Source organism: Macaca fascicularis, chromosome 3 (genome assembly GCF_037993035.2).
Source record: "Macaca fascicularis isolate 582-1 chromosome 3, T2T-MFA8v1.1".
Taxonomy (NCBI): Eukaryota; Metazoa; Chordata; class Mammalia; order Primates; family Cercopithecidae; genus Macaca; species Macaca fascicularis.
In genome coordinates this window covers 191159229-191272284 of record NC_088377.1, presented here as the reverse complement: position 1 = coordinate 191272284, position 113056 = coordinate 191159229, and the positions used below count along the sequence as shown (strand labels likewise).

Genomic DNA, 113056 nt, shown 5'->3' with positions numbered 1-113056 from the left:
CTTTTTCTTTTTTCTTTTTTTTTTTTTCTTTGAGATGGAGTCTCACTCTTGTCGCCCAGGCTGGAGTGCAGTGGCACAATCTCGGCTCACTGCAAGCTCTGCCTCCCGGGTTCACGCCATTCTCCTGCCTCAGCCTCCCGAGTAGCTGGGACTACAGGCGCCCGCCACCACGCTCGGCTAATTTTTTGTATTTTTAGTAGAGACAGGGTTTCACCATGTTAGGCAGGATGGTCTCGATCTCCTGATCTTGTGATCCGCCTGCCTCGGCCTCCCAAAGTGCTGGGATTACAAGTGTGAGCCACTGTGCCCAGCCGTGTACCCAGATTTTCTACCTGCTACATAAGTTGGTGTTGGGAGTGGGTTTCAGGCAACAGATAATTATGAAAATGGTATTGATTATCCAGACTGGCTGAGGCTAAATTTGGAGGCAGTCTAGTTAATCTTTGGGCCTGGGAATATGGTATAACCTACAGCCCACACTGGCAAAATAACTAAGAATATTACTGCTGGTGGTCATCTGGAATGAAGTGCCCACTAGGGACCAGGCTTCCGGATACACGTTTGCTTCTTGTCATTGAACTGGAAGCTGGCAGTGTAGCTGATGTACTGGGATAGCATAGAGAAAGAAACAACAAAAAGTTCAATGAAAAGAACCAAAATCTCTCCTTTTTAGCCGCCATGAGGCTTAGCAGAGAGTCAAAGGCAGTGTTTGATTCTGCAAGATTGCTCAATTACAGCCTTCCTAGTGTGAAAATCTAGGACTCTGGGCCGGCCTGATGGCTCATGCCTGTAATCCCAGCACTTTAGGAGGCCAAGGCAGATCCTTAAGGTCAGGAGTTTGAGATTAGCCTGAACAACATGGTGAAATCCCGTTTCTAGTAAAAATACAAAAATTAGCTGAGTGTGATGATGGATACCTGTAATCCCAGCTATTCAGGAGGCTGAGGCAGGAGAATCGCTTGAACCCAGGAGGCGGAGGTTGCAGTGAGCCGAGATCGTGCCACTGCACTCCAGCCTGGGTGACAGAGCAAGACTCTGTCTCAAATTAACTAATTAATTAAAAATAGGAACATCTAGGGCTTTGATCTGGAAAGAATGAGACCCCCAGGAACGGTCACGGGGATCCATGGAAGATTTGTAGAACCCAAACTATACCTAACATGAAGTCCTTCTGCACCTCCTCTGCCAGCCATAGACAACCCTGCTTCTCCTGCTGCCCTTGTTCCAGCGCCGCTCCGCCTCTTCCCTCACCACACCCTCCATTTTTATTTCGATCCACAATTTGAGAAAATCTTAGCATACCCACAGAGTCAATTACAAAGTCACACCTTGAAGGTGGAAGCTTCAACATAAAAATAATCACCAGACTATTCTGACTTAGAGCACCGAAAATCTGGGGAATGTGTGCAGAAGTGATTTCTCCCAGCAGTTGTCTAAGGAGGGTGGAAACAGTTAAATTCTACTGCATTTAGTGCTATTGAATTCTGCATTGGATGTCCTACTCGGAGCAGCTGGGGATTATTTTATTATTTGCTCAACTTGCTGATTAAAATCAGAAATCAAAATTGTTCAAAGACAGATGAAATTGAGATGCCCTGAACAGTAACTCTACACTTTTCTTTTTTTTTTTTTTTTTCGGACGGAGTCTCGCTCTGTCGCCCAGGCTGGAGTGCAGTGGTGCGATCTTGGCTCACTACAACCTCCGCCTCCCAGGTTCAAGCGATTCTCCTGCCTCAGCCTCCCAAGTAGCTGGGACTACAGGCGCATGCCACCATGCCCAGCTAATTTTTGTATTTTTTAGTAGAGACAGGGTTTCACCCTGTTGGCCAGGCTGGTCTCGAACTCCTGACATCGTGATTTGCCCGTCTCAGCCTCCCAAAGTGTTGGGATTACAGTCATGAGCCACTGTGCCTGGCCAACTCTAGACTTGAAAAGACTGGAAAGGTGAAATGTACTAAATTCATGTGACATTCCCTCCCTCCCAGCCCCGTAGCTTCCACTAACACAATGGTTAGGAGAAAACCCCTTCAATACGTTATTTAGAAGCACTTTATTTCCTGGAGCTCTGGCATCTTTGAAAACCATTTTAATTGCATATCTTTGTCAACCAGTGAAAGACACTACAGCTAAAATGAATTCTCTAATTCAAATTGAGGATGAAGGGGAAGAGGCTAGAAGTTGCCCTTGACCACCACATGTTGGGTGGCAATGGCTGCCTTCATAGCCTGCAGAGCCACACACAGTGTCCATTCAAATGGTCTTCTCATGGAGTTCTCAGCACCTACACAGAATGTGTATCTATGCAGTTTTCATTTTCACAAAGAGCACTGCAATGACCAGCCATGTATGTACGTTTTTGCACACTCATATGAGACAAAGCAAATGCAGATATTTAAACATTTTTATTGCCAAGCAGCCTTCCAGAAAAGATACTCCAATTGCAGTTCATCCCAGCAGCCCCGTATGAGAGTACCCACCACCTTTTAAAGAATTACAATAATTTTGATATAAAAGGAAGATGAATTCAGGGATATGCCTGCTGTTAAATTCAAAATTCTTATGCTTACAGAACAGGACAGGGGACACTGGTAAGGGAGAAAGACAGCTCCAAATAGAAAGGGAGCTGACGGGAAAGCACCAAGAAGCTGGGCCTGGGTCAACCCTGCAGCAGCAAGCACTTCAGTCCTCTGCCCAGGGCTGTGCGTTTTAAGTTTGGAAGAATAGATACCAAACTCTGAACAGGAGTTATTTTACTGGTGAGATTATAGGATTATTTGTTTTCTTCCTGATTTTTATTTGTGTTTCCTAAATGTTCTATGTATTTTTAAGTCAACAAGCATTTGTTGAGAATCTATAATGTACTCAACAAGAGGCCAGGAGATACTGACATGAGATTTTCAAGAAAAGTAGTATTTTTTTTTTCTTTTCTTCTTTCTTTTTTCTTTCTCTCTCCCTTTCTTCTTTCTTTTTTTCTTTCTCTTTTTCTCTTCTTTCTTTCATCTTTTCTTTCGTTTTCTCTCCTCTCTTCTTTCTTTTTCTTTCTCTCTCTCTCTGTCACTCTTTCTTTCTCACAGGGAGCTTGTCTGTGTAATAAGAATTATTGAATCCATTCCTAACAGATCTTTGCCACATCATCAGTAGCCCCTGGGGTGGCTGTGATCCTGGCATCCCTCAGGTGTCTTAGGTGCGCGGATGGTCTGGGAGTAGCATCCATCACTACAGGTGTGCCTGCCAGAGAAAAGGTGCACATTCTTCAGTGTAGTCTGTCCTGCTGCCAGGGAGGCCAGGGGCTTGGGCAGGACAAAGAGAGGGTCCTTAGTCCTAGTTCAGAGGCCCTTAGAGCCTAGTCTTTAAGTCCTCCAGGTATCCAGGCTTGGTGCCTCCCCAGCTGTGCTGACCTGCCAGCGTGGGGCCTCCTGTGAGAGACGGGGCTGCATCCCGGCCTAGCATGGAGATGGCAGCCTTTCTGGACAAATGTCTCCCGCAGTGTCAAGCAAGTCTCTGCAGACTCTGCCAAGTCTTGGCCATAGGGTGAGGGAAGAAGACCGCAGAGGAGTACATGGTAGAGAAACCCGAAAGTGCAGCCAGTGGTCCTGGGGTGAGGGAAGTGGTGGTAACCCCAGATGGGTACTGAGGGAGGGAAACCTCAGGTCAGGGCAGAGGAGACTTCTGGAGTTCACAGGAAGCACAGGACAGGGTGAGCTCATGGCCCAAAGGGGCAGTGTGTAGTGAGATCAATCTGCTGGGTGCCCGGGGTAGACTAAGAGCAGCAAATGGAAGTTACAGTGTGCTGGAGTCTGTGGGTGAGGCCACAGTGGTCAATATGCTAAACCTAAGTTACAGCAGAGAGAAAGTGTAGCTCAGGAGTAGAGTATCTGACTACAGACCAAGAGGTCCCTGGCTCAAATCCAGCTGTCCCCTGGCTCTTATGCTTTTATCCCCTGAGCCAGCTGTTCTGAAAACTTATGAGGAAGGCAATGGGCGCTGCCACCCAGCCCTCTGGTGCTGACTCAGTCCCTCTCTTGTGGCTTGAGGTGGATGTTTGTATTATTATATGACTTTAGGAACCCAAAATAATGTGAGTCTTGGAGGAAAGCATAGCTCTGCAACATGCTGCATCAAATAGGTGTGCCAAATATTCCTGCCTTGACCTCGGGTGGTAAGGGCCTGCTCAGATGTTGAATGTGGACTATGTGCAAGGTGGGGCTGATAAACTGCATCCCACGACGGCAGAGCTCTGGTCTAGCACCAGGGCTGGTGGCTGCAGCCAGCATCCGGCAGGGCTGCAGTGACCCCTGGCCAGCACACTCTCTGCCATGACTTTGCTGTGATTCTAAGTTCACACCTTCCCGTCAGTGCTTTGAGCTCGTGGTACTGTCAGCGATGGTTTCATCTGTTTCCATTAGACAAAGTCAGGTTCTAGTTTTGTGCCTGTGTCTGTGACTAGAACAGAAATTGGTACCAGGTGTGATCTGCAAGCAAGCGATCCTTGAGAAATGGGTATGTGGGAGGACACTGGAGTTAATTGTCAGATCTGGTTGTACTGAAGTCAATAAAAATCCAGCTGGTTCTTCCTGGATGGGAATCCAGCAGACCAGGGCTCATAACAGCAGAAGAGCTACATACACTGGTGCCTGTGATTGGCTGAAATGGAGCCCACTGAGGGCAAGAGACCCAGCTGCCATAAAACAGGAGAAGCTGTAGGTAGGGGGCCGATACTAATGCATGGAGAACTACTAGGCTAGAGCAAAGGCCCGGCTTCTCCATGCAACTCATGGAAGGGCTCCTAGAGCTTCCAGCATTATGCTGAGAGAATCTTCTCTAAGGCTCCCGCGTGACATAGCAGAAAACCAGAGGCAAAATTGGATCCTGCAGTTGCTACATTCAGTTAAATGCACAGCCTCCCTGGGCTCTCGTGTGAAGGCTGGGGCATTTTTCAGGAAAGAACAGCAATCTAAGAACTGTAGAGAGAATTTACGAGAAGATGTGGAGATTTCACAACAAAAATCCAAACAAACTCCAGACTCTGCCAAATCTCCATGACAGCAAAAGCAGCCTCCTCTCCCAGCTGATGAAGCGTCTCACAGAACGCCCAGCAGCCCTGGCCCCTGCCCACCAAATGCCAAAGCTGCCCACTCAGTGTAGTAACAGAAAATATCTAGGGGCTTTCCCACCCATCGGGACCCCTGTGCCACAAATCTGGAATCTACGTGGCTTTTGACTATAGCAAGGGACAGACACCATGTTTCCCTGTGGATGTGTCTTGTCAGGGAAGGTGCCCGGTTTGCCTGTGTTCTGACGTGCCTGGGGCCGTGGCTCAGCCACTGGAGGGAGGGATTCCTCCTCCCAGTCCAGAAGCCCCTTTAGGCGTGGGCTTTGGATCCCCAGACAGGCAGGCTTACGCCCACTCCCTGTCCCTCATGTGTGCTGACCTGCTGAGTGACGCCTTCTGAGACAACTGGGCTGCTCACCAGGAGGGCAGCTTCCACCTCCCCTAGGGTCAGCCCTGCAGTCCAAGGCCTTGAATTTGGCCTTGGGATAAAAGAGGAGGAAAAGGTAGAAAATAGAAAAAAAGGGCCAGGTAGGGTGGCTCACGTCTGTAATCCCAGCACTTTGGGAGGCCGAGGTAGGCAGATCACCTGAGATCAGGAGTTCAAGACCAGCCTGGCCAACATGGCAAAACCCTGTCTCTACTAAAAATACAAAAATTAGCCAGACGTGGTGGTGCATGCCTGTAATCTCAGCTACTTGGGAGGCGAAGGCAGGAGAATAGTTTGAGCCTAGGAGGCGGAGGTTGCAGTGAGCAGAGATCACACCATTGTACTCCATCCTGGGCTACAGAACAAGCTCCATAAAAAGAAGAAGAAGAAGAAGAGGAGGAGGAGGAAGAGGAGGAAGCAGCAGCCACAGCAGCAAAATCTAGCCATGGTCTAAAGGGTGAGGGTGAGTGTGGGGTGGAGGGGGGTTGATTTTAGAATAAATGTGCAATAATAAAGAGGCAAAGGAAGGAGAGATGTAGTGGATGATCATTCCAGCAAGAAGCAATGTCAAAGGTCATGCACTCAGCTTGAGACAGAAGGAGGAGAACGGACCACACAGTACAGAGGAGGCTCTGGGACTCAAATGAGGGGTTAGTGGGAGAGGGACAGAGCCAATGGCCAGAGAGGGTTGGCTGGTGTGAGATAGGTCTGCCAGGACATGGGACCTGACCTGGAGTAAACAGAAACTATTGCAGGTTTCAGGAGGATCCCTCCCCTGGGCAGGCCACATCCTTAAGCAGTGTCCTTTGGGAACTCATCTGAGGTGGGTTTCTGGCTCAGAGGAAGAGCATTTGCCTGCAGGTTAAGAGGTCCATGGTGCAAATTTAGTGCCTCTTAGTGCTAGACTTTCAACTGGAAGTCAGTTGGGTAATTTCTGGGGACAGGGCATCTCGTTGGGCCTGTCGAGGGCTCAGCAGATGGGGAGTGGGAGCAGAGGGGGCAGCAGGCCTGGTCATGTCTTGCCCAGGGTTGGGTGAATAGAAAGAGCCCAAGACCAGCCATGTGGAATTTGGTCACAACCCTTTTATTACTCAGACGTGTGTGCTCCGGCATGTTTCTTAATTATGACCTCTCTTCAAGCCTATAACATGGCGCACCAAGCTAAAGTGGCGGTTCCCAATCTGACTTTCCATTGGGATCATCTGAGGAGCTTGTTAAAAACAGCACCTTGGCCCCACTCCCAGCATTCTGATTCAGGAGGTCTGAGTGGAGCCTATGAGCCTTTATTTTCCTGCAAGCAAATGTGCTCTCATGACCACACATGCCCAGTGCTGCAGTGGACAGGCCAGCAGGGGAAGCAGCTTTAGGTCAATCCAGAGGCCCTCCATGGAGCAGCCATAGCTTTTGCGCTGACATCCTCAGCAACAGACTACAAGATTTTCATCAGATAATAATGAGATGAGCCTTAGAGGACTGACCAAAAGGTTCCAATTGGGGTGCCCTCTGCCTATTCTTATTTTTACTTACTGATTTTGGAATCTGATTCCAGCTTCCTTTCCCTTGCTGGAGCCCATGATCTGTATCTGTCTGCATGGAGGAGAGAGAAGAGGCTGATGGGGTCCGGTCAGTCCTTGGGAAGTCCCAGCTAACTTCCTCCATCATCCCACTCCTTGCCCATAGTCTCCCAGAGCCTTCCAGAATCTTTCTCGCCCCCGGTTCATGGTCTGGGTGGGCCAGGGTATGAGTCTGCAGCAGCCCCAGGTGGGAAATCGAGAACCTGGGGACAAACAGCCAAAGTCCAGGCTGCAGCACAATGAGCCCAGAAATATATGCTCATTTGATTTCTCATGCCCATTGGAGGTGGGCGTGATGTTGCCACTGGTTCACGTTCTCCTGTGTCACAGCCCAAGCTGGGTGCTGTTGGGAGGATACAGCAGGACTTAGAGACATGGCTCAGCCCTCTCTTGGGGATCACATGGATCTTAATGGGGGGATTCTGAACAACTCTGGAAAGTGGGACAGTGGTACTCAGAGGGCTACAGGAGGCAGGGGTCTGTGCCTTACAAACTTGAAAGTCCATAAAATCACATGAGGACTATTGAGTCTGCCCTTCAGATATGCCGTGGGTCAGAGATTAGGTAGGCTGTGTCATTTTTCCCCAGGGTGGATTGGGAGGAACATGTGATCCAGGACCCACTTTGGTGATTAAAACAGGGTAGGGGGCACCTGGATTTGAACCAGGGACCTCTTGATCTGCAGTCAAATGCTCTACCTCTGAGCTATACCCCCAGGCCTGGGGAACTGGTGTAATTAACACCCTTTTCATGTGTCGACACACCAAGAACAAGACTAAGCTCTGCAGGTTGGGATGTCCAGGCCAGTTCTGTTTCTCTGAACTCTGGCCTCCCTCCTGTCACTAACACTTCTTTTCCTATCACTTCTGTGTGGACCTGGTTGAGGACACCCTGGTGGCCTTGTTGACCTTTATAACTGGAGAGACCCTTCAAGTCATCCAGATAATTCTCTTAGACAGTAGCAGTTGTTGAGCATCATGTGAGGCGTGCTAGGCTGGGGACAGAACTCTAATCAGGTGATGCCACCTTCCCATGCACTGACAGGAGGCCCAGTGCCTGTGTCTGGGGCTTGTATTTGACATAAAATACTGTTCATGATAATTTGCCAGGCGATAAGCAAATTGCTTTTGTAAAAGAAAGTTACTTAACTAATAATACTCAGTATTACAAAGATGTGGCACATATACACCATGGAATACCATGTGGCCATAAAAAAGAATGATAATAGACCAATAGTTAATGGTAACCCCCGGGAGCAGGTGAAGAGACTAGGGAGTGGGTGGGGGAATCTTCTTTTTTCCGATTTACACACGTGATAACTCAAATGTCCATGTTTCCAGCCTTCCAGGTACTGAGCCGTCTGGGTGGTTAAAACTAAAAGAGAGAAATTGGTAAAACATTCCCCAGGAGTCTTCTCTGCCTCCTGCAGCTGGCATTGTCCTAATTCCTCCTCCTCCTTCAGATCCTCCCAGGTTTTCTCTCATCCAGTTCCTCTGTGCCGTTCCTTCCAGGCAGCACTGGTGTTCAGCACCTCCCCTCTGATGCTGTCACTCTTTTTTAACACAGCAGTTGTCCACTGTCCACCAGATTGGGACATCACGATGGGGGTGGTGAGTCTGAGGGCAAAAGGCACCCACAGTGGGCCAGGGGCATCCCTGCTGCCTGTGTCCTGTGCCCAGCACCCAGGCCCTGACCCCCGTCCCCTCAGCCACACTTGAGTTGAGTCCCATGGCACCCTCTTCCACACCTGCCTTCTCCACCCTGACCTACAGCCTCCCCAGAGGCCTCTTGGATGGTGAGGACCTAGAATAGTTGGGTAGTGCCATGCCCAAGGAGGTTTATAAACTGTGCAGGAATCAGTGAAAATAAAAATGCCAGTGCTGCCCTCCCAAGTCAGCTGGGGCTTACAATAAGGTCAAAGTGATGGTGACAGCATTGTTTAAGGCAGAGAAAGGTCCTTCTAGTCATACCTGGGGGAAGACAATCAAGGAAGGGGAAAGTCCCCCACTCAGTGATGAAACCACATGTATGGCAAGAGAAATAGATAAGTCATCTTTCCTGTATGAGGGAGATGGCTGAGTTGGGGTGGGGGCAGCAGGGCAGTTGCTAGGAAGCCCTCCTGAAGAGCAAGAAAGAGAGCAATGAATGCAGCTCTTGTATGATTCCAATGGCCCCTGTATGGAGAAGGAGGAATCTGAAGGCCCCTCTGCCTGAAATGGTCCTACAACCCCAAGTACTGGACGAGCTCCTGTCTTCTCAGTCTGGGTCTCACTGTGACAGCCCTAAAAAGAGTCAGTGACAGTCCTTGGGAGATAGCTTCCTGCATTGAGTGTGCCTGTGGAAGCAGCCAGCCGGTGTGCAGCTCATGCTGGAGCAAACGTCAACAAGGAATCGACTGCACACTGTGGCCGCCCTAGCCCAGAGTCCCTCTTCCTCCTACATTAGAATGCCCCCAGAAATTGCCCTAAGCTTCCAATAGGGAAATTACATAAATTACTCAGACCAATGTGCTAACTGTAAGGAGACTAGAGGGTTAGCAATAGTTGAAATACTTTTACCAGCATATAGACAATTGCACATGGCATGGGAACTCCAGGCATGACCGACCTTGCCCAGGGGGTGGCTCTTCACAAAACCAGAGGTAGTAAGAAGACCTAAGGGGCCAAGGAAGTAAGAGGATAGATGAAAAGAAGGCAGTTGGGCAAATTTTCCTCTCAAATTTCCCTGCCCCACCTTCCAGAAACTATGCAATATTGCCCTCAGCAAGGAAGGAGAGAGTGGACCAGCAAGCCTCTTTTGTGATGGCAAATTCCACCTTCATAAAAGAGAACTTGTCTCCTCTGGTGAGCATGGTGTGAAGACTGGCTCCAGGTGTCCCAGCATGGCAGTCTAGGGCATGTCTAGGACTATGTAGACTGTCTAGATAATAGAATCTCTAGAATAATCTTCTCTCAGGGAGTCCTAACAGGGGTTTGGAGAGTGAAATACACACAAGGCACAGACAGAGGCAGCCCGAGGAGACCACAGGGATCAGTGAGAGTTTCCTGGGGCTGGAGTCACTACCTGCCTTATCTCACTGTGCAGAAGCCTTAGCTGGGCAAAGGAGGTAAACTCCAGCACCAGCTTCTATGGCTAAAATGGACAGTAGGTGCCCTGAAAGAAGCCAGCAGGATGGCCTCACTACCCAAGAGAGAGAATTTTTCACATCAGCCCCAATGGGATACACACTACTTATGCATAATAACTACCACGAATATTTTACCTTACCAGTACGCCATGACTGAAACAACACTTCCTCAAGGAAAACGTCCTTACCTCCTGCAGTCGCTTTGATATCCCAGTAATAGTCTTATAATATCCCTGCATCTTACCATCTAGTATTTCTTATATTTTCCATTTTTAACTTCTGTGAACATTTGTACATCTTGATCTACTCCTCTAGTTTCAAGAGCCCATGTCTGTTTCACTTGCTGTTGGGATAGGCTGTGTACGGACATGGGCTGTCACTCTGGATTAGATGGGAGCGATTGGAGGATTTCTTGCAGAGGAATGACATAAGCTGAGTTTGTCCTCTGGCTGGCCTGAGGGCACTAGGGCACATGTGTGGAAGCAGGCACACAAGGTCAGGAAGTCGTCGCCATAACCTGGATGAGAGATGATTGTAGCTTTGTCTGATGGTGGAGGCAATGAGAAGTGGTCAGATTTTGGATAGATTTTGAAGCAGTGTGAACAGGATTTGCTGATGATTTGAGTGCAGGGTGTGAGAAAAAAGGAAAAGGATAATGCCAAGGTTTTCTGTCCTGAGCACCCAGCGGGATGGGGTGGCCATTCTCTGAGATGGCCATTCTCATTGCAGCAGAAATGAAATTTGAGGGGGTGGTGGAAGTCAGGAGTTCAATCTGTGATGTATTAAATTGAATCTGTCTGTTAAATGGTCTAATGGAGATGTCAAAAATGAAGCTGGAGTTTGAAGGAGAGGAGTTAGCTGAAGATATAAATTTGAGGGTCGTCATCCCATTAAAGCCGCGGGATGGAATGAGATCACTGAGGAAGTGTGAGTGAAAAGAAAAATGGTCTAGGAACTAAGACTAGGGCCCTCAAATGTTTAAAAATGGGGAAGTTAAGGAGAAACCAGCAAAAGAGATTGAGGAAAAGTGGCAGAGAAGTACAAAGAAAACAACAGAAAAACAGTGACAGCCCCAATGTCAATTGAAAAAAAAATGCTACTGAGGGCTTGAGTTAAAGATGAGAATCACCCATGACACATGGTCACCAAGTGTAGGGGCCTTTGAAAACAGTATGTTGAGAATAGATAGGGCTCAAGGACAGTATCTCCAATTGAACTTTTAATGAACTCCCGTAGGCGCCAAGAAGGCAGGCAGATAAGAAAGAACATAGAAACAAGAAACTGAGTAAAAGGTTACATCTGGAAAAAGAAAGTTTGTTTTACATTGCATTCTTTCGACTGACGTGGGGTTTATGGGGTATAAATAAAGTGAGGCAGAGGCTCTGAGCGCGGCCGCCATGTTCTCTGTGTGTCTTTGTCTTTTGTGTGTTCTTTCATTCTCCACCACCCCCGGCACGGACCCCAACAAGTGGCGCAGCGAGCAGGGTCAGCAAGGGTGAGTAGGGGAGAACAAGAAGGGGAACCCCCTAGGGGCGGGTAAGGCCCAGATATTGTTAAGGGGAACCTTCTTAAGCTTTCATTATGGGGAATTCCATCTCTCTGGCCTCAGAATATTTACGGCTGTTTCAAGGACTGTTGCTGTCTATAGGAGTAGAAGTGAAAGAAAAAGACTTTGAAGTGATTGTTTGCCCATGTTGAACAACATTGTTACTGGTTTCAGTATCAGACTAAAGTGCAACTGAATCGCAGAGAATGGTTACAGGTAGTAAAAACGCTGCTTAGAGCTCTCCAGTTAGGGGATATTATGCCTCTAAAATTGTGGACCTTGTGTTACTCTATCACTCAGACATTAGAGTTACTTGAGACTGATTCAGAGTGTGGTGATGTAGCCACAGGAGGAAAGGTATCTGAGGATTTGGGAAAAAAATAAATCTGAAATGGAGCCCATTTGTGCCAGGATAACAGAGGATGGGGGGGGTAGCAAAAGGGGGAGAAGAGAAAAAGCCAGCTTTTCCTTCTTCTGAGGGAAATTCTGACATGCAGTGTATTATGAAAATGCTTCAACAAATATTACAGATATATTCTTCTAATTCACCTTTGCGAGCTTTCCCTGTTTCTTTTCCTTCTGCCCTGTTAAAAGAGGATTTTCCAGAGCCTCCAACCCCCCGGCTTCCTTATCTTTACCTTTGTTTGGCAAAGTTGAAGCCCTGTTCACATCAGACATACTTTAAATTTATACTAAACACCTGTTTAATATGTCAAAACCAGTGTATATGTATATCTTGTTGTTTGTTAAAATATTATGAGTATTTCAATAGTCAATAAATAAGCACATTAATATTAACTATTAATATTAATATAGTATTAATAACCCCAGCTAGGAAATTGTTATATTATAGGGGTGCATAGGTTCCACCAATTTACACTCCAAACAGAAGTTGAGTATTCGAGTTGCTTAACACCTTAACTACCTCTTGATATTTTCTGTGTTTTTAAATTTTAACCATTGTATTGTGTATGTAATGATTCTCAATTTGGTATTAATATACATATTTCCTAGTGAGTAATGATGTTAGACATATAGGTTTATTGTCATTTCTTTGTTCTGCTACTTTTGGTTGAGTTATTTGCCTTTTCTTATTAATATGTTGGGATTCGTTATATTTGGAGATATGAGTACTATTATATATACTTTTAATTTAAAAAAATTTTTAAGGAGCTAGATCTGTTTCCAATTATTTGTGCTTCTTTTGCTCCTAATGCTTAGTTTTCAAATGGTGGCAATAATGTCCAATTTAATGCCTTACAAATTAAATTTTTAAAAAGAAATGAAAGCTGCCATTTCTAACTATAGACCTCAATCTCCTTTTATCCTTGGTCTTCTTGATATTTTTTCATCAAAAAATTTAATAATTCCTATAGACTGAAAGACTTTAGAGAAGACTTTTCTTGATCGTTCTCAGTGGTTACAATTGCACAGCTGGTAAATGAACAAGGCACATGTACAGGCTAGGAAAAATATTATGTATGATCCCCCTGGACCCACTGAGGAACAACTCACAGGCACAGGCCAATATGCTACTCTTAATGCTCAGGCTGGTCTGGATGATGTTGCCTTTACTCAAATCAAGACTTTGTTTTTAAGGGCCTAAAATAAGGTGGAGATAACAGGAAAATGTTCCCTTTCCTCTGTGAAAATTTTACAGGACACAAATGAACTATATCCAGATTTTGTAGCCCGTCTTCAGGATGCTGTCTTCAAAATTGTGGGTGCTGGCCTTGCTTCAAAAATTTTGTTACAAACATTGTCTTTTAAAAATGCTTATGCTGACTGTTAAAAATTGTTAAAATCATTAAAGGCCAATGGGGCCAATTTAGATAAATATATTAAAACTTGTGTTAGTATTGGAGGGACTATTTATAATGCTCAATTATTTGCTAGAGCTTTGTCTAAAGCCTTAAAAGAAAATAACAAACAAGGTGTTTACTTTCAGTGTGGTAAACCTAGACATTTCAAAAAAGAATGTCATAAAAATTGAACACTTTTATCCCTCGAGGCAGAAAGCTGCCTTCAGAGGTGTACAAATGTTGTGATAAAGGTCGACATTAGACAAATAAATGTCGTTCCAAAACTGATAAAAGTGAAAATTTACTGTCTCCTCTCCTGAGAAACGGGAGCTGGGGCCCACAGGCTTGGGGCCCCAACAATTACAATACAAGTCTACTACAATATTCAGTGAGCAATGGCCTACAACATTAAGAAATAAATTCAAGTCCTCCTTAAGGATCCCACACCTCACCCCAGTTTCTCAGCTTTATGCGACAACTAAGCAGAGCGCCGCTGCTGACTTAGCTATTACTCAGCCTTATACTTTGTCTCCTAATAGAGGAGTATATAAATTAGCTATTAGAGTGTGTGGCCCTTTGCCAAAAAGACATATAGGACTTTTGTTAGGTCAAAACAACAGTACTATATAAAAGTTAATGATGATTTCAGAAATCATTAATCTTGATGTTACTAATAAAATTCTTATTATGGTACAAGTTCACAATTTATACGCCTAAAAACAGAAAAACGTATTCTCAATAAAGAGGGTTTGATAGCACAAAAAAACTGTTTTTTAAGAAACTTTAGTTTCTAATCAAAAGCCCTTATGTTCGTTGCACATTAATGAAATAGTTTTAAAAGAGTTAATTAATACAGAGATAAATATGTCTATCATTTGTTTAAATTATTGGCCTATACAATAAAAAAAAAGACAAGTTTCAGTTATACTCACTGGCTTAAGTGTTGCTTCTGTGGTTTATCAAAACGTAAAACCTTTAACCTGTGTCGGTCCTAAAAGTCAACAAGGTCAAATGTTTTTTTATATTATTCCTATCAATATTAATCTTTAAAGACAAAATCTTTCATGACAATTTGGTGCTTTTTTAAACATTCTTCATATTTCCTCAGCTGTCAAAAATATAATGTTCAAAATGAGCTACAATCCTTTAAACTCATAGCCACTGTTCACCAGCCTCAAGTTTTATAATTAAAGTGTAAAACGACCACTCCTCTTTAAATAAAACAGTGGCCATTATCTAAAAAAATACTTAAAATTTAAAAAAAGTAAGTCAAAAAACAAATGGCCGAGAGAAATCTAAAGCCACATACTTCTGCATAGAATTCCCGTCTTTGTCTTGTTCTTAAAACTATAAATGTTTACATTCAACCTAAAAAAAGTTTACAGCCCGGTCTTCCTAATCCTGCCCTTATCCCACAAAGTTAAAACCAGAGAAAAACAACAAGATGCTTTTGTATCATTACAAACTCAGCTTTCTTTCTACTCACTTAATATTGCCACAAAAAAAATTTAACTAAATTTTCTTATTCAATATTTAGGTTATACCTTGGGGGCACAAAATATTCAACCCCAAAAAATTCAAATTCGACGTAATCATTTAAAAACATTAAATGATTTTCAAAAGCTTCTAAGAGACATTAATTAAATGCGTCCAGTTTTAGAAATACCAACATATCAGTTATAACATCTTTTTTCTATTCTAGAAAGAGACAGTCACTTAAACAACTCACGCCATTTAACTCCTTTGGCTTTACAGAAACTCCAGCTTGTTAAAAAACAACTTCAAAAGGCCCTTCCTTTTGTTTATTTCATACTTTACCTTCTCCCACAAGAATGATTCATCAAACTAGTCGACCACTAAAATAGATCATTTTGTCCAATAAAATATCTAAACGCTTGACTACTTATATCGATCGTTTAGCTAAACTGATCATCAAAAAACGACATCACTGTCGACAACTTTGAAGAAGAGATCCTTCCTTAATTATTCCTCAATTCACTCATAATCAGATCACTTATCTTCTTACAACTTCTGATTCTTGGCAAGTTGCTTGCGCTTCTTTTGTTAGACAATTTTCTACCCAATATCCTAAGTGTCCAATCTTTTCATTTTTTAGGCAACATTCTGTGTTGCCTTTCTCACCAATTTCTATATTTCCTGTTCAAGGTCCTACCTTTTTTACTGACGCTAATAAGAATGATAAGACTAGATATTAGAGTGTTCATCAATCTCGAGTTACAGTTTATCCTTATCCCTCAATACAACAAAAAAAACTATTTACTATTCTCATGGTCTTACTTGATTTCCCTACTACTAGTTATAACATTGTTAGTGATTCTCAATACGCCGTTTATGTTACTTCTTACATTTCTCAGGCCACTTTACCTCTTTGTACTACTTCTTCTCTTCAAAAACTCTTTTCCTTGTTATCTTCTACTTTGAGCCAACGTCGAGCTCCTTTATTCATCACTCATCTTCGTTCTCATTCTCAATTTCCTAGACCATTAGTTCATGATAATACTCAGATTGATTCACTTTTAATCGGCCACCTACATGCTACAAAACAAAACAAGCTCGTTCTCTTATTCGAGCTTGTCTTTCCTGTGCTCCTTTAAACATTCCATCCTTCCATCCTGGGGTTAATCCACAAGGTGTCCCTTCTTTTAGACGATTAAAATATGTTCATCATACCATTGATACCTTTTCTCCTTTTCAAATGGCCACTCCGTTGCCATCTGAAAAAGCTAATTCTGTTATTACACATCTCTTAGCTTGTTTCGCCATCATGGGCATTCCTCTTATACTTAAAACTGATAATGCCCCTGCCTATGTCTCTCATAAATTACAAGTTTTCTTACAGCAATACAATATTCAACATATCACCAATATCCCGGACAACAGTCAAAGTCAAGCCATCATTAAGCGCGCAAATTTAACTTTAAAAACTCAACTACTAAAACAAAAAGGGGGAAAATGAGCCCCCCAGAAACCAGATTTTGAAACCAGATTTTGAAGGTTCTTTTTACCTTAATTTTTTTTTTTTTTTTTTTTTTTTTTTTGAGATGGAGTCTCGCTCTGTCGCCCAGGCTGGAGTGCAGTGGCCGGATCTCAGCTCACTGCAAGCTCCGCCTCCCGGGTTCACGCCATTCTCCTGCCTCAGCCTCTCGAGTAGCTGGGACTATAGGCGCCCGCCACCTCACCCAGCTACTTTTTTTGTATTTTTTAGTAGAGACGGGGTTTCACTGTGTTAGCCAGGATGGTCTCGATCTCCTGACCTCATGATCCGCCCGTCTCGGCCTCCCAAAGTGCTGGGATTACAGGCTTGAGCCACCGCGCCCAGCCACCTTAATTTTTTTGAATCAATGGAGACAATTGCAAGATTCCGCTGCCGTAACCCATCTTTCCTCACCTCCCTCGGTGATAGTCCCCGCTGACAGTTTAGAGCTTTGGTATCCTAATGAAGAAGGTAAGTATGTTCAAGGGCAAGTTCTAAAACAGGGACGGGGCTATGCTCTTGTCCTTACAGGGAGCGGACCTGAGTAGTTTCCTACAAGATGATTAAAACCCTGTTGAAAAGAAAACTAGATTCAGCATACATTTCTTCCTTTGTTGGATGTGCCTCGGTGGGGGACTTATTTCTCTTAGTGAGGATTTGTATGAATATTGGACTTATATTCCCTTTCCGCCCTTATATCAGAGAGTCACCTGGGGGGAGGTGGAAATTAAGGTTTTCACCAATGACACTACTTGGATGCCGTCCCCCTATATAGACAAGGACAATATAGAACGAAAAACGAGAATTATAAACAACACATACCAATTTGGAGTGGAAAGAGTTCCAATATGTATGGGAAATAGTTCTCATTGTCTCTGAAAATCGCATGAAGCCTGCGCTGTTTGTTATAATCATAGTCATGTGGCTGCTAATACTGTTATTATTGTAACTAAAAGTTTTTAATATAATCATACTATATATAGTAATGAAACTATTCCTAGTTCTTTACTTTTTTGTCCTATTCTAGAGGTTTCTCCTAATATTGAGGTGCTGGAGTGACAACAATGTCGGGGAACTAAACCCCAAATTTTATTAGAATACAATGGAATGTAAATAACTGATTAGAGTGTGCACGGTGATTTTCAAATAAAATTTAGTCACATACCTTTGAAATGACACTGGGTAAATAAAAGTATTGCTGCTAACAGTAATGAAACCTTAATATGGCATAAAAGAGGCCTGAAGTACAGAGTCATCTTTGGAAGTTGTTAGCTGCAGGCGATGCCATTAACACTTTTGTGGGGAATATGTCCCTTAATCTTTCTAACCCAAATAACTCCTTTCATATTCAGTTATATTGGAATACCTCCCAATATATTATTACTTGTGTCCGTAAGCCCTACCTATTATTAGCGGGAAATTTGACATGTGATAATAATACAGGAATTGTTAATTGTACAGATACGTGTACATTTTTGTCTTGCCTCAATCATTCTTGGTGGCACAACTTTACTAGAGATATTTATATCCTCAGGACTCATAAAGAAATTTAGCTACCTGTTAACCTTACGCGACCGTGGGGAGCATCACCTCTTGAAACTTATACTTAGACTTCTCTCCAGTGAACCCGCCATGCCCTTAGACTTATAATTGCCTCGGTGATGAGCCTTGTCGCCATCGCCTCCACTGCGGCCGTAGCAGGGCTCACTCTACATCAAAGTATACAAAATGCTGAATTTGTGCAGCAATGGCACGAGCAATCTCACCGGTTATGGCTTCAACAAAGAAACATTTATTCTCAACTTGCTGAAAGATTGGACAACATAGAGCAAGCATTGACATGGCTTGGAGATCAGCTCACTGTACTCAGTACTCAGATGACATTACAATGTGATTGGAACTCCACTCAATTTTGTGTAACACCTGTGCCTTTTAACATCTCTCAAAATTAGACCATAATCCGAAAATTATTAATAGGCCATAAAAATATTAGTTTAGACATCCCAGAGCTCACTCAGAACATTTCCGAAGCATTTCGACAACAATTACATGTGTTGTCCGAAACCATAACCCTGCAAGAGCTGGGTCAACGCCTTACTGCCTTTAACCCATAGACCCAAATGAAAACATAGATTTCTACAATCTCCAAAAATATATTGTTTTGGGCACTCGAATTGGGCCTACTTCTTTTGGTGATCCGATGCTCCCTCCGTCACCTCCAAAAACAAAAAAAAACACAGAAACAAATATAGGCTACCTTTTTAAGACTGAGGCAAAACAAAACAAAAAGGGGGAAATGCAGGGGCCTTTGAAAACAGTATGCTGACAATAGATAGGGCTCAAGGACAGTATCTCCAATTGAACTTTTAATGAACTCCCATAGGCGCCAAGAAGGCGGGCAGATAAGAAAGAACATAGAAACAAGAAACTGAGTAAAAGGTTACATCTGGAAAAAGAAAGTTTGTTTTACATTGCATTCTTTCGGCTGACGTGGGGTTTATGGGGTATAAATAAAGTGAGGCGGAGGCTCTGAGCGTGGCCGCCATGTTCTCTGTGTGTCTTTGTCTTTTGTGTGTTCTTTCATTCTCCACCACCCCCGGCATGGACCCCAACAACCAAGGACTGTGACAAGCACGATCTCAGTGATTGGGTGGGTGTTCTCCTGGGAAGCCCTCCTGACCCTCCTGATGGGCGGGACCCCGGCCACATGCTCCCGTGGCACCTGTATGTCTATCAAAGCACACACAGTTTGCCATAACTGCTGCAAATATGTGCCTGTAGGGTTCCCTGTATATCGTGAATGGCCAATACATATATGAATGTGCTCAAATGTGTCAACAAAAAGAGAGGATATATTGATGGAATGAGATCTCAGGGAAAGCCAAGGGGTGGATGAAGAACACAGGATGTGCTCTAGAGAGGAGCAGGCAGGCTTTTCCTCTTAGCCTGGAGGGGATGAGGAGGTGAAGATGCAGAGCAGCAGAGGATGCTGGGGGGCCTCCATGGCCTTGGTCTTCTCAGCCAGGTAGAAAACAAAGTCTTCCAAAGAGAATCAAGGAGGTAGGGTGGGAATCATTACTTGGCAAGAAGGGCAAAGCATGAAGCAAGCACTGTGGGAAATGGAGAAGAGGTGAATTAGAAAGGAATAGAATCATTGCTCATTAGAGAGAGGCACTGGTTGAGGTCAAACTGGTGTAGATTTCCAGTGGGACCATTTGCCTGGCTCTACAATTTACTCCAGCAAAGACTGGCTCCCCCAGAGAAAAGGTGGAAAAGGCCAAAGGCGTGTGTATCCCCAGAAGCAGAAGGGCTAATGAGGGAGGTAGACAGACCACAGGCCAAGCTCTCAAAGGAGCCGGAATCGTGACTGAGAGGCCAAACATGGGGTCAATAATGGGCAGGCAGATAGCTGAGCCCCAAGGTGGCCCTGGGGTCATGGGAACAGAGAGAGGTGGACAAGATTAAGGTCAAAATGAGGATAATGAAACATTTTCGGTAACAGTAAGAACATGTAAACATCAGAAAACATGTCATAAAAGGACTTTTTTGATTCTAAGATCTTGAAAGGGAATGGTTTAAGTGGTGATCAGGTTTGGCTATGAATGCTGAACACGCAAAATAACAAAGGATGGAAGCAAAACAAAAACAAGCAAACAAACCAGAAGCTTCCTTTTCTCCCACACAGAAGTCCACAGGTAGGTGGTCCAGGGATGGCTTTCCATAGGGTCAAGAACCCGAGTTCCTCTTTCTGGCTGTCTGGCCAGCTTGGCTTTCATTCCAGTATGCCATCACCCACATTAGCATCTCATCGACCTCCCCGCCAGTAGGAAGGAGGAAAGACAAGCCTCTCCATGTAAGTACACCCATCACTTTCACCTGCATCTCATTGACCAGCCTTGTGCCTGTGGCCTCACAGCTCCAGCGGGTCTGGGAAGTGCAGTTATCCTTCTGGGAAGCTGTGTGCTCAGCTGATAACCAAGAAGCAACGTAGAAGACACTGGTGGAAAACTCTGAACCTCTGCCTTACCGCACACCTTGAGAGCCGCAGTGAGCGGAGTTTGTGAACATTCCTAGAGCCAGGAAGATGAAAATCTGGTGAGGCCTTAGCATTGGAAGCACATTGCTGTGGAGTTTGACATTCCTGAGGATGAAAGCAGGAGGAGGTGAGGAAAATATGATTGCTAGCCTGGTTCTAAAAATTTCCACTAAGTTTGTGGAGAAGACACAAACATGGAGAGGAGAGCGTGGTGGAAGGAAATGGCTTTGAGAGAGGAGAAGCAGGGAGGGATGGTGGAGGAGCTGGGGTTTGGGGGCAACGTGGAGAACGAGGCTGAGAAGGAGAACCCACCCTCTCAGTTCTGGAGGTTGAAGGGGAGGGATGGCTTCAGGGGAAAGCCGGCTGCAGGAGTAAGGTCTTCCCCCACACGACTCCTGGGGCAATTCCATTTTTATACACAAACAAGAATGCAACCCAGATGATGCCCGGGCTGTACATTCAGCCCACACTGATGAAGAGAAACTAGGGGAGAACAGCCGGGCGCGGTGGCTCATGCCTGTAAAGGCGGGCGGATCACCTGAGGTCCTGAGCTCGCGACCAGCCTGACCAACATGGAGAAACCCCGTCTCTACTAAAAAAAACTACAAAATTAGCCTGGCGTGGTGGTGTAATTCCAGCTACTCAGGAGGCTGAGGCAGGAGAATGGCTTGAACCCTGGAGGCGGAGGTTGCAGTGAGCCAAGATCGCGCCATTGCACTCCAGCCTGGGTAACAAGAGTGAAACTCCGTCTCAAAAAAGAAAAAAAGGAGAAACTAGCAGAGAATGTTCAGATCCCAGTCCCTAAGCCTGGCAAGCTCCGTAGATTCCGCACCACATGGAGCAGTTTCCCCAGCTGGAAAGAGCCCCGCTCAGCCCAGGAATCTGAAAGGCAATGCGCCTCTGTAACCACGTGGGGGCGCCCGTCCAAGGCGTCCTCCATCCCCAGCCTCTTAAGGACTTTTAAATTTTTATTTTTCTCTCCTTGTTTAAAAATACTGTCCTTGTTATTGAAAAATAAAAACATGAATTGGGAAAAGGCCTGTGGTCTATTAAAGAAAACTGCTTAGTCTATGTTGACATATGTATGCTTCCAAACTTTCAAAACTACAGATATATATAACGTATATAGAGTATATATAACTATATATAGTATATATAACGCTATATATAGAGTATATATAACGCTACATATCATGTCATATATTGTTTTAAAGTGTTAATTTCAAAACAAAGACAGGATCGTTCTGGACAGGCTTTTTCTCTTAATTATCTCTTTCTCTTAAATATCTCTTTTTCTCTTAAAGTATCATGAACATCTGTCCATACCAAGTTCTTCCCCAAAATGTTCAATGATGGTATTGCGTTCCATTGCTCATGCCATTAAAAAATATTTACTGTAGTAAACACATGGTAGAAAATGTTAAGTGGCGTCTACCGGTATATTCCTATTGTTCGAAGTATTTATTCCACTTCAAACACAGATGGGGGGTGAGTTATAGTTGCCCCCCGAAAACAGCCCAAACCTCCAGGCCCCGGACCTCAGGCGGCAGAAGTGCCTGTTCCGGCGCGCCAGGGCCCAGCTGGGCGAGGGGGCCACACTGCCCAAGGTCACCGGGGAGGGCCCTGCCAGTGCACCGGGGCCAGCGCAGTGACTGCGCGCGCGCACTCGGCAGTCGGGGGATGGGTGAGGGGTCGGCCAGGGGTCGCGGGCCAGGCGGGCTTCGCGCCTGCAGTTCGCCTCCGGAGCTGCAGGAGGGGCTGCGCGGCTGCCTGCCTCCAGGAAGCCTCACGTGCCTTAGTCGGCCGCGCCGGCTCCCAGGATACAGCGTGGACCTGCCGGGCGCTAAAGGTGTTGGTGCGACTGCGGGCGGCTCCAGGCAGGGGTAGCCAGGGAGGAGCGGCGGCGGGGGCAAGGCCGGGCGGGCGCAGTCTGCGGAGAGCACTGGGAGGCGGGGCCTGCGTGGGGCCGCGCGCCGCACCGCGGCGACTTTCTTCGGGCCGCGACGGACAGCGCAGGGCCACGGAGGAGGTGGCCGCGGCTCCGGTAAGGGCGATCAGCGCGCGCACGGACTTGTGGCCTGGGTGCCCCGGGCGACCCGGGCCCGGCACACGGGGGCTCCGGCAGTCGGACCGTACTAACGCGCCTGGGGCTCCGGGGAACCGGAGCGCGGGGTCCGCCGGGGCCTACTGCGCCTGTCAGCCGGGACCCCCACTCCGGGCCGAGCCCGAGCGCTGGCGGAACGGTTGTCTCCGCCCCGGGCCGCCCCACGCCAAGTTCCTTGGCCTCTCCGGGGCTTCCTGCGCCCGCCCCAGCCGCTGTACCCTAAGTCTGCGTCTCTCCACCCGAGGCTCCTTTCTCTGCCTGGCGCTTTGCCTGTGGGTCCCTCCCCCAGCTCCTCCCAGCGGCTTAGTGGTACCTGGGAGTTGTGTGGCTTCGAATCCGCATACACCGACACCCCTTACTTGCCCAGCTCCCCGGGGTCGGCGCGGAAGGGGATATAGAGCCAGGTACTGCACCAAGCCCTGTTGAGGCGATAGTCTGTCTTTCTGTCCTCACAGCAAGCCAGTGGGATGGGTACTGGTGTTAATCTCTGTCATGCAAAAGAAAAACCTGGGGCCTAGAGAAGTTAACTTGCCCAGGCTGGCACACCTGGAAGTGTGAAAAGACACACAGTGGCTGTGTATTCAAGGACCAAGCAGACAGGTACGTAGGCAATAATTGTGCAAAACAGAAAGGGGTGAGTGCTGGCGCCCAGGTGGAAGCTTGCGGTGGGCTCCGGGGGAAGGAGCGTCAGGGGGCCGCCTGGTACCGCTGTCCATCCCTCATGGCCTGATGCTCTCCTGATGTTCTGCGCCTCTGTGATTTGACCCGGATTTTAGGGAAGGCTAGGATTTCAGGCCCAACTAGACCCGTGGTGCTTTCAGGGAGGGAGGAGTGCCTGGGCAAAGGCGCAGAGAGACGGGACAGTGCAGGGCGTGTTGAGGAACAGAAAAGAGTCCATGAGCCTGGAGAAGATGGTTTTGGTTTGAGGCAGTGGGAAAGGAGTCTGCAGAGAGAGACTAGGAAGGGGCCTGCATGGCTGGACTTCATCCTGCGGGTGGGCAGTGGGTGAGGGATCCAGCTCCTCTTACCATCAGCTCCTCTCAAGCAAAGAGTTTCGGCTCCCGTGGCAGGAGTCTAAGGACAGCCCCACATATTCCAGCCACCAGACAGTAAGAATCTGGGCTGGAGCGAGCAGCGCACAGTCGCCACCTCCCACCACATAGTGTGAAGGCCTTACACAGGGCTTCCTGGCCCCATTAGAATTGTAAGAAAACCGTGCACCTTGTTGTCCATCTGTAAAAGACTAATATTTTCTTAATAAAGTAGTTTATGCAGAGGTCCCTTTCATGCCACACAAAGACCGTAATAATGCACGTGGAGGATGGGGAGGATTTCAGTGGATGGGGAGCTGGTGACCAGTTGAAAGGAAGCTTCTGGAGTAAACTCTTGGCGTTTGACTTTACGTGACAGGGACTGATCTAAGAAAGGAGAGGTGAGGGAAGGAACAGTGGCCTTAGGTGGAGGGCGGACTCAAACCCAGCACCAAGCCAGCTCACCTGGGTACTTGCAGGGCCGCCTACTCCTTGAGAGCAAGACTCCCACCCACATTGGGGTTTTCGCTTAGAAACAGTTCAGCTTGTCCAGAACCTCCCAGCCTTGAAGACCCCTTAGAGTCCTACCTTCTTTAGGTCCTGCTTTCCTTCAAACAGCCAGACAGGCCCTTTAGTACTGTGCTGGACAAGTTTTTTTTTCTACCTTTGCTCAAACTCTCCTTTTGTCTCTATTTTTTGAGGTGTCCACCCACGTTCTAGTTCTCAGTGACTTTCTCTAAGTGAATCCACACTGGTTTCTAGTAGCCACTTACTCATTTTGCAAATAATCGCTAACCTTTTGTTGAGGAATTATTTTGCAGATTGTTGTAAGGAGGCGTTGATCCTTGGGCATGGGTACCAGGAGCTCCTCTCTGCCCTGTAGGTCCCATTTTCAGAAGTGGGTGGCTCAAATAGTCCAGCTCCCCACCCAAGGCAATATGTGCTCGTTCTTCTTGTCCCCAGCTGCCGGTCACTGATACGCCATGTGAATGTTTCCAAGGACAGGGAGGCCCCTCATCTCTCATTAAGATGGTTTTTGCCCATATATAAGTGTAACTTTGTGACATATGTCCATTTTCATCACCCGACTGTATGTCACCACTCCTGGTACAGGTACAAAAATGATCGAGGCCATCATTTTTATGTTGAGCGGGTGGGACTTGGGAAAGAGAAAGAATCTTGTATGGCTCATGCAGTGTCAAAAATCTCTGGACTGATGGAGATTTGATGTCATGGGAATTTTAGCTTGTGGGGAGGGGCAGATGGGAAGGGGACAAAATGAGACTATCCTGGGGGAAGAGGAACTGGCTATTAGATTTTTATGTATATTAAAAGGGGACAAAAAATAAGTAGTACTCTTGTTTGTGCCATTTCAGTGAATCGGCTGTTTTTTTTGTGTTTTGTTTGTTTGTTTGTTTTGCTGCATTATCGTCAATAGACAGTTCCTGTGTAATCATGAGGGGAGGTGCAGGCTGGGCTATAGTAAATCTGCAGTTTACTATTTCCCCACTAAAATACCGAGCAATGCTAAGTCACTGTGTACGTAGCAAAATTGCACTGAGTGCCAGGCTTGGGTCAAGGACTGTGGTATGAAAAGATGCAACACCATGTTCAGGGAGCCCACAGTATAGGCGTGGGTAGGAAATTACTGTGTAGGGGGGTAAGCACCGTGAGAAGGGTCTGCATTGTGCTGCAGAGGCCTGGAGTAAAGGCACCCACCCAGACATAGACCTAACATACCCAAACAGGTGATTGCCAGCCTGAGATCTGGCATGTGGTACAGGATAGCCCCACTTGTCCACACATATGGGCTCCCAGCCCACCTCCCCCATGCCTAGGGAAAGAGGGGCTCAGTGAAGACAATGGATGGAATGAATGATGCCGGTTTCTCTTGTGTTTCTGAAAGATTCCTCCGTGGACAATGGCAGCCAACATTCATGCCATGGAGAGGAAGATTGAATGGCAGGCTGCTCGCCTGCTTTCCCTAGAAAGTCGAACTGGGATGGCCGAGAAGTAGCTGGCCGACTGCGAGAAGACAGCCGAGGAGTTCGGGAACCAGCTGGAGGGCAAATGGGCCGTGCTGGGAACCCTGCTGCAGGAGTACGGGCTGCTGCAGAGGCGGCTGGAGAACATGGAGAACCTGCTGCGCAACGGGAACTTCTGCATCCTGTGGCTGCCCCTGGGCAGCAAGGGGGAGTCCCCCAAGGTAGCCCTGGGGCACCCTGGGGTTGGGGAGGCCACGGGGCCGAGACTGTGAGCATGTGGGTGAGCGAGTGTGACACTTGTGGTTTCAGGTGCCCGTGGCCTTTGATGATGTGGCTCTGTAGTTCTCTGAGCAGGAGTGGGGCAAGCTGGAGGACTGGCAGAAGGAGCTATACTGGCACGTGGTGAGGGGCAACTGCAAGACGCTGGTCTCTTTGGGTAAGGCCTGACACTCATTATGGGATTTTGGAAGTCCCTGTACTTCTCTCTCCACGTGGTTGTTTTCATGACAGTGATATGTAAATCACCAGAAACGTTGACCTTGAGAGTTGTTACCTCCTGTGAAAGATGAGCCCTGGGTGATGGAGTTAAAAGCTCCCTTCGCCCTGTGCGCAGGGTCCCAGAACACCAGGCTGGGAAAGGTGGTGGCTTCCCTCCTACACAGGCCTCAGATGTGGACCTTTCTATTGGTGCTGACTTGGAGCAAGGAAGACCCCTCCTGCTCTCAGAGCCTGTGTGTAATCGACTCACATTTGAGAAAGACTCTTTCTAATTCAGCCTTCTCCTACAGACATGCGTGGCCCTTACGGTGACATGCCTCGAGGTCAGTGGAGAACATGGGCCAATGGTGCTTCTTGCAGCAGACATTTTCTTCATGCCTCAAAACTACTCTTCCCTCATTTTTTTGGGCTACTACTCTCTGCTCTCCTTGTTTGATCCTGCCCAGGAAGGGCCTGGACAGTGTTTCTTCCTGGGCTGATTTCCTCTTCTAATTTCCTCTCTGTGACCCTGGAGCCAAGGGCAGCGAGGCCTGTTAGAGAGGACAGGAGCAAGTGCAGACATGAGGTTGTTTTGTCAGCACAAGTGCACTGCTGTTTAATATGCACGCTCTGCGGCAGTTTCTTCACCCCAGCACTGTTGACATTTGGGACCAGGTGATTTTATGTGTTGGGGGCCATCCTCTGCATTGTAGGATGTTCGGCAGCAACCCTGGCCTCTACTCTCCAGATGCCAGTCACCTCTCCCCCAGCCCTGAGCACGACAACCAGAATTGTCTCCAGACTTTGCCAAATGTCCCCAGGGAGCAAAATTGCCTGTGGTTGAGAGCTACTGCTCTATAACAATCAAGAGATTTCGTTTCTAGACCATTGTTTGTTTCCTGGGCTGACTGTTCCCAGCTCTGACTGGAACATGGCAAAAACTAACCTTCTGTCTTTCCTCAGACTACGCCATCTCCAAGCCCGAGGTCCTCTCCCAGATTGAACAAGGGAAGGAGCCCTGCCACTGGCGCCGCCCTGGCCCCAAGATTCCAGATGTTCCTGCGGACCCGAGTCCAGGTAAGGGCTGGGAGAAGGCCAAGGAGGCCTCAGGTGATGTGCAGGAAACAGAGATGGAAAGGCCAGGAAGGGTGTGATCTTTCCAGAGAGAGCCGAGGAGAAACATGAAGGTTACAGGTTTTATGTCTGAGTTTTTTATAGTTGAGTTTTAACCTCTAACTTATTCAACTAATGCTCTAGAAATGAATACTTTCTATTAGGGAAACAGGCGGCAAACCTAATCTTTTAGGAAGAGACGGAGGCCGGGCACAAGATGAGGGGAGGGAGAGGAGGACACCGAGAGGGAAGGCAGGAGCATAGTGGACCCTTGAACAATGCAGGGGCCAGGGGCGCCAGCCCCCAATCCCAAGCAGCTGAAGATCTACATTTTTACTCTCCAAAAAGTTAACTACTGGATAGTCTTCTATTGAACAGAAGTCTTGATACTATGAACAGGGAATAGCACATACTATGTATGCTCTTGTATTGTGTATTGTATACTTACAGTAAGCTAGAGAAAAAATGTTATTAGGAAAATCATAAGGAAAAGAAAATATATTTACTACTCATTAAATGGAAGTGGAGCATCATAAAGGTCATCCTCCTCAGTGTCATCTTCAGATTGAGTAGACTGGAGGAAGAGGAGGGGTTGGTCTTGCTGTCCCAGGCGTGGCAGAGGCAGAAGAAAATTAACTTATAAGTGTGCCTGCGTAGTTCAAACCCATGTTGTTCAAGGGGCAACTGTGTATTGAAAACAAGATTAATTCAAAGCTTTGCAAAGAGTCGGCCTTGCTTCTGAGAACCAATGTCTAATTTATTTATTTATTATTTATTTTTGAGAGGGAATCCTGCTCTGTCTCCCAGGCTGGTGTGCAATGGCACGATCTCAGCTCACTGCAACCTCCACCTCCTGGATTCAGGCATTTCTTCTGCCTCAGCTTCCCGAGTAACTGGGATTATGGGTACCCGCCATCATGCCCAGCTAATTTTTGTATTTTTGTAGAGACAGGGTTTCACCCCCAATGTTGGCCAGGCAGGTCTTGAACTCCTGATGTTAGGTCATCTGCCCACCTCGGCCACCCAAAGTGCTGTAATTGCAGATATAAGCCACCACGTCCGACCTCAACCTTAATTTAAGCCAGGAGCAGTTGTAGAACATACACACCTTGGTCAGCCTTATGGTTCAGTATGATTAGAAGCACACATTTATTTAAGGTGAATCTGGTTACCAGATATCAGTGTCTCAGATTTCCTTGGAGCCAGTCAGCACCTTTGAAAGTTAAGGGAAGGACAGGTGGACACAGGAGAAAAACCAAATTCCTAAAGTGAAGACCTGCTGGGTCATTTGACCACGGAGACCACATCTCTGCAAGGCTCGACCCCTGATTCCTCCAGAAGACCCGCCCTTGACCGTCCCACCTGCCTTGGTTTTCCCTTTCGTCTGACACTGAGAAAGATGGTGTTCCTTAGAGGCCCTCCTGTGCTCCACTTGTGTGAAATTAAACGCATCCCCCATGTTCATCATCTCATCTCAGTCAGATTTGCACTTTCCTAAGGGCAGAAGCATGTTCCGAGCTGGCCACTTGCCAGTCATCATCAGGACATTCATGGTTTTTCGGGGGAACCTACCCCTGATAGTTAATGTGGGTTCTTTTCTATTTCCATAAGTGTCTTGACTGGTCTGAGAAATAAAGGAAAAGAGTACAAAAGAGAGAAATTTTAAAGCTGGATGTCCGGGGAAGACATCACATGTCGACAGATTCCGTGATGCTCCCTGAGCCATAAAACCAGCAAGTTTTTATTAGCAATTTTCAAAAGGGGAGGGAGTGCACGAATAGTGTGTGGGCCACAGAGATCACATGCTTCATAAGGTAATAAACTATCACAAAGCAAGTGGAGGCAGGGCGAGATCACAGGACCACAGGATGGGGCAAAATTAAAATTGCTAATGAAGTTTCTGCACACATTGTCATTGATAACATCTTATCAGGAGATAGGGTTTGAGAGCAGACAACCTGTCTGACCAAAATTTCTTAGGCGGGAATTTCCTCGTCCTAATAAGCCTGGGAGCACTTGCGGCTTGGGCTTGGACCATGAAAGACGGCAGCCTCCAAGGGGGCCGTTTATAGACCTACCCTCAGGGTGCATTCTCTTTCTCAGGGATGTTCCTTGCTGAGAAAAAGAGTTCAGCGATAGTTCTCCTATTTGCTTTTGAAAGAAGAGAAATATGGCTCTGTTCCTTCTGGCTCACTGGCAGTCAGAGTCCAATCTCCCTTGTTCCCTGAACATTGTTGTTATCCTGTTCCTTTTTCAAGGTGCCCAGGTTTCATACTGTTCAAACACACATGCTCTACAAGCAATTTGTGCAGTTAACATAATCATCACATGGTCCTGAGGTGACATACATCCTCCTCAGCTTACGAAGATGAGGGGATTAAGAGATTAAAGACAGGCATAGGAAATCACAAGGGTATTGATTGGGGAAGTGATAAGTATCCATGAAATCTTCACAATTTATGTTCAGAGATTGCAGTAAACACAGGCGTAAGAAATTATAAAAGTATTAATTTGGGGAACTAATAAATGTCCATGAAATCTTCACAATTTGTGTTCTTCTGCCGTGGCTTCAGCTGGTCCCTCTGTTTGTGGTCCCTGACTTCCCGCAACAACGGTTTAGTTCCACTGGTGCATTTTGAGAATCTTCTAGGTGTCAAGGACAGTGCTGAATGCTAGAGGACAGAAAGACGGCTGAGAACACATACTATTGGGCTGGAAAAGAGGGTTACAACCCATGTGCGTCCAGCTTCCTAGCCTGGGTAGGAGGTTCTGGGTGGGTGGGTTTCGTTGTATTTACACCGTGTGTGGAGGCTTCCCTCACTTCCACAGCATCATTAAACGAGAGTAAAGAGGGGCCTGGAAATATGCTGGTTGCTGGTAAGACCCCGTAACACTCTTTGGCTACATAATATGATGTTCAGCAGCATCCATGGCCTCTACCAACCAGTAGACAAGATGAGGAGACAAACTCCATTGTCCACCTTGAGCCTGTCGGCAGGGATCCTGTGTGGCCTTTATCCCTGTCCCGTTTATCCAAGGAGCTGGGAATCACAGCTCATCCCTCGCCACATTTGGCCTGGCCCATCCCTTTATGAGACCTCACCTCCTGCACATCCCTCCACCGAGCCTGTGGGACTCGGGGCTCAGCAGACCTGCCAGGTCTTGAGTGTTCCCTGCTTGGACTGAGCTCCAGGGGACTGCAGCCCTCTGAGTGCTTGTCATCCTCTTCCCTGCCTGCCTCTGAGCCCAGGCCCGCCGGGGACAGGGTCCTCACCTCTCACGATTGCGTCTCTCCCAGCCTCACTCCCTCTCTAGAGACCCTGCCTTTAGGTCTCAGGCCTCGTCTTTTTTGCTGTTTCTGCAGACCTTCCCTCTCTTCTTGTCACTCCCTGCCCTTACTCTTGGCCATGGCAGCCTCCTTGTGGATGGTCCTGTGCCCCCTCCACCCATCCCACAGCCATCCATGACTGTGATAACAGTGACTGCACCACACCTCCATCTCCATCTCCAGCACACCACTCCCCGGCCGCTTCCTGCCGTCCCTTCAGTTCCCTGTCTTGTGTCCTGATTCCAGCAGTTTCCAGTCTTTCAAGACCTGCAAGCCATCAACCCTGCTGCCTTTTCACTGGCCTCACCCCTCATTTCCCTCCATGCCCACCATTGTGGTCCCCCCTTGCACACAGCCTCAGTGCCCTTGCCCCTGTTTTGTTCATTGTATCCACCTAATGAAATCTATCGGTATTCTGCACCTGCAGCCAAACAGCTGCACGTGGCTGCAGAGAACCAGGTAAGCTGGCTGCTGGTGTCATATGACATCCACGACCAGTGACTTCAGTGGGTGCTCTGCCATGCGGTCACACTGTGTTTCCCTAGCCCAGGGGCCGGCCAACTGGCTGAGGGCCAAATTTACCTCATCTGTTTCTGTATGGCCCACAGCTGAGAATGGTTTTATATTTTAACCCCTCTTTTTTTTTTAATTAAAGAGAAATACACCACTCACTTGCACAGCCCTCCCCATGCTGTCTGCCTGCACCTGTGCCCCCTTCTCTGCCTTCACTCCTGTGACTGCTAAACTGTCGACTCTCCAGCCAAAGCCCCCCTTCCACCTGGCTCTGCATCCCATTCCATGCCACCTTCTCAAGGGCAACACAAGCAATCCTGCCTTGACCTCGGGGACATCTGCACTTGCTGTCTCCTGCCCCTTCCCTCCCACTCTTTTACCCCTTCCACCAAAACCTCTCCAACCTCGGTTACCAGGGCCCTCCGTGGTGCTGAATGGTCTGTCTTCTTACTTGGCCTGTTCGTAACACTTGCCATGTTGCTCACTTTCCTTGCACCTGCCACCCACCTTCACTGCTCTTTCTTCCCTGGTTCCTGTTGCCCCGTGGAGCCTTTCAGCCCCAGAGCGCCCTTGGTTCTCACACTCCCTCTCTACTGCTTGCATTTCCTCACTCCCATTGTCTCCCAGGGTCTTGGGGCCACACGTACCATCTAGGAATGTGTGCCTCGAACCTGGATTTTTGCCCCAAATTCCACACATCTAGCTGCTTGGCCCTCATCTCTACCTGAGTGTCTCATAGATCTCCCCCTAAACATTCCCAGAGCTGAGCTCCTGTCTTCTCTGAATAGCCTGCTCCTCCCACATTCTCCCCATCCCAGTAAATGGCAGCTCCATCCTTCCATTTGCAGTCAAAACCCGAGAAGTCCTCTCTGACCTCCTCCTCCACATCCCCATCCACTCCACCAGAAACCCTACTGGCCCTCCCTGCAAAGTTTGCCCAGAGTCTGTCCACACCTCGTCCCCTCCACTCTGACACCCAGGCTTATTTTCTCTTGCTGAGGTTGTCACCAGCCCTTCTGCCCCTGCCGTGATCCCCGAGTCTCATCTCAGCCCAGCAGAGTGATCCCTTTTAGACCCAGTCCTGGCTTTCCGTCTGACCCGCACCATCGGCTCACCTCCTCCACTTTCCTCTCACTGTCTGCCCAGCTGTACCATCCCTGTTGCTGTCCCTTCCGCCCTGTGCCAGGGCCTTCGCAGCGCCCTCTGCTGGGAGTGCTCCTCAGGCAAATGCCACCTTCAGGCCTTTCCTGTCATCGGTACTACAGCCCCTCCCCACCCAGGACTCCGGGCCTCCTTTCATGCTTTGGGTCTTCCGTGTCAGACAGCATCGTGTAATATATATCTTTCCTATTTATACATTTATCTTATGTCAGGTCTCCCTCATTAGAATGTCAGTTTCAAAAGTACAAAAACTTTTTAAGTGTTTTCTTCGTATATTCATTCTAGGCACCTGGAATATTGCCCAGCATAGAGTAGGAATTCAATAACTGCTTGCTGGATGTATGCCATGCTTTGTAATTTAAAACGTGTGTGTGTGTGTGTATGTGTGTGATGTGTGTTTGTGAAATAATGGATTTTTCATACCATTTAGGTCCCCTAGGCCTCCCTAGGGCAGCCACTTGTCCTGAATTGTCTATGTTTATCCTTTCCATCCTTTTTTTTTTTTTTTTTTTTTGAGCCAGAGTCTCACTTTGTCGCCCAGGCTGGAGTGCAATGGTACAATCTTGGCTCACTGCAACCTCTGCCTCTCAAGTTCAAGCGATCCTCCTGCCTCAGCCTTTGGAGTAGCTGAGACTACAGGCGCATGCCACCACACCTGGCTAATTTTTTGTATTTTTAGTAGTGACAGGGTTTCACCGTGTTAGCCAGGATGGTCTTGATCTCCTAACCTTGTAATCCACCCGCCTCGGCCTCCCAAAGTGCTGGATTAGAGGCATGAGCCACCGCACCCGCCCTCTATCCAGATTTTAAAATGTCTACTGTGTGCATTGGTAGTTGTGAACAATATATGGATTTTTGTGTTTTGAAACATTACATAGATGTCGTTATATTTATCACTCATTATTTCAGACGTATCCATGATACATGTAGATCAAGTTCATTCCTTTTAACAGATGCTTAATATTCCAGAAGCAACTATATTGTAACTTATTTTCCATTCCTCCACTGATTGGCGCTTAAGCTTTTTCTGATTTTTCACGCTCACAAGCGATACTGTAGTGATCATTCTTGGGCCTCTTTGTGCCCCTGTGGGGATGCTACTTCAGGAAACAGACCCAGCAATGGCCTCACCATATCATAGGCTTGCTTGATATCGTCTCTGCTGTTGCCATATTGCTGTCCCCAGGCGTACCCCAGGGCCACCGGGTGCTCCCAGCAGCAGCTATGAAGAACCTGTTTCCTTACGTCTTTGCCCAGTTTCTATAATTACATTTCTGCCAACCTGATGGGGGAGAGATCCTGGTCCTAATTCAGGATACTGGAGGCCTGAGCTTCAGGGCTCAAATAGATTTCGTGCCTGGTCCTGGCTCTGCTAGTTGTGCTGAGCTAATGGTTTGGGGCCAACATGGACTGGGTCCCCTCTGCTAAAGTGTCTCCCTTTTAAAGGCAAGGAATAATAAGTGAGGAGAAGGAAGAAAAGAAGACAGTCGAAAAAATGTAGGACAAGGCCCAAAGTAACCCCACTGTGCAGAGGGTGAAGTGAAGTGGAGAGAGTATGGGAAGTAGGTTAGAGAAGATAAAACTGAAGTAGGAGAGGAGAGAGGAAGCTTCCAGCTCTAAACAGCAATTCTCCAAATTGTTGCCCCACACAGGGACTGAGGAGGAGGCTGCAGGATTCTAGGCAGGAAAGATTTCTAGAAGTCGTCTGATAGGTCCATGGGGAAGGACAGGGTAAGTTCACAGCCAGATAGAGGTCTGTCTGAATGAAGTCAGTTGCCAGTGGTTCACTGAAAATGATGAGAAATTACAGTGTATATTAGATCCTTGGGCCTGGGAACATAGGTGAAACAGTGTCAATCAGGAAAGTCTAAACAGATAAGAGGGCACATTTTGGGGGCAGAGCATCTGGCTGCATATCAAGTAGTCCCTGGTTCAAGACAGTGTCACTTGTTGACCCTTCCTTTCACTCTGCCCACATGTTTTCAATCACTCTGTCCTGTGTCATTTCCCAGTGACCACAGATTTCTCCGATTCTCCACTTCACCACTTTTTCATGGATTGGATCCTATCTTCTGGTTACTAACTTTTATCTGACACATCATGGGATTCAGCGAATGGAGGATAAGAGGAAAGAAGAGTAAAGGAAAAGGCAGTTCAACTCCTGCCTCAGAGTGTTGAGTGCAGAGAGGCCCTTTATCATGAATGTGGATTCTTGTCATGACTTGGTCATTAATCAGGTATGTTTTGTTTGGGCATGATTTTAAATACTGTCATTTTTTCTAGATCTGTACCATGTAAGGGAGCACATTAAACCAGTAGCTCCAAACCATGAGTCAGAATGCTGCAGGGAGTTGGTTAGAAGCACACATGGTCCCTAGGTCCTTTCCCAGAGAGTCTGGCTTAGGAGTCCTCCAGTGGGGCTCAAGAACTTTTGCTTTTACCCAGCTCTGCCCAGCCCAGCCTCACCTTTAAAGGGTCTGTTGAGCAACCAGTTCTTTGAGTCCTGCCCTTCTCAGCAAGTTTGAAGGATGTCCTGGCTGCAAACCTCAGTGATTGTAATGTCCCTGTCTTCAGTCAGACACTGGAGGAGGAAGGATGCTGGTGGTTAAGTAGAGCTGGCAAGCAGGTGTGGAGTAGGAAGGGGGTGTATCGTGACAAAGCAAGTACACATCTCATGACGGTGACAGTCAGGGTGTGGCCATACAGGTTTATAGTTCTTACTGGAGACAGGCAATTAAATGGGGGTATAGCTCAGCGGTAGAGCATTTGACTGCAGATCAAGAGGTCCCTGGTTCAAATCCAGGTGCCCCCTCCCTATTTTCTTTTGGGGTGATCAGACCCAATACCAGGTCATGAGGGCAACAAAGTGGCGGAGTCAAAGGAATGAGAAAAAGACAGTTTGAGAGAGAAAGTGGGACTAGTGGGCCATCACTAGTGTGGAGGCTGGGAAAGCCCAGAGCTCTGGGAGCCCGCGCTATTTATTGGTGCTCAAACAAACAGGTGGAGAGGATGTGGGAGTTGAAAGGAAACAGTGTATCAAGTGAAGAGAAACAGGATAATGGAGTGCTAGAAGCAAGGAGCCAGCAAGTCTAGCCAGACATGCAAGCCCTGCCTCAGCTTCTCTCCTAACACTCAGCTTTTCTCCCAATATCTTTTCGCTCACTGATCACAATAGGATATTCTACTCTTAGCTTTTCTTCAGCACATGGATTCATTCTGCAAAGCAGGAGAGATAGGAAGCAGGTCAGGTCTTCACTAGAAAGCCTCCCCTGACCCCAGAAGCTCTAGAGAAACCCAATTTCTTGAAGGCAAGTCAGTGCCAGGTCTGGGGAGAACTCTTTTTTCTTACACATCCCAAGCCTCTTCATTTGGGGAATTCACAATTGTGTAAGTCTTGGTGGAAGACAGGATCCTGTCTCTGGTTAAGGGAAGTACGAGGTCAGATATGTCCTCTCCCTGAATGTTGGTGTGTGAATCAGGGTTCCTCAGAGAAAACAGAACCAATAGGGGCTGTGTGTGTGTGTGCACATAGATTTTAAGAAACTGGATCATGCCATTGTGGGGGCTGGCAAGTGTCGTGTCTGCAGGGCATGGCAGCAATCTGGAGAAGCAGGGAAGAGTTGAGGTTGCAGCTCCAGCCTGAAGACAGCGTGGAGACAAAATTCCTTTCTTGGGGGACAGCAGACATTTCCTCATTAGGTTTTCATCTGATCAGATGATGCCCACCCACATTTTGGAGGGTAATCTGCTTTACTCAAAGTCTGTAGATTGAATGTTAATCATACCTAAAAAATACTTTCACAGCAACATCCAGATTGGTATGGACAAACATCTGGCCACCATGGCCTAGCCAAGTTGACACATTTAAAGAAGAAAATTTGTTGAGGCAGACAGAGCCTCCCTCTGCCACCCAAGCTGGAGTGCAGTGGCGCTATCTCCACTCACCACAGCCTTCATCTACTGGGCTCAAGGGATCCTCCCACCACAACCTCCGGAGTAGCTGGGACCACAGGGGCGCACCACCATGCCCAGCTAATTTTTATATTTTTTGTAGAGATGGGATTCTGCCATGTTGCCCAGGCTGGTCTCAAACTTCTAGGCTTAAGCGATCCACATGCCTCAGCCTACCAAACTGCTGGAATTACAGGCATGAGCCACTGTGCCCTGCCAACACATAAAATTAACCAGCACCATTGGGAATGGCTTCAGTTTGGCTAATTATATTCCCCTAAACAATACCATGAATGCAGACTAAATCCTACATAGAAGCAGGGTGAATTTGGAATTCATTCTGGAGATGGCAGAGCTCTGGCAATGGCAGTAGGGCCAGAGGCTGCAGCCAGTGTCTGTTGTGGTAGCAGTGGTGGCTCCCTAGCCAGGGTGGGCTGAGGTCCTGCCTATTTGATGAGGCTGGCTCTGGGGGCTTCTCTGAACTGTATGAGCTCCTCGCCATCCTGTCAGCAATTGCCCTCTGTGTCTCCACTCACCTTATATGACGTCTTCTTTAGAAATCATAGTGTCCTTGCTGGTACCAGGGATGTATAATAAATGATTACAGAAACATGAAGGGAATGTGGATTGGGAATCTGGCCTCATTAAACTTGAAGGTAATAAAAATCTACGCAGTTTGAGGGGATAGAAATCCAGAAGCCCAAATTCCAGAAGCTGTAGAAAAGTTGAGTAACTTTTGCCTGCAGTCCCATCAGGACCAATTTCTAGTTCCCAGATTGTAAGTGACCTCTGGGCAGGATGACTGGTCCTACCAGTTTAAACAAAGCAAATAGCTCACGTGTCACCCTGTATGATCCATTCCACGTAGACTGAAGCTCCGCCTCCCGGATTCCCACCTTTCTTCTGCCTCAGCCTCCTGAGTAGCTGGGACTACAGGCACCCGCCACCACGCCCAGCTAATTTTTTGTATTTTTAGTAGAGACGGAATTTCACCGTGTTACCTGGGATGGTCTCTATCTTATGACCTCGTGATCTGCCCGCCTCGGCCTCCCAAAGTGCTGGGATTACAGGCGTGAGCCACTGCGCCCGGCCACAGGAGGCCAATTGTAAATGCATTTGAGGTACTAGGGATTTCTTGCTATAATGTAGAAAGAATCCATAGGCTTCAGGGGGTAGGTAAGCTGGAGTGGATTTATCACACGTGACTTGCCCTGGCTTGAAAAATACGTAGGTGTGTGGAGCTTCTACATTCGTAAAAAGAATTATGGTAGCTGTTCTCTGTAGACAGAAATGCTGGTGGGAGGGATGATAGCGGAAAGGGAGCCCCTGATTTCAGTGAGGCTAGGAGGATCCTAGGGTATCAGAGGCCAAGCACTGTGATACTTTACCGCGAAATGTTATTCCATGGTCTGTGCCACACAGGTCTTGGCTGTGACTCATCAGTGGTGAGGATTTTAGGCCTGAGAATGGGGAGCCATTGTGGTCCCCTGGATGTGTAGGTCTGAGCTACCACCATAACTGGCACAATGGAGGTTCCTGGCCTCTGACCCCGGTCTGAATCTGCTCAAAGAATCTGCCTGCTCTGATGACGAGAAAGCCAAGCTTGAGAAAAGAACTCTGCCACAATCATGGCATGGACTGTGAATCTTCCTGCCACATTTCCCCTAATAGGCCCTTCAGCCATTGGCTGGAAACTGCATTGAGGAGTGGGAAATATCCACATAATTTGGGACGATTGGTGGCTCTGCTGCATCTGTGAAGCTCCTGGAGGTTTGGTATTTTTGGGAACATCAGAATATTCCAGAAAGGACCACATCCTGCATCTTGCTTTGTTCAGCTACCACCACCATCAGAGGGGGCTTGAGAGACCACAGTTACTACCCATGGTGTGCTCCTCTCACCCAAAAGACTACAGACTGCAAGGTTTTCATCACATAATAATGAGATGAGCCTTAGAGGACAGACCAAAAGTTTCCAATCAGGGTACCCTTTACCTATTCTTATTTTTATTTACTGATTTTGGAATCTGACTCCAGCTTCCTTTTCCTTGCTGGAGCCCGTGATCTGTATCTGTCTGCATGGAGGAGAGAGAAGAAGCTGATGGGATCAGGTCAGTCCTCTGGGAAGTCCCAGCTGACTTCCTCCATCATCTCGCTCCCTGCCCACAGTCTCCCAGAGCCTCCCAGAATCCTGCTCTCCCCCAGTCCTTGGTCTGGGTAGGCCAGGGTGTGAGTCTGCAGCAGCCCCAGATGGGAAATCCAGAACCTGAGGGCACAGAGCCAAAGTCCAGGGTGCAGCACTCTAAGCTCAAAAATCTAAGCTCATTAGATTTCTCATGCCCATCGGAGGTGGGCATGAGACTGTGGCTGGTTCAGGTACTCCTGTGCCACAGTGGAAGCTGGGTGCTGTGGAGAATGCAGCAGGACTTAGAGACATGGCCCAGCCCTCTCTTGTGGATCACATGGATGTGCCTGGGGAGATTCTGGAGAACTCTACAAAAGTGCTGGAGTGGTACCCAGCGGGCTGCAGGAGACAGGTGTGCCCTACAAACTTTAAAGCCCATAAAATCACCTGAGGGTTATTGAGTCTGCACTTCATAGATGCCATGGGTCAGAGATTAGATAGGCTGTGTCATTTTTTGCCCAGAGTGGGTTGGGAGGAGCTTATGACCTAGGACCCACTTTGGTGATTAAAAGTAGAATGGTGTAGGGGGCACTTGGATTTGAACCAGGGACCTCTTGATCTGCAGTCAAATGCTCTACCCCTGAGCTATACCCCCAGTCATAGACAGATACTGTAATTAACACCCTTTTGATGTGTCAGCACAGCAAAAGCAAGACCCAGCTCTGCTGGATTGGATGTCTAAGCCGGTTCTGTTTCTCTGAATTCTGGGTTCACTCCTTTCATTGATACTTCTTTCTCCATCACTTCTGTGTGTACCTGGCTGAGAACACCCTGGTGGCCTTGTTGACCTTTATAAATGGAGAGACCCTTCAAGTCATCCAGATAATTCTCTTAGACAGTATCAATTGTTGAGCATCATGTGAGGTGTGCTAGGCTGGGGACAGAACTGTAACTAGGTGATACCAGCCTCCCCGGCACTGAAAGGAGACCAGAGCCTGTGTCTCGAGACTTGTGTTTGACGTAGAATACTGTTCATGATAATTTGTCAAGTAAAAAGCAAATTGCTTTTGTAAAAAAAAAACAAAGAAAAAGATACTCAAAAAATAATACTTAAGTCTTTTTAAAATGTGGCACATATTCAGGGAATACTATGTAGCCATAAAAAAGAATGAGATCATTTCCTTTGGAGCAACATGGATGGACCTGCAGGGCGTTAACCTTAGCAACTAACACAAGAACAGAAAATCAAATAATGCATGTTCTCACAAGTGGGAAATAAATGATGACAACACATGGACACAGAGAGGGGAACACCACACACTGGCACCTACTTGAGGGTGGATGGTGGAAGGAGAGAAGATTGGAAAATAATACGTATGCATAGTACGTGGCTGATGAAATAATCTGTACACCAAACCTCCATGACATGAGTTTACCTATGTGACAAACCTGCACATGTACCCCTGAACCTAAAAAAAAAAAAAAAGATGATTCTCTACAGAGTACCACTTGCAGGAATTTATCCTTCGAAAATATTCCTATAATTGCATATTATAGGAATAGATACTTCAGACACATGTATATGGAGATTCATGATAGCAGTTTTTTAATTCCTCACAGCAAAACACTGGAGACCATCTAAATATCCATTGGCAGGGAATTGGATAAAACCAGGCTTTGTCTCCTACCCTGGAGGGGATGAGGAGAAGGTGAAGATGCAGAGAAGCAGAGGATGCTGAGGGGACTCTATACCTTGGTCTTCTCAGTCAGGTAGAAAACAGGTCATCCAAAGAGAATCAAGGAGGTAGGCTGGGACTCATTACTTGGGAAGAAGGGCAAAGTGTGAACCAGGCATGGTGGGAAATGGAGAAGAGGTGAATTAGAAAGGAATAGAATTATTGCTCATAAGCAGAGAGGCACAGTAAGGAGAAAAGGTAAACATCAGAAGAGGTGTCATTAAAGGACTTTCCTGATTCTAAGATCTTGAAAGAGAATAGTTTGAGTGATGATCACATTTGGCTATGAATACTGAATGATTAAAGTAAAACCAGAAGCAGCAAACAAACCAGAAGCTTCCTTATCTACCATTTAAAAGTCCACAGCTAGGTGGTCCAGGCATGGCTTTCCATAGGGTCAAGAACCCGAGTTTTTTCTAGCTGCCTGGCTGGCTTGGCTTTCATCCCAGCATGCCGTCACCCACATCAGCATCTCATCGACCTTCCAGGCAGCAGGAAGATGGAAAAGACAAGTCTTTCCTGTAAGTACACCCATCACTTTCACCTGCATCTCATTGACCAGCCTTGTGCCTGTGGCCTCACAGCTCCAGGAGGGTCTGGGAAATGCAGTTTTCCTTCCAGGAAGCTGTGTGCTCAGCTGATATACAAGAAGCAGGGTAGAAGACACTGGTAGAAAATGCTGAATCTCTGTCTCACCACACACCTTGAGAGCTGCAGTGAGTAGAGTTTGTGAACATTTGTAGAGCCGTGAAGAAGGAAATCTCTTAGCATTGGGAGGCCTTAGCATTGGAAGCACATTGCCATGGTGTTTGACATTCCTGAGGACAAAAGGAGAGGGTGGAGAGGAAAATAGGATTGTTAGTCTGGTTCTAAAAATGTCCAATGTTTCTGTGTAAAATATCAGAGAAGACATGAATGGTGAGAGAGTAGTGGAAGGAGATGGCTTTGAGAGAGGAGAAGCGTGGAGGGATGGCAGAGGAGCTGGGGCTTAGAGACAGCATAGAGAATGAAGCTGAGAAGGTGACCCCACCCTCTGTTCTGGAAGTTGAAGGGGAGGGATGGCTTTAGGGGAAAGCTGACCTTCGAGTGTACAAGGATGGATAAAAAGGCAGACTTGCAGGGAAAGGTTAAGGTGGAAGAAGACTGTTTATAGAGTAGCCGGAGGGCTGGCGGGCTCGGGTGGAGTAACTGAAACAGTAATGAGGATACGGGAAGGAGGCTGCCCCAAGAGACCGTTTCTACTAACAGAAGGCATTGGAGGGTAGGGACAGGAAAGGGGCAAGTACCCAAGTTCTAGGCCAACGTGCTAAGTGTGAAACTGGAACAGCAAAAGGTACTTCTTAAAAATGTAAGTGTTTGTAGGTACATAGTCAGTATATATATTGATAGGGTACATGAGCTATTGGGAAACAGGCATTTTATGTGAAATAAGCTCACCGTGGGGAATGGGGTGTCCATCCCCTGTAGCATTTATCCTTTGAGTTACCAATGCCACTTTTTGGAGGGAAAAAAAATACGAAATAAAAAGTTCACATCTCTTCTTAAAAGGAATCCGCTTTAATGAATAAGAAATTATGAAACACATCACTGAAAATAAAAGAAGTTCTGTTTTTCAGGCCACTACATCTTATACTAATAAGGAAAGTCACAGGATACAGAATATTTTCAACTCAGGGGAGTAGAGCAAAGCACCATTTGCTAAATGATCACATTAGCGCCTCAAGTGACACTACATTTGACCAGGCTCTGTCTTCAATGTCTGCTTCTCTGATGTGTTTTCCTGCCATTCAATGTAAAGATAGTAAGACTTTCCTGCTTTCAAGTAGTTTTATTACAAGAACTTGTTTTTAGCCTATCTAAAGTATAAACTTACATTGTTTACATAAATCTGAAGAATTATTAAATGTATTTTAGGTAGTTTTTAAAAAGGTTCATGAAACATGATTAGTATAAGGGATACTAAAAATCATGAATTGTGCTTCTGAATTCTATGCTGTATAGCTGAACCTCCATGAATTTTAAGATTTGTATCCAAAAAAAAGCTGTTTGTTCTCTAGAGCATAGAATACTATGACATCCTCTAGTTTTTGAGATGGTTGATATAATTCAGTGATCCCTTCTGCAGAAGTTTGCTTTTAAAGCTTAACTATGACGTAAAATTGCCTTTGATAATTGGAACATCTGAACACAACGTAGAACTTTACTTATACTTTAACATGTTGACATTTCATCTTCTGCAAACTCTCTTGGCCTTATAAGGGCTTATTCGTTGAGCTGTAGATCCTGGTGGTTTGTCTTGGAAATAGAAGACCAATACCACCCCAACCCAGAGAGAATGTCTAGATCAAGAAGAGGAAAAATTAAGACAACTAGGAAATGGTGAAACAGCATTTGTTCCTGGAAGATACTGTTCTGGTCCAGTTTTAAGTGCTGTCCACATAAGTGTTAAAGGAAAATCAATCTTGGGGGCCCCAAATCACTCAGCTAAAGGGAAAGTCCAGCTGGAAACTGTTTAGGGCAAACCTGCCTCCCATTTTATTCAAAGTCACCTCTCTGATTATGAGATAAATCTGTTTGTTTCAGACTGCCTCTTTTAGAGAAGCTCATCGGAAATGCAAAAGAATGCAACCTTTTGTCTCTTCTCTACCTATGACCTGGAAGCCCCCTCCCAGCTTCCAGTTGTCCCACCTTCGCCTGGCATTGTCCTACCTTTCCGAACGAACGAGTGTACATCTTACACATATTGATTGATAGCTCATGTGTCCCTAAAATGTATAAAACCAAGCTGTGCCCCTACCATCTTTGGAACAGGTTGTCAGGACCCCCTGAGGCAGTGTCACAGACACACATCTGCAGCCTTGGCAAAATACACTTTCCTAATTAACTGAGACCTTTCTCTAGATATTTGGGGTTCACCTAAGGATGAATAAGAAGAGGCAGAGTGGGAAGAAGGAGCCTTGGGTTAAGGAGACTTCTTGGAAGCTCTGCTAAAGTGAGGTCTTGCCCTTAGCTACAGTCTAGAGCCTCCTGGGGAGCTTTTACCATGCCTGGGCCCCACCCTAGATGTTCTGATTTAATTGATCTGTGGTGAGGCCTGGGAAATCGCACTTTTATGGACTCTTCAAGTGATTCTAATTTATATCTGGGGTTAAGAACCACCACTTTCTACCCTCAGCATTTGCTGATTTCAGAAAAAAGTGAAACCTTTACCCTAGTGTCTAATAAGTTAAAATGTAGGCACCCATTTAAAATGTTGTTATAAAGTAAAATGTTTATTTAGAAATAGAATGTTCGTATTTTGGTACTGCAAGGAAAAATTTGCATTCAGACAAAAGGTATTCTCAGTAAGGCAATTTTACTTTCTGTAGAAAGGGTCCTCTTTGCAGATGGAATAATGGCCAGAGCACACTTGAACAATGGAGGGAAGCAGTTTTTATCTTTTACGTAGCTTGTCTTTGCTACTGTGTTTTGTCTCTATTGGCTAGAGCTAGACTTTATAATTTAAACTGAACTTGATTGGCTTACGATTTAAAACTTTTTTAAATAGGTAAAAGTAATGGAGAAGAAAGGAAAAGAGGAAGTTGCTTATGAAATATTAGAAAAGTAACATTCTTAAATAAGGAAGGGGCATAGGCTGCAAGCTGGAACATGCTTGTAAGCATGCTTAGCACAAATATCTTGGTTAAAGTACAAGAACATAGAATGTACTCATTCCTTTTTATCTAACCGCTACATAGGATTAGGCTTAATAAAGAGTTATTAGCACAAAACAAGGAGGCTTGAAGGAAGTTAGTTTTTAAAAGAAACTATTATTTTTAACACTTATGATTTATTCTTTAATAAGGAGGGAAACTTTGAAGAGGAAACTTTTTACTTTCTACAGTTCGCACCTCTTGATTTTATAGTTTTTTTTTTTTCTCTTTAAACTTTCTTAACATGTCTTGGCTTAGCTGTTTTGCTTGAGTTTTTAAAAGAAAGTTTTTTTGGTTGATGAAATGCCAGGGTAAAAGAATAGTTAATTGAACTAGCACAAGTACTGCTCTAATTATTTGGCAGGGTGTCTAGTAAAGGTGTTCTACAATACTGCTATACATCTGCCTCGGGATGAATAAGGGCATACTGATGAGTCAGCTCTTGGAAGTGCTTGACCTCACTGCATCCTGTTTAGTCTCTAAGGAACGCCAAATTATTCTCTTGTTGTTGGAGACACGAGGTAAAATTGGTCTTGGAAGATGGAGACTGGATGGCCCTCGGCGGCTGACCCACAGGGTACTGCACTTCAGGAAATAGCAGAGAGAGAGTTTGGCACAGTTCACTATCCCAAGCTGTAGGATTTTGAAAAGGAGCCACCATGCAGTCCATGTCTTGTTGTAGAGGACCATCTGAGTGGAAAGAGGACAACCTGGGCCTTTGGCCTACTATGCACACAAGCATGACAATTGCTTTTATTTAGAGTGCAGATAGAATATTTAGTCTATTTTAGCCAGGCATTTATATCTTGATACCCTGTTTTAATTGCTGTGGTTTGATTTAGATTTTCTTTTACTATAGAGACTTTGGTTTTGTCACTGTGTTTGGGAGGAGTGATGATGGAGAAGTTGAGCTAGCAATAAAGTGCATTTCAAAATTTTCTCTAGGATTTTTTTTTTTTTTGAAATGTTGGCTCTTATACTATAAATCCTTACAGGAACTCATTATGTCTTCCCAATCCGAGGAAGTCCAAGAGGGACGAAGATATTTTTTTTGAAGTAGTAAGCTGTCTTTTGGTTATGTAAATCTCTATAAGGTATAACTAAACCGGCATCAAAAGTGATAACTTGAGGTGAGTTAGATCTAGTTACATTAATAATAAGATGGGGAGTAAAGGGAAGAAAGGAAAAAGAAAAGATAGATTGAGTTTTTCTTAGCTTTAATTTGATAGGGCTTGACCTTGGAACAATGGCTCATGATTCCGACAGTGATGATGCTTTCTTGACTTGGGTGTGTTGTGTCCATCTTTTTTCTGCTGTGCAAATGGCAGTCTCAGTGGTTAGCAGCATGAGGTAGGGTCCTCCCCAGGCTGGCTTGAGTTTTTTTGTTTTTATTTTTTCTTTTTATCTTTTGATGATGACATGGTCTCCAGGCTGGTGCAGGTTTACCAGAAATTTTAGGGGTGGTACTTGTGTTAAAAGACTTTTAGTTCTGAGGGAAGGGAAACATAGAAGATAAACTAAGTATATAATTTCTGAACAACTGATTTTTTTGTTTTGTTTTGTTTTAAATGTGGGGACATTAGCAGTGGAATATAAGTAAGGCAATTTATAGGTGTCTCTTTGATTTTATCATCTCTAGTGCCTTTTTGCTGAGAAATTTTCTTTTTTTATTTTTACTTATGTTGTCTCTGAGGAACTCTCTGGGGCTCCTTATTTTGTCAGAACTCTGTGTATCTTGGGGCCCAAGACCCCACGGTGACACCCCTTGCTCCATCCCTGCTCAGCGCTGCCTAGGGGGTGCAACAGCCCTGCCCCCTCTTAAGGTCTCGACCTCCCTGTGGCCTTCACTGCTCCTGTGCGTTGCAGCTTTGGGTATGAGGGGCTTTGTGAGTCACCCAGCCACCTTCAGATTTTGCTCCTGCCTGAGTCCTCGCTGTCTGGCCCCTGGCCTTGGGCGGGGCTGCGCTGTCTAACAGCCACTTGGCCCCCTCCCCTGTACAGGAAGTGTCTGTTCAAGGTTAGGTCCCCTCATCAACTTGTGCTGCAGCCTCTCTAGGAGCCGCTGGAGGTGGAAACTTGTTATTAACTTTGTGCTGGAGGGCCCTTAATGGGTTTTTTGATGTAGATGGAGCAAGATTTCCTTTATAAGGGGTTTGGATAATGTTTCTCTTTGGTTTAATAATATTTATTTTCTTTTTGAATTTTCATTAGCACCTATTTTTTTAACCTTTTAATGTAGGTAAAAATCCATATTTTTTTGCCTCTTTATAATTCTTTTAGTAAAAGTATGTTTTACTTTCCTTACATACTTTGCACATAAACTGTTTCTTTAATAGTTTTACATTTAGGATGCCTAATTTTAAATTATACAATATTTCTTGCATGAATTCCCTATTATAACATTTTTTACGACTTTCATAGACCATCTTTCACATGCCTCAACTTTCTGACTTCTTTTTACACTATTTCTTTCCCCAGTCACACCTTCTGTGTCTTTCTCTAATCTCTTCTCTTTCAGCCTCTCTATCACTTATTCTCTCCCTCTGTCTCTCTCTTTCTCATTTGCTCTCTCTCTCTCTCTTTCTCTGTCATCTCATTTCCTTTTTCTTTTCTACTTAGTCTTTTGGGCTGGGTGGGATTTTCATGGCCGCAGTCTGGGCCCGGGCCGCCGCTGGCCCAGAGGCTCAGCAGATGCCTGGCATAAATTGCACAAGTCATTAACGCTGGGCTAGAGGGTGCCTTTGTCTTTTCTCCTTACCTTCACATCCACAGCCCTTACATACTTACTTTGACCTTCTCCTTTAAAGTACTGACTTTGCTTTCTTTCTCTTTGCATTTCTGAGTTCCCTGTCTTCCTTCTTTCACCTCTTCTAGAAAACTTTAAAATTTTGCCAAAAGATTTTTGCTTTCTGTCTCTGCTCTTCTCTTTCTCTCTCTGCTGGTCTTTTCATGCCTCTGCCAGCCACCCACGCTGCTGTTCTCCCCTCTCCTTCCCCTCCCACTATGGAGTGGCCAGCGGGAGTGGAGCTTAGCCTCTTTCTTCCCCTGAGAAGATGGGAAAGGGAAGTTCTGAATATGTTTTCCTACTACCAGAGGTTTGTGTGAGGTTCAATCTCCCCCTGATGGAGATTTTTCACCTCTTTTTAACCTCCAAGACACCCCGACTAAGGAATACTTCACTCACATCCTGCAGCTTTTCTTTCCTTAGTCCTAACTAAGGAATGCTTTATTGCCCGTGTGGTTTCTCTTTCCACACGTGGTATATCTTAACCAGGGAATGCTTCACTGCCCTGCGGCTTTTCTTTCCTTGGTCTTGACCACCAATGAAATACTTTACCAGCTCTTCTGGTGTTTCCTTCCTTGGCTCATGCATGAGGTTACCTGGTCCACGTGATATGTGAAGATCTTTTACTCTAGGTCGCCGGCTGGTTTCTTTCTGCCTTGCTGAGAGTCTAGGTTTATTCATTGCACTGGGTGTGACTTGATTCCTTACCCCTGAGGCCCCTGCAATGAGGCAGTGGGGCACGTCTTCATGAGAGAGGAGGAGAATGTATCCTTGTACGGGCCACCATTGTGTTATAAGTAAAATGTTTATTTAGAAATAAAATGTTTGGTTTCTGGTACTGCAAGGAAAAATTTGCATTTAGACAAAAAGTTTTCTCAGCAAGGCAATTTTACTTTCTGTAGAAAGGGTGGGTGCTCTTCGCAGATGGAATAATGGTCAGAATACACTTGAACAATGGAGGGAAACACTTTTTATCTTTTATGTAGCTTGTCGTTACTACTGTGTTTTGTCTCTATTGGCTGCAGCTAGACTTTATAATTTAAACTAAACTTGATTGGCTAACAATTTAAAACCTTTTTAAATAGGTAAAAGTAATGGAGAAGAAAGGAAAAGAGGAAGTTGCTTATGAAAAGATTTAGAAAAGTAATAACATTCTTTAATGAGGAAGGGACATAGGATGTGAGCTAGAACGTGCTTGTAAGCATGTTTAGCACAAATATCTTGGTTAAAGTACAAAACAGAATATACTTATTCTTTTATATGTAACAGCTACATAAGATAAGGCTTAATAAAGAGTTATTGGCACAAAGCAAAGAGGCTTGAAAGAAGTTAGTTTTTAAAAGAAACTATTACTTTTAACACTTATGATTTATTATTTAATAAGAAGAGAAACTTTGAAAACAAAACTTTTTACTTTCTACAAATGTCAAAATAGAAAATGCAGAGGGGGTGTCTGGAATTGAACTGGGGGCCTCTTGGTCTGCAGTCCAGTGCTCCACCCCTGAGCTATACCCCCTCCTGCTGTTATGAGGGTCAATTAATATCTTTGACTTGTGCAGTCATACCCAGATGACCTATGTGTTGCCACTTCACAATGGAAGCTCCTAGGAGCTGCCAGGCCTACCTCAGTGAAAACTCATTGACCTTGTGCATAAGAAGAGGCAGTGCCCCCTTGTAAAATACTCTGGATCTTGTGTCTTCCCTGCCTTGAGTCCTTGGTTGCGGGCAGCAACCTGGAAAAGCGCTGCCAGTGGCTGCTAGAATGGCCTTCAGAGTCAACCTCCAGTACCTCTTATGGTGGGCATGTACAAGAGAAACTGTGTGACTGAGATGTCTGTCCTAACATACTTAATGACAGAGTTGGGCCTGGCTCTCCTAGCCCAGTATTCCATTCAGGGCAGATTCAACACAACTGCAGTCTAGGACAAAAGATGATTCTTCCAACTTTTACTTCTTCAGTTAATACAGATGGAGAATGATAGAGAAGGAGCAACTCTAAGAAATAGTGAGAAGTAGGTAGCTGAGTAGATTTCAGAATCCCCAAAAGCATTAGTAGGGCCAATGTTACCATAGTTTCATGACCAAAAAGTGTTGGTAGAGAACAACCCCACTTGGTCTCATTTTTTTTCCTTAAGCGACAGGGTATTTTTCTGTCATCCAGGCTGCAGTGCAGTGAAACAATCATAGCTTACTGCAGCCTCTAACTCCTGGGCTGAAGCAATCCTCCCACCTCAACCTCCTAAGTGTTGGGACCCCAGGTGAGTGCCATCATACCCAGCTAATATTTTTTTTTTTTTTTTTTTTTTTTTTTGTAGAGACGAAGTCTCACTATGTTGCCCAGGCTGGTCTGAAACTCCTGGCCTCAAGTGACCCTTCTTCCCTGGCCTCCCAGAGTGCTGGGGTGACAGACATGAGCCACTGCTTCCAGCCTCCCGTGAGACCTTTTCTGATGATAGACAGAACTCCATCCCACCTAGAAAGAACACTTGGAGTAACACTTGGGTTAGCACCTTTTCATCTCCTCAGCCGTGCCAAGGCCCCACTTCTCTTGTCACAGGAGCTGGTAAACTCTCTTCTGCAAACTGCCTTTCCCTGCTACTGGAATTTTCTCCTTTACCCACAGGCCTTTGCCTTGTAGTCCTGGCAACCTTCTCAGAAGGCAGTCAACAGCCAGCCACTCCTCTCTACTGCAGGCCCAAGAGCCTGCGGAAACACTGACTTCCACTGCCATTTCTATGATAGTGTTAAAATCCTCTTGCTTTTCCTTTTTGGCAGTAGGGTGGACTGCGAAGGAAGATGCAAAGGAATGATGAGACTACGGGAGCACGGAATGCTCTGCTGGCAGGGCTGGGCAGCAACCTGAGTCCAGGAGGGCTGGGACGTGTCTGGATTCTGGAGGCCAGGTGTCAGTAGTACAGTGATGAACGGGCATTTCTAGGAAGAAATGTTAGGCCCCACACATGGTGAGGAATCAGGAAAGAGACTGCCTTGCACAAAGACAGGATCAGCGCTGAGCTCTTTTGGAAGGAGTGAAGAGAATACAGGAAGAAAGAAAACCAGTCCCGAGAATCTCTAGCCGCGGGCTGAGTGGCTGGGGTTTAATGGGCCCTGAATTCACAGTCTTTTTTGGGTCTGAAAAACTACAGGCAACTTATTTCAAGTTGGAGTTGGATGTGTAGTGCTTTAGGCTCCTGGCCAAAGGAAAATCCTCCCCAGACTGCATCAGGAACTATACTTCAAAGAATGCCCATTGATAGAGTTTGGACAAGCACAATAAGCCTGGGAGAAACAGTGCGGCGTGGATACCAATAGCTGTGGATTCTGAAGCCAGACAGCCTGGCTTCAAGGCCTACCCCACTAGAAGACCTTGCGCAGATTACTGCCCTTCCCTTTCTTCAACTGTGCTATCTGTGAAATGGGGGTAATAAGAGTGTCTACGTGATGGATTGTTGTGTAGATAGAATGAGTTAATCTACGTAAAGCACTGAAAACAGGACTGGCACGTAGTAACTTCTGTATACTGTTTACTGAACAGTTAAAAAGTTTGCAGGGAAATCAGCTGACATTCATTAGAGCCAATAAACGCAAGTAAGGGAATAAAAACCCATACGGCAGGAGAAGGTATCTATTGCACATAACTGATGAAGGGTTTATACCCAAAATATATAAAGAATTGCACAAGACAATTTAAAAATACACAACTCAGTAGAAAAATGATGAAGAGATTTGAGCAGTTACATCATACAATTGGGCATCCAAGCAGCCAATAAGCTTATTAAAAGATGCTCAAACCTCGTGAGTCTAGAAAGGTGCAAGTTAAACCACAGTGAACTATCGCTAGAATTGTTGCTAGGATGGTTAAAATGAAAGAGACTGATGTTACTCAGTGATGGTATGTGGAGCCATAGTAACTCCCATCCCCTGCTAGTGGTAGTGTCATTTGCTGTATCCAGTTTAGAAAACCATCTGGCATTATTGGCTAAAAGTAAAAGTAAAAACACCCTCTTCCTCAGCAGTTATATTCCTTGATACAGACATCAGAGAGTGTGTATGTCCATGCAAGAATGTTCATGGCAGCATTTCTTTTAATAGTCCCACACTGGAAACAAATGCCCATGAACAGTAGGATAGGTAAATAAGTCATGATCTAGTCATATAACGGAATCCTAAACAGAGTTTTAAAAAGGACAGAGTACCACTACCGTGGAAAAACACAGATAAATCCTATAGACATAAGACTGAGTGAAAGAAGGCAGTTTCAAAGGAATAACTATGTACAATTCCAGTATATAAAATCAAGAACAGGCAAGACTAGTCCATGGTGATAGAATAGTGTTACCTTTTCGGGAGAGAGGGTAATTGGGAAGGGGAACCACGGGACCCTCTGAGGTGCTAGAAATTTTCTTTATCTTGATTTGGGAGGTGGGTACATAGGTATGCATGTGTGCAAATTAATTGAGCTGTATGTTGAAGATGTGTGTACCTTACTGTGAGTTGTATTTCAATTAAAAGTAAATAAAAAGGAAGACATTGATACTTTTCATTTCTGGAATGTCTTAGTTGATTTATTTTAAAAATATATTTGGTGATTTTTGATAAGTCTTTTGCTCCTCAATTCAGTTTCCATTTCTCCTTTATTTAAGAACACTTTTGTCTTGCTTTCAGTTTTCAGTTGAAAGCTTTCACCATCCCACCATTAAGTAAGATTTCTTTTTATGTTTTAGGTAGACACATCATGAAGACGTGTTGAATTTGATTGGATGTTTTTCTTCATCTATTTTAATGACGTGATTTTTTTTCCTTTAATCTGTTGTCTTAGCTTGGCTTTCTTTAGAAGTAGACCCTGAAACTAGAATTTAAGAGCAAGTAGTTTATTTGGGAGATAAGTTCAGGAAACACCAGTCAGGAATGGTAAGGCAGACAGAGAAAGGAAAGAAGCCAATAAAAGGTGGTGTCAGCCTACATAACAGACAGAGAGAAGCCCTCTGAGAGGAAATTATATTTATTTAGGGAACAAGCATTGGCAATGGGAATACAGGTGTCACAGTAAACTGTGTGTTTTTGAGGAGGTCGTGGCAAGGTAAAGGCAAAATGAGAAGGATTATATAAATTGTTTTGAAGAAATAATTCCTGGCTACAGCAATCAGTAACAAAGGTGGCAACAGTCCAAGGCTGGTCAGGCTTTTGCTGGGCAAATGTCCTTGCAGAAGTATTTTTTGTGAGTGTGTAAGGTTACAGTGGCCTTTGTGCAAGGTTGTGGTTTTTACAGTCTTTTGTGATAGTTCTTGTTATCAGGAATTCATATATAAAAACTCTACCTTTGTGGCCTTCCCTGGCTCCGTTTGTCCGGTTTTAACACAAGTGACTCCATTTTCATTCTGACAGCTTTCACAGTGGGATATTAGACAAGTTACCATTATAGGCACCTTTATAGGCAACTGGAGCTTAATACTGTTAGGGACTTTGTAAGAATGTATAACATGCTTTAGGGTTGTCCTCTCCAAAAGAACAAGGCAGCTTGTGTATTTCTCCATCTGCTTCCATCAGTCATGGGTAGAGGGTTGCTTTCGAAGGTTGGTTGCTAATTATTTGGTACTTTTAGCCTGTTATATGTTTGGGCAGCCTGATAATGCCCTCAGACATAGTTATAGGTGCTGACAGTTGAAATTGGGGCCTGCATGCACAGAACTGATAAGTTCTGAAGGAATATCAGTGGGACACTAACAGCATTTACTATGTCCTATAGTGTGGTGAATTACAGTAATAGATTTTTCTAATGTTAAGTCAATCTTACATTCTGAAATGATCTTAATTTGGTTATTATGTGTTATTCTTTCTTATGTAATGCTGACCTTGATGTATTAATAGTTTTGCTTATGGTTTTTAAAGTCTATTCTATGTTAATATGTGAGATTGGCCTGTTTTCTTACATTGTCTTTGTTATTTTTTATAGTAAGTTTAACTAGCCTCATAAAATGAGTTGGGAAAGGTACGCTGTTTTTAATTTTCTATTCTCCAGAAGTGTCTGTGTAAGACTTACATCATTTCTTTCTGAAGTGTTTGGTATAACAAGTGTTTAAACTATCTGTGCCTGGAAGTTTTTTGTTACTCTTTTAATGGCAAAATGTTTCATTATGAATTCAAGTTCCTTAATCGTTCCATGATTAGTCGTGATTTTTAGTTCTTCTTGTGTCAATTTTGATAAAATTAAGCCAGATGTTGAGGACAAATACCACTAGTATAAGCATAAAGTAAGATTTATTTGGGAAAAGTTACAAACAATGCATCGGAATGTCTGCAACTTCCCAAACTCTCTTTATTTCAAGGAAACACGTTCTTGAGCTGGACAAGTTAGACACATGGTAGCAAGTACTCCAGAAGAGACATTCTTTCTCTGTGCCGCATCAGATATTTGGAGGAAATATTTAACAGTAAAAGCTTCTTGGCAAAAGAATCAGCCTTGCTGGTAGACAGGAGAATGTGGAATATTGCCACCAAGTGTTTATGAGGTTGGCATAATGGCACCTGTATCAGCTAAAAAATTGTATTTTTTCCCTTCAAACCAGCTTAGTACTGCTAAACTAAAGTGGATCAATGAGAAGGGAGAGAGAGCTGAGACCATCAAGCAGACAAAGAATTCCTCTCTTCATGTAAGTTTTATTTTTCTAGAAACTTTTCCATGCCATGTAAATATTATATTTCATTGGCATAAAATTGATCATATCATCTTACAATCTTTTTAATTTGGGGGGAACTATAATAATGCATTCTTTTCTTTCCTGATATTGGTTATTAGTGTTACTTTGTCAATCTTATCTGGGTTATTACTTTTATTGTTTGTTTCCAAGAACAATTTTAGCTTCATTGACCCTCTCTTGTGTGTTTTCTACTTAATTAATTTGTGCTTTCATTAATTAATGTATTACTTTCTCCCTTATTTTTTCCTTGGATTCATTTTACTACTACTTTCATGCCTTTTGGGAGAGATGCTTAGTTTGTTCATTTTAACCTTTTCTTTCTATAATACTAGAGATGCATTAAGGCTGTAAATTGCCATCTAAGTACTGTAGAGCTGCAACTGATAAATTTCAATATCTAGTATTTTCATCATTTAGTTCAAAATATTTTCTAATTCCTATTACGATTTATTATTTGACCCATGGGTTATTTAGAAGTAGAATTTTTAGTTTCTAAACATGAAGATTTTCTAATATTTGTTGGATTTGTTATTTGATGTTATTAATTTCTAGCTTAATTTTATTTTGGTCAGAAAACATGCTCTTTATGATTTCAATACTTTAGAATTTGTTAAGACTGGCTTTGTGGTTCAGTATACAATTCATATTTGTCAGTGTTCCACGTGCGCTTTGAAAAAAATCCATATTCTGCATATAAGTGCAAGATTCTTTACATGTTAAACAGGTCAGTTTTGTTAGTCATGTTGTCCAAATCGTCTGTGTCCTTTTGATATTATGTGGGCTTGTTTACAAATTCACAAGGGTTTTTAAGATCTCTCACATGAAAGATCCAGCAGAGGTTTGTCCATTTCTCTCTTTCAGTTTCATATATTTTCACTTACTATGTTTTGAGGCTATGTTATTAGGTATACCAAATTTAGAATTGCTGTTTTTGGTGAATTGAACTTTCTGTCAATACAAAATTACTCTCTTTATCCCTGGTAATGCTTCGGGCCTCAAAAACTATTTTCTCTGGTATTACTTACTATAGCTACATCATATGTAGTTGCTTTAGATACAGATATCTTTTTCTGTTCTTTTATTTTTAACATTTCTGTATCCTCTCTCGTGAACAAGATACAATTTTTTTAATCCAGTTAATTTTTTTGTGTTTTAAGTGGAGAATTTAATGGATTATATTCCATGTTCATACTGGTAACAATGGATTCTATGCCATGTTCATACTGGTAACACTTTTGATTAAATTTCCTTTGTCCGGCAAGTTCTAGTTTCTTTTTATCTCCTTTATGGTCTTATTTTGGACACTATAGAAAGAGATCCTCACAGTTTAGAGGTGAGATTCCCACCACAGCCAAGCCTGGAGTGAACTGGTAAAAATCTGCAAGAGTCCCCTGAGCGAATGGATTCCTCCGCTGAGGGGATCACCCAAAAGATGGTTAATGTGTGACTGACAGAAGGTAGAAGTGGGCTGTACACAAGGAAACCAGTAACCTGGTCTACTCCTGAGAGTGACCTAGACACCTTGAGCCAGGATCTGCATAGAATTAAAACATAAAGAGCTGGAGAGTAAAATCATTGGCACTCTCCTTGTGCTGACCTAGGCAGGGACAAGTGTGTCTGGGAACATCAGTGTTCTCAGTGCCCATTGAGAGGTGGACTCCAGAGAGGAGCAGCACACAATCCCAGCTCCAACAAAATGACACCGCTCCTCTTTGTACTGTCCAAGTCCCTCTGCTCAGACTGCAGCTCATCAGCAACTGCTGTCTCCCCACGCTCTGTCCTTGCGATGCGTTCCCTCTGCTTTACAGAGGGAGTCAAAGCCGCCAGACCTCAGCTCCTCGGCTTCCCACCCTACCACAGACATCCCTCTTCCTCTGTTCTCAGTCCTTTCCCTTCTCTCTCAGAGGAGACATTCTCCTGTCTCCTTCCAAAGCAAATCACCCCATCTGTACTCTGGTCTCTATGACTGAATTGAGTTCTTTCTCAATCTCGTTCCTTCCCCCACCCAAAGCATGCTCAGTCTCTATCCTAAGTTAGGTTAGATTGCCCGCTTTCCCCTGTAGCTACTGCTATATTGCTCTCTGGAAAAAAAGAAATTTTTATTTCTCAACTCTTCTTTCTCACATTTTCCTCAGCCTTTACGTCTGATCAGTCACCAAGTCCTATAATATTTTATCTTGAAAGTTTCTCTGGAATCCCTTTTTCTCCTCTACATTCCTTTCCTTACTCTGTGTCACTGGGCAGGCTATTTAACTCTGTAAGCTTCAGTTTCTTCTCTTAAACACAGATAAGTTTCTTATAACAAATATAACTTATGATAAACTGCCTAGTGTGATATTAGCACATAATAGGGGTTCAGAAAATAACACCAGTTCCTGTCCTTGTCTTTTGGCAGACTCCAAATCATCCTCTGTAATGTCTCCGAAATGACCTCCTGAAACAAGTGACCTGACCTGGTTGCTTCATTTTAGGGCACAGGACTCCTGTAGCCCCCAAAACAAACTCAGAATCCAGCCAGTCACGGTGGTTCACGCCTATAATCCCAGCACTGTGGAGGCCAAGGCGGGTAGATCACCTGAGGTCAGGAGTTTGAGACCAACCTGGCCAACACGGTGAAACCCCGTCTCTACTAAAAATACAAAAATTTGCCGGGTATAGTGGCACATGACTGTGATCCCAGCTACTCAGGAGGCTGAGGCAGGAGAATCCCTTGAACCCGGGAAGTGGAGGTTGCAGTGAGTTGAGAACGCACCAGTGAACTCCACCCTGGGTGACAAAGTGAGACTCCATCTCAAAAAACGAACAGTTGGAATTCCAAAACATCTCACACGTGCAAAGTCTTGAGTCTAGTCACCCACTTCCAAGCCTTAGGCTGCAGTCACAGTCCTCCCACCCCCTGCTCTGCACACTCATCACAAAAACACTTCCGATCTACTCCGTATGCAAGCAGGCATACCTGCAGGCACGAACACACACGGGTGCACACACACCCAGGCACACACACCTCGGTCTTTCTTTTAGACCCAGACAGCACTCCAACAACATTGCATCTTTGTTCCTCTGCATTTTCTGTCTAGCACGCCCTTCCCACACACTCACCTTCAAGACCTCACTGATGCTCACTATCTCTGCAGAGCTGTCACTGAGTCCACATCCGGAGGCGTCCCGGCTGTAGTCCACACTGCTTTCTATCGCAGCTAATGTCATTTTTTGTTGACATCACTTTTCCTCACTAGATCGAGAGCTTCTAAGAGAGAACAGGGATGATTTGTGCTAGATTTCACTCATCTCTATCCTCCCACAAAGGCTGGCCTCTTGGTCACTAAATATTTGAGAAATTTAATTGAGGGGGTTGACTGCTGACTCTGTACAGGTTGATAGCTCTCTGGAGTTTTGTTCTCACCCAGAGGGAGAAAGATGAGGGAGAGGAGGCTGCAGGGTTACTGGCTGAGGGTTCCGTGGCCTTGGTGGAAGGGGAGTAGGCAGCAGAAAGAGAGACACATTTTCAGTGGGGTGGGTCAACCCTGCTTATATAAGATGGCAATGTCACAGCTGTGGTTTCAACACTGAAGAAATACTAGTTATGGCTGGACATGGTTTCTCATGCCTGTAATCCCAGCTCTTGGGAAGCTGAGACATGGAGGATTGCTTGAGTTTCCTAGGTCTAGATTAGCCTGGGAAACATAGCAGGACCCCACTTCTATGAATTAAAAAATTAAAAAATGAGCTGGACATGTGGCACTGGCTTGTAGTCCTACCTACTGGGGAGATTGAGGCAGGCGGATTGCTTGAGCCCAAAAGTTTGAGGGTACAGTAAGCCATGACCTGTACCACTGCACTCTAGTATGGGTGACAGAGCGAGACCTCTTTCTCTATAAAAAATTAAAAATTAAAAACAATTTGCCGGGCATGGTTGCTCATGCCTGTAGTCCTAGCTATTCAGGAGGCTGACATGGGAGGATTGCTGGAGCCCAGGAGTTGGAGGCTGCAGTGAGCTATGATCATGGCACTGTACTTCAGTCTGAGCTGGACCTGAGCTGAGTGAGACAGCTTGAAAGAAGAAAAGGAGAGGTAAGGAAAAGGGAAAGGGAAGAAAATGGAGAGGAGGAGAAGGGAGGGAGGGGACTAGTCAGAAAAATACGGTCATTCACCTGTTGGGTGACATGTCAAATAACGGCTTGGATCTAGTGCATTAGACTGCAGACTAAAAAATCTCTGTCTGTTTCAGATCTCCATGCCGACTCCTGACTGTTTCTTTGGTGTTGTTGTTTGTTTGTTTGTTTGTTTTGTTTTTGAGACAGAGTCTCCCTCTGTCACCCAGACTGGAAGTCTGTGGCACAGTCTTGGCTCACTGCAACCTCCACCTCCTGGGTTTGAGTGATTCTCGTGCCTCAGCCTCCTGAGTAGCTGTTATTACAGGCACCTGCCTCCATGCCTGGCTAATTTTTGTATTTTTATTAGAGACGGGGTTACGCCATGTTGGCCAGGCTGGTCTCAAACTCCTGGCCTCAGGTGATCCGCCTGCCTCGGCCTCCCAAAGTGCTGGGATTACAGGCATGAGCCACGGGACACAGCCAGGCATTGTTCTATGTGCTTTAAACCCTCACCAAGGAAACCTATGAGGTGGTAGGATTATTATCTTCCATTTGACAGATGCAGAAACTGAGGCCCAGCAGAGGTTGAGTAACTTATGCGAAGTGTCACTCAACTCACACGCCCCAGCGAGTGTCCAGGAGGGCCTGCCTCTTGCAATAGAAATCAGACATCCCACAGGAACTTCTGAGGTTTTCCCACTGCTGCCAGATGTATGCAAGGAACATGTGATCTTCGTAATTCCAGAGCGGGGCAAACTGCTTGGCGCCTCTTCAATAGGTGACATTTAGTGAGTAAATGACTGTGACTCAACTGTGACTCTCCTGACAGCCTCAGCCTCCTCTAGCATTCCCCTCCAAGTTGTACTTGTCCTTGTTAGCACAGCCTCATGAGACTGAAGTCCCTACCCCTCAAACCTTAGCCTGCCAATTCTAAGAATTCAGAAATGCAGCTCTGCACTCTGTGGCTGGCTCTGGACCAAAACAAGCACCATTTCTCCTTGACCGGGAGTATGGGATGGAAGATGGAGAGAGAGGCTGGAGGGGAGGAGCATGGAGGGAGTGGCTAGGGAGGTCAGAAGGGCTATCTACTGAGCAATTCCTGAGACCTGCTTTGAGTGCACTGTACTAATGAGGTGGGGGATTGCAAGATGAGGCAGCCTTCAGGGGATCTGGATGATTATAATGGATTAAGGAGGCAAACCCCATACAGATAGAAGGAACATCAGTGTGGCTCATGCCAATCTAAGATGTATGTGGATAAAGTTCTCTACCAAAATTAAACTTAACAGAAGTGAGAACCTGGATTTGAACCAGGGACCTCTTGCTCTACAGTCAAAAAGCTCTAGCCCTGAGCTATACCCCCATGGCACACTGAGGTTACCTAGTTCATACCTTTCATCAGTGTGGGAGCACTCAGCTTTGTAAAATTAAATCATGGCTTCCCTCCAGGACTTTCTAGAAGCTGCCAGATGTGATTCACAGCTAGACACCTTCCCTCAGCTCTGCAGCTCACCAGGCCTGTCCCTGGGTGGAGCCATGAACAGGAGAAAAGGATGGAAGCTGCCTGCAGAACCCCCAGTCATTTCCCATTGTTTTTTGGAGTTAACCCAAGAGCTGGCCACTGGTCTCCAAAACAGTCCACAGATTCTGATCTGACCTCCCAGCCTGAATTCCTTTTTCCTGCAGTGAAGACAGAGTGGACAAATATGGTAACTGATGATAAACTGCCTAGCATGATATTAGCACATAGTAGGGCATAGTAGGTGTTCAAAAAATAACACCAGTTCCTGTCCTTGTCTTTCGGCAAACTCCAAACCAGTATCTATAATGTCTCCTAAATGACCTTCTTAGACAAAGGACTTGACCTGGTTCTTCATTGCAGCACACAGGACTCCCTGTGGCCCACAGAACAAAGTTGGAATTCCAAATCATCTCATACGAACAGACTTGAGTCTAATCCCCTACCTCCAAGCCTTGGGCCACAGTCACAGAGTGGGCTGAAATTCAACTGCAGCCGCAGAGCTACAGGAGTTGGGTCTGCAGGGGCAGCACTGCAGAACCTCTATCTCCCTTGTTAGAGTAGCTGAGCCAGGCTTTTGGCCTACAAGGTTGAAGCAAGGGTGTGAGTGAGCTCTGGCGTGGGAGAAACCAATTCTCCAGGGGGAAATATCTGCCCTACATGGGAATGCTGCGTGCTGTGATGTGTCTCCCTAGGTCTGGCCACCACTCCATTGCACAAACTGCTGCTGTGGGAAGGAGCCAGGAGGGTGATAACTTGGGATACCATGCCCTGTCTGTTTCTGGGAAACCTGCTGTAGTGCTACTCTCTGGTCTGCCCTGGAAAAACCCAGAAGCATTCTGCATGACAGCTGGAGAAATTACATGTATACGGGGAGCAGGGAGCTGGATACCAAGAATATGAGGGATACCCATGGAACTGGTGCTGGAAGAGATGAGAAGTTATCCAGCCGGGGTGCAGTTGGGTAGGCCTGAGGTGTAGCTTCCAGTTCCAGGGAAAATCATAGGTGGAATGGATGAAAAGAAACTGGAATATGACCAACAGCTTCTGTGAAGAACAGAACAGCTTGTATGAATAGAAAAAGTGCAGTAGGGGGCACCCAGATTTGAACTGGGGACCTCTTGATCTGCAGTCAAATGCTCTACCCCTGAGCTATACCCCCTACTTGTCATGAGTGTCTAATAAGCACCTTTCATGTTGGTAATCACACCCAGCAGTCCTACAGCACATTGAAAGTTCCCGCTTGCTTTTAGAGAGTAAGACCAGCAACGGATTTTACCACAAACTCACCCCAGAAAAGTCCATCCCCAATTCCCAAACCCTAGCCCCTGCTCACATACCTGCACATCTCCCCGCTTTCCCTCAGTCTGTGGTGACGGGAGCAGCTGGGAGGAGTGTTCCCGTTTACTGCTGGAACAGCCTTTAGGTCTACATGTCTGATTTCTTCTTGTTTACAAAATAGCAGTTTGGAGACACAAATTGAGACACATGCAATACTGACATATAAAGATATCTCTCAGTCTGGGATCTTTGCATTAAATCCAGTTCATGAAACAGTTGGGGAAGTTCCCAGGCCCTGACATGGATCAGAGAGCAGTCCTGGGAAGCATCATGGAGACAACATAGCATGAGGACCACACAGCTCCTCCAGGTTTTGGCCAGAAATCTCCGCTGCTAGTGTGGAAAACTCTACACTGAACTACACCCCCATTCCCAGTGCAAGGCTATTTTAAACCTTACATATACTTTTGTTTTCATCTAAGTATCTTGTGCAACTATTTTTGAGAGTCAAATATTGCTTTTAAAGCTTATAGTAAAAGAAACCTCAGTCCTTTTTATTTTCCTCTTGCCACCCAGAGGCAGCCACTCTCCACCCTTCTGACTGTTTCTTCTAGTCTATTTGCCTCTATAATTTTAAGTAATATAAGTATGTCATAGCATGGTGTGTCTAATCAAATTTAGACATCATTAGCTGACTTATTTTTGTAGGTGAGGATTATCACTCATGTCCCTTTTCTGTTTTCCAGTATACCTACCATATATCAACTTCGTAGATAAAATGCTGTATATTTACTTTCTATTCAATTTTATCTTCCATGTTTTAATTATTATGACTAGTTAATAGTGTTTATGGCCAATGTACATAATCCTAAGCTGAACTAAGAGTTCTGATGGAACTTTTTTTTCCCTCAAGTTACGGATAGTCTCACATTTTCAACCGCTTGGTTTTCTTGGAATATCTACGATTTTCCACAGCCTTTCATTGCTCCATGAAATGCCTGTCAAATCAATTTACCACATTGTAAAAGCTGTTAGATAATTAACATTTTCACTTCTTGTTTTCCAGTAGCTCTCCGGCTTCCTGCTCTGTTTGTGCTGGTTGCCCTGGAAAGTCTGCTGCTCAGCCCATGCCCTGGGACTTCCTCCACCCTTACCAGGGCATCCTTTCCATCTCTGTCTCCTGTGTGCAAGTCCCTTTGTCCTGGATTGCCACGTCTTCAATGTCTCTTAATTTCCTTCCTCACTTTGGCAGAGGATGTCCTGCAGTTGTTTTCTGGGAATGGTGAGTAGAGGTGAATTTTTTAAGACCTTGCATGCCTCAAAATGTCCATAATTCCACCTACACACTTGATTAGCAGTCTGGACAGACACAGATTTCTAGGTTCAACTTATAATCCTGCATATTGTGAAGGATTGTTTCTGTTGTCTTCTAGTGTCTAGTATTGCTATAGAAAAGTCAAGTGCCATTGTGATCCTCTATCTTTTGTGTATCACCTGTTTCTTTTACTCTTTAAGTTTTGAAGATCTTCCCTTTTGTCCTGGTATTCTGTAATCACACTATGATATACTTGATGAAGATTTTTTTTATTCATTTTGTTGGGCATTTGGAGAATCTTTTCTAATGCATAGCCAAGTCCTTTCATTATGAGTAATGTTCTTGTATAATGTCCTTTCCATCATGTTCTCTTTCTGGGACTTTTATTAGTTTTTTTTGTTTTGAGACAGTGTCTTGCTCACCATAACCTTAAACCCCTGACCTCAAGTGATCCTCCCACCTTAGCCTCCTGAATGGCTAGGCTTACTGACACACCCCACGGTGACCAGCTGATTTTTTTTTTTTTTTTTTTTGGTAGAAACAGGGATCTCACCATGTTGTCCAGGCTGGTCTTCAACTCTTGGCCTCAAGTGATCCTCCTACCTGGGTCTCCCAAAGTGCTGGGATTATAGGTGTGAGCCACTGCGCCAAGCCTATTTAGTTGGTTTTTATACATCTTGGTTTTAACCTCTAACTTTCTTATTTTTATCTCTCTTACTATCTTTTCCTTTGTCTTTTTGTTTTATTTTACTTTCTGGGAAACTGCCTCAGCTTTATTTTTAAAATTTTCTATTTAATTTTTATATCTTCTATCCTTTTTTCTTAATTTCTTTTTTTTTTTTTTTTTTGAGACGGAGTCTCGCTGTGTCGCCCAGGCTGGAGTGCAGTGGCGTGATCTCGGCTCACTGCAAACTCCGCCTCCCGGGTTCACGCCATTCTCCCGCCTCAGCCTCCCGAGTAGCTGAGACTACAGGCGCCCGCCACCATGCCCGGCTAGTTTTTTGTATTTTTAGTAGAGACGGGGTTTCACCATGTTAGCCAGGATAGTCTCGATCTCCTGACCTCGTGATCCACCCGCCTCGGCCTCCCAAAGTGCTGGGATTACAGGCTTGAGCCACCGCGCCCGGCCCCTTTTTTCTTAATTTCTAAGTTATCTGTTCTATAATTGACCCTTTTATGTGCCTTGTTTAACAGATGAAATATTTTTTCATATTTTTCTCAGAGTATTAATTAGTTTCTTTGATGTTTTCCTCTCTTCCCAGCTAATATACAAGTGAACCAGTGACCTGCAGTTCTGCCCACACAGGGATAATGACCAATCAGATTCTCTCTTTTCAAGATGGTTAACATAACAGATGCCAAGAAAGAGAAGAGGAGCTGACAGCAGAGGGGGAAGATGAAAAGACCCGCAAAGAATGGCCATAAAAGATATGAGTATGTTGAGTGATTAGTGATCGGAAACTACGAGTAATATGGTACAGGTGTTTATAGAAGAACAGCCATTGATCAGGTTGGCTATCAATGAACTCTGGTAAAGAAGGGGTGACCTAGGCCTGAGTCCTAAAGCTTTGTTGGTGATGTCAAAAGTCACAGTCCTTTTGAGGCTTCAAAGGCCTCAGCTGTCTGATTATTTCTGGATCTCCATGAAAAGCCCATGACTCCTGTTTTATTCTCACTGCACACCCCTACCTGTGATGAGCCTGAGACACTCCATGCCTTGTAACCCAGTGGCAATATCATCAGGGTGGGGGCTGGCTGGCTGCTCAGGTGGGCCCCCCAAGCAGAGTCTCAGCGTAAGCACCATGTTTAGGTCTCACCTTTCTGCAATGTTTGAATTTCACACAAAGCCACAGTTTCAAAAAATGAACATTATTTCACAACTCTAGATCTTCCCAGTTAGAGGACTATTCACACTCAGTAATCAGGACTCCTTCCCACATCAGAACAGGCAGGGGGGTCTGCAGCAAGGCTAATGTTAGGGTGGAGAGTTTGCTGCACTGGGCCAGAGCGTCCTGGCCTCTGCCTGCCCAACAGCAGAGACCCCTCTCCAGGGATTATTCAGGTCCTGCTGGGAGGAACAAACACCAAGTCACAGTACCTTTCCCTTTTATATATGTTTCTAGGCAACCCCAGCTTTCCATAACCATCAGCTTAGTAGGTCACTGTTCCCAGTGGTCATATCTGTTCTGAAAGATTCCCCATCATCTCGAATAAAGGTAAGCACTTCCTAAGTCCCCTTCAGCAACACATGCACAAACCGCCTCTTAGAGCACGCACCTTCTGCAGAGAGACACACCCAGAGGGTGAGCTGATTTTCAAATTACAGTAGCTCCCCAGGTACCAGAAGAGCCCAAGTGAGATCTGAGAAAGTGGTTCTAGCTTCTCTATCCACCTGCCCTCCAAGGAGCTGAAGACTTCAGGCTGAGGAGGGCTGGCCGAAACGGCTGGAAGAGGTGACTGAAAGGGAAGCAAGGTGTCCTCTTAGCAGGGAAGCAGACCCGTTAGTAAACCAAAGCCACTCTGGGTGTGAAGAAAGAGCTGCAGGCAACAAGAGGATGGGACTCAGCTCCCAGAGTCAGAGATACTGCTCAGCCAGCCCAGGTGCCAGTGCCAGAGCGCAGTAGCTGAGTGCAGACCAAGAGGCCTTGCTTCCAGTCCAAGCGCCCCTCAGCTGGGCTTGGGTTTAGTCAGCAAAGATGGTTCTGCACTTCTCATTACTTTGACCCAGGAAGCCTGGTCCTGAATCTGTAAAGTCTGTAAGTAAAACTACAGTTGACTTTGAACAACACAGGCTTGAACTGTGGGTCCACTTAACAGACAGATTGTCTTCTGTCTTTGCTGCCCCCGAGACAGCAAGTCCAACCCCTCCTCTTCCTCCTCCTCTTCAGCCTGCTCTGTGAAGATGACAAAGATTAGGACCTCTATGATGATCCACTTCACTTCCACTTGTTCTATAGGAAATAAATTTTCCCTTCCTTATGATTTTCTTAATATTTTCTTTTCTCTAGCTTTCTTTATTGTAAGAATACAGTATACAACACATCGAACATACAAAATGTGTTCATTGACTGTTCGTTATCAGAAAGGCTTCCAGTCAACAGTAGCCTATTAGTAGTTACGTTTCAGGGGAGTCAAAAGTTATATCCGCATTTCTGACTGCAAGTTGGTGGGGCGCGGGGTGTGGTGTCAACACCCCTAACTCCCTCATTGCTCAAGGGTCACCTGTGTGCAGTGTGGAACCTTAATGAAGCCTACTTCAGCCTGGATGCGTGCCTCATCCCAAGCTCCCACTTCTTCCTCCTCCCCACATGGGCCCTCGTCCCACACCATCGTTCAAATCTCATGTCTCAATGGAAAGTCCAGATGAATGCAGCTTCCCAGAGATTCATGGGTTACCCCAAAAAGAAGCTTTTATGTCTTGGGCCCTCAAAAAAGTAAGAGTTAATTAAATTGCCCAGTGCTCCTCCAAAGGAGAAGGGCAGTCATCCTGGGGGCTATGCACTGTTTTCCCGCCAGCCCAAATCAGAGATCCTGGCATAGAGCAGACATGGCCTCTGCCTGGCCCGCGGTCTCTGGAGAGTCAGGTACACTCAGGGCTGTCCAGCCCCGCAGGCCCATCCCTCTCCTGAGCTGCTTATGGGGGCTGGAGGTGTTAGTCTAATGGGGCTCCCATTCCTGGAGGGGACCTAGAGGGTAGGTGGCCTGGAGGTGAAGTGGGGAGGAGGGAAGGGTACACAGCCAGAGTGCTGTTGTGGAGCCCAATGAGAGACCTGGATGCAGAGGGCATAGGGGAAAAAGAAGTCTGGAGAGCTGAAAAAGGACGGAGGGTAGCTCTGAGCTGCATTGCATGGAACCAAATTCTGTGTGGTGACTATAAAGCCCTTCCATCTTTAGCATCCTGTTCCCCTGCTACTCTCTGCCCCACCTTCCCTGCTCCACGCCCCAGGCTCCCCGTCCCCAGGCACTCCAGGGCACACACTTGATGCTGGCCTCTGCTGAGGCTCCTTCTGTCTGCACGGCTCCTGCCTGTAGCTCTGCAAGAGCAAGGTCAGGCTTCCTACATGAGGCTCCAACTTCCGCACTCTTCAAAACTTGAAAAGAAATTGACTTGCACCTTAGAAAGCGGCAGTGTTTGTCTCTTAGGCTAATGTTTTATGGGAGTAAGCAGATTGCAGCTACAATTATTATGGACTATTATACTCTTGTTTAGGGAGAAAAAATCTGCTAGGGATTAAGCAGAATTGGGTTCAGATCTTTGCTTTTTTTTCTTTGTTTAAAAATTAGTTATTTTTTGTTTGTTTCAGATCTTTGCTTTTAGCTGTTGTTGCTTTTAACTCTATGGAGAGACCGAATGGAGTCAGCCCAGCAGGGCATGCTGGGCAAGAGAGGTCTCCCGAGTCCCAAATAAGAATTTCAAGTAATACAAAACGAGGCAGCGAACCCACATGTGGAAGTCTGATACCGCTGGCAGAAGCGAATTGAATAGATGTCTCCCTGTTGGTAAGGATGTGGTTTTATTGACTTGAAATAAGAAAGCCCGCAAGCAACAACCAGTCATCCGCAGGATACTGCCACAAGGAATAATTGAGCACTCACTCAGACACGGGAAACCACTGCTTCTTTCAGTCTTTCTCCCAGATTCCAACGGTCAGTGTTAAAGCGGTTCACCTTGTTCACCTCCCTGAGAAGACGCTGCAGCTCACTCACCCCAGTGGGCACTGGGAGCCTCTGCTCAGGTGGGAAACAGATGCCCCTACATGCACATCTGGTGTTTATGAAGCAGATACTGGGGCTTCATAAACACAAGGGGCAGGGAAGTAGCCCCAGGGCATAATGTGGGGCCTCCTGACTGAAAGCTTACAAACCCCTGCCTGTAACAGCCACTTCCCTGGCAGTCATTTTGCCACTTAGGAGCCCTCCTCACCACTCTTCCGTTAGTTCCTTCAGTCTGTACAGACCCTACCAGAGCAGCTCAGCGGGGAGCAGCTGCAACCATGGGATCTGCTCCAGGCAAGGCCCTATGCTATACAGTCCCTGGGGGTGAGGATTCCAGAGGAGTCAAATCACTACCTGCGCCTCCAGGGGATGGCCCTGTGTGGTGGAGATGAGCATTCCCACAGGGAAAGTGCAAGTTGCAAGGCTGTTACGGAAACACCAGGGGTTCCATCTAGGTCTTGCTGCTCATCTCACAAAAAGCCAGTCACTGAGATGAGTATTGCCAGGGAATAAGGCTTTATCCAGGTGCTACAGACAGGGTGAACAGATCAGTCTCAAATCCATCGTCATTGACTGACTAAAATTAGGGGTTTACATAGCAGGGAAGAAATGTAACTACATGTGGGAAAACGGATTAGGGAGGGGCAAGGAAGAGGAGTTGGGCCAACAGGCAGTAGGTGGTCACCTAGGCAATCATGATGGGTGAGGGGTCTGGCCTCTCACTTTCCACATGTGGGGATCTGGTAAATTTCAGTTTCTTGATACTCTCTGGGAGGATTGCTGGTTGGTTTCCTCAGAAAGGAATTCAGATAACACAAATGTAAATTTCTCCTTGGGTTTCAAGACTGAGAGGGTCAATTTCTAGGTTTATTCAAGAGAAACCATAAACATCAGTTCTGTGGGACAATTGGGCCCATTTCAAGGCTCTGAGGATAAGGGTTAATGAGGGGACAGAGTCACCTGGAGAAGTTCACTGGGACCTACAAGAAACTGGAGAGGCTTCCTGGCAAAGCTCTATGCCGTCTATTCTCTCTTCTCTCCTTGCAGGAAGATTCCAGTATAATAGACCCCAGAGGTGAAAAGGCTTTTGTTCAGTAAGTAGAAAACTGAAGGGGGGTGGGAGCCACATGGATTTGAACCAGAGACCGCTTGGCCTGCAGTGCAAGGCACTACCTTCAGTTACACCCCTCACTTGTTATAACTGTTTCTGATAAGCACCTGTGTGGCCCCATCAGCACCCCGATTTCTTCTTGGTTAGTCCATGGGAACAGCCCCACTGCAAACAACCCATTCCTGCTCTCCTCTTTCCTCTAAACCCCAACCTCCTCCCACCTGGCGGTCCACAGGCCTACAGCTTCTTCTCTCAATGGGAAAGACATCAGCTTGGAAAAACACTTGGAAAGCCAACATTATCCTAGAAAAGCTTTTTAAATGACCCAGCAGGACAAGTCCCCGGATGGCCTTGACCAACCCAGTGCTTCCCTCTTTTCTTGGTTGTAGTTCTCAGAATAACTAGAGAATGTGCTGGGTGTGTTGTCCTGAGATGAGGAGGGACTGTCCTAAACCTGGACTCTGTTCCCATCACACCTAGGACAGGATGTCCTGCTATGCTTTAGCCCAATGATCCAAACTGCCCTTGGGGTATAAAACTGAGAGCAGAGGGTGTTCAGGGTCCCTCAGCTGCAGTGTGAAGTGGGACACACAGGTGGACTCCATCTGCCCTGGACAGCTTCCTGAGCCTTGGGGAACCAGCTCACCCTAAATCCCAGGCTTCTGTTGTCCCTTGCCTGCCTGTAAGGAATAAAGTTGCTTTGCTTAACTTGCTATATAAGTGTTCTGTGTCACTGGACTCGAGCAAGTGGTACAAACTGCAGATTAATAACTGGTATGTGGCGAATCTGCTTCATAAGTGGTTGCTGAATTTTGCGGCCCAGGAGATCATCTGGTGTTTCTGTGATGTGGGAGGATGAAATGAAAGAAAAATGAAACTTCTCACACCTAACAAATCAGAATCTGTATACTTGACCACACGCCCAGGTCATTCTGGTGCTCAGACATGTTTGGCAACTTTGAATTTAGTCTATACTTGAATGTTACATGCCTGAAAGAAAAAACAAAGACTAATTAAAGGCCTGCCTGAGTTCACACATCCCTTAATAACAGGATCATAGCTAGAACCACATTCCTGGTTTTGGGACTTTCCATTGCCCCAGCCCAAAAGATGACTAGATTCCTTTCCATCTCTTTTCCCTCTACTTCCTTCCCAGGAACCTCCCCTCAACCTGCCATAGGACCTGAGGCAACCTGAAGGTACCAATTGGTATGTGGTACTGAAAAGAGACGTAGGTACCAAAAAGAGACTGAAAAGAGACGCAGGTACTAAAAAGAGACTGAAAAGAGACACAGGTACTAAAAGGAGACTCTTTCCAGGGGGCACCTGGATTTGAATCAGGGACCTCTTGATCTGCAGTCAAATGCTCTACCCCTGAGCTATACCCCCTCAGCTTCTAGGAATCTCTACTAAATACCTTTTCATGTGTGTTGCAACACACATCTATGCACTGAAATTTACATGGACTCTTAGAAAGTTTTAGAGATACGGACATTTTGCCTCACAGAAAATTAGACCTTTTGGCCTTCTTCTTTCTTATTAATCCCTCCCTACTTGGGCCCCTAGAAGCCTCCTTGGCTCACTTCCATCTCGTCTTAGGACCACTTTGAAGACACCTGCTTGAAGAATCATTGCCAAGAGCAGGGCCACTCCTTTCTTCCTTCATCTCCTCCTTAAAGTCCACTAACTTGAATGTGTCCCCACATCCTTTCTTTTCAATTTCACCCCTACCCCAGTGGATGGATCTGGGGGCTCTTCTGCCCATCTCCTCTCTTTTTATTCTCATCTCAGCTGTTCTTGGTTTTTTGCAGGGTCTTGACTGAACCCAGGAAAGCCCATACCAATAATTTGAATTATTTGAATCCCATGATGGAGCTCAGGAAGCTTCCCCAGCTGTCCCAAAGGGCCTCAGGCCAGAAGCACAACTGAAGCAGCAAGGACCAAAATGTCTCCTCTGCTGGGCAAAACCCTGCCCGGAGGCACAGCACCACAGGTCCCACAAAGTGAACCTGGCCCTTGGCCAACATCCTACATTAAGGCCACTTCTGACATTAAAAGGCCACACAGATCTCAAAAATGTGGAGAAAGGACACCCACCCAAAGGGTCAGATGAGATGATGGCAGTGCCTGTGATAACTGTGTCACGGAGACCAAAGCTCAGAATCCACAGAGGCTCACAAAGGAAAATGCAGTCTCTTTGTGTCTTTCTACAGTGCCAAACAACATTAAGCATAAAAGTTGGGATGCAATAAGTATTTATTGGAGGGAAGTAAAGACAGCAAAACCAGCAAGGATAACTAAGAATAGAGTTAATATAAATTACTTGAGGTAGCACCAGTCAAATGAACTCTGTTGCTATTTTGGTGTTCAGTTCTCCAAACCTGAGCATGCATATTCTTCTGAGCTCAGATTCCATGTTTCTTGCTGGAGGAGATGAGCCAATTCACAGCCACGTGGAGCTCTGTCACTGGCTACTCTCTCTTATTGGTCTTCTGGCTCCCCCAGCAATGGTCCTCTCTTACTGAAAAGGGAAAAGGCAAGGAAGGAATTAAAGAAATCCTCATGTTAAAATTCTTCTTGTTAAACAATAAGACTCTTTAAAAAGTCCAAAAATCTACAACCAGCAACCATCATACTTAATGGTGCAACGTTAGAAGCATTCTCTTAAAAACTGGAAACGACAAAGATGCGTGGTAGCTTTGTTTCTATTTAAAACCACCAAAAGCTAGAGGTAGTGCATTTAAGACCAAAAAAGTAGGGTTTTTTCAGTGGAATAGAAGAAACAAAACATACATTATTTCAGTGACACTGTGATTATATAGAAAACACGAAGTAATCTACAGATTATCTGAATTATTAATTTTAATAAATTCAAATAAGTTATACAATAAACTTATTTTAAATCAAATATATTTCCACACACCAGTAACAAAGTTAGGAATGAAATTTCTTGACAGAGTAACAAAAATACAGGATCCCGAGGAATAAATACAAGTTGTACAAGACCTCTGTTTAGACTATTTTAAAGCTTCATTGAAAGATATTTAAAAGGCACTTAAATAAGTAGAGAAGTATGCTTTGGTTTTGGATAGGACAAAACGATTTTGTAAAGATACTGCTCTCCAAATTTATAGATTTAATGCAATTGCAATCAAAATCCTAATAGTGATTTTTATAGTAATTGACACACTAATGTTAAAAATTATGTGGGAAGGCAGGGCGCGGTGGCTCAAGCCTGTAATCCCAGCACTTTGGGAGGCCGAGGCAGGCGGATCACGAGGTCAGAAGATTGAGACCATCCTGGCTAACACAGTGAAACCCTGTCTCTACTAAAAATACAAAAAAATTAGCCAGACATGGTGGTGGGCGCCTGTAGTCCTAGCTTCTCAGGAGGCTGAAGCAGGAGAATGGTGTGAACCTGGGAGGCAGAGCTTGCAGTGAGCTGAGATCGTGCCACTGCACTCCAGCCTGGGCAACAGAGCGAGACTCTGTCTCAAAAAAATAAAAATAAAAAATTAGCCAGATGTGGTGGCATGCCCCTGTAGTCCCAGCTACTCAGGAGGCTGATGCAGGAGGATTGCTTGAGCCTGGGAGGTTGAGGATGTGGTGAGCTATGATCATGCCACTGCACTCCAGCTTGAGTGACAGAGCAAGACCTTGTCTCAAATAAATAAAATGCTTTTCTTGAAAGTAGCCTATTTAACAAAGAAATGGAATCAACATAGGTTCTCATTAATGGTGGATTGGATGAAGGAAATGTGGTACATACACAACATGAAATACTACACAGCCATAAAAAGAATAAAATCTAGTCCTTTGCAGCAACATGGATGCAGCTGGAGGCCATTATCCTAATCAAATTAATACAGAAACTTTTTGACTGAATGTATTTAGAATCTCTGTTAATAAGGGGCATCAACTTTTAGGATTGTTGTGTTCTCTTGATCAATTGACCCCTTATCAATATGGAATTACTATCTTCATCTATGGTAATATTTGTTCATCTAAAAACCAATTTTTGTAATGCTATCGTAGATAATCCAGCTTTTGATTACTGTTAACACACTATATATTTTAGTTTATGTTTTTATATTAAAAGTGTATTTCTTTGGGGCAGCATGTAGATGTTTCATTTTTTAAAATCAAATCTGACAATCTCTGTCATTTATATGAGTGTTTAGACCATTTACATTTAATGAGATTTATGACATGGTTAAATTTAAATATATTATCTTTGTACTTTCTATATGTTTCATGTGTTTTTAAATTCCCCTTTTCCTCATTTCTACCTTCTTTTATATTTATTATATTTAAATGATTTCATGTTACCCCCTTTGTTATCTTATTAGCTACAACTTTTTGTTGTGTTATTTTAGTGTTGTTTTATGGTCTATACTATATACCTTTAAGTTATCTCAGACTATCTTCCAGTGATACGATACCATTGCATGTTTGGGAACTTCACAATGTTCTACTTCAATTTCTCCCCTCCCAAACTTTGTGCTATTGTTATTGTGTATTATACTTTGATATGTGCTACAAATATCACAGTACATTGTTGTTATTTTTGCTTAAACAGTTGGTTATCTTTCAACAGATCTAAAGTTTAAGAAAAAGTACATAGATGTACCCACATAGTTACCATTTCTGATGCTCTTTATTTCTTTTTATAGATTCATATTTTCACCTGGTATCTTTTTTTTTTTTTTTTTTTTTTGAGATGGAGTCTTGCTCTGTCACCCAGGCTAGAGTGCAGTGGCGCAATCTCAGCTCACTGCAACCTCCACCTCCCGGGTTCAAGAGATTCTCCTGGCTCAGCCTCCCGAGTAGCTGGGACTACAGGCACACACCACCATGCCCAGCTAATTTTTGTATTTTTAGTAGAGACAGGGTTTCACCATGTTGGCAAGGATGGTCTTGATCTCCTGACCTCGTGATCTACCCATCTCGGCCTCCCAAAATGCTGAGATTACAGGCGTGAGCCACCATGCCCGGCCTGGTATCATTTTTATTCTGCCTAAAGAACTTCTTTAATGTTTGCCTCACTGTGAGTCTCCTGGTGGTGAATTCTTTCAACTTTATTATGTCTAACATGCTTTTATTTCACATTTGTTTTGAAGAGGTGTTTCCACTCAGTATAGAATAAAGTTGAGAGTTCTTTTTTTTTTTTTTTCAGTATTTTGAAGATATTGCTCTACTGTTTTCTTGCTTGCATTGTTTCCAATAAAATATTTGTCATTACTTTGATTCTTCTGTACATAGCATTTTTCCCCCCTCTGGCTGCTTTTAAGATTTGCTTTATTACTAGTTTTGAGTAATTTGACTATAATGTAATTTGGTTTTATTTTCTTCACGTCTCTTGTGCCCAGGTTTCATTAAGCTTCTCGAATATGTGGGTGTAGAGTTGGTCTAAAATTTGGAATTTGGGGGGCATTTTTTCAGATATTTTTCTGCCCTACACTCCAACTTTCAGAAATTCTTTTCTGCTCACTTAGCTGTATTTTTTCTTTCTTTCTTTTAAAATTCTCTTTTCTCTAGGTATTTCACTTTGAATAGTTCTGTTGCTATGGTTTCAAGCTGATGATTCTTCTACAATGTCTAATCTTTTGTTAATCAAGCAGTGTCTTTTTTACTCACCATTGTAGTTTTCATCTCTTTCATTCACTTTTAGTCTTTGTGACATAATAAAAAAAATACATATTTGGTTTCTGCCTCCATTTCCTGGCACACAGCTCCTAAAATCCTTGGGATCTCTGAAGTGATGAGTGTCTGATGAATATGGTAGTAAGAGGACTGATGGCTAGAGGGTCCTGGATAGCCTCAGGATGGCGGATAGTTGCCAGGAGAATCAACTGTGATCAAAGCGTTGGAAATTTTAGCCCCATTCCCTCTACCTCCAGGGAGAGGAGAGGGACTGAAAGGTGAATAGTTTACTATTGATCAATGATTTCACAATGAAGCCTCTTTAAATATACCTGCATAAAACCCCAAAAGGATGGCCTTCAAAGAATTTTCAGATTGCTGAACATGTGAAGGTGCTGGAAAGGTGGCATGCCTGGAGAGGGCACAGAAACCTCATGCCAATTCCCATGTACTTTGCTCCATGTACCTCTTCATCTGGCTGTTTATCCACATCCTTTGTAATGTCCCTTAAAACAAAGTGGTAAGTTTAAGTAAGTACTTCCCTAAGTTTTGTGAGCCATTCTAGCAAAAGACCAAATATGAGAAGGAGGTCATAGGAACTCCCAATTTATAGCCAGCCTATCAGAAGTACTGGAAGTTTGCACTCAAAACTGGCAACTGAAGTGAGGTCAGACATATGTGACTAAGCCCTTAACCTGTGGCATCTCATTCTAACTCCATTTAGATAGAGTCAGAATTAGTTGAATTATAGAACACCTAGCTGGTGTTTGTAGAAAACTGGAAAATTACTTTATGGGAAAAACAGCCCCACATTTTTGTGACCAGAAGTGTTTTATGTGGAATGTTGAGAGTATAGTGGAAGAAAATAGTTTGGTTTTTCCCCCATTATATACTATTTTTTTAAAAGCTTCAATGAAACTGTTTGGTTTCTACAACAAACTGCTAGAGAAAGAGTCGTTTATAAAGAAATTTATTTCTCACAGTTCTGGAGGCTGGGAAGTTCAAGATCAAGTCACCAGCAGATTCCATGTCTGGTGAGGGCCCATTCCCTGGTTCGCAGACAGCCATCTTCTTGCTGTAACCTTACATCACAGAAGGCACGATGGTCCTCTCTCAGGCCTCTTCTATAAGGGCATAAATTCTGTTCAATCACCTCCCAAAATTCCCACCTCCTAATACCATCCATCACCTTTGGGTTTAAAATTTCAACATATGAATTTGAGGAGGATACAAATATTCAGTCTATACCACTAAAGTTTTTGAACAGATAGAATGCACTTATAATGACTTTAAATGTTCTTCTCTCTAATTCTAACATCTGTGTCACTTCTGGGTCAGTTTCTATTGGTTGACTTTTCTCCTAATTATAGGTGGTGTTTTCCTGCTTCTTTCATACCTAGTAATTTTTGGCTGCAGACATTGTGAATTTTATCTTGTTGGCAGCTGGATATTTTAATACTTGCATAGATATTCTTGAGCTTCTTTCTGGAATTCAATCAAGCTGCTTGAAAACAGGGCAAGGCACTTCTGTATTCTCCACCCAGTGCCCCATGAATCATGAGGTTTTCCAGTCTGGCTGGTGAAAATAGGTACTATTTTCAGTGTGAACACCATACATTGTTACCACTTATCCTTTCAGATGGTTCTTTCCTTGGCCCTGGAGAGTTTCCTCATGCGCATGTGCTGATCGGTGCCTAGCTGAGCATTTGAGCATGATCCTCTGCAGAGCTCCAGAGTTCTCTATCTCTGGGCATCTCTCTCCTCTCCAGTATTCTCTTTGGCAAACTCTGACTGCCTTTATCTCTCAAGGCTCAGAGCTCCATCTATTTAATTCTTGGAGTCCATAGGGCTTGGCCTGGGTTTCTCTTCTCTGTGCCGTATCCTAGACGCTTTCCCAAGGCAGTCAATTGCAGCATTCATAGGACTTATTTTCCATTGCTCAGGGATCATGGTCCCTTGCTGCTTGATGTCCAATGTCTTGAAACTGTTGTTTCCTATATTTTTCAGTTTTTTGGCTATTTTAGATAGGAGGATAAATCCAGTCAGAATGAGGATAAATTGTCATAATAAGCAAAAGCCCATTTTAAAAATATAGTAATATATTTGGGTCCTATTGCATATCTTCACTTGGAAGCCCCACTACCTTCTCAGAATCAACATGGGCAAAACTAAATGCCCTATCTCCCTGCAGCCATCATCTCTGCCTTCTCCACCTGGAGTCTTTGCCTCAGTCAATGGCACCATCACCCACACAGCTGTCTAAGTTAAAGCCTGAGAGTCATTTAGATTTCGCTTTCCCTCATTATTCACATCTAGTTTATTAACTAATCTGATCAATTCTAACTCATATACATCTCCCTAATCTTTATCCTTTTCTCCATGTCAGTAATCACTGCCCTAAGACTGTTATCATCTCTCTGGTGGCAGTTTGTACCGTGTACCAGTTGGTATAGCTAAAACTACTTTCCCAGAATTATTTCCTGGTCGAAATTCAGGTTAGAGTTGGACAAAAGAATTTGAGTGATATTTGGGAGGTAGAAGAGAAGCCACAGCCATTACTCTCTGACTGCTCTTGTTGCTAGTTGTCGTGACATACAGATACCAGTGGATTCTGGCTCATCCTGCTCTCCCTTACTCTGTGTTCAGCTCTTCCCAATGGCCAGCCATGTCCATTAGCAGTAGCCCCAATGCCACCACCAGATACTTGTCAGAGGACCCACAGAAGTGGTAGCTAAATTTCTTTGGAGTTTTTCTCTAGACACTTTGTAACTCCACTCTAGCAGCTGAATGTGCTTGGATTCTCAGGACCCCCTGCAATCTCAACTTGTCCACCTTGCCATGCTTTAGGAAGGTTGGATAGTGACTGCTCTTTGATCCTCCATTTTCCCTAACTCATCCTATAATTGTGCATGGTCTTAGTCCTATAACAATTCCTCATTCAATAATACTTAAGTGATTCTGCTTCCCTAATTGAATACTGACTGACACATCTCATTGATATTTTTAAACTTTTTCACTGTGAAACATACAAAAAAAGCACAAATAAGTGATCAGCTTTAAGAAGAAGAATAAATAAATATACCTGTGTAATCTCACATCCAGATCAAGAAATAGAACATTACTCATGGGTAGATGCAAATGAAATGCAAGGAATGTAATAGGGAATGACTCTTCTCTAAGTATACATTTTTATATAGCCTCGACTGTTGAATCATTTTAATATTTTACATTTCCAAAAAATAAAACAAGTATGAGGAGATAAACCTAAAAATAAATATAAATAAAACCAATAAATCTAATGATATATTACATTGATACCATACCTACAAAGAAAAAAAAAACTCTCAGTGGTGTATATTCTAAGGAAAAAAGTGAGATATTGAAAAAAATAGATATTGAACTTTACTTAGTAAGTTGATTTGGTATAGCTTACAAAACGTGCATGTTGATATTTGGGGGTGCTAGTGTTCCATTTGTGGAAGATAGGAAATATAAATATGGGATGGAGGTGTTGCAGTCTTGTTATCTGAGCTCTTGTCTAATGACCAAGAAAATTAAGGACCATGGACACCAAGGGTGAAGCTGGGGCAGAGGTTTAATAAGCAAAATAGGAAAGCTCTTCGCAGTAGAAGGGGGACCTGAGAGGGTTGCCTTTTCTTCAGTTGAATACAGGGGCTTTCATTAAAAACAAAAACAAAAACGAAAACAAAAAAAACTTCGCCTATCTGTGTAGCTGTCTGTGTAACTGCCCTCACCTGTGCAGCTGCAGGCACCTCTCAGGCAAGCCTCCTTTCCATGCAAGTTTCCATGGCTCCCACTGTGTGCATGCTCATAGAAGAGGAGGAAACTTTTCCCTGGGAGCCCACCAATTATACAAAGAACAAAGGTGTTTCTATGTGGGGCCTTGCTCCCTTATCTGTGCAGCTGCAGCTTGATTTTTCAGGCTGTTTCTCTGTTTAAAATAATTATACTGAGGACTGGCCTTAACTGTCTGCTTACAGTTTTTTTCCTTTTTCCGTTCTCATTTCCCTACTCAGGACTGGAGACCCCAGCTGCCGTTAGGGAGGTTGGATGATGATCTTTCTAGCTAATTCCAGCTAAATAGTGGCATCGTGTGGGGGACTATAACAGTCAGGGCTCCTCCTGAGGTTAATTTAAGGGTCCCCAGAAGAATGGTGTGGCCATGTGTGGTTCCATTTGCATTACCATTTGAAGTACAATGGCCTCTAAGTGAGAAGAAACAGTTTGGGTTATTAGAGGACATGTATCAAAACAAAACAAGGTCAGGGTAAGGACAGCTCAAAAATCCCAAGGCTGTCAACACTCCCCAATAACTGGCGGCTATAGTTATGCCTGTTAAGAATTGGGTGCATGGGACTTGACTTGGTTAGGTTCCTTGGTCTTATTCTCCCAAACAAACAAACCTCTGAGTTATGGGCACCCTATCTATTCCCATCACCCGGCAGGATTTGCAGGATAATTGCTCAGAATTAAAATATCGATCCAGATTATTTATATTACCTATCCCTTTTGTTTCTTCTGAGCTGCAGCCATAGATCACTGGTTGGTTTACAGGAATAAGCAAGCTGAATCTATAATGTAGACAAAAACTTAAAAACAACTGAGATTAGAATAAATTGACAAGTGTATATGTCTTGAAACATAATTTTTCTCTGTTCAGGCCTCATTTTTTTTCTAAAACAAATCATGATAAGACTTAATTGTTTGCAAAATAAACTTTAGTTTTATACTTGGCCTGATTATTTGTGTAAAGTGCAGCAAGGATACCAATCCTTCACAGATGCTTTTAAATTGGCCTTGATGGAACTCTGCTCCACAAAAAATCTAAGATGAGACCTTTTAAACCTGAGCCCACCCATGGGTTTGTACCCTTAAATATCTATGAGTTGGGTAAATTCCTCTCTTCTTGAGGTCCCAAGAATATGGGGCTCCTTGGTCTGTTAAGAAAGTGACATTCTTTACTCACCACAAGTTAGGAACCCTGTACTGGGACTATGTAGACAAGGTATGAGGTTAGTTTTTCCAAGGGGCTTTTATTGACTCTGCAAGTGAAGTTTGATTCCTTAAAGGGAAGCACACCATTCTGGTCAAAGCCTTGGTAAAATGACCAGTATCTCCAGCTGTGTCCTGTTGCAAAAGAAAATGGATTCTTATTGCATTGATGCGAATAAGTATATTGCCATAATTTAGGAATATTCACAAATAGTTTCCAAATTCTGGAGATGCCAGGCAGAGATAAACAAACATGCTTCAAATTTTGTTTACAAGAATATACCTTACTGAATCATTAAAGGCTATAAATAGCTCAAGATAAGTTTTCTTGACTGAAAAACAAAACAAGGATCAGTAACATTTTAAGCAAAAAAGCTAAAAAGGTTACTTCAGTTTTCTGTTAGTTCAGTCCATTCTGTTAACTCTTGCTTTGCTTAATATTCATGAACATTTCAGCTCATCATGAGTCCTGCACATGTTTACTTTATCCCAATGTTAAAATCTCCACAGTTATCAGATACTTGCATTTGAGAGCACCTGTCAAAGTCCTATAGCTGATTATACTATCTTTTGAAGAGGATCAAAACAAGACAATAATTGTCTGTGAAATGATGAAATGTCCAGGTTATTTACAGTTAAGAACATGATTGACAAATTTGGTTATTTCTGTGGTTTTCAATATCTTAACATAAAATCCTTAATTATAATTGGTAGCATATATTCAGACATTATAATTTTTTTTTTAAGATGGAGTCTTGCTCTGTCACCCAGGCTGGAGTGCAGTGGCACGATCTTGGCTCACTGCAAGCTCTGCCTCCCGGGTTCATGCCATTGTCCTGTCTCAGCCTCCCAAGTAGCTGGGACTACAGGTGCCTGCCACCACACCCAGCTAATTTTTTGTATTTTTAGTAGAGATGGGGTTTCACCATGGTCTTGATCTCCTGACCTTGTGATCCACCCGCTGTGGCCTCCCAAAGTGCTGGGATTATAGGCATGAGCCACTGTGCCCGCCCCAGACATTATAATTTTTAAAATCCCATATAATGTCGTAATATATATTGACATTATTTACTAAAATATAACCTGAAGAATACTAAACATCATTTTGACAATCCCGGCTGCACACGGTGGCTCACACCTGTAATCCCAGCACTTTGGGAGGTTGAGGCAGCCAGATCACCTGAGGTCAGGAGTTCAACACCAACTTGACCAACATGGAGAAACCCCATCTCTACTAAAAATACAAAATTAGCTGGGAGTGGTGGTGCATGCCTGTAATTCCAGCTACTCGGGAGGCTGAGGCAGGAGAATCACTTGAACCTGGGAGGCAGAGGTTGCAGTGAGCCAAGATCGTGCCATTGCACTCCAGCCTGGGCAACAAGAGTGAAACTGTGTCTCAAAAAAAAAAAAAGGCCAGGCGCGGTGGCTCAAGCCTGTAATCCTAGCACTTTGGGAGGCCGAGACGGGCGGATCATGAGGTCAGGAGATCGAGACCATCCTGGCTAACACGGTGAAACCCCGTCTCTACTAAAAATACAAAAAATTAGCCAGGCGAGGTGGCGGGCGCCTGTAGTCCCAGCTACACGGGAGGCTGAGGCAGGAGAATGGCGTAAACCCGCGAGGTGGAGCTTGCAGTGAGCTGAGATCCGGCCACTGCACTCCAGCCCGGGCGACAGAGCGAGACTCCGTCTCAACAAAAAAAAAAAAAAAAAAAAAAAAGACAATTCCACTTACCCAAACATGTCAAATAATCCTGTTTACCTCCCTGTTGGGTGCTCTAGGGGCCCTCTGTAGCATCCAAAAGCTAGGGGTTAGAAAAGACAACCTTGAAACTGAGGTTTGATTTTGAGAAGCCAGTTAAATATGTTAGAGGTTCAAAGCACTTGACATTACAAAATACAATTCCAGATCACTATAAGCTATTTATTTTCGTCAACATGATGACTCTAATCTAAAACAACCCTTTAACCCTGGACAGAAATTTACATTTCCATGTCTTCTTATAATCTTTTACTAAAATACATTTTACTGTTTTTATATACCTTGCATGTAAATCTATTTTCAGTAGTCTCAATTACATGGTATAGTGGTAACTCTTAGCAATTTTTAACTTTAATGTAAAACCTGGTAAGTTGTTTTAATTATAAACTAGGCACAGATATAGTCTGACTCCTTCCAGCATGGTTAAGGGCATGGTAAATTCTATATGTACCCAGGGCTTATCAATTGTGAAGCAGCCAAGTCAAATGGTTCGCAAAGACCAAAGGAACAGTTTACAACCTTAAAATGTTTAGCAAACCTAGGCCGGGCATGGTAGCTCATGCCTGTAATCCCAGCACTTTGGGAGGCCAAAGCAGGCAGATCACGAGGTCAGGAGATCGAGACCATCCTAGCTAACATGGTGAAAACCCGTCTCTACTAAAAATACAAAAAATTAGGCAGGTGTGGTGGTGGGCACCTGTAGTCCCAGCTACTCAGGAGGCTGAGGCAGGAGAATGGCATGAACCTGGGAGGCAGAGCTTGTAGTGAGCCAAGATCACGCCACTGCACTCCAGCCTTGGTGACAAGCGAGACTCTATCTCAAAAAAAAAAAAAAAAATTAGCAAACCTAGTATCTGATCTGCATAATTTAGACCACATATTTACATCTGAAGACATTTGTATTACCTATAATCTTTAAGACTGGTCTTATTTCTTTTTTTTTTTTTTTTTTTTTTTGAGACGGAGTCTCGCGCTGTGTTACCCAGGCTGGAGTGCAGTGGCGCGATCTCGGCTCACTGCAAGCTCCGCCTCCCAGGTTCACGCCATTCTCCTGCCTCAGCCTCCGAGTGGTTGGGACTACAGGCGCCCGCCACCACGCCCGGCTAGTTTTTTTTTGTATTTTTAGTAGAGACGGGGTTTCACCATGTTAGCCAGGATGGTCTTGATCTCCTGACCTTGTGATCCACCCGCCTCGGCCACCCAAAGTGCTGGGATTACAGGCTTGAGCCACCGCGCCCGGCCAAGACTGGTCTTATTTCTTAAAGATTAAAGTGACATGAACTAAAGACATTATAGCTTTTATTTTTCCTTCAAAAATTATTTGATCTAAGTGCTTATTTTTTAAGCCAATTGATTGGAGCTTTTTAAATATAAACATTACACATATAATACATATGACTACACAGACAGACAGAAGATGCAGCAGTTATAAGGTTTTGTTTGTTTATCAATCTCCATATTGGATTACTAGCCTCAGGGTGGAGTCCTTGAAGAGCAGGTCTAGGAAAGCATGCAGTTTCTAGGGCCTAATAAACAGGCATACCTGGTATACAAAAACAGATTTTGAGAGGGATCTATTTACCTCCAATTCCTGGTGTTCCATGAGGAAAATAGAGATTTCCCCCAAAATGGAATCTGTGGTGTCTCTTCTATTTTTCCAAGGAGTCCCAGGCCATTAGAAATTGTCCTAGGGCTTTTTATGCATGCATTAAGAGTGACAAGACAAAATGGAGAAAAGTAATTTAGTCGACTGAGGAAAAAATAAAGAAGAAAAGAAAACCTTTCCAGAAAAACAAGATCCAAGAAGAAAAAAACACAAAGTCCTTTTTTTTTTGACAGAAAGTCTTACTCTCTCACCTAGGCTTGAGGGCAGTGGTGTGATCTTGGCTTAATACAATCTCCCCTCCCAAGTTCAAGTGATTCTCCTGCCTCAGCATCCTGAGTAGCTGGGACTACAGGCACACGCTATCATGCCCAGCTAATTTTTTTTTTTTTTTTTTTTTGGTATTTTTGGTAGAGACGAGGTTTTGTCATGTTGGCCAGGGTAATCTCCAACTCCTGGCCTCAAGCAATCCACCTGCCTTGGCCTCCCAATGTGTTGAGATTACAGACGTGAGCCACCATCCCCAGTCAAGGCTTTTAAAAATACACTTATAACTTGGATATCCTTTTTTTTTTTTTTTTTTTTTTTTTTTGAGGGGGGGACAAAGTCCCGCTCTGTCTCCTAGGCTGGAGTGCAGTGGTGTGCACTCAGCTCACTGCCAGCTCCACCTCCCGGGTTCATGTCATTCTCCTGCCTCAGCCTCCTAAGTAGCTGGAACTACAGGCTCCCGCCACTACACCCGGCTAATTTTTTGTATTTTTTTTTTTTAGCAAAGACAGAGTTTCACCATGTTAGCTAGGATGGTCTCGTTCTCCTGACCTCATGATCTGCCCATCTCGGCCTCCCAAGGATATCCACTTTTAATTTAGCTGAGTACTCTTTAAGAACATCCTTTTTCATTAATTAAAACTTTGCAGAGAATACAAGCAGTGATCCTTATCATTCCTTTTACCAGTTTGCACAGGGAGAAAGAAGCCAAAAGTCCAACTGGTTAAAAACAAAACAAAACAAAACAAAAAAACCACAAAACTTTAACCTTTTGCTGGCATGTCTGGCTTCTGGATTTTTCAGAGGGAGTTTCTTTGAGGTCCTCCCTGGCTGCATAAGTTTGCACCACTACCTGTTCACAGGCATGTTCAGGTTCTCCAGTTTCCTCTGGGAGGAAAGTGGCTGGGTTCAGACAAGGACAGGTTTTTAACTAGACTGTGATCCCTCTAACAGCAGAGCCTGATATTTGGAGAGGCAATTATCTGATAGCCAGAGACTTCCCTTAGAAGACAGCAGTTCTACCACATTATGTGGGGTATATACACTTATTCCCAATGGTTAACTTGGTGACTTCTGGCACCAGCAAAGCCACCACAGCAACTGCTCAGAAGCAGGCTGGCCATCCTTTAGCCACCAAGTCTAGATCCTTGCTTAGGTAACCTACTGGCTGTTGAGCTGGACCTTGAGCCTGAGTCAAAACTTTCAGGGCCATTCCCTTCCTTTTTGATACATAGAGACTGAATGCCTTCCCTATCAGAAGACTATGGGCTGATGGTTTAACTAAGGTTTGTTTTAACTGGTTAAAGGCTTTTTTTAGCCCCAAATTCCCAAGTCAGGTAGTGAGTCTAGCTGCTTGAGTTTCTTTTATGAGGTGATATTAAGGGTGAGCTATCTCACCATACCCAGGTATCCATAGTTTGCAAAATCCAGTAATGCCTAAGAATCCCCTCAGTTGTTTAAGAGTTTGGGGTACAAGAAAAGAGAAAATGGGCCTAATCTTTTCCTCACCTAGTGCTCTGGTCCCTTCTGATAAGACTAGACCTAGGTACTTTACTGAAGTCTGAGTCTTAGATGTTGAAACCCTATATGTCTTTTTAGCTAAGAAATTGAGGACAGCCCCAGTGCCTTCCTGAGACTTTCTTGGTTGGGGCACAGAGGAGAATGTTATTGACATACTGCAACTCTTCAACTTGAGGGTCAGAAAAATCAGAGATCTTTGGACAGGGCCTGTTTTTGCTTGTTTTTGCTTGTGATATCAGGGGCTGCCTGAGTAATAAATACGTTATTTAAGATTGGGTGTCCTTCAATTGAATTGGGAGACAGGGAGGTGTGTTTCACTAATGCTTCTCTCAGCCTTTCCAGAGAGGCTGGGTGATTTTCATCCAGTTTTTGATCTATTGTGGAAAGCTTGAAGTAGTTAATAGGTTTGGCTCCAGTCCTTTGCAAGCCTTCCAATATACACATTTGAAAGAACTTCCCTCTCCATCTCTGATGCTATTATCATGGTCCCATTTAGGGTCCTCCAAGGGCATTACTACTCTCCCAATTGATTAAGGCTCTTCCCCTTCCCTGGCCCTGTATGAGACAGAAAGTTTATCCCCAGATTTCTCTGTTGCTTGCAGGGCTTCCTGTTTCACAAGAGCAGTTAGGGTTTTATTTAAGATTAATATAACATCCTTCCAGGAGAGTTTAAATACTTGGGTTAAATCCTAGAAGACCTCTATATATGAGTGAATTTGGGGCTTTCCCAGAACGAACTTCAAGGTCTTAGGGTTAGAGGAGATCCAGGCTGCACTCAAGTGGAGTGAAGGCTTGAAGATCTAGAAAGGGAGGAGGAAAAGGTGTCCCTTAGTCTTCTCCCTCCTATTAGAGTGACCCAGGATAGAGAGAAAGATAGGAAGGGTGTCCCCCTTCTCTTTCCTTTCGTCTCCTCTGGGTCCCAGCAACCATCATAGGTGCTGCCCACGGATGCAAGCATGACCTTCAGCCATGGATCTGTAAGAGCTAGTCAGCATGAGTAGTCATGCTTACCTACTTGATGCTTTAGCTCTGTCTCTGGGTTTCCCAAGCCTACTCGATCCAAAAGGCTTCCAAGGTACCCCATGGGCCCAGGAGAGATTGTGCAGTAACTGGATTTGGGCAAGACCCTTTAATGGAGGGAGTGCCCTGACTCTATACCTGGCTTCTCTTACTATGGCTCTAATGAAATACTGAATTCCCAGAGAATGGAACCAATGGATTTCTAAGCATAAAATTCCCTTTTTGTTTAAATGCCAATGTAGCTGGATGTGTAACAGGTGCCTCAAAAGAACATAAGGATTACATGGCTGTCATCCCTTCTATGGAGACAGTACTAAGCTAGAATTTGTCTCTTTATGGTGGTTTCCTCCCAACTATTGAAAGTGCAGTTTACCTGCCTATAAATAAGGCACGGAGTCTGACTACTGATAGAGAGATGTGGGAGGGAAAGGATTTGGGGAACTAGAGGTTTGGGACAAAGGGCCGATAAAGCCCCCTATGAAGAAAAATTCCATTTCACTAGGTGGCGTAGCAGGGACTGAAATGTTTGGTAAAAACTTTGACTCCAAATTCTTTCCAGGCAGAGGTTAGACAGGTGTGAGGCTTGGTAGGCTGTCCCCACAATATGCCTACTGGCAGGAAAAAATTTTGTTTGTCTCATGGAGGAACTTTTTGAATTCATTGGGCAGTGTTGAGTTCTTCCATGGAGGAAAAAAGAAAAACAACCCAAATGGAGAAAAAGGCATTCACTCAGGGTGAAATATCCCCCTAAATAGTGCCATGAATGACTATCACTGGGGGGCAAAAAGGCCCTTACTAGGTGAAAGTTTAGACTGAAATCTTGAAGTCACCCCATCCCAAGAAAATCACAGAAGCAGCAATTATTTGAGTTACACTCCTGGCTACTAAGACATTTGCTAACTTTACCCAACAAGATTATCTCCCCAGGCTGTAAAAACTCCTTTAACATAGCATACAAAAAAGGGATAGGAGACGTGACAGCCACAAAAAAGAAAGGAAGACAATGTGATAAGAAAATCTGGAAGTCCTGGTGCCAACACCCTGATGGCTTGCTGAGGACTGGAGTTAGTCCAGGGGACTTCAGGTAACACTGAGGTGTAGCTTTGGCCAGAAACCTTCAGTTGCCCCAGGACCTTCCAGTCCCAGGCAATGGCTAGGCTCTCCATGAAAGAAAACTCGATTGGAACAGAGCCAACATTCCCACCACCTGAGGGTGATCGGGGATTGACAAAGTCCTCTCCAACATGCCTGTCCCCTTAGTTCTGTAAGGCTGGCAGCCACACTATTCATCTTTAACTGGCTGACAGGGTTCCAGTGTTCTGTTTAATTTTTAAAAGCTGAGAATGAGAAGTCTCAGAAACGAAAGTAAAGAGTTGGAGGTCTGCTCCTACTCACCATTCCAATATATCCTTTCCAGGCCAACACAGCACAATGTTGCAGTGTTGTTGACTGAGATATTACCTGAGCTCTTTGTTTCACAACCAAGAACATTAAGGAGTGTGGACACCAAGGGTGAGGTTGGAGCAAAAGTTTAAAAAGCAAAAGAGGAAAGCTCTCCACAGCAGGGGGCCCAGAAGTGTTGCCATTTTTTCAGTTGAACACAAAGGTATTTCATAAGAAACTTTCCCTGTCTGTGTAGCTGTCTGTGTAACTGCCCTTATCTGTGCAGCTGCAGCATGTCTCAGGAAGCCTCCCCTGACATGCAAGTTTCCAGGGAGACCACCATTTGCATGTTCATAGAAGGGGAGGAAACCTTTTCTTGGGAGTCTGTTGATCACACAAAGAACAAAGGCATTTCTTTGTTGGGCTTTCCTCCCATATCTGTGCAGCTGCAGCTTGATTTTCATTTTTATTTTTTTGAGACAGAGTCTCCCTCTGTCACCCAGGCTGGAGTGCAGTGGTGCAATCTCAGCTCACTGCAAGCTCCACCTCCTGGGTTCATGCCATTCTCCTGCCTCAGCCTCCTGAGTAGCTGGGACTACAGGTGCCCACCACCACACCTGGCTAATTTTTTGTATTTTTAGTAGAGACAGGGTTTCACCATGTTAGCCAGGATGGTCTCAATCTCTGGACCTTGTGATCCGCCCACCTTGGCCTCCCAAAATGCTGGGGTTACAGGCATGAGCCACTGTGCCTGGCCTGCAGCTTGATTTTTCAGGCTGTTTCTCTGTTTGAAAAAATTCTACTGAGGACCTGCCTTAACTATCTGCTCAACTGGGTTTTTTTCCTTTCTCCTCTCTCAGAGGGAGGCAAGAAACTACCACAGTGTTGGACTAACATTGTAATTAGTGGTGTGAAAACACACACACACACACACACAATTTCCTAACTGCCTGCTGAAAGGGACCAGAACCAATCATTTAGTTGTGAGCACTCCTAATGCCCTTGGAATTAAATCCCCTTAAAAGGAATCAGGAGACCAGGTGTGGTGGCTCATGCCTGTAATCCCAACATTTTGGGAGGCCGAGGCAGGTGGATCACGAGGTCAGGAGATTGAGACCATCCTGGCTAACATGGTGAAAACCCGTCTCTACTAAAAAAATATATATACAAAAAAAAAAAACAAAAAAAAAAAAACAAATTAGCCAGGTGTAGTGCCAGGCACCTGTAGTCCCAGCTACTCGGGAGGGTGAGGCATGAACCTGGGAGTTGGAGCTTGCAGTGAGCCGATATCACGCCACTGCACTTCAGCCTGGGTGACAGAGAGAGAGACTCTGTCTCAAAAAAAAAAAAAAGAAAAAAGAAAAAAGAAAAAGAAAAAGAAATCGGGAACTCCTGAAGAAATGCCTGATTCTAGGGCTGGACAGGAAACCTAAAAGATAAACAATGGAACATCTTGTGCCAGAAGAAAGTGCTTAAAAACTGATTGAGACATGTCAACAGAACACAGGAGCCAGCCTGGAGAGACTCACTCCTAGCTAAATTTAGGACAATTTAAGCATTGCAACAAATAAAGATACGAATGTTTTATAGCTCATTAAAGAGTCTGTGAATCCATATTAGTAAATTTATTTTTTTTATTTAAGGTAAAGAGAGAAAGAAAAACTCTTCTTTACCAAAAACATTAAACAAATACAGATGGAATGATGGAAATATAAAACATCATTTCATAAACATCATTGTAGTAACTGATTTGGGTAACAATCATTATCAGATGCTAAATTTGTTAGTTGAAAATTGTTGGAAAACAGAATTTTTAAAAATATGTCAAACACCATTTAAGTTAAACAATCAAATTCAACTTCACCAGTCGTAGGACGAACTGACTTCCTTGCCTCCTGAAGTGACGCACTGAGAAGAACACAACCCCACCTCTGTAGTAATTTTACCAAAATTCTGAACTTTATTTAAATAACGAGAAAACAATCAGACAAATCCTCAAATCCTCTCCAAAGAAACCAATACATTAATTTTAGCATATTTTGGGCCTATTTTTGACTTTACATACTCTTATGTTTGTGAGATCCAGTCATGCTGCTGTATAGATATTGAATACAGGGACATTCTGCAAAACAGCTGGCTCAGACTCCTCAAAAATGTCAACATTGTGAAAGAAAACAGAAGTCTAGAGAACTAGTCTAGATTAAAGTGATCTTAAAACATATGGCAACCATATACAAACAAAAACCCCACCTCTGTAGTAATTTTACCAAAATTCTGAACTTTTGTTTGCTGTATAGTATTCTGCTATACAAATGCATCACGATTCGTTCACCTAACATCCTGTTGAAGAGTGTTTGGGTTGTTGCCAACTTGTGGCTATTAGGAATATTAAGGCTATTCATAGCAGCTATGAATGTACTCATATGTGTCTTTGAGAAACACATGTACACATTTCTATTAAATACATGCCTAGTAGTAGAATTGCTGGATCACAGATACGCAATTGTTCTGTTTTGGTAGTTAATAAAATACAATTTTCCAAAGTGGCTGTGTGTACCAATTTATTAGCCATTAGGATATGATTTTTCTATTCCAGTCTCATTTTTCTATTTGGCTTTCTGTCATTTTTCTTATTGGCTTGTAGGTATTACCTTTATATTTGAATGTTAAGTTTTTTCTTAATTATGTGCATTTCAAATATTTTATTTTATTTACTTATTTATTTATTTTTGAGACTGAGTCTCACTCTGTCACCCAGACTGGAGTGCAGTGGCACAATCTCGGCTCACTGCAACCTCCACCTCCCGGGTTCAAGAGATTCTTCTGCATCAGCCTGCTGAGTAGCTGGGACTACGAGTGAGCAACATCACACCTAGCTAATTTTTTGTATTTTTAGTAGAGGCAGGGTTTCACCATGTTGGCCAGGCTGGTCTCGAACTCCTGACTTTGTGATCCGCCTGCCTCGGCCTCCCAAAGTGTTGGGATTACAGGCGTTAGCCACCGCACCCAACCCAAATATTTTCTCTTTGACCTTTAGCTTTCTTAGTGGTGTCCTTTATTGACCAGAATTCTTAATTATAACAGTCTCATGAATCAATCTTTTCCTTTATGTTTAGTGCTTTTTATGTTCTCTTTAGTAAATCTTTACCTTTACACCAGGACGCAAGGATATTATTTTATGTTTTCTTCCAGAAGCATATTGTTTTATTTTTTATATTCAAGCTACAATCCATTATGAATTAATTTTGTTGTACAGAGTGAAAGTCTAAACCTTTTTTCTATACAGTTTTCTAGCTAACTCTGCATCAGTGACTGGAAGAACCATTCCTTCTCCCCAAACTCTGCAGCACAAAACTTGTTATAAATCAGGTGCCTACATAGGTGTGGGTCTGTGTCTGGACCTTTTCTTCTGTTCCACTGATCTACGTATTTATACAAGAACCAATGCCACACCAATTGGCCTATGAAATGTCCATTAAAATTTTAGAATTAGCATGTCAATATCCACAAAAAAATGTGATTTTGGTTGAAATCACTCTGAGTCTATAAAGAAGAGGGAACAACTGATATTGTTACCATACTTAGTCTATCATTCCACTAATTTAGTATATGCTATCATTTTTTAAATAAAATATCATGTTCAATGGCATTTTATAGTTTTCTGTGCAGAAATCTTGCACAACTTCACTTTCATTCCTCTGTAGTGGATTTTTATGTTATAAATAGAATTGTTTAAAATTTTTCTAACTTTCATATTTCTGTCATACAGAAATAGGACTAATTTTTGTGGCTTCATCTTGTATACAATGACCTGCTATGTTCACTTATTAATTCTAATAGTTGATCTGTATATTATTTTGGATTTTCTGCATGCACAATATCATCTGTGAATAATGACAGTCTTATTTCTTCTATTCTTATCATTCATGCTTTTCATTCCCTTTTGAATATAAATCGTAACCCCAGGTATCAGTTCCTTTTTCCCACTCTCAAAGAAAACCTTTCCGGTATTTCCTCCATGAGTCTGGTACTTACTATAGAAGTTTTATAACACCCTTTATCAGACTAATAATGTTGCCTTCAATAGTAGGCTGGGTAATGGCCCCAAAACATATCAGGTCCTAATCTCTGGAACCTCTAACTGTCACCTTACACAGATAAGGAGTCTTTGTAAACGTGTTTAAGTTAAAGATCTTGAGATGGGGAGATTATTCTAGATTATTTGGATGGACCATAAATGCAATAAATCAAGGGTATCTGTATAAAAGACAGGCAAAGAGAGATTTACAGAGAAGAAGGCAATATGACCACAGAGGCTAAGATTGAAGGGATGTGGCACAAGCCAAGAAATGCCAACAGCCACCAGAAGCTAAAAGAAGCAAAGAGTGGGCTTTCCCCTAGGGACTATGGTGGGAGTGCAGCCTGCTGACTCCTTGATTTAGGCCTGGTGAAACTCATTTTGGACTTCTGGCCTACAGAACCTGTAAAATAATAAATGTGAACTTTTAAGCCACCTATTCTGGTTATTTGCCACAGCAGCCATAAGAAACTACAACTTCTATCCATATTATGCCAATAGTTTTTAATCACAAGTAGATGTTGAGTTTTTCAAATGCTGTTTATGCATTGATTAAGATGATTGTGTGATTCTTCTCCTTTATTCTGTTAATGTAATGAATTATATTGATTTTCAAATGTTAACCTTTAATTCCTGGAATAAATCTGATCAGTCATAATGCTTTATCCTTTTAAATATTGTTGGATTCATCTGTTAATATTTTGTTTAGGATATTTTCATCTAGTTCACAAGATAGATTTGCCCATAATTTTCTTCTCTTGTCTTTATCAGGTTTTAATATCAATATAATATTGGCCTTATATAATATGTTAGGAAGTATGTCCTATGTTTCTAATTCCCTGAAAGGTTGGACATAAGATTAATATTAGTCCTTCCTTACATATTTAGAAGAATTTACCAGAGAATCCATCTGAGAATCAAGTTTTCTTTCTGGGAAGGCTTTTAGTTAGAGAACTTATTTAAGATAAAAGTGAATTCAATTTTTTATTTCTTCTTGGTCAGTTTTAATAAATTATATTATTAGGAATTTGAAAATTACATTTATTTTTTCAGATGTATTGGTATCAACTTGTTCATAAAATCCTTCTTTTATCTCTTTGTTGTCTCCAGGATCTGAAGTGCTCTTCCATTTTATTATTACTGATATTGGCTATATGTGCCCTGTTTTTTTCTCTCTTGATCAGTCTTGCTAATGACTTACCAATTTTGTTAGTCTTTTTCACTTATGAACATTGGCTTTGTTGATTCTATCTATAAATGTGTTGCTTCTGCTCTTATCTTCATTATTTATTTACTTTCTAATATTTTTTATTGATATATAATAGTTGTACATAATTTTGGGTACATGTGATATTTTGATACCTATATACAATGTATAATGATCAAACCTGGGTAATTTCACTATCCATCGCCTCAAAAACTTATCTTGGGACCATTATAATTCTTCTCTCAGAGCTATTTTGAAATCTATAATAATTATTGTTAATTATAGTTTCCCTATTGTACTATCAGACACTAGATCTTATTCTTTCGATCTACGTGTATTTTTATACTCCTTAACAAACTTCTCTTCAGCCTTCCCTTCCTTCATCCATCCCCAGCCTCTGGCCATCACCACCCTACACTCTACCTTCATGAGATTCACTATTTTAGCTCCCACATATGAGTCAGAATATGCAATATTTGTCTTTCTGTGCTGGCTTATTTCACTTAGCATAAGGACCTCCAGTTCCATCCATCCTGCTGCAAATGATAGGATTTTATTTTTTTTTTTATGGCTGATTAATATTATGTTGTGTATATAGGCCACATTTTCTTTATCCATTCATATGTTAATAGCCACTTAGGTTGATTCCATGACTTGGCTATTGTGAATTTTGCTGCAATAAAGATAAGAATGCAGGTATCTCTTCAATATACTGATATCCCTGCTTTTGAATATATATACAGAAGTGGGATTGCTGGATCATATGATAGCTCAATTTGTAAGTTTTAGAGGAATCTCTACACTGTTCTCCATAATGGCTATATGATTTCACACTCCTACCAACAGCGAATGAGGATTCCCCCTTCTCCACATCCTTGTCAGCATTTTTGTTTTGTTTTGTTTTGTTTTATGAGACGGAGTCTCGCTCTGTGGCCAGACTGGAGTGCAGTGGTGTGATCTCGGCTCACTGCAACCTCCACCTGCCGGGTTCAGGTGATTCTCCTGCCTCAGCCTCCCGAGTAGCTGGGACTTCAGGCACAGGCCACCACGCCCAGTTAATTTTTGTATTTTCAGTAGTGACAGGATTTCACCATGTTGGCCAGGATGGTCTCGATCTCTTGACCTCGTGATCCACCCACCTCGGCCTCCCAAAGTGCTGGGATTACAGGCGTGAACCACCGCACCCGGCCCTTTTGTCTTTTTTATCATAGCCATTTTAACTGTGGTGAGATAATATTTTATTGTGCTTTTGAATTGCATTTTCCTAATCATTAGTGATGTTGAGCAGTTTTTCATATACCTTTGGCCATTTGTACCACTTGTATGTCTTCTTGTAAGAAATGTCTATTCAGGTCTTTTGCTTGATTTTTAGTTAGGTCATTTGGTTTTTTTGCTATTGAGTTAAGGTTCATATATATATATATATATATATATATATATATAGTCAGATTGGTAGTTTGAAAATACTTTTTCCTATTCTGTATGCTGTTTCTTCACTTTGTTGATTGTTTCCTTTGTTGCGCAGAAGCTTTTTAGCTTGATGTAATCCCATTTATTTATTTTTCCTTTTGTTGCCCATGTTTTTGAGGTCTTACCCAAAAACATCTTTGCCCATACCAATGTCTTTGTAGTGTTTCCCCAATGTTTGCTTACAGTGGTTTCATAGTTTTTGGTCTTACCTTTAAGAATTTAATCCATTTTGATTTGACTTTTGCACGTGGTGAAAGATGGGAATATAGTTTCGTTCTTCTGCATACATATATACAGTTTTCCCAGCACCATGTATTAAAGAGACTGTCCTTTCCTCAATGTGTGTTTTGGTGCCTTTGTCTAAAATGAGTTAGCTATAAGTGCATGGATTTATTTATGGGTTCTCTATTCTTTTCATTGGTTTATATGTCTGTTTTTATGGCAGTATCATGTTCAGGATCCTTTTTGGTTCCACACAAATTATAGGATATTTTTGTTATTTATGTGAAAATGTCATTGGTATTTTGATGGGGATTGCATTGAATCTGTATATTGCTTTGGGTAGCATGGACATTTTAACAATATTGATTCTTCTAATTCATGAGTATGGGATTTCTTTTCATTTTTTGGTGTCCTGTTCAATTTATTTCATCAGTGTTTTATAGTTTTCCTTGTTGAGATCTTTTACTTCTTTGGTTAAATTGAGTTCCAAGTATTTTATCATTTTTTGTAAGCTGTTGTAAATGGGATTGTTTTCTTGATTTATTTTTCAAACTGTTTACTGTTAGTGTATAAAAATATCCCTAACTTTTGTATGTTGGTTTTGTATTTTGCAACTTTACTGAATTTGTTCATCAGTTTTAAGAGTTTTTAGTGGAGACTTTAGGTGTTTCTAAATATAAGATCCTATTATCTTCAAGAAGGATAATTTGACTTCTTCCTTTCCAGTTTTGATGCCCTTTCTTTCTTTATCTTCTAACTTGCTATGCCTAGGACTTACAGTACTAAGGTCAATAGAAGTAGAGAAAGTGGGCATCCCTGTCTTGTCCCAGATCTTAGTGGAAAGGCTCTCAACTTTTCAGTACTAAGTATGACATTAGCTGTGTGTTTGTTATATATGGCCTTTATCATGTTGAGGTACGTTCCTCTATACCCAATTTGTTGAAAGATTTTATCATGAAGAGATGTTGAATTTTATTGAATGCTTTTCAGCATCTATTGAAATTATCACATGGGTTTGTCCTTAGTTTTGTTAATGCAATGTGTTACATTTATTCATTTACATATGTTGAACCATTCTTGCATCCCTGGTGAATGATTTTTTTAAATGTGTTGTTGAATTCCATTTGCAAGTATTTTGTTGAGTGTTCTTGCATCTATATTTATCAGCGATACTGGCCTATTGTTTTCTTTTGCTGTTGTTGTGTCCTTGTCTGGCTTTGGTATCAGGATAATGCTGGCCTCCTAGAATGAGTTTGGAAGTATTCCTGCCTCTTAAATTTGTTGAAATAGTTTGAGTAGAATTGGTATTAGTTCTTCGTTAAATGATTGGTAGAGGCCTGCTTTTTATTTTTAATGTGTCTAGTATACATTTTTGTTTTGTGATTACAATGAGGCTTATAAAAAATTCCATAGTTATAACAAGTTATTTAAAACTAATACCAGAATGGGGGTTGAAGATGGCAGATAGGAGGTGAGATTAGCTTGCAGCTCCCACTCGGATGGATAGAGCAGCATGTGGAGAATCACCTCATGAACTTTTGCTCCAAGAGCTACCACATAAACATACCAAGAAAGCCAAGAGAATCCACAAGTTCATTGAAGTAACTGAATCAGTGCCGCAGACACAGTGCCTGAGATGCCAAAAAACTATGAGTTTGCTTGCTTTCTCAACAGGGAGGCTTGTGTTCTGGGGAAAGTTCTCAGCCCTGGTCACTGGCTGCCTTGAAATAGACTTGGTGCTGTTGAGCGGCACGGTGGGAGTGAGACTGATCTTTAGGACTGCAGGCTGCATGGGGGCAGGGTGCAGTGTGAGGCCTGTGACTGCTGAGAGAATTTGCCACTACCAAGCCAGCACTAGAAAAACTGCTAAATGTAGCTCTAAATCTTAAAACAAATGCTCAACATACACAAAATATAACCTCGTAAAGCATAAATCTCACAGGACTTATAAAACAATAGCACAATTTTAAAAACCTAACAAGGTATTAAGGTAACTAATAGCACGATGAATAGAATAGTACCTCACATCTCAATACTAACATTGAATGTGAATAGCCAACATGCTCCACTTAAAAGATACAGAATGGCAGAATTGATCAAAATCTACCACCCAAGTTTTTGCTGTCTTTAGGAGACTCACCTGACACATAAAAACTCACATAAGATAAAGGGGTGGAAAAAGATATTCTGTGCAAATGGACACCAAATGCAATCAAGAGCAACTATTCTTATATCAGACAAAACAAACTCTAAAGCAACAGCAGTTAAAAGAGACAAAGAGGGGCATTATATAATGATAAAAGGACTAATTCAACAGGAAAATATCAAAACTCTAAATATATATGCACATAACACTGGCACTCCCAAATTTATAAAGCTATTACTACTGGATTAAGAAGTGAGATAGATAGCAACACAATAATAGTGCAGGACTTTGATACACCACTGGCAGCACTACATAGGTCATCAAAACAGAAAATCAACAAATAAACAATGCACTTTAACTATACCCTACAATAAATGGATTTAACAGATATTTACAAACCATTCTACTCAACAACTAAAGAGTATACATTCTTTTCATCACCACATGGAACATTCTCCAAGATAGACCACATTATAGGCCACAAAACAAGTCTCAGTAAATTTAAGACAATTCAAATTATATCAAGTACTCTCTCAGACTACAGTGGAATAAAATTGGAAATCAACTCCAAAAGAAATCTTCAAAACCATGCAAAAACATGGAAATTAAATAACCTGCACCTGAATGTTTGTTGGGTCAACAATGAAATCAAGATGAAAAGGTAAACATTCTTTGAACTGAACGATAATAGTAACACAACCTATTGAAACCTCTGGGATACAGCAAAAATGATGCTAAGAGGAAAGTTCATAGCATTAAATGCCTATATCAAAAAGTCTGAAGGAGCACATGTAGACATCTAAGGTCACACCTCATGGAACTGGAGAAACAAGAACAATTCAAACCCAAACCCAGGAGAAGAAAAGAGATAACAAATACCAGAGCAGAACTAAATGATATTGAAACAACAGCAACAACAAAAACACAAAAGATAAATGAAACAAAAAGATAAATAAAATTGATAGTTTATTAGCAAGATTAACCAAGAAAAAGAAGATCCAAATAAGCTCAGTAGAAACAAAATGGGAGATATTATAACTGATAGCACAGAAATACAAAGGATTATTCAAGGCTACTATGAACACCTTTACGTGCATAATCTAGAAAACCTTGAGGAGACAGATAAATTCCTGGAAAGAAACAACCCTCCTAGATTAAACCAGGAAGATATAGAACCTCTGAGCAGACCAATAACAAGCAGCAAGATTGAAATGGTAATTTAAAAATTGCCAGCCGGGCGCGGTGGCTCACGCCTGTAATCCCAGCACTTTGGGAGGCCAAGGCGGGGAGATCACAAGGTCAGGAGATCGAGACCACGGTGAAACCCCGTCTCTACTAAAAATACAAAAAATGAGCCGGGCGTGGTGGCGGGCGCCTGTAGTACCAGCTACTTGGGAGGCTGGGGCAGGAGAATGGCATGAACCCAGGAGGCGGAGCTTGCAGTGAGCCAGGATTGCGCCACTGGACTCCAGCTCGGGTGACAGAGCGAGACTCCGTCTCAAAAAAAAAAAAAAAAAAAAAAAAAATTGCCAACACAAAAAAAAGTCCAGGACCAGGTGGATTCACATCAGAATTCTATCAGACATTCAAAGAAGAATTGGTACCAATCCTATTCACACTATTCCAAAAGATAGAGAATGAGGGACTCCTCCCTAAATCATTCTATGAAGTCAGTATCACCCTAATACCAAAACAAGGAAAGGACATAACAAGAAAAGGAAACTACCAATATCCCTAATGAACACAGATGCAAAAATCCTCAACAAAATACTAGCAAACCAAATCCAACAGCATACCAAAAAGATAATCCACCATGACCAAGTGGGTTTCATACCAGGGATGCAGGGATGGTTTAACATACATAAGTCAATAAATGTGATATACCACATAAGCAGAATAAAAAACAAAAATCACATGATCATCTCAATAGATGCCTCCCCCAAAAAAAAGCATTTGATAAAATCCAGCATCCCTGTAGGAATAAAATGCTCAGCTAAATTGGCATAGATGGGACATATCTTAATGTAATTAAAGCCATCTATGACAAACCCACAGCTAACACTATACTAAACAGGGAAAATCTGAAAACATTCCCCCTGATAACTGGAACAAGACAAGGATGCCTACTTTCACCAATTTTCTTCAACATAGTACTGAGAAGTCCTAGCTAGAGCAATCAGACAAGAGAAAGAAATAAAGGTCATCCAAATTGGTAAAGAAGAAGTCAAACTGTTGCTGTTTGCTAATGATATGTTTGTATACCTAGAAAACACTAAAGACTCGTTCAAAAAGCTCCTAGAACTGGTAAGCGAATTCAGCAAAGTTTCAGGATACAAAATTAATGTACACAAATCAGTAGCTCTGCTATACACCAACAGCGACCAAGCTGAGAAACAAATCAAGAACTCCACCCCTTTCACAATAGCTGCAAAAAAATAAAATAAAACACTTAGAAATATGCCTAACCAAGGACGTGAAAGACCTCTACAAGGAAGATTGCAAAACACTTCTGAAAGAAATAATAGATGACACAAACAAATGGAAACACATCCCATTCTCATAGATGGGTAGAATCAATATTGTGAAAATGACCACACTGCCAAAAGCAATATAAAAATTCAACACAATTCCATCAAAATACTGCCACCATACTTCACAGAACTAGAAAAAACAATCCTAAAATTCATATGGACCCAAAAAAGTGCCCACATAGCCAAAGTAAGACTAAGCAAAAGGAACAAACCTGGAGACATCACATTACTTGACTCCAAACTATACTATAAGGCCACATTTACCAAAACAGCATGGTACTGCTAGAAAGGCACATAGACCAATGGAACAGAATAGAGAACCCAGAAATAAAGCCAAATACTCACAGCCAACTGATCTTCGACAAAGCAAACAAAACCATAAAGTGGAAAAAGGACACCCTATTCAACAAATGCTGCTGGGATAATTGGCAAGCCACATGTAGAAGAATGAAACTGGATCCTCATCTCTCACCTTATAAAAAAATCAACCCAAGATGGATCAAAGACTTAAATCTAAGACCTGAAACCATAAAAATTCTAGAAGATGACATTGGAAAAGCCCTTCTACACATTGGCTTAGGCAAAGACTTCATGACAAACAACCCAAAAGCAAATGCAACAAAAACAAAGATAAATAGATAGGACTTAATTAAACTAAAAAGCTTCTGCACAGCAAAAGAAATAATCAGCAGAGTTAACAGAGAACCCACAGAATGGGAAAAAAATATTCACAATCTACACATATGACAAAGGGCTATATCCAGAATCTACAAAGAACTCAAACAAATCAGCAAGAAAAAACAAATAATCCCATCAGAAAATGGGCTAAGGACTGAATACACAATTTTCAAAAGAAGTTATGCAAATGACCAACGAGCATATGGAAAAATGTTCAACATCATTAATTATCAGGGAAATGCAAATCAAAACCACAATGTGATACCACCTCACTCCTGCAAGAATGGCCGCAATCACAAAAATTTAAAAATAGATGTTGGCATGAATGCAGTGAAAAGGGAACACTTTTACACTGTTGGTGGGAATGTAAACTAGTGCAACCACTATGGAAAGCAGTGTGAAGATTCCTTAAAGAACTAAAAGTAGATCTACTGTTTGATCCAGCAATCCCACTACTAGGTATCTACCCACAGGAAAAGAAGTCATTATACAAGAAAAAATACTTGCACACACATGTTTATAGCAGCACAATTTGCGATTTCAAAAATATGGAATCAGCCCAGATGTCCATCAATCCACAAGTAGATAAAGAAAATGTGGCATATATATACCAGAGAATACTACTCAGCCAAAAAAAAAAGGAAAAACTAATGGCAGCAACCTGGATAGAATTGGAGACTATTATTCTAAGTGAAGCAATTCAGGAATGGAAAACCAAACATCATATGTTCTCACTCATATGTGGGAGCTAAGTTATTAGGACACAAAAGCATAAGACTGAAACACTGGACTTTGGGGACTTGGGGGAAAGGGTGGCAGGTGGTGATGGATAAAAAGCTACACACTGGGTACAGTGTACATTGTTCAGGTGATGGGTACACTAAAAACAGAAATCACCACTAACGATCTTATTCATGTAACCAAACACCACCTATTTTCCCCAAAACCTATCGAAATATAAAAATTTAAAAATTTTAAAAATAAAAATAAAAAAAGCAAATAAATAAAACATCTGAGATAAACTATTATCATCCTAGTATGTAGACTTCTGGTGCTCTAACTTGATCCAGGAGAGAATTTGGAAATCTGAAAAAATGAATGACACAAACCTTGAAAATTATGCTAAGTAAAAGAAGCCATTCACAAAGGACCGCATATTACATAATTTCCTTTATAGAAAATGTTCCAAATAGTCAAATCTATGGAGATAGAAAGTAGACTGGTGATTGTGTAGGACTGAGGGATTTGGATAACATACAGTGATGGCTACAAGGTATGGGTTACTTTGGGGAGTAATAAAAATGGTCTAAAGTTGATTGTGGTGATAGATGCACAAGTCTGTGACTATAAGTGAGTGAATTGTAGAGTATGTGAATTTAATCTCAATAAAGACTTTTTTTTTTAGTGAAAAAAGTAACTAATACTCTGTTAGTTCATTCTACCCAAGACTGGGTAATTTATAAAGAAAAGAGGTTTAATTGACTCACAGCTCTGCACCTCTGAGGAGGCCTTGGGCAACTCACAATTGTGGAGAAAGACACTTCTTCACAGGATGGCAGAAGAGAGAATGAGTGCTAGCAGGGGAAATGCCAGATGCTTATAAAACCATCAGATCTTGTGAGACTCAGTCATTATTATGAGAACAGCATAGGAGAAACTGCCCCCATGACTCAATTACCTCTGACTGGGTCCCACCCTTGATGTGGGTATTACGGGGATTACAATTCAAGGTGAGATTTGGGTGGGGACATAGAGCCAAACTACATGAAATACCAACTTAGCTTTTATCAAAAAGAAAAACAAACAAAAAAAAAACTATACACATTAACTCTCTCCCTTCTTGCCCCACATTTTGAATTTGTGATGTCACAATTTGCCCTTTCCTATTGCCTATTTCTAAACAACCTGTAGTAGGTATCTTTTTTTTTTTTTTTTTTTTGAGACAGAGTCTCACTCTGTTGCCCAGGTTGGAGTACAGTGGTACAATCTCGGCTCACTGCAACCTCTACCTCCCGGGTTCAAGTGATTCTCCTGCTTCATCCTGAGTAGCTGAGATTACAGCCACCTGCCACCATGCCTGGCTAATTTTTGTATTTTTAGTAGAGACAAGTTTCACCATGTTGGCCAGGCTGGTCTCGAACTCCTGACCTCAGGTGATCTGCACACCTCATCTTCCCAAAATGCTGGGATTACAGGCATGAGCCACCATACCCAACCTAGTAATTATCGTTTTTAATAGTTTTGTCTTTTATTCTACTTAGTAAGGATATAAATGGTTTATACACCACAATTACAATATCAGTGTAACAATTACATTAGCATCCTTTCCTTTCAGTTTGAAGAACTTCCTTTAGCATTTTTTATAGGACAGTTCTGGTAATGATAAATTTCCTCAGCTTTTGTTTGTCTGGGAAAGTATTTCTCTCTTCTTCATTTCTAAAGGATAGTATTCCTGGATATAATATTCTTAGTTTACAGCCTTTTTTCTTCAGCATTCTGAATATATCATTCCACCCCTTTCTGGCCTGTAAGTTTTCTGCTGAGAAGTGTGCTTCCATGCATATTGGATCTCCCTTACATGTTACTTGCTTCTTTTCTCTCACTACTTTCAGGATCTTCTCTTTGTCTTTGACCTTTGAGAGTTTGATTATAACGTGTCTTAGGATATTCTTATTTGGGTTGAATCTCACTGGTGACCTTTGACCTTACTGTACCTGAGTATTTATATCATTCTCCAGGTTTGGAAAGTTTTCTGTTATTTCTTTGAATAAGCTTTCTACACCTTTGTCTTTCTCAGTTTCCTCCTTAGCTTTGACAACCTGAATGCATACTCTTTTGATGTTGTCCCATAGGACCTGTCAGCTTTCTTCATTTTTTCAAACTTTTTGCTCCTCTGATGTGTACTTTCAAATAGTCGATCTTTCAACTTGATTCTTTCTTCAGTTTGATCAATTCTGTTATTGATGATCTCTATTGCATTTTTCATTTTATTCACTGTATTTTTCAGCTCCAGGATTTCTGTTTGATTTTTAAAAATTATTTCAATCTCTGATAAATTTCTGAATTGGCTCTATGTGCTTTCTTCAAGTTCATTGAGCTTCTTTTAAATAGCTGGGGGGTTTTTATTTGTTTGTTTTGTTTGTTTTGTTTGAAGTCTCACTCTGTCGCCCAAGCTGGAGTGCTGTGGTGCAATCTTGGCTCATTGCAACCTCTGCTTCTGGGTTCAAGCAATTCTCCTGCCTCAGCCTCCCAAGTAGCTGTGACTACAGGCACACACCACCATGCCTGGCTAATTTTTGTATTGTTAGTAGAGATGGGGTTTCATTATGTTGGCCAGGCTGGTCTCAAATTCCTGACCTCGTGATCCGCCCACCTCGGCCTCCCAAAGTGCTGGGATTACAGACGTGAGCCACTGCGCCTGGCCTAAATAGCTGTTTTAAATTCTTTGGCTGAGAGATTACACATCTCCATGACTTTAGGTCAGTCTCTGGCACCTTATTTTGTATGTTAGTAAGGTCATATTTCCCTAAATGTTCCTGATGCTTGTGCATGTGTGACAATGTCTTTGGATTGAGGGGTTAGGTATTTATTTTAGCCTTTAGAGTCTGGCTTTGTTTGTGCCTGTCCTTCAGAAGGTCTTCCAGGGATTCTAAGAACTAACTGTTGAGTTTCCTTAGACTGTGACCACCTGCAGCCATCTCAGCAACAGAGGATACTCTAAACTCAGGCTTACCACAAGTCTCACAAGGACGTCTAGGTTGATGTGGCTTTCCAGGTCTGATAAACCTGGGTAAGATCCAGCATTCCTGGAATGCTGGCCAGGAACCGGATTCCACAAGAATGTCCTGGTGGCCCAGATGGGCACACTTCCCAGTGGGCCTCTGCATGGGCAGGATGGGTCCCCAAAAATAGATGGGCTGAAGTTGAGACTGCCCCCAGCTCAGGATCTGCTGTGGGACACAGGCTAGTTGGCCTGTCTCATTGGCTCAGATGAACATGCATCACCCAGCAGGTCCCTGCACAAGCACGGTTATTCCTTGACTACAACAGGAGGGACCAGAGCTGAGACTTGTTCTCCTTGTATCTGCAGTGGAACAGAGGCTATCACATTGGCTCATAAAGGCAGGCATCTCCCGGCAGGTCCCTGCATAGACAGGATAGTTTCTCAACTGCAGCAGGAGGGGATAGAGATGAGACCAGGCCCCCTCAGGATCTGTTGTAGGGCAAAAGCTGGAGAGCCCACCTTCACTGGCTTAGAGGAGTATGTGTGTCCTGGCAAAGTCCCTGCACAGACAAGATAGTTCCTTGATTGCAGCAGGAGTTGCTGGGGCTAGGACTGGGCCCCCTTGGGATGTGCTGTGAGACAGAGGCTGGAGAGCCTGTCTCATTGGCCCAGACAAGTACAGGTTTCCCAGCAGACCTAAGCACAGAGAGGATCATTCTCTGATTGCAGCAGGAGGGGCCAGAGCTGAAGCTGTATCCCCTTGGGATCTGCGGTAAGATGGAGGTTGGCAAGCCCAACAAGGAGGCCCAGACTCCTGAGTTGTGAGATATGGGCAAGTCTCCCTCCAGGTCCTCGTGTGAGCAGCCCTGAGCTGGGATCTTAGCTAAGGGGAGCTGTAGTTGAGTTACAGGGCAACTTTCAGGTTCACTACTGTGACCAATGTCAGTGGGCAGATGAGCTTTTCCACCAAGGCAGTAGTGTATGCAGTTCCTCCTTGCCCCCTTGGCAGATGGTTTCTGTTACAGGCTCAAAGCCAAATGGAGCTGTAGCCGGGACCTGGGAGGACTGTCATTTCGGAGCTTGAACCTAGGAGCAAGTTTGATGAATCAGCCATCTAGGTGTTAGTCTGCACTCTCAAAATGGCCCTCCAAGGTCTTGGACTCCACCGAGGTTTCACAAACACCTACCTGAATCCTGAGGCTCCCACAGACCGATTTCTGACTGTTGATGCATGTAGAATTGTTGTTGTTTTTGTTGTGGGGGGATGTGAGTGGATTACCTTCTGTTCTGCCGTCTTGGTGATGTCACTCTGTTTTTGTCTTTATTATCTCATTTCTTCTACATTGTTCAGGTTTAATTTGTTTCTTTTTCTAATTGTGTGGTATGGCTACTTATACGGTTTTTTAACCTTTCTTTCTAATATGTGAATTTAAGGATTTAAATTTCCCTCTAAGCACAGCTTGAGTTGTAACATGCAAACTTTACATATGTTCTATTTTCATTTTATCATTCTCTTCAAAGTATTTTCTAATTTCTATGAGTTATTTAGAAGTGTATTGTCTGATTTCCAAACATTTGAGGATTATCTCATTATTTTTTTGTTATGGATTTCAAGCTTATTCTACTGTGGCCAAGAATATAGTTTATTAGTTCAGTCTTCCAAAATTTGTTGAAGCTTGCTTGATGACCTAACACGTGGTCAATTTTGGTAAATTTTACGTGTGCACTTAAATGAAAGTTTATTCTTCAATTGTTGCATACTGTTCTATACTTGTAAAGTAGATCAAAATTTTTTATTTGAGACAGGGTCTTGCTATGTTGCCCGGGCTGTTCTCAGGCTCCTAAGCTCAAGTGATCCTCCTACCTCAGCCTCTGAAATAGCTGGACTACAGGCATGCATCACTGTGCCCAGCTTAGAAAAAAATTATTAATTGAGATTTTTCAGGCCCCCCATGTTTTCTAATTTTCCCCACTTTTTCTATCAGTTATGGAAACAGGTTATTAAAATCACCCACTCTTCAGAACAATTGGCTTTGAATGTTTAAGTTTAAAACAAATAAAATAAAATAAAATAAAATCACCCACTATGATTATATATTTAAACACTTTTTCTTTTAGTTCTCTTAATTGTTGCTTTATCTATTTTGAGACTGTGATATTCTGTGCGTTAAAATTTTAATTTGTTTTAATGTTTCTGATGAGTTGACCTTGGTATCATTATGAAATATCTCTAGCTATAGGAATACTTCTTGTTTAAAATATAATTTGTGGACTATAACTTTACCTACTTTCTTTTTGTTAGGTTTGCATGGTACATATTTTCCCCGTTATTTTATGTTACATATCTTCACCTTCAAAGTATGTCTCTTATAATTTCATTGTTTGGAGATTACATTAATTCTAATTTTAGAAATTTTTGTTTTTTAATTACTTCATTTCACTTAATTACTGATATATTTGCTTTTATATCTGTTATTATTTGTTTTTTCATTGTGTCAACTCTTCTATATTCCCTTTTCTCTACCTTTTAAAATCTTTTTTGCTAGTTATCGTAGTGAGCTAAATAGTGTTCCCGCAAAATTCATGTCCATCCAGAACCTCAGAATGTTACCTTATTTGGAAATACAGTTTTTATAGATGTAATTAAAGTAGAGCTTAGAGTGGGCTGTAAGTCCAATGATGATAATGCCCTTATAAGAGACAGAAAAGGACACACAGACTGCACAGACACATAGGTAAGGCCATGTGAAGACAAAGGCAGGGATTGGAGAGATGCAGCCACAAGCCAAGGAATGCCAGAAGTCACCAGAAGCAGGAAAAGACAAGGAAGCACCCTCTCCAGAACCTTTGATGGGAGCATGGCCCTGCCCCCAAAATGCCCTAATTTTGGTCTTCGGACCTCCTGAGCCACAAGAGAATAAATTTCTGTTGTTTTAAGCCACCCAGTTTGTGGTAATCTGTTATAGTGTCCCTAGGAAACTAATTAAGTTATACATTCTTTTACTATTCCTTCAGTGTTTTAGATGTTACAATACACAGCCATGACTTATTAAAATCTTATTTAAGTTACTACTCTTAACGCTTCTCAGACAACATAGGATGTTATAACATTTTAAGTCAATTTACTCTCTATCTTGCCTTTTCTATTATTATCACATTTTGAAAAACCCTACATATAATTTAAAGATGAGACACATTATTATTATTATTATTTGTTGCTTTACGTAGTTGAAATTAATGCAGACTTACATGGATATTTACTTTTTTTGTTGTTCTTCATTCCTTTCTGCATTTACACATTCTTTCATCTGACTCGTCTTTCTTTTGCCTTAAAAACTCCCCCTCTTTATTTTCTTTAGTAAGGATATGCTGCTAACAAATTATCTGTATTTGCTTTTTGGAAGTGTCTTTATTTTATGTTTGTGTTTGAAGGATACTTTTGTTGAGTATAGAATTGTAGGTTGTCAGTTATTTTCTTTCAGTCCTTTCAAAGTGTCATTCTGTTGTCCTTTGGCTTCCATTTTTTCTGTTGAAAGTTAGTGATAGGTCTTATTTTATGTTATTTTGAAATGAATATGTCCTTTTTATCTGGCTACATATAATATTTCCTTTTGTCCTTCGGTTTTCAGTTATTTGTCTGTGAGTCTAGGCCTAGTTTCCTTTTTTGTAAGTGACGGTTGTTTTTTTTTTTAAATAGACTTTATTTTTAATAACAGTTTTAGGTTAACAGCAAAATTAAGAAGAAGGTACAGAAGGCCAGGCGCGGTGGCTCAAGCCTGTAATCCCAGCACTTTGGGAGGCCGAGACGGGTGGATCACGAGGTCAGGAGATTGAGACCATCCTGGCTAACACGGTGAAACCCCATCTCTACTAAAAAATACAAAAAAACTAGCCGGGCGAGGTGGCGGGTGCCTGTAGTCCCAGCTACTCAGGAGGCTGAGGCAGGAGAATGGCGTGGACCTGGGAGGCGGAGCTTGCAGTGAGCTGAGATCCGGCCACTGCACTCCAGCCTGGGCAACAGAGCAAGCCTCCGTCTCAAAAAAAAAAAAAGAAGAAGAAGAAGAAGGTACAGAGAGTTCCCGTGATAAATAAACCATAGTATGTTTGTCAGTTTACATTGTCCCCTTTTTATTTATTCTAATTGGAATTTGTAACTCATGCAAGTTGCACTTGTCTCATTTCATTTGTTTTGAAAAATTATTGGTCAGTATCTCTTTATGTATTACTCCTACCTCTTTTCTCTTTCTCCTGTCTTTTTGGGTTTCTGATTATACATATGTTAGGCCATTTCTCCATGTCCTGTATTCTCTTTTAGATTTTATATATTTTTCACTATTTGTCTCTCTGTGCATCAGTCTGGATATTTTCTCCTGACCTGTACTCTGTATTACTAATTCTTGCTTCAGCTGTGCCCACTGTGCTGTTAAACTCATCTACTAAGTTATTTATTTACATTATAGAATTACTGTTTGATTCTTTTTATCATATCTAATTCTCCATTGAAATTACCCATTCTGTCATTTATTAATCACATTTAAACTTATAAATAACAGTTAACCTAAAGTCTATGTCTGGTAACTTTACTATGTGGCTTTCTCATGAGTTTGTATCTATTGTCTGTGTTTCTCTTGATTCTCATTCAATTTTATCTATTTGCATGTTTGGTTGTCTTTGATTGAGTGACAGATACTATATTTGAAAATGTAATATTTTGAGGTTGTACAAGATGTTATCTTCTTTCAGAGAAATTTGCTTTTCCTCCTGTCAGGCAGTTAGAGTAGCAGCAGATTATCATAGATCAATCTGGGAATGATATGATTCCAAATTGGATGTGAATTCTTATGAAGCTGATCTAGCCCTGCAAGGGTCAAAGCTGAAAGGGTGGTGTGTTTATCAGGGCCTCTTTTCTCAACAATGAGAGCTCCAGTTTGTCCTCTAGTTATCTCACCTGAACTTTTGTGCTTATCTCTTGGCATGAGCCACCCTCCTTTTACAGCAACCAGTCATAAAACCTCAAGAGTAATCTTTCAAAATACCTAATTCTCCCTCCTCAGAATTTATCAGCTACTCTCCAATTCCTAAATCAGTGGGTCCAAAGTGTGTTCTGTGGAAATTCTTCTAGAACTTCCAGTAGGGATGTGGAAATGGTGAAGCTGCCAGGGGGCTTGTGGACTCCTCCTTCTCACACACACACACACACACACACAGAGAGAGAGAGAGAGAGAGAGACTCCCACTGGGCACTTTCTCATTGATCCGATTTCTATATTGTACTTCTCAGATTTTTATTTGAAGAAAGGGGCTTGGAGCTAAAATGATTTGATAGCACTTGTCTTAGATAATAGCATCTAAATTATGTACATGAGGCCGGGCACAGTGGTTCACGCCTGTAATCCTAGCACTTTGGAAGGCGAAGGCAGGTGGATTGCTCGAGCTCGGGAGTTCAAGACCAGCCTGGGCAACATGGCAAAAACCCATCTCCACCAACAAACAAAATTAGCCAGGTGTGGTGGCGTATACCTGTAGTCCCAGCTACTCGGGAGGCTGAGGCAGGAGGATTGCTTGAACCCAGAAGGTTGAGGCTGCAGTGAGCCGAGATCATGCCACTGTACTGCAGCCCAGGAGACAGTGAGACCCTGTTTCAAAAAAATAGTAAAAATTACAATAAATTATGAACATGGTATACAGAACTACTTATGATCTCACCTCAGTCTTATTTCTTGCCTCTCATCCCTCACCCCATCCCATAGCCACCCACCATTCTAACCATACTGAATTTTCTTGTCATTCTCTATGCATTGTCCCATTCCCCCATATTTCAGACATTCTATTTCCTGTCTGGAATATTCCTTGACCCACGCTTGCTTAGCAAACTTCTACTGATTCTTCTCTGTTCAGGTCAAGTTACCTGCTTTGAGAAGTGATCCCTGACTCCCAGGCAAGACTTAGCACTCCTTATTCACTCTCCTGGAATTTGTTTTCACATCTATCCCCTTATTGTTGTTGATTTGCACATCCATCTCCAACTAGACAGTGAGCTCTTTGAGGCAAGGACTGCAGCTTTCATCTTTGTGCTGAACCCTGGGCAGTTTTTGTTGAACAAATGACCATGCATACTTGTTTTCCCAGGACAATCATAATTTCACATATTCTTTTTTATTCAAATGAATGCATAAATTGGCCCATATTTTTCTATATTTAAGGTCCAAATTGCATCTCCCAGACTATCTCTTAGCACAAATAAATGACATAAATATCATTTGTTATACTAAAAACCCTGAGTTTTCTGTTTCGAAAATACTGTCACCTTGATTATATACATTTCATGTATATAATCTGACTGAGGACCCAGTAAATACTCAGTATAGACTTGTTGACTAATTTCTGCTGAGTGGGTTTTGTCCCTAGCCAAGCTCAAAAGGACTCAGTGTCCTTATAAAATATTCTTCATTTCATCTGGCTAGCCTTTGATGTGACAGGCTTCCCCCACTCTAAAAGCCATGAGGGACTATTGTGAGATCGTCAAAAATTGATGACTCGAAGGTCAGCCCTTATAAAACTTCAAAATCTCTTGTAAATATGAGTCAGCATCTGAGTAATAAGCTTGTTTCTATCATAATTAATAATATTTCTGGGGTGGGCCATGTTCTGCACAGTAAGTGCTCCTTGAGAAATCCAATTTTTGTACCTAGAACACTATTTTCAAAAGCTGTGGAGATTTTAGTTACGGGAAAATTCAATAACTTTAGTTATTAAAAATTTTAAATGGATCTAAAAACAAAACTCTGGTGCTTGTTTCATATGTCTGGATTTTTCCATATTTCCATATTTGGAGTTTGCTTAAAGTAAGGGCCTCCTATATTCTTTTACCATCCACCTCATCTCCACCGGTGCAAGGTGACCTCAATCCTGCCCTGGAGAACTCAGGTGCAGAGACTTGCACTCTGCTGAGGGAGTCTGGAATGCCCTGTTGTTCATTCCTGTCGCTCAAAGCTCTGACCCCAGAGAAGAGCCAGGGCCCTGGGATGGGTCACTCTCTAAGTTGTTGTCAGTCATAAACACCCTTGGTGTAGGCAGGTTTTAACATCACCATATCAGAATAACTGAGGCTATGGAAGCTTCTAGAAAACTTAAAAGGCAATCATGGACGCCAGGGAACTGAAACTTCCTCCACACATTTGCCACTTGCTCACCTTGCCCCTGGCTTTCTAATGCCACATCAGGATCTTACCTCTAGGTTGGCAGAGGGTGATGCCATCAGGGTGGAAACTCAGCAATACCTGAGATGCCTGGAGCTGTGCTTCTCTGACGGAGGCACGGACTCCCTGAAAGGGAGGTCCAGAGTGGGGAGGGATGTGGGAGTGATACAGGAGGGAGACAGGAAAGTGCTGGGTAGAGAAAGGCAGGGTCCCTGGCAAAGGCTCTACCCTCAGGCCTGTGCCCACTGACCTAGGTGAGAACAGGTATGTCTGTTTCTGTGCCCAAATGTTGCATTTCCAAGACCATCCTGGCCTGTCACACCCCCCATCCTGTGCCTATAAAAACCCTCAGACCCTAGTAGGCACAGACACAAGCAATTGGACATCAAGAGGAACTCAACAGCAGAAGAACACGCTGGCAGACACCAGCAGACACTGGCAGGCCATCTGTGACGGGACGACACAGAGTTCAGCCGAGGCCAGTCGGAGGAGGGCCTGTCCACTGGGTGGCCCGACTCAAGGGAAAGTCCACCTTCCCACTCCATCCTCCTTCTGGCCTCTCCATCCACCTCACTGAGAGCTATCACCACTTAACAAAAAACCTTGCACCCATCCCCAAGCCCACGCATGATCTAATTTTTCTGGCACGCTAAGGCAAGAACTCCAGGATACAGAAAGCCCTCTGTCCTTGTGATAAGGCAGAGGGTCTAATCGAGCTGATTAACATAAGCTGCCTGTGGACGGCTAAACTGAAAGAGCGCACTGTAACACACAGCCACTGGGACTTCAGGAGCTGTAAACACTCTACACTAGATGCTGCTGTGGGGTTGGAGCCCCACAACCTGCCTGCTACTCCCGCTAGAGGTTTGAGCAGCGGGGCACCAACGACGTGAGCCACAGCCCCCATCTCACACCCTGAGAGGGGGATGAAGGAATTGTTCCCATTTCAGGAGCAAGAGAGGGGTCTTGAAACATCAAATAAAATTTTTACTGTGGTCGATAAATCAAAATAATCTTTTAAAATTAAAACAAGCACAGAAGTTTTATAAGGGAGACACGATTTACATGGACTGTTAAAGTATGACAATTCATCACAACTTCTGGCTCACTGAGGGCCATTTCAGGCAGCGTCCAGACCCGCAGGACATACTTTTCTCTGTACTCAAGGGCTCTGGTATAGAATATTTTTGAGGCGCTGGCCTCCAGCCAGCCAACCCCAGAGGACTGTGAGTCTCCCAGCTCCCAGCAGAAGAAGGAAAGGAGGTAGCTTCTCAGAGCCATGGCCCTGCCCATCCCAATCTGCAAATTTCACTGAGGGATTCGAGGCAGGAACTTGGCACTGGCTCCACAGGAGAGACTCCAGGGCCAGCTGCAAGTTCTCCAGCACTTCACCACATCTAACCGCTGCAGGGTAATGCTCAAGGTGAGAGCACTCAGACAATGTAAGTGAAGTATGGCTCGAGCAGACACCACCTGGAGCCCAAGGATGCCTGCTGCAACGCCTGGCCAACTTTCACCATGCCTTTGTATCTGTCAGGATAGTCTAGGTCAAGCTGTGAAACAAGCAACCCCCAAACTATGTTACAACAAAAAGTTTCATGTTCATGCTGTAAGGAGCTCATCATGGGCAGCTGGGGATTCCACTCAATGTCCCCTGCGTCCAGGATGCAGGCAAATACAGCACCCATCTCCTCAAATATTGCTGGGTTACCATAGTAGAGGGAAAGAAAAAACATCAGCCAGAACTTGTCACATGGTCCAAACCAGCCAGAAGAAACCAGGAAGTGCCATCCAGCCATGTTCCTCAAGGGAATCCAGCTAAAAATATTTAGTGGACAGCAACGATTACCACAATCTTTTTGAAAACTCCAAGCCTGAACTTTCAGGCTGTGTGCCTGGTCCCAGGGGAAAAGTTCAGGCGTAAGGGAGCAGCTGGAAAAGTAGAGGCCCATCTGTTCTGCTGTACCTGCTGAAGTATAGGAAGCACTCACAGGGGTGCGTGGATCGGTAGCCCCTACATCTACACAGTCTGCACGCAGTCTGAACCACACACTTCCTGCCTCCCTGATGCCCTGAGTTGACATGTGGTCTCATGTTCTCCAGCCCTTCCAGGCTCCTTCTGGGTGTGTTGAAGATGCTTTATGATTTTTTTTCTGGGACTACTCAGCAGGAAGGTGGAGTCTGTAGGGGCTGCAGAAGTATTAGAGCAGAGGAGGGGGATGATGCTCTGGACCACAGTTTATCACACCACACAGAGCAATCAATGAAGACTTGTACTAAATCATTACTTTATATTGCCTAAACCTGCCCGGTATTAAGCACTGCAGGAAAGACAAGAGAAATAAGATATAGTCCCTGCTCTCAGGGAACTTATAATCCAAGAGGTGAGTCAGGACACTATTCGCTTGTATTGTAATTTTTTTCTCAATGCCAAAACAATGGCACCGATAATAAAAATTATTAGAGTAGTTTGCTGCAGGCGTGATTAGCACGGAGAGACTTAATTGGAAGAATTAGGGCATATGCTGGTCTGGAAAAGGTGTGAGAACTTTGGGTGGGCAAGAGGAGAGGGGAAAAGCATGAGGAAAGGCACAGGAGTGGAAACTCTCATGCCAGCTTTTGACACCTGTGTCCAAAATGGAGCGAAAGGCTTTGGAAGCCTCATTTATCAATCCAAGGAGGTTTATCTTCATTCTTTTTGCAAATAGAGGCAGGAAGACCAGCACCAGAAATGCTTTGCAATAGATCCCTGTCTTCAGTGGAGGACAGAGCAAGTCATCATTACCCTAACTTGGCTGTCCGCAGAGCCCCACTTTCACCCTTACCTCGACCCCTACAAGGAACTTGTTAAAAAGAGACCTTCTTTTAAAATAAGTTTTCTCCACAATACTCAGGACCCATTCCAAAGACATTCTGATTCAGTAGATATGAGATGGGATCCAGAAATCCATATCCTTCACAAGCTTCCCCAGAGACTAATGCAGCTGCTCTGAGAGTCAGGCTTGGAAATTACTACCTAGAGATGGCCCTGGCATATCCGACTCAGGCTGTCAAAAGTGGACTTTTTAAATTGCACACTAAAAATGTCCTGTCTCTTATTTCTAATCACTGTATTTCTATTGCAGGTGCACTCTGCAACAGAATAAAACAGTTGGGTCCATTTGACCCAATGCCTTAGGGCTGTCCTGGAATTCTTTTTTTTTTTCTTTTCTTTTCTTTTTTTCAAGACAGTGTCTTGCTCTGTCGCCCAGGCTGGAGTGCAGTGGTGTGATCTCCGCTCACTGCAACCTCTGCCTCCTGGGTTCAAGCGATTCTCGTTCGTCAGCCTCCCCAGTAGTTGGGATTACAGGTGCGTGCCACCACGCCTTGCTAATTTTTTCTATTTTTAGTAGAGACAGGGTTTCGCCCTGTTGCCCAGGATGGTCTCAAACTCCTGAGCTCAGGCAATCCGCCCACCTTGGCCTCCCAACGTGTTAGAATTACAGGCGTGAGCCACCGCGTCCGGGCCTAAAATGCTGTATATCTTCCTGCCTCAATTTTTTTTTAGGCTGTCATCCAGCTCACACCTCTACTACCACCCTGTGGTCTGAAATGCTCTCTGCCAATTCTTCAAGATCCAGCTCAAATTTTATCTGTTCTGTAAGGTCTGCCTTCTTTGAAAACGATTACAGATCTCTCACATATTTTCTTATCAGTGTGTACTAGGCAGTTGGCTAGTTAGTCTTGGGGAATACACAGATGAGCAAGTCGTGTTCCTGAAAGGCAATGCGCCTCTGAAACTACGTAGGGGCCCGTCCAAGACGCCCTCCTTCCCCTGCTCTGGTTGGCCTCTTTAAGAACATTTAAATTATTATTTTTCTCTCCTTGTTTAAAAATACTATCCTTGTTATGGAAAAACAAAAACATGAATTGGAAAAAATCAGAAAAGACATAAAAACGGCCTGTGATCTATTAAAAGAAAGCTACTGAGGCCATGTTGATATATATGCTTCCAAACTTTTCAAAACTATAATTACACATGTACACAGTATATAACGCTACATATGTCCTATATTGTTTTAAAATGTTATTTTTAAAACAAAGACAGGATCGTCCCGGACAGGCTTTTTCTCTTATAACATCATGAACATCTGTCCCTACCAAGACCTTCACCGAAATAATTTTAAATGATGCTATTGCGTTCCACTGCTCATGCCACTGAAAAATATTTACTGTAAAAAACCCATTACAGAAAATGCTAGGTGGCTGCCTACCGGGGTTTACCGAACTATATTCCTGCTGTTGAAAGTATTTATTC

At 43.3% G+C, this 113056-nt stretch overlaps 1 protein-coding gene, 1 long non-coding RNA gene and 3 other non-coding genes across 5 annotated transcripts; 2 read left to right on the top strand and 3 right to left on the bottom strand.

The window, feature by feature from the left end:
* Window positions 1–7697: 7697 nt before the first annotated feature.
* On the bottom strand, window positions 7698–7769 carry TRNAC-GCA (transfer RNA cysteine (anticodon GCA)). Its single transcript has one exon. It is a non-coding gene; the product is annotated as a tRNA-Cys (tRNA).
* A 3802-nt stretch (window positions 7770–11571) lies between these two features.
* Window positions 11572–17046, bottom strand: LOC141409954 (uncharacterized). Its single transcript, XR_012433016.1, has 2 exons — window positions 16874–17046; window positions 11572–16555 (listed from the first exon to the last, which is right to left on the bottom strand). It is a non-coding gene; the product is annotated as an uncharacterized lncRNA (long non-coding RNA).
* Window positions 17047–20811: 3765 nt separating this feature from the next.
* On the top strand, window positions 20812–68009 carry LOC141409988 (uncharacterized). The gene is made up of 10 exons (XM_074036534.1): window positions 20812–20931; window positions 22077–23264; window positions 25602–25901; window positions 25990–26116; window positions 27121–27234; window positions 34285–34509; window positions 53127–53210; window positions 61219–61434; window positions 62730–63683; window positions 65772–68009. Exons 1-2 carry the CDS (start codon window positions 20812–20814, stop codon window positions 23088–23090), a joined length of 1134 nt encoding a protein of 377 aa, XP_073892635.1. The 3' UTR covers window positions 23091–23264; window positions 25602–25901; window positions 25990–26116; window positions 27121–27234; window positions 34285–34509; window positions 53127–53210; window positions 61219–61434; window positions 62730–63683; window positions 65772–68009.
* Window positions 35013–35084, top strand: TRNAC-GCA (transfer RNA cysteine (anticodon GCA)). The gene has a single exon. It is a non-coding gene; the product is annotated as a tRNA-Cys (tRNA).
* On the bottom strand, window positions 59962–60033 carry TRNAC-GCA (transfer RNA cysteine (anticodon GCA)). The gene has a single exon. It is a non-coding gene; the product is annotated as a tRNA-Cys (tRNA).
* Window positions 68010–113056: the final 45047 nt, after the last annotated feature.

Coding starts and splice junctions, on each gene's coding strand:
- LOC141409988 (XM_074036534.1), top strand. CDS start 20,812: ATGGTGGAGGAGCTGGGGTTTGGGGGCAACGTGGAGAACGAGGCTGAG. Junction 20,932..22,076: donor GGGGAAAGCCGGCTGCAGGA/GTAAGGTCTTCC, acceptor CCCCGAAAACAG/CCCAAACCTCCAGGCCCCGG.